The 127,259-nt window shown below is 38.8% G+C and overlaps 2 protein-coding genes across 3 annotated transcripts; both read left to right on the top strand.

The window, feature by feature from the left end:
* Positions 1–5,706: 5,706 nt before the first annotated feature.
* Positions 5,707–93,173, top strand: LOC117340335. Of its 2 annotated transcripts, none has more exons than XM_033902098.1 (4): positions 5,707–5,864; positions 49,467–49,531; positions 79,954–80,061; positions 90,575–93,173. In XM_033902098.1, the coding sequence occupies exon 4, from the start codon at positions 90,723–90,725 to the stop codon at positions 91,785–91,787; it is 1,065 nt and encodes a 354-aa protein (XP_033757989.1). In that variant the 5' UTR covers positions 5,707–5,864; positions 49,467–49,531; positions 79,954–80,061; positions 90,575–90,722; the 3' UTR covers positions 91,788–93,173. The 2 variants fall into 2 exon arrangements, with proteins under 2 accessions (XP_033757989.1, XP_033757990.1); XM_033902099.1 differs by having other exon boundaries at positions 49,467–49,536.
* LOC117340431 (trichohyalin-like) lies at positions 15,845–59,062 on the top strand. Its single transcript, XM_033902191.1, has 2 exons — positions 15,845–15,856; positions 56,822–59,062. The coding sequence occupies exons 1-2, from the start codon at positions 15,845–15,847 to the stop codon at positions 59,060–59,062; spliced, it is 2,253 nt and encodes a 750-aa protein (XP_033758082.1).
* Positions 93,174–127,259: the final 34,086 nt, after the last annotated feature.

Below are 127,259 nucleotides of genomic sequence, written 5' to 3'. Positions count from 1 at the left end.
CCACAGCGTCAATACACAACGATAAAATATACCACAGCGTCAACACACAACAAATATACCACATCGTCAACACACAACGATAAAATATACCACAGCGCCAACACACAACGATAAAATATACCACAGCGTCAACACCCAACGATAAAATATACCACAGCGTCAACACACAACGATAAAATATACCACAGCGTCAACACCCAACGATAAAATATACCACAGCGTCAACACATAACAATAAAATATACCACAGCGTCAACACACAACGATAAAATATACCACAGCGTCAACACACAACGATAAAATATACCACAGCGTCAACACACAACGATAAAATATACCAAAGCGTCAACACATAACAATAAAATATACCACAACGTCAACACACAACGATAAAATATACCACAGCGTCAATACATAACGATACAATATACCACAACGTCAATATACAACGATCATATATACCACAGCGTCAACTCACAACGATAAGATATACCACAGAGTCAATATACAACGATAACATATACCACAACGTCAATACATAACGATAAAATATACCACAACGTCAACTCACAACGATAAAATATACCACAGCGTCAACTCACAACGATAAAATATACCACAACGTCAACTCACAACGATAAAATATACCACAGCGTCAATACACAACGATAAAATATACCACAACGTCAACCCACAACGATAAAATATACCACATCGTCAACACACAACGATAAAATATACCACAGCGTCAATACACAACGATAAAATATACCACAGCGTCAATACACAAGGATAAAATATACCACAGCGTCAACACCCAACGATAAAATATACCACAGCGTCAATACACAACGATAAAATATACCACAGCGTCAACACACAACAAATATACCACATCGTCAACACACAACGATAAAATATACCACAGCGCCAACACACAACGATAAAATATACCACAGCGTCAACACCCAACGATAAAATATACCACAGCGTCAACACACAACGATAAGATATACCACAGCGTCAACACACAACGATAAAATATACCACAGCGTCAACACATAACAATAAAATATACCACAGCGTCAACACACAATGATAAAATATACCACAGCGTCAACACACAACGATAAAATATACCACAGCGTCAACACACAACGATAAAATATACCAAAGCGTCAACACATAACAATAAAATATACCACAGCGTCAACACACAACGATAAAATATACCACAGCGTCAATACATAAAGATACAATATACCACAACGTCAATATACAACGATCATATATACCACAGCGTCAACACACAACGATAAAATATACCACAGCGTCAATACATAAAGATACAATATACCACAACGTCAATATACAACGATAAAATATACCACAACGTCAACTCACAACGATAAAATATACCACAGCGTCAACTCACAACGATAAAATATACCACAACGTCAACTCACAACGATAAAATATACCACAACGTCAACTCACAACGATAAAATATACCACAGCGTCAATACATAAAGATACAATATACCACAACGTCAATATACAACGATCATATATACCACAGCGTCAACTCACAACGATAAGATATACCACAGAGTCAATATACAACGATAACATATACCACAACGTCAATACATAACGATAAAATATACCACAACGTCAACACACAACGATCATATATACCACAACGTCAATATACAACGATAACATATACCACAACGTCAATATACAACGATAACATATACCACAACGTCAACTCACAACGATAAAATATACCACAGCGTCAACACACAAGGATAAAATATACCACAGCGTCGACACACAATGATAAAATATACCACAGCGTCAACACACAAGGTCGTATGAACTTTGTTTCAGGGTAGGAATTATGTGCCAATATCCTTTTCACAGGGACACGTCGTTGTTAGTGTACTATTTATAATAAAGTAACCACAAATCTTCGTTGTAGTTCAGAAAGGTGTCAACATGACAGCCGACCTGTCGAGCTCTCAGTGTGATAAACACATACATATTTATCACACATATTACCGGATATTTAGATTCAAGTTACCGAACAGTTAGTACTGAGGTGTATTGAAGACGTAATTCAACAGTAGTTATTCGGTTTGGTTTCTGTGAGTAACGGGGGACATTGAGAACAGCTCTGAGAATGGCTGACAGCACTGGTAGACGATATAATTCGCGGTGTAAACTGTAAAGTATACGGTTATATTGTATAGATACTGTCCGTCATTCCAGTATTTCTCTGTGATCATTGACGTCACACAAGCCCTGGGTGAGATGTCTCCCACTTTGAGTAATATAAGAAGTCGATTAAGGGCAATAACTCTTAATAAGGATTGCTGATATAAGACGCGGGGTAGGTAAGTTCAAATTTAATAAACACAAATCACAGATGAAGTTAATAATAAATCTGGAGCAATTCTAACAGATGATTGTCTTCAATTTTAAAAGTTGTGTGTCGCTAGCTCATCTTCGTAATAAGTAATGGAGTTATATTTCTCAAATACCATGTGAGGAATTTTCCTTTATCACTATGGAAAAATAAGATTACCGACAATTATCCACAGTTTTTACGGTTAAAGTTTGTTATCGCTATTTCTTGATAAGTTTTCATGCCTGGTGCATAGAGTCCCCTCGTTGTCACTAGCTGGCTGTAAACATTCGATTCTGTGTCTGACCGGAAAGACAAGATAGCCGACAGGTGCACGTGGCCATTTTTGATTTTGACAGTCGAAGCGATGACTAAGAGCAGGTTACATTAATAAAAAAGGAAAGGTGCACGTGAAAATAAGCGTAGACACACGTGCATTTGTATCTCCCCAGACAAGCGGTACGGGATTCCACTGCAATTTTGATATGTGGAGTATACAACTCGGATATCAACGTTTTGTTAGTTTCCGCACGTGGGAAATTGTAAACAACCATCTTAACGTTTACATCTATTTCCCCGTCTGTGACTGCGTATATGTAGATTAATAAATACATTTTCGACTTTACATAGCTATTTGGTGATCCGCACGAGATTGTACATGTCGACCGGTATTAATGAGGAACACAGGTAATAATCTCTCACGCGCAGTAACGTCAGCGCGAGTATTACCGGAAGTCGTTACATCCTGTCACGGACTGTAACGTGTATGTGTTTTTATACGAGCCGTGTCAGGATGATCAAATCACGGACTGTAACGTGTATGTGTTTTTATACGAGCCGTGTCAGGGTGATCAAATCACGGGCTGTAACGTGTATGTGTTTTTATACGAGCCGTGTCAGGGTGATCAAATCACGGACTGTAACGTGTATGTGTCTTTATACGAGCCGTGTCAGGGTGATCAAATCACGGGCTGTAACATGTACCCACGTAAAATGGTATTTTAACTGGTTACGTCTTCTCCATCATTTCGGTGATGCCTTCCCAGCGGAGTGACAGAGGCCATATTAAGCATCGTGTACAAGCAACATAATGGTGGCTGACACCGACTAGTTCCTTTACAAAGTACAAAACTATGTCATTCATATCAACTATAAATGTCACATCAAAAAAAGTTAATTGACTATATTGATATATAGTACTTATTTTTCTCTTTTATAAGCAAAGAGAGATCTATTACAAAAGAAAATACTCATTACGAAAAGTGATAATAATTTAGACCGGAGAGCCATATTGATCGGCGCGTTGCCGCATTCACCGTGGTTCTAACTATGACGTCATAATGGTCACGAGCTTTAGCGAGTGTCTTCTCAAAATTAGAAAATTAACCAGTAATTAACGAGAGTTGGATAAAAGTGATAAACAACGAGTCGGAGAACTTGTTTATTACATAACCTCTTTACTTTCTACAAATGTAAGCTTGTCAAGTTCAAATTCTCCACACGTAGCAACTAAATTCTGTGAACAATATCACTACGTGACAAAATATAGCTCGTGATAAACGAAAGCTTATAATCTATTTTAGATGCACGACTCATATCTTCTGTACTATATTTGTAAATGATATAATTTGGGTTGAAAAAAACGAAATATTATTTTGACAATCGTTGTGTCTGTGTGATTTATTAATAGGTAACTTGTTTAAATGACTCCACTCAGATATATTCGAAGTCAACACCGTCATCGTGAAGTCGAACGTCACCGCTGAATATTAGACTAATCATTGTCAGATTCAATTATCGGTCCTTTCCTGGATTTCGTAGGTATGCTATTACTGGTTATTGTGATGTGAAATGTTCATTCGGAGATTTATTCATTCAAGACATCGTGCATTTCAACAAATATTTCGGAAACCGAGCTGGAGTGCTGAGCAATTTACACGAAATCGCATCAGTTTACTGACACGAGACAAATTTTCAAAAATGATTTTTACATTTTTGTGTTTGGTATATATATATATTCGTAATAAAGGTAGTTGCAAAGATAATAAAGTGTATACTCGTTGATTTTTTCCTGTAGGTACAATATCCGTACCGAATGACACCGAAATACAAAATAATGTAGCTATTAGGCCTACTGTGGCAGGAAAAGGGAAGCTCTAGGCTTCAATGACTACGATTAGAGACAGCGATTTAACCATTTTGTATTACATTTGTTCATTGTTCTGATAGTTAATTCATAGTTATCGGGGTCCATTTCATATCGAGAACCAAGAAAGGGGGGGGGGGGGGGGGGGGGGGGGGGGGGGAGGGGGGTCAGTTTTGTATCTCGCTTCCTTGCGTCGTCTATTTTACCATCATCAAATTCTATTTCGTACGTCTCAAACCCCAGCTTTCCAAGAGGACACCTCTCTTACCCATGCCAGTTATGATATTGCTGACCACCCGCAAATCCATAAAACGTGTCCATATTGATCTTTTGAACACAGACGACAAAAAAGAATAAGATAGAGTAGTAAAACTAGTCCGTAGGCAAAGCCAGAGGTTAGCCAATCAGATTTGTCGGGGGTCACAAATGACCAATCGGAGACTTAGAAAGTGGTTACACCCTGCGGTGTGTAAACAAAAACAATAACACACACTGCTACGAATTTTATCACGTGTCATATCAGTTGTGAAATAAGCGTAGTTATGGGATAAATATTGTTATGTCCATTACAAAGCTGTTTATACACGTGATTATGTTAATGAGTTACATCTCCTGCTAAGTTTGTGCTTCCACAGGCAGGCCTGAGTATTAAATTACAAACATCATCCACACTTGATCGGTTTTTAGAATCAGACATACCATAGAGACGAAAATCATAAAGCTCCATTTCTACTTATAATCTTAAAATCCTAGAGACAGAAGGCCAGTGTTTACGAATCGTTTGCTCAGAATTAAATCTATCTGATGAATATCCCAGAATTCTTGAACACATTAACTTCCGGTTGTGAGATACCTGTTATATAAAACATGGCACATGTGCTTTGGACCGTAACAGTTTTATCTTGGTGTTGCCGTTTATTCTGTTTTGTCGTGTTTTAGACACAAGCTATCTATGGTTTAAGTGTTGTGTGTTTTTAGTCTCTCACATTACGCCCGGTGTTTAGCTATACTGTACTTGTGTCTGCGATAGCAAAGCGGCCGTCTCACGTCTAAATGATAACTGATTATAGGCGTTCAGTTTACTCCCCGTGATACGCTGACAGACCCATCCGAGTCACGCATGCGCCGAGCGGCTTGCGGTGAAGCGACCGTGGCCGTATACATGTGTGTGTAAGTAATGGATTTGTACCGCCTCTAAAATACGTAATTCTCACGGCGTGTTACCGTGTTTTTTCTGGATTTCCTATGACGGATTTGTTCTACATTCTGTGTGAATTGTTCCATTGGCTGTATACTACCATCTCGGAGGTAAGTGAATTATTGTCAACTTTTACTCTATACAATGTACCACTGTATAATTTTTCTTCATCTCTCCATCCCTACAAACATCTGTTGTCTGTGACAACAGATGTATATGCTTTTCTATAACATTCCTAGGTGATTACACACAGTATTTTAAAACACAGTCAGGCCCTGACAATCCTAAACATAGTGTAACCTTCGTCCATCACCTAAGATCAGCGAAAGTCACATGACAGCGGCTATGACGTAACGTGGCGTAAAAATGTCATAGTAACGTTTTCACCGACCATGTTCTATGTTGTGTTTTATCTTACAGGTTTAATCTCTGGTAAGATCTCATTAATATTGGATGTAATTGAAATCTCGTGTTGAGAGTCGCGCGCGCTCGTGCATACACCTGTCGCTTTAAATGGAGAATTGTTTGAGGCGAATTATTAGTCATTGTCTATTTGGTAAATTATGTTCTTGATTTATTTAAGAGAACATTATACTATACACACATTATACTATACACACATTATACTATACACACATTATACTATACAAACATTATACTATACACACATTATACTATACACACATACTATACACACATACTATACACACATTATACTATACACACATACTATACACACATTATACTATAAATATAGACAACTTTCTACCTGTAAAACACATGATACTATATATACACAGACAACCTGTTCATTGTAATTATAGAACACACAGTTCACGTGTATAACGACCACCTGTATAACACGGTTCACGTGTATAACGAACACCTGTAGATCACGGTTCACGTGTATAACGACCATCTGTAGAACACGGTTCACGTGTATAACGACCACCTGTAGAACTCGGTTCACGTGTATAACGACCTCCTGTAGAACTCGGTTCACGTGTATAACGACCTCCTGTATAACACGGTTCACGTGTATAACGACCACCTGTAGAACACGGTTCACGTGTATAACGACCACCTGTATAACACGGTTCACGTGTATAACGACCACCTGTAGATCACGGTTCACGTGTATAACGACCACCTGTAGATCACGGTTCACGTGTATAACGACCACCTGTAGAACACGGTTCACGTGTATAACGACCACCTGTATAACACGGTTCACGTGTATAACGACCACCTGTAGAACACGGTTCACGTGTATAACGACCACCTGTAGAACACGGTTCACGTGTATAACGACCACCTGTATAACACGGTTCACGTGTATAACGACCACCTGTAGATCACGGTTCACGTGTATAACGACCACCTGTAGATCACGGTTCACGTGTATAACGACCACCTGTAGATCACGGTTCACGTGTATAACGACCACCTGTAGAACACGGTTCACGTGTATAACGACCACCTGTATAACACGGTTCACGTGTATAACGACCACCTGTAGATCACGGTTCACGTGTATAACGACCACCTGTAGAACACGGTTCACGTGTATAACGACCACCTGTATAACACGGTTCACGTGTATAACGACCACCTGTAGAACACGGTTCACGTGTATAACGACCTCCTGTAGAACACGGTTCACGTGTATAACGACCTCCTGTAGAACACGGTTCACGTGTATAACGACCACCTGTAGAACACGGTTCACGTGTATAACGACCACCTGTAGAACACGGTTCACGTGTATAACGACCACCTGTAGATCACGGTTCACGTGTATAACGACCTCCTGTATAACACGGTTCACGTGTATAACGACCACCTGTAGAACACGGTTCACGTGTATAACGACCTCCTGTAGAACACGGTTCACGTGTATAACGACCTCCTGTAGAACACGGTTCACGTGTATAACGACCTCCTGTATAACACGGTTCACGTGTATAACGATCTCCAGTTCATTATGATTATATAGAACACGGTTCACGTGTATAACGACCTCCTGGATAACACGGTTCACGTGTATAATGACCACATGTTCATTATGATTATATAGAATACGGTTCACGTGTATAGGAACGTCTTGACCATTACGAAAATTTTAGCGAACAGCGTTCACATGTATAGTGATTCAGTGAACACCTGTGCAAAATGACAGTTTGAAAAGACCAATTCATTGTACAGAAACCTTTATAAAGCGACGATCAAACTACATTATCAGTTTAAAAGCGACTACGTTTTTACAAGGGTGAAGATGAAGTATGCCATTCGTCTGTGTCAAACGAGAACATAAGCACGTGACACAGTTCTACAGATCAGCATCAAAGGCAGTATACATTTCCTTGGGGCGAATTCACGAATAAGATACGACGACATTTACATAATTGAAACAAAACCGAAGGTTGTGTGTAATACTACACTATAGTAGACTTTCTCTGATTGTAAATTCACTACACATGTGTATATATATGTGTGTGTGTGCTGTCTGCAGACAGGCGCGCGCGGCAGGTGAGAGAGGGCTGTCATTTCAAATTAACGCCTTTGCTCTTCGTGCCGGCGACAGTTTGTGTTCTGCAGTTGTTGAGCAGAATTCGATATGATCGGGAAAATTACGTTGGCGGAGTTGATGGAGGTGAGAAATGGTGAGGGTAGAGTAGGGATGAGGAGGTGAGGATCTGACCAGAGATAACAGATACGCGTCGTCAATCTAGATTAGATTTTATTGTGTGAGGGCAGAGGAAGGCTTAGCTTTTATGATGAGTTGGTGTATTGTCACATGGACTTACAGAATTTGTTACAGTTTACATGTATTTTGACCTCCCCTAGTGTGTATAGTACAATCATGTATATGTGGCCACACTAGGGGAGGTCCAAATACATGTAGACTATCACAAATTCTCAAGTCCCTGTGTATTGAGTGATGGTAGGGGAAGGATTAGATTTATAATAATTGGTGTATTGAGTGAGGGTAGGGGGGTTTAGATTTATGATAATTGGTGTATTGAGTGAGGGTAGGGGGAGGATTAGATTTATAAAAATTGGTGTATTGAGTGATGGTAGGGGGAGGATTAGATTTATGATAATTGGTGTATTGAGTGATGGTAGGGGGGTCTAGATTTATGATAATTGGTGTATTGAGTGTTGGTAGGGGGAGGATTAGATTTATAATAATTGGTGTATTGAGTGAGGGTAGGGGGGTTTAGATTTGTGATAATTGGTGTATTGAGTGAGGGTAGGGGGGAGGATTAGATTTGTGTTAATTGGTATATTGAGTGAGGGTAGGGGGGTTTGGATTTATGATAATTGGTGTATTGAGTGAGGGAAGGGGAGGATTAGATTTGTGATAATTGGTGTATTGAGTGAGGGTAGGGGGAGGATTAGATTTGTGTTAATTGGTGTATTGAGTGAGGGTAGGGGGGTTTGGATTTATGATAATTGGTGTATTGAGTGAGGGTAGGGGGGTTTAGATTTATAATAATTGGTATATTGAGTGAGGGAAGGGGAGGATTAGATTTGTGTTAATTGGTGTATTGAGTGAGGGTAGGGGAGGATTAGATTTGTGTTAATTGGTGTATTGAGTGAGGGTAGGGGGAGGATTAGATTTGTGTTAATTGGTGTATTGAGTGAGGGTAGGGGAGGATTAGATTTGTGTTAATTGGTGTATTGAGTGAGGGTAGGGGAGGATTAGATTTATGTTAATTGGTGTATTGAGTGAGGGTCGGGGCGGCTTCGCTTTGTGTTCCTTGGTGTCTTGCGTGCGGGTCGGGGGCGGCTTCGCTTTGTGCTCCTTGGTCTCTTGCGTGCCGGTCGCGGGCGGCTTCTATTTGTGCTCCTTGGTGTCTTGCGTGCGGGTCGGGGGGTTTCGCTTTGTGTTCCTTGGTGTCTTGGCGTGCGGGTCGGGGGGTTTCGCTTTCTCCTCCTTGGTGTCTTGCGTGCGGGTCGGGGGGTTTCGCTTTCTCCTCCTTGGTGTCTTGCGTGCGGGTCGGGGGCGGCTTCGCTTTGTGCTCCTTGGTGTCCTTGCGTGCTGGTCGGGGCGGCTTCGCTTTTGTTCGTTCCTGTCTTGCGTGCGGGTCGGGGCGGCTTCGCTTTCTGCTCCTTGGTGTCTTGCGTGCGGGTCGTGGCCGGTTCGCTTTGGTGCTCCTTGGTCTCTTGCGTGCTGGTCGGGGCCGGCTTCGCTTTTGCTCCTTGGTCTCTTGCGTGCGGGTCGCGGGCGGCTTCTCTTTGTTCCTTGGTGTCTTGTGTGCGGGTCGGGGGGGTTTGCTTTTGCTCCTTGGTGTTTGGTGCGGGTCGGGCAGGCTTTACTTTCTCCTCATTGGTTGTATTGAGTGAGGGTATGGGGCGGCTTAGCTTTGTGCTAATTGGTGTACTTGTGTGGGGTTGGGGGACGCCTCGTTTCTACCTAATTGGTGTTTGCGTTGGGGTCGGGGGGTTTCGTTTGTGTTCACTTGGTGTTTGCGTGGGGTCGGGGGGCTTGTTTGTGCTCCATTGCTGTTTGGTGGGTGGGGAACGGTTAGGTTTGTGCTACCTTGGTGTCTTGCGTGGGGTAGGGGGGTTTAGATTGGTGATAATTGGTGTATTGAGTGAGGGTAGGGAAGGCTTATATTTATAATAATTGGTGTATTGAGTGAGGGTAGGGGAGGATTAGATTTGTGTTAATTGGTGTATTGAGTGAGGGTAGGGGAGGATTAGATTTGTGATAATTGGTGTATTGAGTGAGGGTAGGGGAGGATTAGATTTGTGATAATTGGTGTATTGAGTGAGGGTAGGGAGGATTAGATTTGTGTTAATTTGTGTATTGAGTGAGGGTAGGGGGAGGATTAGATTTGTGATAATTGGTGTATTGAGTGAGGGTAGGGGAGGATTAGATTTGTGATAATTGGTGTATTGAGTGAGGGTAGGGGGAGGATTAGATTTGTGATAATTGGTGTATTGAGTGAGGGTAGGGGAGGATTAGATTTGTGATAATTGATGCACTGATTGAAGTCAAGGTTACGTGACAGCCTGATCAAAATATCTTTACACCAAATACCGCCCACTCAATTCTTTCAAAAATAAGAAATGTTATCCTTTTCCTTAAGGGTTTTACATTAAGTCTGACTAAATTGAAAACGAGATACCTCTCAATATTACCAAACTCCGGGATACCTTGGCATGGTTAGTCGCGATACAACGACTGGTGGGCCTTCAGTCTGGGGACATATTGAATGGCTCATAATCAATTATATATCCAATATGATGGTTATAAGTCTGCAATCATTTTCCACAGCACTGGATATCATTTTACTCTCGATACTGTCACTTCAATTACTATTGAATGTAACATTTGACATTATAGGATTTTGATGGAGTGTTAATACCGGCTTTCAAGGTTACTTAGAAAAATAAAAAATCTAATTTTTGGGTCCTCGAGAACATACTTTACACCACGTAACTGACCTTCCGCGACAGACTGACCATGTCGAGGTTTGACGTGTGATCATTACCATGGAAACTCGAGACGTGTTGTCATTAAAATACCATTTGTGTCAAATTATAATGTCGGATAGTATGGAAGTCATTACGGCTTCTATTTAGATTAACCCGTCAAGAAACAACAAAAGAAGGGAAAACCACTTTTAAAGAAAACCGAGTTTACGTGGCACTATGACAATACGACCAGGTGTTTCGGAAGAGTAAACGTTCCTTCACCAACACCCGCTATGTTCATCAGAGCGTAACGTTACGTTGATACTGACGTTATTTGGAATGACGAAGCAGTGAAATGAGTGAGAGTGAAACATACTGTAGTCTTAGCGACCGGAAGTCTTTACGAGTTATACGGATACTGTATGTGTACGTCAATCCTCTCTCACCCTGTATATCTACTAGTATATATCTATTCTAAAGTACAACGACTTCCCGCCGCGTGAAAGTAGTTTTGGATTGTGTTACCACTATATACGTATAGGACAGATCGGGATCTTATGAACTTCCTGGTTCACTATCATACCTTAAAGACAACAGGATGTTCTGCAGGTTTACTAAATTCATCCGTCATAGCATTAGCATATTAACCAATCCGTCAAACAACCTCTAGCCAAGCAGCGCATAAATTGTTTCTAGTATCGGACTATCGAGGTAGACCTAGGACGTTTAAGGCATGGATAGTTACATTGCAATACATCCCGGGACACGTCGGTGTCATGGAGACGTGGTCAATACATGTACAAGTGTACGAGTATGTCAGCACGTGCAAGTATTCTAAATCATAGTTTTCACCAGATGGCGTTCATAACACCAGATACATATCTGAGGGACTAATAAATTCAGATCATATTGATTGAAGGATTTGGTCGATAAAGTAATTAATTTGGCATGTAGCTGATATCGTGTCGTAAAGGTCAATTAAAACACTAATTATGATATAACTGTACAAACGACACATGTTTCCTCGCGGGACTGGAGAAGTTCAGTCTGGTTGTATCAGGGTACAGTTTTATTTACAGCGAGCCTAAAGTTGCTTGACAAAAGACGTTATTGTATCGTTTTAGCGTTATCTGCCTTATCCCTCTGATAGCCTGACAATTTGTAATATAATCCTTTGTTTGTCCTTGGTTTATTAACTATGGGCGATAATATACTGCGAGAAAGAACTGGAATCGAACTCGGGTCTTCGGCGTGATAATCCCCGGCTCTACCTCCTGGGCCAAATGAACTGTGTAGCGTGTCAATTTGTTACATCTATTTTGTTATCAATTGACTCGCAATATCCTGCCTGATACGTCCTGATTCTATACAAATAGAATTGTAATAAATTGGCACACTCTATCAGCTGTGTTAGAGACGTAATTAGACTAACAAGTCACATCGATCCGTTCGTTTTCCACCTGCATGACGATTGCTTTAGATGGAGATATAAGTCTCTACCTGTAAAACGAAGGCGACTATAGGTTTCCTCTCCGACCCTGCGTCTGTCTGTCCGTCTGTCTTTCCGTCTGTCCGTCCGTCTGTCTGTCCGTCTGTCTGTCTGTCTGTCAGTCCTTCCACTCGGTTTTTCGCACTTTTCTCAGTCATGTTTTTGCGGTCAAGGTCACTGGTATTATTTTGGCGGGGGCCAGGAGACATGTTTTACAATATCAAGCACTTTTGTTGTATGTACCATATATCCTTAAGAGATATATACAATTCTGTCATGCCAAGATACCGTCCACTGAAAGGCCGTAATAGTTGACGTTAAACCCGTCAATAACTAATATGAATCCCTAGTAAGGATAATTAAGTTCGTTAGATCATCGCGTCATCATCAGAAGGCGATACGTCTACAAGTTAACCTGAGTTACCTTAATATACTGCGAAATAATTCGAAAACTTTTAAAACTTAAAACTTTTAATTCGTTGAAATGTATAATGTATTCGTGACCATTGTTGGCGCCTCGTGGTGACCACGGTTGACCATTGTTGACCACTGCTGGTCCGTGTGTCTTAGCCGCAATTTTGATATTGATAATTTCTGATTTCTGATATAAAGAATTATTAACATGCATAAACGAAATAATTTCATTTTTTACCGGATTATACAATATAACGCCTTTTGTGTTTACTCCTTGTAAAGAGTGTATTAACACAATGAAACAATGTCATACGTGTCTTAAATGGGTGTACTTGTAAGTGGTTATTTCTGGTTACATTGGGATACACTAAAAAGCGATAAAGCCAACTACCACTGGCGTCAATCGGATACACTAAAAAGTGACAAAGCCAACTATCACTGGTGTCAATCAGATACACTAAAAAGTGACAACACCATCTACCACTGGTGTCAATCAGATACACTAAAAAGCGATAAAGCCAACTACCACTGGCATCAATCAGATACACTAAAATGCGACAAAGCCATCTACCACTGGTGTCAATCAGATACACTAAAAAGTGACAAAGCCCACTTACACTTGCGTCAATCAGATATATAGTCAACTTCCACTGGCGTCAATCAGATACACTAAAATGACAAAGCCATCTACGCCTGGCATCGCGATCTACCACGAAAGTGACCGTTATGTACAACTAAGATGACACCGCGATCTGCTCCCCATGCAGTTTTGAGGATTACTGACGGGTTCCTCTTGTGTACCTCATGTTATATACCTATTACCTATACGCTGTCAATACGCTGTTATACGGTAGTTGTTCGTTAGAAACACTTTAAGTAAGTTATGTGGTCGTCCAGAACACGTCCAATACGTCAACATGTATACTTCTATGCGTTGGTATAAGTTATCTATACGTTATCGATACTTTCTAGGTAAGTAACTAATACCTTATGTATACGTTCAAACTCGTTATGAACACGGTATATATACATGTGCGCCCAAAATAAAAAATAAAAAAACGAAAGTTAAGCATATGCCAACGTTTTAGAGAACTTTTATAAATTTTTCATGCGTCGGCATATGTTGGCTAAAACGTTAAGGTGTGACGGCTATTTAGTTTAGTGTATTTCAATCAGATTAACAGTGAATCATCATAGGAACAGGAAAATCAAATGTAGTGGAATGTTGTTATCCGCTTCGAGGTCCAAAATTACGGGAATGTTTGTGACAATACTCTATATTAAGATATTTCACCATTATTGCATTGCTTATACATATCCACACGACCTATACATGCCCTTTGTGCATCTTGTATCATATTTTATATTCCCCGCGCTCTGTTGAAGTGTACATCACACAATTCCAACACATTGGATACTGCCTAGTGCCATCTCACATTACCACTTCCTGTTCTTTGACGGTTGATGGCAGCTAAAGAGCTGTTGTCATGACGACCCTATTGCTATGTATTTCGGTTACAGAACATGGATATTAACTTTGCTCACTTAAGCTGTACAATAAGACACTACCCATAATAGATCTGTCAAAATGGCGTCGTCGACATTTCCCCAAGATCATATCTTGGTCATTGATGTTCACCTTAATTCGTCTAGCAAAGGTCTCCCAAGCAGATAGCTGGTACTGTGAGTGTTATCGGTGAGAGGGATTACAAAAGGTTTATTTCTTAGTCGTTTAACACTTTACATTACTACGATAGTTTGACGAATGTCAGTACATGTACACGATACAATAGGTTTGACGAATGTCTGTACACGTACACGATACAATAGGTTTTACAGACGTCTGTACACGTTCACTGTACAATAGGTTTGACGAATGTCTGTACATGTACACGTTACAATAGGTCTAACGATTGTCTGTACACGTACACGGTACAATAGGTTTAACGTCTGTACACGTACACTGTACTATAGGTTTGACGGACGTCTGTACACTTGACAAACTGTAACTAATGCCATGGTTATATTAGCGACAGAAAGGTCATCAATTCTCCTTCCCAGCGTAGATGACGACATAACTGATAAATAATTCACGACAATAATCTCCGTCATAGAGACGCTTGGAGTAAATAATTACCTAATAAACGGGCAATACAATTTAACACGCCCATGTCATTTTTCGAGTTCATTGACTGGCTACAATTTGTATATATGTATTTCGTCTCTTGTTCCGGGTCTCTTACTTATTCGTTTGTGTTGAAAATCTGGTTCGTCATTTCGTATAAATGTATTATTTCAGAAATTCAGACAAACATCTTTACGGACGTGCGTGATACATGTTTCAAAAGTCTCTGTCTATGGTCGCCTGAAAGTAACGTAGTATCACTAGCCGTCCCTTATTCCATAGATATCTTAATAGCAGGCCCATATAGGTCAGTAACATATAACTTTACTAGAATAATGAGGTTTTTGTTTTCAATAGTAAATATTGGTCAAGTTAAGTCTCGTTTACATAATGCCATGTTATTGCTCACAACTGATGGGATACTTTCTGGACTCTGCAACAAAGTCTGACCGCTGAGAACTTAGAACGCAGACGTTTCCAGAGATACCTACAATAACAGCCGGTCAAATTACCGAATATCCGGGGTTGGTTTCTTAATTAGTTTTTACATCTGGAATGTGTAAGCTCATAGACCGCATGCATTTCCAGGGTTTCAATCATCCGTAACCCCTCGGGGATTACCGTATTACGCGACAATGCCCGATGAGGTCTGTTGTATGCATATCTCATTTCAAATAGTTTGTTTTAATTCAACTGTTAACAAATTAAACCATCATAATAAGTATTAATATCGTGATTCTTAATTGAAAATTCCGAGAAAGAGTTTCTATAGATTTCACTGACTGCATGACTCGGATGTTGTGTTATTTCGGGCTCAGCTACACGCTGGGCTACATGTTTATCATTATTTCTTACATAAACGTTTATTTAGAGCTATATATATATATATTCATAACCTGAGTGGATACATGACTGTTATATATATCTATAAGCAATGTTACTTCCCAACACAATATTTAACTATCAATCTCTAGATAATTACATTATAACAGCGAGCATATCTTTTTAAGAGGAAATGCAGGTAAAGACGTATCGACTTGCGTGTGAGATGTAGTTCTATCAATAGACGTTGGCTAGGGGCGTATATTGTAATTGTTAAGGTAGTAATAACGACAGTACAGACAAGTACATGTATATTGTCGAATGTTCGGGGCAAATTCACCTGGATGGTCCTGCTTACTACTGCATGTATATTTGGGGACCTGGTGGTGAGGGTTAGGGTTAGGTGATGGGGGTGAGGGACGGTTCGGTCAAACCGATTCATCACTTAAGGTAATGGTTCGGTATATCGGTATAAATATGCATGGATTTTACCAATTTCAGGTTAGGAGAGGGAGGGGAGGGGGCGGCGGCAGTAGGGTGATTCGTTTAAACTTAAACTATTCACCAAAGAGAGGCAGTTGAATCCCTCATGATAGAATTTATATTATGGACCCGCCTCTGATGAAATAACCAAGTCCATTGCCATCAGTACTTCCGTGTTTTTATGTTGAAGGTGATATCATACTTACAGATGTGATTACGTCGCTGGGTGTTATATATATAACTATAGATATCATACTTACAGATGTCCGTCCCTGGGTGTTATATATATAACTATAGATATCATACTTACAGATGTGATTACGTCGCTGGGTGTTATATATATAACTACAGATATCATACTTACAGATGTGATTACGTCGCTGGGTGTTGTATATATAACTACAGATATCATACTTACAGAGTGATTACGTCGCTGGGTGTTATATATATAACTACAGATATCATACTTACAGATGTGATTACGTCGCTGGGTGTTATATATATAACTACAGATATCATACTTACAGATGTGATTACGTCGCTGGGTGTTATATATATAACTACAGATATCATACTTACAGATGTGATTACGTCGCTGGGTGTTATATATATAACTACAGATATCATACTTACAGATGTGATTACGTCGCTGGGTGTTATATATATAACTACAGATATCATACTTACAGATGTGATTACGTCGCTGGGTGTTATATATATAACTACAGATATCATACTTACAGATGTGATTACGTCGCTGGGTGTTATATATATAACTACAGATATCATACTTACAGATGTCCGTCCCTGGGTGTTATATATATAACTACAGATATCATACTTACAGATGTCCGTCCCTGGGTGTTATATATATAACTATAGATATCATACTTACATATGTGATTACGTCCCTGGGTGTTATATATATAACTACAGATATCATACTTACAGATGTCCGTCCCTGGGTGTTATATATATAACTATAGATATCATACTTACAGATGTCCGTCCCTGGGTGTTATATATATAACTATAGATATCATACTTACAGATGTCCGTCCCTGGGTGTTATATATATAACTATAGATATCATACTTACAGATGTCCGTCCCTGGGTGTTATATATATAACTACAGATATCATACTTACAGATGTCCGTCCCTGGGTGTTATATATATAACTATAGATATCATACTTACAGATGTCCGTCCCTGGGTGTTATATATATAACTATAGATATCATACTTACAGATGTCCGTCCCTGGGTGTTATATATATAACTACAGATATCATACTTACAGATGTCCGTCCCTGGGTGTTATATATATAACTATAGATATCATACTTACAGATGTCCGTCCCTGGGTGTTATATATATAACTATAGATATCATACTTACAGATGTCCGTCCCTGGGTGTTATATATATAACTATAGATATCATACTTACAGATGTCCGTCCCTGGGTGTTATATATATAACTATAGATATCATACTTACAGATGTCCGTCCCTGGGTGTTATATATATTACTATAGACATATTAGATTGTTAATAGCGGCAACAATCAATAAACAACGCATACATAAATATTTCGTTACTTTGGGAAAAATAAGGAAATCGCGTGATTTTACAAAATCTGAAGTTAAGTCAGAGCCATTTAAGAAATGACGGATTACAAATTCACTGATGTATAGTTCATGTCACGTGTTTGGTTTCGGTTTCTTTGGTTAAACATCTTATCAGCTGTAGGCAGACAGGAAATATGTCAAAAAAATGTTTTAAATAAGATATATATAATATTGCGTTACCTTGACGATCTCACTGTAAAAGACACCAACAAGTCTGACAACAGGAAATCAAGATTATTGACATTCCGGATCTAGACACCAGTGGAAGGTAAACAGATCTCGGTTATACGTTAATCCGAAATATGACATTCGTTACATGGATTATCATCCGTGACGAATGTTTCTCCTCAAACGCGACCTTGGCACGCTGGGGGCCTCTCATTAATCTAATGTCTCAGATTTTAACAAAGCTACAAATTGTATATTATCTATAAACCAGTGTGATTAGTCGGTGTTGATAACCTTGTGTATATCTTGATGGAATAACTTTGTTCAAACTCTATCCAGAAGTTATATACAATAAACAATAAAGTCGGTGTTGATAACCTTGTGTATATATTGATGGAATAACCGTTAAAACGCTATCCAGAAGTTATTTACAATAAACTCGATGTACATAAAATTGTTGTAACTGATCTATAAGAGAAGGCTGTACTCGCCTGCGGACCAACAATGCAGTACTTTTCATCTAAAGTTTAACAGCTTTCAACTGAGATTAAAAATTCAAAGTTTCAGAAATCGAGAACGGACGTAGTGCGAGATGTGTAGCTCTGCTCATATATCGAACGAGTAAAACTCCTTGGCCTGACAGGTCGGAATCGGGTATACGTCTCCAAGCAGAGCACAAACCAAAATGTCGGCACTTCCTTAATTAGATACGATCACCGAACATACAATGTACTCATTGGGAAAACCTCGAGGAGTTCCGGATGACAATGTACTGTAATCATAGGGGAATATCTCAAAAACGATTTCTGAATACTTATATTTAATCTCATTTGAAAACTTTTTACTTCCACTGCCAGCTTTACTAATTGACGGAAGAATCGTATACCTCTCACATTCCAGACACAAAGTGATAAGTCCGAGTTTACAGTCAGATTAGATAGGGTTTAGAGATTTCATTTAAAGGTCGTAACACCACATTCTTGTGCCTGTGCAGGTGCATTTCGCGGTACACGCACGCCTACCGACATCAGATACACGATGATAGCACCACAGAGGTGCCGTCCTCCGCTTGTACTGTACTCAGGAATTCTCTTTGAACTTCCTAGCCACTTAAAGTAAATCCCGTTTACATATATATATATATATATATAACATCACGTGCAGTTTTCCTGTAGCCTATCTGTATGCACGTGTTAATTTTATACGAATTGTTTTTTTCTCTCCGGTTGAGTGTCCAGGATCTTATACATATAACAAGTCTTAGGGACGTTTTAGACGTTTTACGGACTAGATTAACATTCGGTATAAATTAAGTCACCCAAAACGTCTAAAACGACTTTACACACACAAGGAGGGGTCCACATGCACCTATACTGTAACAAACTTAGTAACAAGTCCCTGTGCTATACACATGAGGATAAATCTAAATACACATAGACTGTAACAAATTTTCGGGCCCATTTGCCATACACATGGGGATAGGTCCAAATACACCTATATCCTTTAACAAATTATCAGGCCCCTGTGCCATACACACGAGGATGGGTCCACATACTCTTATATACTGTAACAAATTATCAGGCCCCTGTGCCATACACACGGGGATGGGTCCACATACTCTTACATACTGTAACAAATTATCAGGCCCCTGTGCCATACACACGGGGATGGGTCCCGATTCACCTACATACTGTTACAGTGATGAGGCCCCTGTGTACCAGTATTCCTTCACCCTTCCCGTCCGTCCATCGTGGTTATCACTATAATCAATTTACATGTTTTGTGTCCAGTTTATGATCACTGTCCTAAAAGACAGTTTATGTTCGCCATCAGTGTCCACTCGGTGCTAAAGTCCGGTCAGCTGTAAACAATGTAGCGACATATACAGAGAACTGTCGTAAAATCTGTAGCCGTTGACAATGACAACTCCATGCAGACCATATCACAATGTAGGAATGGAATGTGCGATGGCCGTTTACGGTGCAGTAACAATTTAATTTGTTGAGTAATTAAACAAAAAATGTACCGGGGGGGGGGGGGGGGGGGGGGGGGGGGAGGGACTGTTAAGGTGTGGAAGTTAAAGTGGAGTGGACATGTACATCAGATTTTGAATGATTGTGACCGATATCATATTGATCCGTGTAGGTAATTTAATCCGTGTAGCTACATGTACTTTCAGTACATTGTAAATAGTTCAGTTAATTAAGTAAATAAAAAAGCTAGTTATTTAAAAAAAAATGGACTAATGACGTCTTATTCATCAATTACGGACATACAGTTCGATCCTTGGTCTTCATTTAAACATATTTATTGTCAATATATTATACTATATATCTACGACTTTTCAAAATGTACACTGTACATATATAAACAATGAGTTATAGATATATGCATTACTGACTCACATACAGTATGAAGATAATAAAGCCACATTGTTACAGAACATCAATAACATTATTATAATAGGGTGATAATAAATGTATATATATAGGGGGTCACGTGTCAAACAATCACATTTACACGACACTTGAAACTACAGGTACTTGACACGACTATATATATAAATATTGTTTTTATTCATTCGCCCTGACTGCCTCAAACTAGATATTTTCCCACAAGTTTGCAAATAAAGAATCGACTTGAATCATATTATAGTATATGTATGTATGGTAGTACATGTAGCTTCTCAGATAAATGGGCAAGTGTTTATATGTGTTACGGATCACGTTAATTCCACTTTGTTATTCTTTCAAACAAGAAATTTGAAAAGTCCATATGCCATTCTGACGCGCCGAGAATTCCCGATTTCCCCAAATCAACTATTGTAAGGTCTAATTGACGGGAATTGGAAGAATGAGTTCAGTACTAAACTATGATTACGTGATTTTAAACAATGAATTCAGCAACAGTCACGTGTAGTAGACAGTGATCACGTGATTGTTACACATTGTGAAATCATTTTAGCTGTTTGTTTGTTTTTTGCTGGGTTTATCGCCCCGAGAACAGCCAAGGTCGTTTTGAGGCGGGGTCGTCTTGTAGTAGTTGGTGACTACCTCAGTGAACAAGGTACGGGAGGTCCGTTGCATGTCATCCACAGAGTAATTAACAGCGTGAAGTCAATACTAAAGTGTCTTGCCCGATAATTTCGGCTTCCCAAGTACCACAAACATATACGGGTTCGGAACGTCGAACCGTGCACCTCGGATCTTCATTATATTTAGCTGACCTTTGAATGTTTTGAGGTCATGTTCTGGTAACATTTGAACTTTGTTTCTATGTGTTTCACGGTGTGTAATCGTTAAAAATCAGACATGAAATGTGAGGAACCCAGACTACATGTAATTAATACCTTTTACATCACGCTGTGTAAACGGTCCCGCTGTAGTACGCGAAATGGGGGGATTTATTCATCAAGTTCACGATAAATGGAATAGATGTATTTAATTATCACATAACGTGTGTAGAAGGAAAGCCTGGATATCATGTGACATGCAGAAAAGAAAATTGCAGCTTTTTGGATTGCGGTATCCGTATCAAATGGACCTATTTCTCTGTATTATACAGCATTGACATCTCGCACAGGTACCACGTGTAGCTCTCGTGGTCGTCCCGCTCGAAAGGCTCAATGAATGTAAAGAGTCATATCACTACCCTCACCAGTCTCGTGACTCAGTAATTGTGGACGTATAACCACGAGACAATAAAGATGAGTCGAACCTCGTGGACTCCTGGACTTAGTAAGCATCACACAATTCGTCAATCAGTGTGGATTTGGTGTCAAAGGTCAGATAAACACTTAACAGCAAAATGACGAATTTTCCCAATTGTCAATGGTTTCAAGAGTTGACAGTTTCAAGTGTTCAATTACAGTAATTGTTTAAGATCAGTGAGTAACAAAAGGGGCAGAGGGTTACCGACACATATACCGAAAACACAGGATTTGGGACTGGGTGGGTGTTTAGGCGAAAGTTGTTGAATACATGTAATTCAGCTTCAAATAGATACTTAAGGAATATATGTACACAAGGAAGTAGAGGGCGCTCCTTACAGTACTTCCGGCTTTCATATAAGATATAAGGAAATCACTTTGCACATGACAGTGAGATATTTGCCTACTTAAGTGCCTCAAGTAGAGATATTGGAGTGGTTGTCTGTCTCGGGTGTTTTTTCCTCATATCGAATGGTTTGTCCATTTAGGGCGAAATTACACCACCTGTAAAGCCTATGAAACCTTCTTGACAATTACTGTGATAATACAAAATAATTTATGTAATTCAGGAAAGGTTTTAGCGTTAGTAGATAGATACTAGAACGATAAGACGAGCCTGATTAGATTGTGTATATAACGTCTGGTCATACCTAGGATGAGGAAGATTGTGTCAGCTTGTCACGAAAGTGTGTGTCGATGAATATTGAAGTCATACAGGTATATTTCCTAAATCAATAGATATTGAATATCTGACGATCATACTTCAAAGGAAAGAAACGAGAAAAACGGAAACACACTTTGATAAAAATTATGACATGCATATTCACAATTATAATTTAAAATACAAATAAGATGTATATTGATAATGCTCTCCTCTATCCCAGCCTCTCCTTAACTGTCACTTCCACAGTCTCTCGATAATAGTACTGAATGACTACTAATCAGAGTATTCAAGTCCCCGTCACCATATTAATCGCGTAATCTGGCATAAGTTTATGTTGAATTACGGTCTTAGTCGGGAAGCGCCGCGACGTCATTCGCGTCTGTATATACGAAAATAACTCTGTTAATTGTATGCCAGCTCACGGACTTTGTCGGTACTTTAGATAATGTGTTTTCTTACCTATAGCTCAATGAAGATTCCAAATAAATAGCGTCTCGTGTAAAGTACGGAAATAGCAATTAACAAGTTATGCCAGCTCTTTTTGATGAGGAGAGTGTAATGAGATACAAACGCTTATCACTGAGAGTTTATAGACGTACACGAAATGTACCTACTTCCGCTAAATGTGTTGTAAATCGTCGTCAAGGTTAATTCTCGTTGTGTATTTTGGGAACGTAAATTTGGTAGTGTATTTTGGGAATAATGTCATACGTTGTGTATTTTGGGAATGTATCTTTGGTAGTGTATTTTGGGAATGTGACTTTCGTAGTGTATTTTGGGAATGTGACTTTCGCAGTGTATTTTGGGAATGTGACTTTCGCAGTGTATTTTGGGAATGTGACTTTCGCAGTGTATTTTGGGAATGTGACTTTCGCAGTGTATTTTGGGAATGTGACTTTCGTAGTGTATTTTGGGAATGTGACTTTCGCAGTGTATTTTGGGAATGTGACTTTCGTAGTGTATTTTGAGATCTAACGATAACAAAACAACCGTAAAACAATGGAGTCCTTCTAACTAAGGTAACCAACACAAATAATTATGAAAAACAAAAAATAAATTCTGTTTCAATTAGGTTCATTTTAAGCAACAAATTGACAGGTTTAAGAGTGAGGTCTTCCAAGCTCGACCGGTTGACCTCCGAACTCTAGACGACCGATCTAACCCTGGCTCTACCCAGTCACCCGCATTCAGTCTATGTCAGTTTCGATACTATCATATACATAGAAGTTTTACATACAATTAAGGAAATGTCACGTTTTCAAAGTGAGAACCGGGATGGCGCGTGATAGGGCAGGTAATCTCGTACTTTATTGCGCTCGATCGAGGAATGTGTTACAACTGTGCACCGGAAACCGTATCGGTGTTGAAATAGATTTGTTCATCGGAAACCCTTGCGTATCGGTGTTGAAAAAGATTTGTTCATCGGAAACCCTCGCGTACCGGTGACGGTAAAACCAAATGCAAATAGAAAACAATTAGATTTGAACAAACTTAAACACAGGTGACTCACAATTCACCGACAAAAAGTCATTTAATATTTATGAGGTGATGAAACATGTAAGATGAACTATGTACACGAGACAGTAATGGATCAGGGAATGTGATACATTCGAGGTGTGTTTGGGAATATACAAGTGTTTATTTTACAGGGACCTGATAATTCGCTATTATCTAGGTGTAAATGGGCCTATCCTCGTGTGTAAACACAGGGGCCTGATAATTCGCTATTATCTAGGTGTAAATGGACATATCCTCGTGAATAAAGCACAGGGACCTGATAATTCGTTATATCTAGGTGTAAATGGACATATCCTCGAGTGTAAAGCACAGGGACCTGATAGTTCGTTACTATCTAGGTGTAAATGGACATATCCTCGAGTGTAAAGCACAGGGACCTGATAATTCGTTACTATCTAGGTGTAAATGGACATATCCTCGAGTGTAAAGCACAGGGACCTGATAGTTCGTTATATCTAGGTGTAAATGGACATATCCTCGAGTGTAAAGCACAGGGACCTGATAATTCGTTACTATCTAGCCTAGAATAGGTGTAAATGGACATATCCTCGTGTGTAAAGCACAGGGGCCTGATAATTCGTTATATCTAGGTGTAAATGGACATATCCTCGAGTGTAAAGCACAGGGACCTGATAGTTCGTTATATCTAGGTGTAAATGGACATATCCTCGAGTGTAAAGCACAGGGACCTGATAATTCGTTATATCTAGGTGTAAATGGACATATCCTCGAGTGTAAAGCACAGGGACCTGATAGTTCGTTACTATCTAGGTGTAAATGGACATATCCTTGAGTGTAAAGCACAGGGACCTGATAATTCGTTACTATCTAGGTGTAAATGGACATATCCTCGAGTGTAAAGCACAGGGACCTGATAGTTCGTTATTATCTAGGTGTAAATGGACATATCCTCGAGTGTAAAGCACAGGGACCTGATAATTCGTTACTATCTAGGTGTAAATGGACATATCCTCGTGTGTAAAGCACAGGGACATGATAGTTCGTTACTATCTAGGTGTAAATGGACATATCCTCGAGTGTAAAGCACAGGGACATGATAATTCGTTACTATCTAGGTGTAAATGGACCTATCCTCGTGTATAAAGCACAGGGACCTGATAATTCGTTATTATTTAGGTGTAAATGGACCTATCCTCGTGTGTAAAGCACAGGGACATGATAATTCGCTATTATTTAGGTGTAAATGGACATATCATCGTGTGTAAAGCACAGGGACCTGATAATTCGCTATTATCTAGGTGTAAATGGACATATCCTTGAGTGTAAAGCTCAGGGACCTGATAATTCGTTACTATCTAGGTGTAAATGGACATATCCTCGTGTATAAAGCACAGGGACCTGATAATTCGTTACTATCTAGGTGTAAATGGACATATCCTCGAGTGTAAAGCACAGGGACCTGATAATTCGCTATTATCTAGGTGTAAATGGACATATCCTTGAGTGTAAAGCTCAGGGACCTGATAATTTGTTACTATCTAGCCTAGACTAGGTGTAAATGGACATATCCTCGAGTGTAAAGCACAGGGACCTGATAATTCCTTATATATAGGTGTAAATGGACATATCCTCGTGTGTAAAGCACAGGGACCTGATAATTCGTTATATCTAGGTGTAAATGGACATATCCTCGTGTATAAAGCACAGGGACCTATCGTTCTAGGAATAGCACGGGGACCTGATTATTTGTTACAGGGTATGTGTACACAGAAATCGGACCTCTCCACGTGTGTATAGCCTGATAATTCTTGACTGTATATCAAGACCTATCTTCGTGTGTATATCAGATTGACGTGATGATTCTTACAGTGTATGTACATTGTATATTTGACATATCCGATTGTGTATGGAGCATTCTAGATACATAGAATGATGAAGCGATTTTACAGTAGAAAATCTGTTCAGAACTTGTTAAGAATAACTTCACTTCCGGATTAATGGTTTCTTCCTTGTAGCTTGATGCACGTCCGGTTATACAATGTAGCAATACATTGTCAGTATTTACATGTATACGTGCGTACTATGTAATTCAATTTATGCAACTATATTCAAAGTAACAAATGTATATATTTAAAACGACGTTCGTAGTCTTGTCTAGGATTTGAGTTGATATAATCAGTTTAAACAAGAAATGTCTTTAAAAAAGATAAACGGCATAGTTTTAATGCTGGTGGTTATAATGTAAAACTGCTGATGAAATAAATTAACGAACTACGATGTAATTAATAAATGCGCAGTTTCAGCACGGATAACAAAATTATATCAGTTTGAATCATTTTTGGTGATAATAAGACTGCAAATGTGTCATTTGAATAGATGCATCCACTTATTCAGCTTGCATTCAATTTAAAAGGGACATCACGGTAAAAACGTTGCAATTTTCACTGAATGTACGCGTTTTGTTCCTTTCCAGTTATGTTTCTGTGCTGTTCCAATGTTCACAGTCAATCCCTATGTCCAGCTTGACCACTCGATTTAGATGGGAATCCCCCTCTAAATTTAGCGCGGCAATTATTTTTAGATCATTACGTGACTGTTTTGAAATCGTGGCAACACAAACACACGATATTTTACAAGGCGATATCTATATTCCATCTGGGTTAGTTGGATAACGATATTATACACAGTGGTTTAAATGTTAAATAACACGTTCTGTAAATATTATTTATGTGTAAATAAGTGTAAACACTGTTCATATAGTATAGTGACAGTAGCGATGTACTGGTACAGACTGTATTTGTGTAAATATTACCGAGATTATCATGACCTACTATCAAACAATCAAGCAGAATACGAGCGGCGTCCGTATTACTGCTGTTTTCATGTTTGAACTGTTACAATATATTGTACTGCTTCCCAAGTTTAATTCTAGGATTGTGTTTGACCCATTTCCCTATTATTCTCTTCATTGCGGAATATGTCACAACATTTGCATATTCAGAGTGATAACCTTTTAATAATTGATGTTTTTATGTACATACATCATCAAATTCGAATGGTCATTGTTCAGAAGGTTATTTTTTTTTTTAAAGATATACCCAATAATATGATAAAAATACAAAATAGATATTGGTTTACCGTGAGGTCCCTTTAACTTTGTTTCGTTTTTAACTGTATATCTGCATTTTGCATTGACCGCTACATTGACCAATCACATACTTCATCTTGACCAGAACGCCACCTGTCGCGTCATATCCGGGGCCGAAAGAAAATTAGACGGCTATGCCGAAAAATACATTCAGATTTCCTGCATTGCTGTCTACGCTGTGAGCAGAATAGATGTTGCAATATTTGACGGAATTGGCCGAAATGTTACGATATTTGACGGAATTGACCGAGTTGTTGTGCTATCTGATGCCAAGTGAAAATCGGACCCAACAGATCCATACTCCTTGAGATACGAAGCGCATTAAATGAGTTCCATTCACTTTTATTTTTTCTCGTAGGAAAGCGTTTTTTGGATCAAGTAAAATATTTGTTTAGTTCCGGGGAAAACATCTCCCTAAGTAACTTTTCTTGAATTTTGTAATGACTTTCCAATAGAAAAAAAACCCCATTAGTTTTGGGACATTGATGTAACAAGGAGCAGATCACGTGGTACACATTATAGATCGGATCACGTGGTACACATTATAGATCGGATCACGTGGTACACATTATAGATCGGATCACGTGGTACACATTATATACCGGATCATGTGGTCGACATTATAGAGAGAGTCACGTGGTACATATTCGATACTGTATCACGTGGTACATATAAGCAGGATCACGTGGTACACATAGACGGGATCACGTGGTACATGTAGACTTTTACTTGTTCACCTTATAGAGGAAATCACGTAGGAAACGTAGACTAGATCACGTGGTACACTTTGTAGACTAGATCACGTTGTACACACTCACAGATAAAGTATTTATCTTTATCTCGACTTATTTATTTACGTCTGTCCGTTTATGATGGCTGTAAATGATAGTACCTCAGCTGTGATAGATACGTATAGTCTCGGTCTATCTATGATGTCTATAAACCACGTGTGACAGATATCAGTCCTAGAGAGAGTGTAGATATATCTCATTATTACCCCCGTCCATCAATCCCAGACCACTGTATATTTGTAATGCGCCCCTCTATTTTCGCCATCTGCGTCTCTCCTGAGTAAATTTTATTCGTCGTCTCAAAATTTTGTTCGTCTGTAGATCCTTTATCATAACACCCGTTCGTCTACGTCTGCAAATCGACAGACGATGCGTACTGTTCAAGGAAATAGATCGATCTGGCGTGCGGAGTTCGCGTGGCGATTTGTTGTCGTACGTTAGTGGTTCTAAATATCAGATTTTCACGAATTTGCATTTTAGAATGCCTGTGAGAAAACAAACAAAACATCGTGAACTTTGGGGTGTTACATTTATAACATGTCCACGTGGCGCCTCGTGCATTTCAAGTCTCAAAGGGAATATGATGATGATATTCGAGTGTCCATTAATAGCTTGGAACATGCGCAGTTGTCATCTCTCATTGTTGAGGGATGTAAAGACAAACATCTATCACCAGATATCATCTAGGACACGTGCATTATATAGATACAAAACTTTACCAAATAAACTGGTAAATGTGACCTCGGGTCGAGGTTTGTGGTCCGAACCCTAACCGGTAATGTTATTTCAGCGATTTTCGCGTTTGAACCATTTCGCTTAATTATGATTGTGCAATTTGCAGTTTATCTACAATGTCTTATATATGGCAAACTTTGTGAGTGCGATGATTTTGTATTCCGTTTATACGTTTGAATAAGCTCTCACCCTCTAATTTGGGCACGGCAAAACAAGTACGTTTACAGAGCGCTTTACACAGGCATCGAACGCTTGTTTAAAGAATTATTTAAAAAGTATAAAACAAATTCCAAGATCGTTATCAGCTGTGTTTCATCATTAGCGGTAACTGCGAATGATGTTTATGGCTTGTGTCAGCAAGTGAAATGATTTTTGACACGATCGCGTCCTATTTCTTCATTTCTCCGCGATGTAATGAGACCCATGTTGCCAGTTAAAATCTCGAAATTCTCCGTTGGCATACGCCTGCATTTTACAATATTTCGAAAAGTTTGCTGATATGTCGCAAAATCGCATGTATAAACCTAATTGACAAGGTCTATGAAGTATATGTAAGGTCTCATTATTTCAAATAATTGTCATAAATACGAACATGATTAAGATCTTAAAAATGCCACCGCTTTCTAATGTAATCTGGATATGACATAGCTACATGTACCACCAAACTGACTTTAAAGTCAAGTCGTTCCTGTCAGAGACCGATGGATATCCTCAAAAGCCTATTCTTTAGGAAGTATAACCTTTCCGCCATTAACTTGACCCCGTTATTTTTAACACACCTGGCCTATAGGACCACAATATTTCATGGCGCGGCGTCCGTCGTCTTAATCCGTCCGTCCGTCGTCTTATTCCGTCTGTCCGTCGTCCTTACTCGTCCGTCCGTCGTCCCAATTCATCCGTCCGTGGACTTTTCCTAAAAGTCGCTGCTAATTATGAACATCTGAATGGAAAGTACTTCTACATAAATAGCCTGGTTTTGATCGGTCATGACGATTATTGATGATGGAGACACTACGCTGTATAAACGGGGGATATGGCTCCCCTGGGGGTGTAGGGGGCAAGGTGTAATACAGGAAAAGAGGTATTCCTTTGAAATCGTTCTTCTTCTGTATATATTAATGTGATACGAAATGCATAGAAGGCTACCGCCTCATCGAACGTCAGGCCGACGTTTGAGCTCAGGTTATAAGAGTTATCCCCCCTCCCTTTGAGCACAAGATGAAATATTAAGGGGAAATAACTCCTCTTTATGCGATTTAAAGAAAATTGTCAATATTGTGTTGTGTTATTTTTAGTTTCATGGTAAGGTGATGCTTTTATTCTTCCATAATCCAATATTTATCATAATCTATCACTGAACAAAATATTAAATGATTTGATTTGTGATAAGATATCCTATTGAAAAAAATGTTCGAATTTCCATACTTGATGAAATAATAATGCCCGCAAAAATAAAATTCTTACTTGTTGGTAAAGTTTCTCAAAAAAAATAACATTCTCCTATCAAACACTAAACATTTACAGAGATTTGTGGCTTTTATCACCCTGGTTTGAAATAATAACGTTTTTAAAGATTGAAAAACAAACTAGCTTGACATAGACATTTTTTTGCAACAAAGCATGTCAATTTCCATGACAGCCGGTTTATTATTTCCTGTCCGTGTTTTATCCACTCACAGGATTTTACCAAACAGGTTTCGCATCGTCGGGCAACATGAACTGATTTTGTTTTAATTTAAATGTCTATTACTACCAGAGGCAGCGGGTCGGGGCCCAATAAACAAAGTAATATTGGTTACCCAGTGTTTAATGCCTTTCAGCTTAATTTGCTTTGAATGTTGTTTAGAGGAAATAGTTGGCTGCAATGATTTGGTACTGAATGGCGGATCCAAAACTTCAATGATAGAAATTTTTTGCTATGATCACTGACAAATTCAGGTTAATGTTTCAGATCTTCTCAATGTCAGGTCTACCACGTTTCTGGTCTGCTACGTTTCCGGTCTCCCACGTTTCCGGTTTGCTCCGTTTCCGGTATCCCACGTTTCCGGTCTGCTACGTTTCCGGTCTACCACGTATGCGGTTACTATGTACTGCGTTTCTGGTAAACACGTTTCCGGTCTCCCACGTTTCCGGTTTGCTCCGTTTCCGGTCTCCCACGTTTCCGGTCTGCTACGTTTCCGGTCTACCACGTATGCTGTTACAATGTACTGCGTTTCTGGTAAACACGTTTGCGGTCTACGATGTACTAAGTTTCCGGTATACCACGTTTCCGGTCTGTAATACAATACATTTCCGGTCTACTTTTTTTCGGTCTATCACGTTGCTTGTTCTGGAGACATGGTCCAGATTTTTGACAATTACTCTTTGTGTCGTTATGCCGTACATGCCTGCTGAGCCCAAAGACACTGTTCTTTATTGCTGCAGCTCACCGTAACCACTCTACAAGAACAGTTAATTGTGTTAGATTCCTTTTATGCCACGCTATACAGTCCCAGATATATAATCAATGGACGACGCCAAATATTGCTGAATCTCGATTTCAAATGGCTATGACGACGGGTCATATTATCAGGCCATCCCTCGCCAGGGAGTAATAATAACAGTAAGTGCTGGTCATAAACTCAGAGAAATGGCCGTCTGACCGATCGAGCGCGTTTGACCATTTTCTGATTCCTTTAGCAGTCACTGAAGTATATACAAACTTTACAGAAACTCACGTTACGTACACGGAATGTTTGTATTGAGTACATGGCGGAGGACACAAGGGAGTATAGATTTTGAAAAGCGCTGGTGGCATAATCCTCGTTACAATGTGTGATGCATGTTTGAGTTGTCTCCCTTAGCTGAGCTGTATTTTATTTTTTTTTTAACAAACCTGCCTAAGATAATTATAACAATCATTAATTAATTAATCGACTTTTAAGAACTCACATCCTTTACAAGAGTTAGAACGCGTCAGTCATAAGTATTCAGGATTTCCAGAAAAGATATCAATTCAAGTGTCATCGTGTATTTTCTCGTATGTCCAATCGAAGAACTAACAAAGTCTAAATGTTTTCTCATAGGATACTGAACAGAAATTTCTTAGCTTTGAACTCTTTTCGAATGGTCACGATAAAGAAGCCGAACAGCCTAAAGTTTTCATGTCAAAGTAACGTAACATACAGCCTTAAGTATCCATGTCACACAGTAAGGTAACATTCATCTTTAAGTCTCCATGTCACAGTAAGGGAGCATACTTCCTTAAGTCTCCATGTCACAGTAAGCAAACATTCAACTTTAAGTCTCCATGTCACTGTAAGGTAGCATACTTCCTTAAGTCTCCATTTCACATTAAGGTAGCATACAGTCTTAGTTCTAAATGTCACATTTAGGTAGGATACCGCCTTAAGTCTCCATGTCACAGTTAGGTACAACAGCATACAGCTTTAACTCTCCATGTCACAGTAGGGTAGCATACAACCTTAAGTCTCAATGTCACAGTTAGGTAGCATACATCCTTAACTCTCCATGTCACAGTAAGGTAGCATATAGTTTTAAGTCTCAATGTCACAGTTAGGTAGCATACATCCTTAACTCTCCATGTCACAGTAAGGTAGCATACATCCTTAACTCTCCATGTCACAGTAAGGTAGCATACATCCTTAACTCTCCATGTCACAGTAAGGTAGCATACATCCTTAACTCTCCATGTCACAGTAAGGTAGCATACATCCTTAACTCTCCATGTCACAGTAAGGTAGCATACATCCTTAAGTCTCAATGTTACAATTAGATCGCATACATCCTTAAGTATCCATGCCACAGAATGATTTTGTACACTAACATAACCTCAGACTAATTCTCTGCTATATCAACAATGACTAACACATTATTTAAGACTTAACTTAGTTTTACTGCGTTGTACACATGACCTCAAACAATACAAACAATCACGTCAGTCAAACGTGATGTGGTTCACCCAGGAATTACAAAACAGCCGCTCTGCATAAAGGCTTGCTATTTCGCCAACACAATAAACACACAAGTATTTTGTCTAAATATACATTTTGTATGTTATCAGTCCTCACGATATCGATATATAACATGTTATGATGTCTTACCAGAAATTGGCAAATAAGTATTATGTGTGCAATAGTGTGGACATAGGGTTTGGGATTGGTGTCCCTGGGGTTGATCCCGGATACAGATATCTTGATTACAAAACGTAGTGTATGATGAGAGATAGTGGCGAGAGGAATGTCGGAATTTTCCCGGAAATTATACCTGTTCGCGTCATTCATAAACATCAGAAATCGCAACTTAAAGGCGAGACATGGTCGACTGTTTGAGTCAGAAATCGTAACTTAAAGGCGAGACATGGTCGGCTGTTTGAGTCAGAAATCGTAACTTAAAGGCGAGACATGGTCGGCCGTTTGAGTCAGAAAGTTTATACCCAGACAGCTGTTGTTACTGATAGCCAGTAAAACAGGGCGATAAAATGGCTTCATTTATTCCCCCGACTTAAAATCCATTTAAGAATAATTTGATTTGAAATTGGATAAATGATTTGATGGAGATACATATCTGACATATTGATTTCGAGGAGAACACATCGGCGTAGAAGTCACGACCGACAATGATGAGTGTCTCTATGGATATAAATCTCAAGCTTTACATTTGATATCCGTCTGTGTATGAACAGTCTCTGTATTGATTCTGATAGATGGTTCTCCTTCACAAAGTCTCTCCCGTTTATGTCTCCCTACTCTACACCGATTGTCCCCCTACTCTACACCGATTGTCTCCCTACTCTACACCGAGTGTCTCCCGTTTATGTCTCCCTACTCTACACCGAGTGTCTCCCGTTTATGTCTCCCTACTCTACACCGAGTGTCTCCCGTTTATGTCTCCCTACTCTACACCGAGTGTCTCCCTTTTATGTCTCCCTACTCTACACCGAGTGTCTCCCGTTTATGTCTCCCTACTCTACACCGAGTGTCTCCCGTTTATGTCTCCCTACTCTACACCGAGTGTCTCCCTTTCGTCCTACATTTTTAGGTCACCTGAGATGAATTATGAAGTAACCTATTGCGGTCGCCTTTTATCTGAGTTGTGAGTCTTGCGTCGTGCATCGTAAATAATTAACATCTTCGACTTCTTCTCCATAACAAACAGACAAAGTGCCATCATATTGGGCCAGTAGAATGCTGAGAGGAAGGGCTACATAGTTTGTTCAAATTAATGACCTTGGCCTTTTTTCAAAATTACATGGGTCAAATATCTTGAAATCTTTAATAGTCTTCTCAATAATCAAGAGACACATTGCCATGATATTAGGGCAGTAGTTTTCTGGGGTGAGGAGTAACAACATTTGTTCAAATGCATAACATTCGCCTACTTTAAATAACACATGCGTCAAATGTACTAAAATCTTTCAACATTTCTTCACATTGACCAAGGACCCAAGGCCATGACATGGGGCTAATAGCATGCTGGGATGAAGGCGTATAGCTTGTTCAAATGAATGACCTTAGTCTTTTTTCAAGGGTACAGGGGTCAAATGTCTTAAAGCCTTTCAACGACTTCTTTTCAATAACCAAGAGGCCCAAGGTCATGATATTGCTGCAGTAATATGCTTGGTTGAAGCCCAACAAGTTTGTTCAAATGAATGACCTTGATATACTTTCATGTTTACAGGGCTTAGATGTGTTAAATGTTGGTTTAAAAGCAAAACATCACCTGTAAATGTACACATCAAGCAAAAAACTTTATTTGGCTCCCTTTCTCCACTTCTTGGATTTTGTCTATGATATGTCTCTTTAGTACTTTTAGCTGCATTTATGACTTCAAAGGACAAAAAGAAAAGAAAAAGAAAAGAAAAAAAGATCCGGACCTCAATTTGTCTCGTGGTCGTGATTCTTGGACCGTTAATTAGACAGCCGGAAATACGTTATGATAATGTGATTTTAGAATCAACCGTCGGCCACGATCGGGGAATTCATATTAAAAAAAGATTAAATCCCAGATTATGTGTGACGTAAACAGTAATTGTTCCGGGAGCATGAACTTTCAGTTCGGGTTCGAGAACTGTTTCTCAACGATTTAGACAAATGTTAAAATCTGAAGTAAATACTACAGGCATGCTATTGGTACGTGACGGTGAAAGCATTGTTATTTATAGAGAGTATTTTTTTTTTTTCACAGCGAGGTGCATGAGGTCATAGTCCAGATCAGTCCAGAAAATACTGGTTTATTTTCTTTTAATTGATAATTTGGAGGGATCCGATTAATCAAACAAATACGCTGATATCAGTGTAATAACACTAACCATATAACTACCCTGTTATCAGTGTCATAACACCATCACATGACTACCCTGTTATCAGTGTAATAACACCCATCACATAACTACCCTGTTATCAGTGTAATAAAACCCATCACATAACTACCCTGTTATCAATGTAATAACACCCATCACATAGCTACCCTGTTATCATTGTAATAACATCCATCACATAACTACCGTGTTATCAGTGTAATAACATCCATCACATAACTACCCTGTTCATCACATAACTACCCTGTTATCAGTGTAATAACACCCATCACATAACTACCCTGTTATCAGTGTCATAACACCCATCACATAACTACCCTGTTATCAGTGTCATAACACCCATCACATAACTAGCCTGTTATTAGTGTAATAACACCAATCACATAACTACCCTGTTATCAGTGTAATAACACCCATCACATAACTACCCTGTTATCAGTGTAATAACACCCATCACATAACTACCCTGTTATCAGTGTAATAACATCCATCAATGTTCATAATAAACCTATGTTATCAGTGTAATAACACCCATCACATAACTACCTTGTTATCAGTGTAATAACACCCATCACATAACTACCTGTTATCAGTGTAATAACACCATCACATAACTACCATGTTATCAGTGTAATAACACCCATCACATAACTACCTGTTATCAGTGAATACCCCATCACATAACTACCCTTATCAGTAAAACACCACCATAACTACCTTTATCAGTGTAAAACACCATCAATAACTACCCTGTTATCAGTGTAATAACACCCATCACATAACTACACTGTTATCAGCGTTATAACACCCATCACAAAAATACATTAGAATTACACCAATCACATCAATTTTCAAATAATTTCATTATGTTAGTGATTATCTAACGAATACTATGATGAAGGTCAAATCAATGTATTCATCATTAAACGCTTGAGGTCTCGTAGCCCCATCTTCATGTAACAATTGATTAAACTTAATGAGATCCTCATGCCGACTTTCATACATTTCATATTAAATGAAATCCAATATCAATCTAATCTTTATATAGATACTAATCTAAATATAGATACTAATCTAAATAAAGATACTCATTTTCTCTATACGTTACATGAACATCTAACGACATCGCATACGGGGTCACGTTCTGGTGACATTTATTATCTCAATATTTCACTTTCAGGTCGTATTGTCAATTTTTAGATGCCATCGATCTCACCCCTTCGTCACATCGTGTATCTGAAGCTAACCATTTCGGTACAGCATGTATATAGTTATATGCTTCGTTGGACGAAATGACTTGAAACAAATTGACAGATTATGACAGCTATGCACTCTAGGCATACTATTTCGCACATACGAAATTTACTTCCGAGATTCTGTAAGTTGTAATTTGATTTGTTAATCCAAAAGGTCACCCCAACGTGACCCCTTATGCGTTCATGTAACGTAGTGAGAATGATTACTAGTATAATAAGATTGAAACGAATATAAAAATTCTTTTTATCAAATAACATAATGTTTTTTTCTAATCGATAAAAGGGTATTTTACTGGACTGGTGTGAATTTCTAAGTTAGCGATATTTTCTCTGTGTATTAATTTTCTTTTGTGACGTCACAATCTATAATGTCTTGATTTAAACAGCAACAGCCAATCCCTTTACTGCGCGTGTAAAATACATCGGCCCTGTTGTATCCAACTCTCGGTTTGTTTATTACCTAATATCGCTTGCGCCGTTTGTACAACTCTTTTATATTAAAGCTTGTTTTTACCGAGACTGCATCCTAACTCTGATTCTAAAGCGTTTTGTAACCGTGAACGATGAAATATGGTATTACTTAGTGTGATAAGGCTGTAAGAGCAGACGTGTTGCACGAGGAAGTGAATTACAAATGTCGCGTGTACCTGCCAACAGCGAGCTCTGGAACTATCATAACCAATCCAAAACAATTACGTAGCATTGCTAGGAGTGATTTTGTAACCGAGTACTCTTGGAGTCGGGATACCAGACGAAGCCTGTAACGTTCTCATTACGGACAGGATATCTGGAAACTCTTAATATTAAATTTTTACCGGATCCCAGATTGTTGTGAACGCAGACTCGTAGCTCGAGATGAGAGTTCGTGCCTCAGGCAAGGTTTCTGATTATGTCACAGACGCCTCGACGTTTAATTTGAAATCAATGACATAGAATTCCGTAATTCGGTCCGATAGTTGGCTCCGAATTTGTTTACTAGACTGCCCTTCCGGGTATTGATTTCCGTATCCGATGATTTGGTTCGGCGATGACCTACTTAAGTAAACCCACAGGTTACATAGACTTACAAATGAGATTCTACTCTTCATTACTGAAGGAGATTAATACACGATGTATATTATCCGACAACTCATAAACAGGGATGGCCCTGCTGTACCGTTTACTTTTTTTTCTCCCTGGAGGCGACAATGACGAAGTATTGTCGGGGACGGTATAGATGAATGCGCCTATACTACATATTGTTAAATTAAACTGTGTCTGTTGAAGATATAAAATATCAGTCGTAGTCTCGAATGGCGAAAACAAAATGCCAAATAGAGAAATAGATAGGATATCCAAGGATTCTGGCCGGAGCATCCATATCTCCAAAACAAATACTCGATATTGTCGCAATTGAACTTGAAAGGAAACGATATTTATTTTACGTTGGTGAACAGGTTCCAAACAAGGGTATTATGGACGGAGAGTTCCGAGACAATGTCGGAAAGGAGAGTGATTGATTTTTTTCGCTCAGAGATATAACAACAGCGAATTTTAATATTGACAATGTTTTTGATTTGCAGAGTAACAACTTGAATATCTTAATTTCCACGACAACTTTGGAAAGACATTTCATCGTGAGATGATTGAAACTAGCTGAAGGAATTTTTGAGGAAAAAAATGAATCCTTGACATTTACTGAATTAATGCTTTCATACCTTGACAAAGTTTATCGTTACCGACAGTTATCGTGTAGTTATATCATTAGTACCAGAGAAGTGAGAGATGTATTTAGGAATGAATTTATTTTCTCCCCGCCATGTATTCCTATGCAGAGTCGTTGGGAGATGAGCTACAGCGGTATATTTGAACCATTCAGTTTAAATATTTAATATGATTGGGTGTTGCGGATTCCCGTGTCTATCAGGTATCTATAGTTTATTTGATGATACGAATGAAGACACGTAATGTACAATACTAATTAAATTATATAAGTACATCTCAGGTAAGATCATCCAATCCTCGCCAAACTCAGCATTGTACGTGTACGTTGAGTTTGAGCTCCACGAGGCTAATGATAGCCAAGATACACAGCTGAATCCTTAATGTCCGAAGTAAATCTACGTGCTATCTTAGGAATGATTATTGGATTGTGTTCCGGACTCCTCGCTCCGTCAAAATCTAGGGTTATATCTCGAGGCAGTGTCCCATCGTAGTAGATGGTGGCTACCTCACTGTACAGCATACCGAAGTCCCGTTGCTAGCTGCATCAACATAGCACTAGCGAGATATGTTCGGCGAATTGTCGGGACTGTCGATCGGAACAAGAGATGGACAAGATTATTGTATCAGTACATCGATCATATGCCAACCAGATCAATTCGGGTAAATTGCTCAAGTACACAAGCACGAAGCACGGGATGGTCCACGGTCTTAACTTCTTAAAAACTTGAGTAGGGATCGGGCTACACACATCCTTACTATAGTCCGTTAATCTACAAGTATCACATACCTTGTATACTGAATTCTAAAGTTGAATTTCATGTGAACGTGTCGACGCCATTGGGAAGAACATAATTGCGTATGTTAGATTCATAATCAAATAATAAACCCTTCGAGATCCCTCCTGAAGACCAGGCACATTACCCATAACATTCCTATTTTCCTAAAGGGAAATATTATTGCAACATATACGGGAACCCAATGTTCAGAGTCTCGCTGAAAACATCCACACGTCACAGTTAATTAATGAGTTATAAGTGTTACCCTTATGTTTGTCGTATTTAATTGAGGTAACATACTTTTTAACTAGTTGTGCTCTAATTAAAATCAGCTGAGAAAAGTCGTCACATCTCGGCCAATTCCGTCAAGTATCGAACCTTGGCGTCTCGACAGATTTTGTTAACACAAGAATCTTACTTTACATATTGGCCAAGTTCCTGACTCGAACCTGACGCTTCGGCCTATTCCGTAAATATCAAACTTTAAAGCTTCGGTCTGTTCCGTCAATAACGAACCTTGACGCTTCGGCCTATTCCGTCAATATCGAACCTTAAAGCTTCGGCTTATTCCGTCAATATCAAACCTTAAAGCATCGGCCTGTTCCGTCAATAACGAACCTTGACGCTTCGGCCTATTCGTCAATATCGAACCTTAACGCTTCGGCCTATTCCGTCAATATCAAACCTTGAGGCTTCGGTCTATTCCGTCAATATCGAACCTTGAGGCTTCGGCCTATTCCGTCAATATCAAACTTTAAATCTTCGGCCTGTTCCGTCAATAACGAACCTTGACGCTTCGGCCTATTCCGTCAATATCGAACCTTAACGCTTCGGCCTATTCCGTAAATATCAAACCTTGACGCTTCGACCTGTTCCGTCAATAACAAACCTTGACGCTTCGGCCTATTCCGTCAATATCGAACCTTAAAGCTTCGGCTTATTCCGTCAATATCAAACCTTAAAGCATCGGCCTGTTCCGTCAATAACGAACCTTGACGCTTCGGCCTATTCCGTCAATATCGAACCTTAAAGCTTCGGCCTATTCCGTAAATATCAAACCTTGAGGCTTCGGTCTATTCGTCAATATCGAACCTTGAGGCTTCGGCCTATTCCGTCAATATCAAACCTTAAAGCTTCGGCCTGTTCCGTCAATAACGAACCTTGACGCTTCGGCCTATTCCGTCAATATCGAACCTTAAAGCTTCGGCCTATTCCGTCAATATCGGACCTTCGCCTCGACCTATCCTGTCAAGACTCGAACTTTGACGTATGTGCATATTCTTGACGCCTCGGCTGATTCCATCAAACCTTGATTCTTGGCGTCCCGGCCAATTTTAGTCTTGGTGGAATATGCCGAGTTGAGATTGTAGTTTGGGGTTGCGTTCATCATCAGTTGAGAGGTTGTCAACGTTTTATTTAAACTAGAATTTCACAGAAGTGGATGTGTCATCTGCCCCCACTTAATATAAAGGGTGTCATTTTGAAAATGTCATACTCACCCTATGAAAAGTATCATAGTTTGTGGCCGGTTGGATTTTAACTTCCAACCAACATCTGAGTTCACCATGATTGCATGATACCGTGATGTGTCACATAACTGTAGTAATAGATGGAATTTGACACAAATATTAAACTTATCCTTCATTCACGAAAAAGTTATGTATCAAGTTACAAATTGATGTGACACGTGGTAGGAAAATACACTCAGAAATAAAAAATTTCTAAGCGCTTAGGGTTATTCCTCTAAAATAAAAGAATATTGACACAAGAGGTTCATTCATTAATATTATGTCACAATGTTAGAAATAGATACGGCAAACATGTGACAAGCAGTAGCGAAAAACAAGTCAGTATGACAATATGCAATGTGCAAAGGGCCATAGCTCCTAGATAGTACAGCCAACCGGAGTACTGTACTATTTATTTCCGGTTTAGAGAGAAGTATACCCCGGTTGGCTGTACTATCTATTTCCGGTTTAGAGAGAAGTATACACCGGTTAGCTGTACTATTTATTTCCGGTTTAGAGAGAAGTATACCCCGGTTGGCTGTACTACCTATTTCCGGTTTAGAGAGAAGTATACCCCGGTTGGCTGTACTATCTTTTTCCGGTTTAGGGAGAAGTATACCCCGGTTGGCTGTACTACCTATTTCCGGTTTAGAGAGAAGTATACCCCGGTTGGCTGTACTATCTTTTTCCGGTTTAGGGAGAAGTATACCCCGGTTGGCTGTACTATCTATTTCCGGTTTAGAGAGAAGTATACCCCGGTTGGCTGTACTATTTATTTCCGGTTTAGAGAGAAGTCTACCCCGGTTGGCTGTACTATCTATTTCCGGTTTAGAGAGAAGTATACCCCGGTTGACTGTACTATCTATTTCCGGTTTATATAGAAGTATACACCGGTTGGCTGTACTATCTATTTCCGGTTTAGAGAGTATACCCCGGTTGGCTGTACTATCTATTTCCGGTTTAGAGAGAAGTATACCCCGGTTGACTGTACTATCTATTTCCGGTTTAGAGAGAAGTATACCCCGGTTGGCTGTACTATCTATTTCCGGTTTAGAGTATACCCCGGTTGGCTACATATGTATATTATCTATTTCCGGTTTAGAGAGACGTATACCCCGGTTGACTGTACTATCTATTTCCGGTTTAGAGAGAAGTATACCCCGGTTGGCTGTACTATCTATTTCCGTTTTAGAGAGAAGTATACCCCGGTTGGCTGTACTATCTATTTCTGGTTTAGAGAGAAGTATACCCCGGTTGGCTGTACTATCTATTTCCGGTTTAGAGTATACCCCGGTTGGCTATATTATCTATTTCCGGTTTATAGAGAAGTATACCCTTGTTGGCTGTACTATCTATTTCCGGTTTAGAGTATACCCCGGTTGGCTGTACTATCTATTTCCGGTTTAGAGAGAAGTATACCCCGGTTGGCTGTACTATCTATTTCCGGTTTAGAGAGAAGTATACCCCGGTTGGCTGTACTATCTATTTCCGGTTTAGAGAGAAGTATACCCCGGTTGACTGTACTATATATTTCCGGTTTAGAGAGAAGTATACCCCGGTTGGCTGTACTATTTTTTACCCAATGTCGATACTCGCGTGACTTATAAGGTTGAACTATAAAGTAATTCAAAGTGAATATAGAACGGTTGATGTTCTTAACATTAGAGCCTTACTCTAATGAGAATCTTCATCGCAATCACCGCTCATTGATGTTCAAATAATTGTTGTTATTTTTATGAAATCCAACTTTTTGAAGGAATCGACAACACCACAATTAATTAAGAAGTCGGAATATTTTTTGTTCTTTTCATGCTATTAGACATGACTGTTTTTAAGTCTGCCAAAGGTTACTAAACCTCTCTTGTAACGCCATTCAAAGTCTGTCACATCAACAATCAAGTCAAACGTTCACTAAACATCTGTCGGCGGGAGGCTCCGAGTCTGATAGAATAGATGTCGGTCATACTGCACGCGAGACACTGCGAAGAAATCCTGATTAATTATTAAGACGTTTCGATCGAGATATAGGATTTTTCGAGAAGATACTCCAAAAATTAGCAGTCGTTCAGTGCTCTTCCTGAGGCACATTAGTCATTAAGTTAAACCTTAATTTGAAATTACAGCTTCTGTTCTACGTGTTAACTCGTGTTGCCATGGCGATCATAAGGTGGATACTTCATTGGCGACTGAGATTTTTAAAATCTCATTTATTCATTTTGTAAAGCATACATTTACTGATACTCTTTACAACTCGGTGTAACACCATTAGGGTCTGGTTGATTATGGTGTCAACGGACTCCCTAGTGCCGTTATTCAAATAGATAATAGTTTCATTTTTAAAGCAGATAATTGTGAAGTCTCTGCTAATTGAATTTTATTAGAATGCAGCAGGCTTAAGATTTTCAGGTATAAATTTTTCAGACGTGACACACAAAAAATAATGAATGAGTGGCCGGAATCACATTATTTGTCTTATGTCGTTTGACATTAAGATGTTAATCTGTGTAAATGTCTCTTTAACACCCTCATTACACAGAATTGTGTTTAGAGTTACCTCCCTTATTTTTTTTTTAAATTCGTTCTTCTCTTGTATATTGCTGGATTATGTATAATCTCCGTTAATATCACAAACGTTCATTACAGATGTATATACAATGTACACGGAAGATAATAGAACTCTTTAGGATTAGTAGTAGATGACATGTATCCTTAAGTTAGGCTGTTTATACGGTTGTGAAGATTTTGTCTGAACGAATATTTTTGTGGGCGTCAGTTTCTGGCCTCATCGATCCGGTGGCGACTAATCCACAGAGAAAATTGGTTCGCTCACGACAAGATTCGCGTAGCGGAAATAGGAAGAGGAACGCAATATTAATGTTCATGTTTTTAACGAAATTGCATGTCCTTTTACTGAAATTTCATTCCATCGCCCATCATTATCAGAAATACTTGGAATGAGCTTCATCTTTTCTGTTGTTTATAAGTTTAACCAAACGTTTCATGCTTCTGTAATCCTACAAATGACCGATATCGGATAATAGAACATTTTTAACGCGTGTCCGATAATTCCATCAGTATCAACTGAGGTGGTACTGTCATCAGAGGGATGTTTTCTGGTTATTTGATGTTGTCATTTTTATTAAAATATTGCGTGATTTTGTCGGTAATTGTAAAGTAGAGTGATTGAAACGGTTTTTGTACTATAACGTGTTATTCCAGTTATTGAAATATTTCAGTAATTATTCTGCCAATGAAATGTTGAATTCTAGACCTTTTATTACGGAACTGAGTGATTGAACTTTAATTTAATATTGATTTGTTCAACCACTAAAACATGCAGTAAGAATGAGTGATTAACGAACTTTATGTGATGGTTTTTAACCTGTTGTCTTCGTGTCGGGTTATCAAACATGTTGTTGTCATGTGAGGTTATCAAACTTGTTGTTGTCATGTCGGGTTATCAAACCTGTTGTTGTCGTGTCGGGTTATCAAACATGTTGTTGTCATGTCGGGTTATCAAACCTGTTGTTGTCATGTCGGGTTATCAAACCTGTTGTTGTCATGTGAGGTTATCAAACATGTTGTTGTCGTGTCGGGTTATCTAACCTGTTGTTGTCGTGTCGGGTTATCAAACCTGTTGTTGTCATGTCGGGTTATCAAACCTGTTGTTATCATGTGAGGTTATCAAACCTGTTGCTGTCATGTGAGGTTACCAAACCTGTTGTCGTGTCGGGTTATCCAACCTGTTGTTGTCGTGTGGGGTTATCAAACCTGTTGTTGTCATGTCGGGTTATCAAACCTGTTGTTGTCATGTGAGGTTATCAAACCTGTTGTTGTCATGTCGGGATATCAAACCTGTTGTTGTCATGTGATGTTATCAAACTTGTTGTTGTCATGTTGGGTTATCAAACCTGTTGTTGTCATGTGGGGTGTCCAAACCTGTTGTTGTCGTGTGGGGTTATCAAACCTGTTGTTGTCATGTGAGGTTATCAAACCTGTTGTTGTCATGTCGGGTTATTAAACTTGTTGTCCTATGGGGTTATCAAACCTGTTGTTGTCATGTCGGGTTATTAAACCTGTTGTCCTATGGGGTTATCAAACTTGTTGTTGTCATGTGGGGTGTTCAAACCTGTTGTTGTCATGTTGGGTTTTCAATCCTGTTGTTGCCATGTGGGGTGTTCAAACCTGTTGTTGTCGTGTGGGGTGTTCAAAACTGTTGTTATGTGAGGTTATCAAACCTGTTGTCATGTCGGGTTATCAAACCTGTTGTTATCATGTGAGGTTATCAAACTTGTTGTTGTCGTGTCGGGTTATCCAACCTGTTGTTGTCGTGTCGGGTTATCAAACCTGTTGCTGTCATGTGAGGTTACCAAACCTGTTGTCGTGTCGGGTTACCCAACCTGTTGTTGTCGTGTGGGGTTATCAAACCTGTTGTTGTCATGTGAGGTTATCAAACCTGTTGTTGTCATGTTGGGTTATCAAACCTGTTGTTGTCGTGTTGGGTTATCAAACCTGTTGTTGTCATGTTGGGTTATCAAACCTGTTGTTGTCATGTTGGGTTATCAAACCTGTTGTTGTCGTGTTGGGTTATCAAACCTGTTGTTGTCGTGTCGGGTTATCAAACCTGTTGTTGTCATGTTGGGTTATCAAACCTGTTGTTGTCGTGTTGGGTTATCAAACCTGTTGTTGTCGTGTTGGGTTATTATATCTGTATTCTGTTTGTGTTCTGATCCCCTTCGGTATGAGATTTGTCTGTATGTATACTTGCCACCGTTGATTTGAGATTTATTTGAGTGAACTTAATCAAACTAAATAGTCCCCAGAATAGACATCTTTGATCTTGTTCCAGCAACAGTTCGGCACTAACGTGTCGCGGACTACCTTCCAATAGAGCATTTTGTGAGTCTGGTTACAGAATCTGCCGACTTGTCGAATCGATATAATTGACAATGATGGGCGATATTCTCCTTCAGGAGTTGATGTCAGGAAATATGGCAATTCGTTGTTTAGGTTGTAAAGACGGTCTCAGATACTTGTGACGTTGTCCAAGGAGACAGAAGGACGTGTATAAGTGACCCCGTGACCCCGTAACTAGGTCAGATACTGATGACGTTGTCCACGGGGACAGAGGGACATGTGTAAATGACCCCGGTATGACGTCAGATACTGATGACGTTGTCCACGTGGATAGGAGTACGTGCATAAATGACCCCGGTATGACGTCAGATACTGATGACGTTGTCCACGTGGATAGAAGTACGTACATAAATGACCCCGGTATGACGTCAGATACTGATGACGTTGTCCACGTGGATAGAAGTACGTACATAAATGACCCCGGTACCAGGTCATTCTACTACTAGCCTTTTAGTAGTACGATGTAAGCTTAACGTGACAAAGTCTTTCTCTCTCACCTGAAATATTTTTCATTAGTTGTACACTTTTCACACTTAAATGAACATACTTCATCAGTAGCACCCCCTGTCCCATTAACATGAGGCCTCGGGAGATAATCGGTTCATGTTTTTAGAATATCCATGTTACTCAACATGGCAATAGTCATATCAGACCGTAATTAAGTTATTTGACTTTTCATTACCTCAGAAAATTGATTTAGACAAATAACTGCCTCTTATCTTGATCAAATAACTTGGCCTTCGTTTACTCGGCTAGACGGCTGTCTGTTAGAAGTCCTATAAGTTGGTATTGTTGGTAAATACAACTTACAGACGCATGTTTGATTGGTAGAGTTTGTGTGTAACTAAACGTTCCGAGGATCATGACGGGCTGTTTCATGCAAAGCGCCTTGATGACTAGGTAATCCAACCTTGCGTTGGTGACTATATTCTAAGCATAGGAGTAGCAGAAACTAAGGCATGCAATCATTTAAAGCGTCTGGATGACTGGATGAGAGATCCTGGCGTTGATGACAGACTGTTCACGTAAAGCGTCCTAATGACTGGGATTAAAATAATGGATTATATTCAGATTCGATTTTGTCGTGTGATGTAAGATTATACGCCTAGTATCTCATAATCTTACTGCATGATGGTAAATTGTAGAACAGATATAACAGAGATGAATGTTCTCAGCTCACTAACGTACCAGCTTTTCTTCCATCAATACCTGAAGTGCTGACGTTAATGTACACATCTTGGAAGGACGATCGGAATGTGTCGGGACTGGAATGGGCAGAACACAGGTGTTCAGGTACATTGAGGTAGAGCGCCCGTCTAGATTTAGGAGGTCCCGGGTTCGAATCCCAGCCAGGTCGTTGCATATTCCCTCTCCATCCGGAACTCTTTCTTTTCTTTTTCAAAATACACAAAAGTACAAATGTAGGTATAGCCAACCCGAGGATGATCCGAATGATTCCCTCTCTTGTAACAGGAGTAGAGGTCCATATCAAAATTACTGGGAAATAACGTGAATGTCTAAATTACTACATTAAACTAATTAATGTTTACACATTGGTTTTCGATGAAACAATTTCCTACAGATGACAAACTATTCTAGGTCGATCAGACGCAAGTTGACGAACTGTACAAGGTCGATCAGAAGGAAATTACTACATGTTCATACTATAAATAAGCATGCATTCTTAACCATTCACCTCCCGTTTTCGTACCATTACCTGATGTCATGAATGACCTTTATCTAAACCCACGTATACAGAGTTAGTGACCTTTAATCTAAACCCACGTATACAGAGTTAGTGACCTTTATCTTAACCCACGTATACAGAGTTAGTGATCTTTATCTAAACCCACGTATACGGAGTTAGTGACCTTTATCTTAACCACGTATACATAGTTAGTGATCTTTATCTTAACCCACGTATACAGAGTTAGTGATCTTTATCTAAACCCACGTATACAGATCTAGAGTTAGTGACCTTTATCTTAACCCACGTATACAGAGTTAGTGACCTTTATCTTAACCCACGTATACAGAGTTAGTGACCTTTATCTTAACCCACGTATACAGAGTTAGTGATCTTTATCTAAACCCACGTATACAGATCTAGAGTTAGTAACCTTTATCTTAACCCACGTATACAGAGTTAGTGACCTTTATCTTAACCCACGTATACAGAGTTAGTGACCTTTATCTAAACCCACGTATACAGAGTTAGTGACCTTTATCTTAACCCACGTATACAGAGTTAGTGATCTTTATCTAAACCCACGTATACAGATCTAGAGTTAGTGACCTTTATCTTAACCCACGTATACAGAGTTAGTGACCTTTATCTTAACCCACGTATACAGAGTTAGTGACCTTTATCTTAACCCACGTATACAGAGTTAGTGACCTTTATCTAAACCCACGTATACAGAGTTAGTGACCTTTATCTTAACCCACGTATACAGAGTTAGTGACCTTTATCTTAATCCACGTATACAGAGTTAGTAATCTTTATCTAAACCCACGTATACAGAGTTAGTGACCTTTATCTTAACCCACGTATACAGAGTTAGTGATCTTTATCTAAACCCACGTATACAGAGTTAGTGATCTTTATCTAAACCCACGTATACAGAGTTAGTGATCTTTATCTTAACCCACGTATACATAGTTAGTGATCTTTACATAAACCCACGTATACAGAGTTAGTGATCTTTACATAAACCCACGTATACAGAGTTAGTGATCTTTATCTAAACCCACGTATACAGAGTTAGTGATCTTTACATAAACCCACGTATACGGAGTTAGTGATCTTTATCTAAACCCACGTATACAGAGTTAGTGATCTTTATCTTAACCCACGTATACAGAGTTCGTCACCTTTATCTTAACCACGTATACATAGTGATCTTTATCTAAACCCACGTATACAGAGTTAGTGATCTTTATCCAAACCCACGTATACAGAGTTAGTGATCTTTATCTAAACCCACTATTCCCCGTCATTCTCCTCGTGCTATTTTGTCCGTCGTTACATCTGTATATGGTTGTTTGCTGTACTGTGTGTATCGCCGCGTGAACAGCCGTGGTCATTTTTTGGCGGGGTCTCCTTGTAGTAGTTGTTGACTTCCTCACTGAAGAGAGTACGGTAGGTCCGTCGCATGCGATACTGAGCAATAAGGGTAAAGTGATTTGCTTGCCCAAGGACACAACCACGACAGTGCAGACTGAGGGAGGCTCGAACCACGCGCCTCGGATCTACACTCGTGGCTCGTGGCTAATAAATTGAGGTATCACTACCCCTCACCTGTGTTTATGTGACCGGCGTTCTAATAGATTGAGGTATCACTACCCCTCACCTGTGTTTACGTGACCGGCGTTCTAATAGATTGAGGTATCATTACCCCTCACCTGTGTTTACGTGACCGGCGTTCTAATAGATTGAGGTATCACTACCTACCCCTTACCCCTCACCTGTGTTTACGTGACCGGCGTTCTAATAGATTGAGGTATCACTACCCCTCACCTGTGTTTACGTGACCGGCGTTCTGACTGATGAACAACTGAACAACAAATTGTTAAATATACAAACTACTGAGTAAAACACCACATCATGGAACCGTTTTATCCTTTAACTCGTCCGTGATGCTTACTGTAGGGCGAAAGGTCTAACTACCAGTAGAAAGTCAGATAGGGAATGGGTCACGTGTCTCGCCGTATACAGGGTTATGAGCCGATTCACGAGTTTCGCCATATACATACATTGTAGTTATAGGTCGAATCACGTGTCTCATCGTATACAGGGTTATAAGGCGAATCACGTGGTCACCATATACAGAATAATGAGCCGAGTCACGTGTTTCACCATATACAGAATTATGAGGCAAGTCACGTGTTCACCATATACAGAATAATGAACCGAGTCACGTGTTTCACCATATACAGAATTATGAGGCAAGTCACGTGTTCACCATATACAGAATTACTAGGCGAGTCACGTGTTCACCATATACAGAATAATGAGCCGAGTCACGTGTTCACCATTTGCAAAGTTATGGCCCTTAATAATAATAACCCTTCATTTGTAATGCTTTTGTGATTCAAATAAAGAAAGACAAATTAAGATAAATGTTATATATTTATTTTCTGTTCCAGTGTCCTGCGTGATATCTGATTGGACGTAAAAACGGAGTCCAGGGCCGAGGACTAGCTCCGTCGCTGTAAGGTTTGACTTGTTTCTCGTGCACCTTTAAATATCGTTCATATATTACATCAATATTGTCGTGTTTTCCATCACAACAAACCCATACATTTTTTAACAACCAAACGCTGAACAAACAGCAAAAACAGCACATCAATATTAATTCTTGCAGCATTAACACTTGACGGAAACCAATCGTATTACAAAGCATACTTTAAGGTTTTCGTGAAGGATGCTGTCATTCCGAATGTGTTTTATTGATTATAGAAAATCATTTTTGATGGAATTCCAAAGTCTTCTTTGTGATTGGAAACAAATATATTTATATTTCTCAAAATTTCTAGTTTTTCTCAAAAAATTCGCCTGATAAAGATGTTCATATCTTTATGTACAGGCATGAATTGATATGTAAACTAAATAAACAACCCTTATGAACATATACTTAATACTTCCCATGTGATATAAACCCAATATCTAACATCTCGGATGGCACAAATCACAATGTCGTCCCCTTTCAACGCCTGTCTACAAGTCCACACCCCAGAGAAGTCCAAATGTCGTTAAAATAACATGTTCTGCCGACGTATGCGAAAAAACGGTATCACTTCTGGCAGGATAGAAAAGCACGTCACGGGTTTCGTCCCGTGATTACAGTGTATCTTGCCAGGGGATTGATGTTTGCGGAAAATTTTATCCATTAATACCCTCAGTGTCACGTGGGTACGTATATATACATGTTCATATCTGTCTAAGATCAGATATAATCAACTTTTATCGTTCGCGGTGCAGACAATGCACATTCTGCGTGTAAGCTATAAAGTGAAGTGAATTCCATCAATATACCTACAGTTCTGTCACTGTTAGTAAAGTGTTACACAGTCAGGTTGTTATTGTGTGATACACGGAGATGTATCGAAATGTTACCTCCCTCGAGTAATACTAATGCTATCTGCTCTACGTGGCATTGGGTTTGTGTGTATACAGCGACTTGATCTACGGATTTGTTTGTTTGCCATGAAGAGATAGGACTACTGTTGGACACTTTTATAGTGTTGTCCCTACGAAATGACAAATCTTTTTAAGCTAGCTTTACAACCCGTCAAGTCTCACAACATACCGACAATTGACTCACTGATCATTTACATGGTGTAATGTTCAACCTTTATATGTAGATGTTGTTAAATTTTTGTAAAGTGTTTGGCAGGTTATATCTTCACTACTATTCACATTACATTGTATTACATCGAATTGTCAATGAATCCTAACATATAAATTTCACATTTTGGACCTATGTATGGCTATTCCATAAATACCCCTTAACATATACGACGCCATATATGAACCCCGCCCCTTCATTAGTTTTTAACAAATCTTCGTGACGGCTACCACCCTATATCAATCGGACCTTAATTACCTCCCTTTATTAACCTGTTTGAACAGGTCTTCATTGCCCCCTATATCAATCAGACCGTAATTACCTCCCTTTATTGGCCCGTTTGAACATGTCTTCATTGCCTCCCTTTATCAATCAGACCTTAATTACCTCCCTTTATTGGCCTGTTTGAACAAGTCTTCATTGCCCCCTATATCAATCAGACCGTAATTACCTCCCTTTATTGGCCCGTTTGAACAGGTCTTCATTGCCTCCCTTTATCAATCAGACCTTAATTACCTCCCTTTGTTGGCCTGTTTGAACAGGTCTTCATTGCCTCCCCTTATCAATCAGACCTTAATTACCTCCCTTTATTGGCCTGTTTGAACAGGTCTTCATTGCCTCCCCTTATCAATCAGACCTTAATTACCTCCCTTTATTGGCCTGTTTGAACAGGTCTTCATTGCCCCCTATATCAATCAGACCTTAATTACCTCCCTTAATTGACCTGTTTGAACAGGTCTTCATTGCCCCCTATATCAATCAGACCTTAATTACCTCCCTTTATTGGCCCGTTTGAACAGGTCTTCATTGCCTCCCTTTATCAATCAGACCTTAATTACCTCCCTTTGTTGGCCTGTTTGAACAGGTCTTCATTGCCTCCCCTTATCAATCAGACCTTAATTACCCCCCTTTGTTGGCCCGTTTGAACAGGTCTTCATTGCCTCCCTTTATCAATCAGACCTTAATTACCACCCTTTGTTGGCCTGTTTGAACAGGTCTTCATTGCCCCCTATATCAATCAGACCTTAATTACCCCCCTTTGTTGGCCCGTTTGAACAGGTCTTCATTGCCTCCCTTTATCAATCAGACCTTAATTACCCCCCTTTGTTGGCCCGTTTGAACAGGTCTTCATTGCCTTCCTTTATCAATCAGACCTTAATTACCTCCCTTTGTTGGCCCGTTTGAACAGGTCTTCATTGCCCCCTATATCAATCAGACCTTAATTACCTCCCTTTGTATTAAGTCGTAGTGTGTTGAATTATCCCCTGTCTAATTGAGTCGTAGTGTGTTGAATGATCCCCTGTATAATTGAGTCGTACTGTGTTGAATCACCCCCTGTATAATTAAGTCGTAGTGTGTTGACTAGATCCCTTGTCTAATTGAGTCGTAGTCTGTTGAATTATCCCCTGTCTAATTGAGTTGTTGCATGTATGTTGCAAATCCAATGTCTTGTATCGGTGTATACTGACATAAGCCTATGTTGGGCTATTGTTACACGCGATAGCCTCCTACTGCGACAGATGTCACCAGCATTGTTAAACAATACGTTTATGCCTACCTTTAATTGACGTATTGTTAGTACTGACAACACGATGTTTATATAATCCTGTAACAGCCCGTGACTTAGTCACTTCGTACACGACATTATAGAGACTGCAGTAACTCACAGCCCGTGACTTAGTCACTTCGTACACGACATTATAGAGACTGCAGTAACTCACAGCCCGTGACTTGGTCACTTCGTACACGACATTATAGAGACTGCAGTAACTCACAGCCCGTGACTTAGTCACTTCGTACACGACATTATAGAGACTGCAGTAACTCACAGCCCGTGACTTAGTCACTTCGTACACGACATTATAGAGACTGCAGTAACTCACAGCCCGTGACTTAGTCACTTCGTACACGACATTATAGAGACTGCAGTAACTCACAGCCCGTGACTTGGTCACTTCGTACACGACATTATAGAGACTGCAGTAACTCACAGCCCGTGACTTAGTCACTTCGTACACGACATTATAGAGACTGCAGTAACTCACAGCCCGTGACTTGGTCACTTCGTACACGACATTATAGAGACTGCAGTAACTCACAGCCCGTGACTTAGTCACTTCGTACACGACATTATAGAGACTGCAGTAACTCACAGCCCGTGACTTGGTCACTTCGTACACGACATTATAGAGACTGCAGTAACTCACAGCCCGTGACTTAGTCACTTCGTACACGACATTATAGAGACTGCAGTAACTCACAGCCCGTGACTTAGTCACTTCGTACACGACATTATAGAGACTGCAGTAACTCACAGCCCGTGACTTAGTCACTTCGTACACGACATTATAGAGACTGCAGTAACTCACAGCCCGTGACTTGGTCACTTCGTACACGACATTATAGAGACTGCAGTAACTCACAGCCCGTGACCTAGTCACTTCGTACACGACATTATAGAGACTGCAGTAACTCACAGCCCGTGACTTAGTCACTTCGTACACGACATTATAGAGACTGCAGTAACTCACAGCCCGTGACTTAGTCACTTCGTACACGACATTATAGAGACTGCAGTAACTCACAGCCCGTGACTTAGTCACTTCGTACACGACATTATAGAGACTGCAGTAACTCACAGCCCGTGACTTGGTCACTTCGTACACGACATTATAGAGACTGCAGTAACTCCAATCATAATCCACTTTGGTGTAGTCGTACATGTGACTATAGCTAGTGCTCAAGATGTCATCCGTCGTCATGTGACGCATTGGCAGTCGTCATGTGACTCATTGACAGTCGTCATGTGACTATAGCTAGCGCCCGTGATGTCATCCGTCGTCATGTGACTTATTGACAGTCGTAATGTGACCTATAACTCGCCGTCACCTGACCTGCCTTGAATTGTAAGCGAACGCGAAATGATCTGAAGATGTTTTTATTTTGTCATCTTTGCTTGTTGTCGTTTTTTGACCAGTATTATTTGTATACACGATACCATTGACAGCTATTCTTGTTGTTCTTTATAATGTGATTCAAGTTTCACACGAAAACAAATTGAGTTTTTTTTTATGTATAGTAGATCTGGGAATGAAATGCCAGGCGACATCTAATTCTAGACTTCGCGCTGTTATTTAGTCCGTCAGTGTTAAACCAGTACATTATTGGTTTTGTACCTAAGGCAGGATGTGGAATTTCGTGTATATATACATCTGTCTCTGTCTATGTCCCCCGGCAGTTATTGTAATTTCACTGCATTAATGAAATGTGAATGCACATCTTCGTGAAATTGTGATCCTAAAAATGTTTTTTTTTTATGAGAGTTGAAACATGAATCAGTCTCTCCAGGAAGCTTGTTAACCTGAGTGGCGGTCACAAGTTAGCGCTACACGTCCCCGACAGTCACATTGATATGATGTCAGAAGGTCGATGTCCTGTAACCGTATACAGTGTGAGGAAACCTTGAATAAATTCGCATGACATCATCTGTGAAAGGGAAACAATCTAATAAAAAAGAAGGTTGTAGTCTAAATTAGTGAATTAATTCCAACGTATTCCGGATCAGAAAGGTTTTCTCTTGTCTAAACGACAAATTGTAACCAAAGTTGGTGAAAATGACCCTTTAATAATGTTCTGTTGCAGAAACTATATATTTTTTCACAAATTTTTTTTAATTTTTTACAAATATAGGGTTCGATTTTTCCCCTTTTCACATTAATTCTACTGTCAATACCAATATGATCATAGTATCTAGGCATGCAGAGACGAGAAACAAGAATTTCATGTCGCGCTCAAGGACGTTATGCTTTAGGGTTCGATAAGGTAAACTTGACCTTGAAAATGTGAATGTCAATTTATCTAGTGGATTTTACGGTGAAGCCTATTATAACACGGGTTTAGCCAGTAACCCAGGATACAGAGGCTGGATCTGTAAGATAGGTGCTGTCGGCCGTAAAACATCTTATCATCAATATTAGCGGTTGAGATGAAGTCAGCCATTGCTCTAAAGTTTGTAAAATTATCATGTTTTAAGACAGGAAATATTCTAAAAGCTCGAGCGTATTTGTAAATCGATAGAACCTTCGGAGATCAGCGAGTTTGAATACACAGATCAGCTTATTTTACAGTTAAATCGAAAGTTTTAACCAAAAATATTTAATTGTATAGAGGGATAATATTAGAATGAAATTATCAAAAAAAATTGTTGTTGTTGATTGGTTTATTTGATTAAAAATAATTTCATTCAAAATTTGACTTGAGACACATACATTTTGTAAATCTAACTGAACTCTGTACATCCGGCTGTTTCTCTTTTAGAACATGCTGATCGACTTAAGTACTGCAATATGGCTGATGAAAACCAGAAGCGTTAGTTAGTATATTTATGTACCTGAGTTTACCAAGGGTGTTTATTTAAATGATCTATAGGCCTACTATAATCTTCAAACGTTTAGTGGAATAACAACAGTTCCTTCTGCCCGTAAATTTCCATCTTTCACTTGTGGTGTATTATACAAGTACTTTGTACGGGATTCTAAACAGTATAATCTTTTGATATCAGTTTCAATTGATTTAATCAAAGTCGATCGTTCAATGGAATCAATCATAAAACGACAATTTATTTCTTTGATTTCAATTTTAAAGTTTAAAAAGTGCTTGAAATTAGAAAAAGACCATTACATGTCAAATACGACAGTTAGCGGAATTTGATAGATGAAAGTAAAATTCACAATCACAAACGATATTATGTGATATTCATTTTCGGAATAAAACGGTTTATATGACTGTTTTAAACCCCTATAAAACTTTTTTTTTATTTCATCTTAGGTTTATAAATCAAAATGTAGACCTCATAGACGGACAATCGTTGTGCACGGCGCCCATGTTAATATAAAACTTCTCGTTTACACACTCCTCAGTGAAATGACGTAATGTTTTAAAACATCGATAACACGTCAAGCATTATACATCTATACGTGAATTGTAGCGTCATACGACAGTGGACTACAACACAGGGAATTGACACGAAATCCAAACCCGCGGTCCATGTAAATGTTTGTATTGAATACAAACGTATTATATATAATATATAGAAGCCAAGTTTAAGACGAACTCCTGCTAAAATGTGTGTTATTTGAGTACAATTGAAGAAAAACTCTGATATGTTCTTATGTTTAAGATTGAAGAAAACTCAGACATGAAGAAAACTCAGACATGTCCCATTTTACGAAAGAAAATATATGATACTACACATTTTACATTTTCCAAATAACTACATGTACACGAAGTTGTACAATTTACGACAAGTTTAATACATGTATCATAAACAAAACCTCAAAGCCAGTATAATTTCAATTTGATCAATATACCAAGTGTCTCTGAATAAAACGTCTATGCTGTTTATAAAGACGTCGTTCATATATGAAAATGTTAACATCAATTGATATAAACATCATTATTTATAAACATCAATAACTATAAACATCAATATCTATAAACATCAATAACTATAAACATCAATATCTATAAACATCAATATCTATAAACATCAATATCTAACATCAATATCTATAAACATCAATATATATAAACATCAATATCTAACATCAATAACTATAAACATCAATATCTATAAACATCAATATCTATAAACATCAATATCTAACATCAATATCTATAAACATCAATATCTAACATCAATATCTATAAACATCAATATCTATAAACATCAATATCTATAAACATCAATAACTATAAACATCAATATCTATAAACATCAATATCTAACATCAATATCTATAAACATCAATATCTATAAACATCAATATCTATAAACATCAATATCTAACATCATTATCTATAAACATCAATATCTATAAACATCAATATCTATAAACATCAATATCTATAAACATCAATATCTATAAACATCAATATCTATAAACATCAATAACTATAAACATCAATAACTATCAACATCAATAACTATAAACATCAATATCTATAAACATCAATATCTAACACCAATATCTATAAACATCAATATCTATAAACATCAATATCTATAAACATCAATATCTATAAACATCAATATCTATAAACATCAATAACTATAAACATCAATATCTAACATCAATATCTATAAACATCAAGAGCGAACAGCAAGAGCGAGAAACAGCAAGAGCGAGAAACAGCAAGAGCGAGAAACAGCAAGAACGAGAAACAGCAAGAGCGAGAAACAGCAAGAGCGAACAGCAAGAGCGAGAAACAGCAAGAGCGAGAAACAGCAAGAGCGAGAAACAGCAAGAACGAGAAACAGCAAGAACGAGCAACAGCAAGAACGAGAAACAGCAAGAGCGAGAAACAGCAAGAGCGAACACCAAGAGCGAGAAACAGCAAGAGCGAGAAACAGCAAGAGCGAGAAACAGCAAGAGCGAGAAACAGCAAGAGCGAGAAACAGCAAGAGCGAACAGCAAGAGCGAACAGCAAGAGCGAGAAACAGCAAGAGCGAGAAACAGCAAGAGCGAGAAACAGCAAGAACGAGAAACAGCAAGAGCGAGAAACAGCAAGAGCGAACAGCAAGAGCGAACAGCAAGAGCGAGAAACAGCAAGAGCGAAAAGCAAGAGCGAGAAACAGCAAGAGCGAGAAACAGCAAGAGCGAACAGCAAGAGCGAGAAACAGCAAGAGCGAGAAACAGCAAGAGCGAGAAACAGCAAGAGAGAGAAACAGCAAGAGCGAGAAACAGCAAGAGCGAACAGCAAGAGCGAGAAACAGCAAGAACGAGAAACAGCAAGAGCGAGAAACAGCAAGAGCGAGAAACAGCAAGAACGAGAAACAGCAAGAGCGAGAAACAGCAAGAGCGAACAGCAAGAGCGAACAGCAAGAGCGAACAGCAAGAGCGAACAGCAAGAGCGAACAGCAAGAGCGAGAAACAGCAAGAGCGAACAGCAAGAGCGAACAGCAAGAGCGAGAAACAGCAAGAGCGAACAGCAAGAGCGAGAAACAGCAAGAGCGAGAAACAGCAAGAACGAGAAACAGCAAGAGCGAGAAACAGCAAGAGCGAGAAACAGCAAGAGCGAACAGCAAGAGCGAGAAACAGCAAGAGGGAGAAACAGCAAGAGCGAGAAACAGCAAGAGCGAGAAACAGCAGGAGCGAACAGCAAGAGGGAGAAACAGCAAGAGCGAGAAACAGCAAGAGCGAGAAACAGCAAGAGCGAGAAACAGCAAGAGCGAGAAACAGCAAGAGCGAGAAACAGCAAGAGCGAACAGCAAGAGCGAACAGCAAGAGCGAGAAACAGCAAGAGCGAACAGCAAGAGCGAGAAACAGCAAGAGCGAGAAACAGCAAGAGCGAACAGCAAGAGCGAGAAACAGCAAGAGCGAGAAACAGCAAGAGCGAGAAACAGCAAGAGCGAACAGCAAGAGCGAGAAACAGCAAGAGCGAGAAACAGCAAGAGCGAGAAACAGCAAGAGCGAGAAACAGCAAGAGCGAACAGCAGGAGCGAGAAACAGCAAGAGCGAACAGCAAGAGCGAGAAACAGCAAGAGCGAGAAACAGCAAGAGCGAGAAACAGCAAGAGCGAACAGCAAGAGCGAACAGCAAGAGCGAACAGCAAGAGCGAACAGCAGGAGCGAGAAACAGCAAGAGCGAACAGCAAGAGCGAACAGCAAGAGAGAGAAACAGCAAGAGCGAGAAACAGCAAGAGCGAACAGCAAGAGCGGGAAACAGCAAGAGCGAACAGCAAGAGCGAGAAACAGCAAGAACGAGAAACAGCAAGAGCGAGAACAGCAAGAGCGAACAGCAAGAGCGAGAAACAGCAAGAGCGAGAAACAGCAAGAGCGAGAAACAGCAAGAGCGAACAGCAAGAGCGAGCAACAGCAAGAGAGAGAAACAGCAGGAGCGAGAAACAGCAAGAGCGACAGCAAGAGCGAGAAACAGCAAGAGCGAGAAACAGCAGGAGCGAGAAACAGCAAGAACGAGAAACAGCAAGAGCGAGAAACAGCAAGAGCGAGAAACAGCAAGAGCGAACAGCAAGAGCGAGAAACAGCAAGAGCGAGAAACAGCAGGAGCGAGAAACAGCAAGAGCGAACAGCAAGAGCGAACAGCAAGAGCGAGAAACAGCAAGAGCGAGAAACAGCAAGAACGAGAAACAGCAAGAGCGAGAAACAGCAAGAGCGAGAAACAGCAAGAGCGAACAGCAAGAGCGAGAAACAGCAAGAGCGAACAGCAAGAGCGAACAGCAAGAGCGAGAAACAGCAAGAGCGAGAAACAGCAAGAGCGAGAAACAGCAAGAGCGAGAAACAGCAATAGCGAGAAACAGCAAGAGCGAGAACAGCAAGAACGAGAAACAGCAAGAGCGAGAAACAGCAAGAGCGATAAACAGCAAGAGCGATAAACATCAATATCTAACATCAATATCTATAAACATCAATATCTAACATCATTATTTATAAACATCAATATCTATAAACATCAATATCTATAAACATCAATATCTATAAACATCAATATCTATGAACATCAGTATCTATAAACATCAATATCTATAAACATCAATATCTATTGAGATATACAAACCGACACGGATAGGGGGTATGAGATTAGATGAGCGGTGCCGATTGAGCTATCACGTGATGAAGACCACGAGAAAATGTTACGGTGGACATGAGGCTCGGGATTATTATTCAAGCATTGAACTGCTTTCAGTTGGAAGTTATGGGCTGATGAATGTCAACTGGACAAAGGCAAATTTAATGAAGCGCGCTAGACTATGTGACCTATTATATCCTGAGGCTATGTGACCTGTTATATCCTGAGACTATGTGACCTGTTATATCCCGAGACTATGTGACCTGTTATATCCTGAGACTATGTGACCTGTTATATCCCGAGACAATGTCACCTGTTATATCCTGAGACTATGGCACCTGTTATATCCTGAGCCTATGTGACCTGTTATATCCCGAGACTATGTGACCTGTTATATCCTGAGACTATGTGACCTGTTATATCCCGAGACTATGTGACCTGTTATATCCTGAGACTATGTGACCTGTTATATCCTGAGACTGTGACCTGTTATATCCCGAGACTATGTGACCTGTTATATCTCGAGACTATGTGACCTGTTATATCCTGAGACTATGTGACCTGTTATATCCCGAGACAATGTCACCTGTTATATCCTGAGACTATGGCACCTGTTATATCCTGAGCCTATGTGACCTGTTATATCCCGAGACTATGTGACCTGTTATATCCTGAGACTATGTGACCTGTTATATCCCGAGACTATGTGACCTGTTATATCCTGAGACTATGTGACCTGTTATATCCTGAGACTGTGACCTGTTATATCCCGAGACTATGTGACCTGTTATATCCTGAGCCTATGTGACCTGTTATATCCTGAGACTATGTGACCTGTTATATCCTGAGCCTATGTGACCTGTTATATCCTGAGACTATGTGACCTGTTATATCCCGAGACTATGTGACCTGTTATATCTCGAGACTATGTGACCTGTTATAACCTGAGACTATGTGACCTGTTATATCCCGAGACTAAGTTACCTGTTATATCCTGAGACTATGTGACCTGTTATATCCTGAGACTATGTGACCTGTTATATCCCGAGACTATGTGACCTCTTATATCCTGAAACTATGTGACCTCTTATATCCTGAGACTATGTGACCTGTTATATCCCGAGACTATATGACCTGTTATATCCTGAGACTATGTGACCTGTTATATCCCGAGACTATGTGACCTGTTATATCCTGAGACTATGTGACCTGTTATATCCCGAGACTGTGTGACCTGTTATATCCCGAGACTATGTGACCTGTTATATCTATGTGACCTGTTATATCCTGAGACTATGTGACCTGTTATATCCTGAGACTATGTGACCTGTTATATCCTGAGACTATGTGACCTGTTATATCCCGAGACTATGTGACCTGTTATATCCTGAGAGCATGTGACCTGTTATATCCTGAGACTATGTGACTTGTTATATCCCGAGACTATGTGACCTGTTATATCCTGAGACTATGTGACATGTTATATCCAGAGACTATGTGACCTGTTATATCCCGAGGCTATGTGACCTGTTATATCCTGAGTCTATGTGACCTGTTATATCCTGAGACTATGGCACCTGTTATATCCCGAGACTATGTGACCTGTTATATCCTGAGACTATGTGACCTGTTATATCCCGAGACTATGTGACCTGTTATATCCCGAGACTATATGACCTGTTATATCCTGAGACTATGTGGCCTGTTATATCCTGAGACTATGCGACCTGTTATATCCCGAGACTATGTGACGTGTTGTATCCTGAGACTATGTGACCTGTTATATCCTGAGACTATGTGACCTGTTATATCCCGAGACTATGTGACCTGTTATATCCTGAGACTATGTGACCTGTTATATCCTGAGGCTATGTGACCTGTTATATCCCGAGACTATGTGACCTGTTATATCCTGAGACTATGTGACCTGTTATATCCTGAGGCTATGTGACCTGTTATATCCCGAGACTATGTGACCTGTTATATCCTGAGACTATGTGACCTGTTATATCCTGAGGCTATGTGACCTGTTATATCCCGTGACTATGTGACCTGTTATATCCCGAGACTATGTGACCTGTTATATCCCGAGACTATGTGACCTGTTATATGCCCAGACTATGTGACCTGTTATATCCTGTGACTATGTGACCTGTTATATCCCGTGACTATGTGACCTGTTATATCCCGAGACTATGTGACCTGTTATATCCCGAGACTATGTGACCTGTTATATCCTGAGACTATGTGACCTGTTATATGCCCAGACTATGTGACCTGTTATATCCTGTGACTATGTGACCTGTTATACCCCGTGACTATGTGACCTGTTATATCCTGAGACTATGTGACCTGTTATATGCTGAGACTATGTGACCTGTTATATCCCGAGACTATGTGACCTGTTATATCCTGAGACTATGTGACCTGTTATATCCTGAGACTATGTGGCCTCTTATATCCTGAGTCTATGTGACCTGTTATATCCTGAGTCTATGTGACCTGTTATACCCCGAGACTATGTGACCTGTTATATCCCGAGACTATGTGACCTGTTATATCCCGAGACTATGTGACCTGTTATATCCTGAGACTATGTGACCTGTTATATCCCGAGACTATGTGACCTGTTATATCCTGAGACTATGTGACCTGTTATATCCCGAGACTATGTGACCTGTTATATCTCGAGACTATGTGATCTGTTATATCCTGAGACTATGTGACCTGTTATATCCTGAGACTATGTGACCTGTTATATCCCGAGACTATGTGACCTGTTATATCCTGAGACTATGTGACCTGTTATATGCCCAGACTATGTGACCTGTTATATCCCGAGACCATGTGACCTGTTATATCCTGTGACTATGTGACCTGTTATATCCCCAGACTATGTGACCTGCTGCGATCCCTTTTGTCCACCGTCATGCGTTCTCAATAACCAAGAGGCCCAGGGTCATGATATTTTGCCAGAAGCATGCTTGGTTGAAAGGCTACCAAGTTTGTTCAAATATATGACTTTGACCTACTTTCAAGGTCACAGGGGTGAAAAGTCTTAAAATTTTAAAGCATATCTCCTCAGTAACCAGGGGCCTAGAGCAATGGTATAGGGCCTGTCGCATACTGGAATAAAGGGTTAACAAGTTTTTTTCAAATCAATGACCTTGAGCTACTTTCAGGGTCACAGTTGTCAAAAGTCTAAAAAACTATTGAAACAACTTCCTCCCAATGACCAACAGTCTGAATATTATGATATTTAGCCGGTAGCATGCTGGGATGAAAGGCTACCGTTTTTTAAATCAATGACCTTTACCCTCTTCCAAAGGGGTCAAAGTTATCAAAATCTTCAAACCGCTTCTCAAAAACCAAGAGGCTGAAGGTTATGATGATAAGCAAATAGCATGGTGGGATGAAGAGCTAAATAATGTAATCAAATGAATGACTTTGGTCTACTTTCAAGGTCACAGGGATCAAAAGTGTTAAAATTGACTTCTCAATAACCACGAGGCCCAGGGTCATTATACTGGGACAGTTGCATGCTTTGATAGGTGACTGAAAAGTTTCTTAGATTGAATTACCTTGATCAGCCGTCAAGGTAACACGGGTCAAATATGTTAAATTTTTAATCTAAAGCGCAGAAACACCCACTATCACTTTGTATTGCGTTAAGGCCTGTGTGCCTCTTGTCACTTTCTGTAAAAAAAGAGTAGATAAATAAACAAATAAAGATAAAAGATAAATCGTACTTCACCATAATTATATCGGAATGTTTGGAATGTTCGGTATGTACGCTAGTGATGGTGGTTATACCAGCCGTGCTAAATCCTCGCCTCTATATTTAACGGCGCCTGTTGTCACCGCGTGTTACGTTTTTTCCTACGTAATATATAATTAGCTGCAAATGTCACTGAATTATTCTATTCACATACTAAGCTAATTGCACGTGAGGCGTGCAACTTGAACCTTCCCGTCACCTGTGACACGATTCAAGGTTGATGAATTTTGTAGTATAGACACTGAACTATAGTTTATATCATTTCAGCATTGAACTGTCTCGTTATGTTATTTATACCGGTTATAAATGCCGCCGTCGGAGCCGCTCAATATGATGTTAGCATGCAAAACTCTGTCATTCATAAAGACTATGAATATCATACATACGTGATTATGAGTGTAATCAAATGTTACATTTGTAATATAACATTATAATCATTTAAATGATACGGTCACCGGCCCTACGTTAACAATTATGACGTCATCGCGAGTACGATATTGGCGGTATTGTAATCAAATGCTACATTTGTAATATCACATTCCCTCCACATTTTTGCTTGTTGGTGTAGATTATAATTAACCTAAATAGTCAAAGATTACCTACACAGGGGGACCCTTTAAATGGTACGGGCGCCGACCCTACGTTGATAATAATGACGTCATCACGGGTACGATATGGGTGGTATTGTTCTACAACTTATTGTAAATGTCAAGGTATCGCCATGAACGTTGCTGTTGCTACGTTTAAGTTTACATAAAAACAATGAACTGACGTGACCTGAGGATAAGGACAATGCTCTTAAACAGCCGATATCTACGGTCTAGACGATTCCATGTCTCAATCTACATTTCGACTAAATTTCAAATAAATGTAATACTATGTAGTTGGTATCTCCCGGTAGACATCGGTGATGTCGGAATATTTGTCGGGGACTGTATTTGTGACGTCAATGGAGTGTCGTGATGGAGTTATATAATCATACAGCTAGAGAGAAATCCAATTCTCTATAGCTCGATCGGTTGAGCATAAGACTAGTAAGCCAGAGGTCCCGGGTTCGATACCTTGCGGAGGCATTGAAAAAAAGAGTGATCATGCGCTCTGTTACATTTGTAAAAGGCCGACGTGGCTTGTACATACATGTAGCGCCAAATGGATCTCAGTCACTCGCGTGATGGTGAATGGCCAGATTCGATTCCTGACGGGTCTTTCATGATTCTTTTACATCAATTATTTCAGAAGCTTGATTTGTTAAAGTTTATTCACGTTGTGTCAAATGTGACGTCACGATTGGTCAAGTTTGTTTTCACTCACAACCAACGGACATGTTTATTGTGCACGGGTCCTTTCCAATACCTCGCTTTACGGCTGTGTCCGCCATTTTCAGGCATTTTCCGGCATTTCCGGCTTCCCCCGGCTTTCCCCGTCTATGTGTCTACTGCATAAACAGACCAATCCAGATCTAGTGGCAGAGTCTAACAATAATATTTCCTAGGCTGTCCATACATGTAACCCTCATATAGTTGACGAAAACACGGAGCCGATGACACAGGCTGACATTAAGTCTAACAACTCTATACCAGGCGATTCGCGGATCAATAGCTACTAACGGCATGTAGGGAGACATTTATTTGCTTCCCTAGTGAAACGATAAGCGATTGAAGATCATAAGTAATGAGCATGCAACTGTCATTTTGTAAAACTTAACTGGGTACGTCATCATCCAAGGCCACGTGGAGCGCGGATATGATATGAATTATATTCAAGGAAGTATTGGATTTTAATAAATACTTTAAACTGTGTTACTATTAAACGCATGGTAAATATATCGATAAACATTTGTTTATAATGTATTTTCGTTCGCCTTTAAGCACTAAAAGGCATTTCAGAGAATAGCTCGACATTGAATCTGAACATTTTTATTTTGTCACTCCATACCAGTTTATACATATTACTTTTATATAACTCTGTGTTTGTCTACCTACAAATCTGGCTACACATAATCAAGGAACACTTGGTAATCTTCTCCATGACAGCCTGATGGAGTTAGCGCCCTTTGTAGGATAATTTTGACCGTCTTAATTTACGCAGAGGGACAGACTGAACTGTAAATTCAAAAACATTGATCGCTGAGTCATAAACATGTCACTCTCTGCTACAAGAAAAGTGTAATTTTCAATCGGTTAATAGTTTTGATGTTTTATTTCTCCTTTGATAGTTCGGGACAAGGTTAATCCACATATCGGTCATTGTAACTGTAGTTTTAATCCTGTTACAGTTGTGTTTGATGGATCTTGTCGGATATTGATTTTTTTGTCGATGTTCCACGCACACATATATTAAGTTTTGTCCACCGTATTTCGCGGTACATTGAAGTGTTCCCTGTATCTCGCAGTACATTGATGTATTCCCTGTATCTCGGGGTACATTGATGTGTTATGTTCCCTGTATCTCGCGGTACATTGATGTGTTCCCCGTATCTCGCGGTACATTGATGTGTTCCTTGTATCTCGCGGTACATTGATGTGTTCCCTGTATCTCGCGGTACATTGATGTGTTCCCTGTATCTTGCGGTACATTGATGTGTTCCCTGTATCTCGCGGTGCATTGATGTGTTCCCTGTATCTCGCGGTACATTGATGTGTTCCCTGTATTTTCCGGTACATTGATGTGTTCCCTGTATCTCGCGGTACATTGATGTGTTCCCTGTATCTCGCGGTACATTAATGTGTTCCCTGTATCTCGAGGTACATTGATATGTTATGTTCCTTGTATCTCGCAGTACATTGATGTGTTCCCTGTATCTCGAGGTACATTGATGTGTTCCCTGTATCTCGAGGTACATTGATGTGTTCCCTTTATTTTCCGGTACATTGATGTGTTCCCTGTATCTCGGGGTACATTGTTGTGTTCCCTGTATCTCGCGGCACATTGATGTGTTCCCTGTATCTCGCGGTACATTGATGTGTTCCCTGTATCTCGCAGTACATTGATGTGTTCCCTGTATCTCGCGGTACATTGATGTGTTCCCTGTATCTCGCGGTACATTGATGTGTTCCATGTATCTCGCGGTACATTGATGTTTTCCCTGTATCTCGAGGTACATTGATGTGTTCCCTGTATCTTGCGGTACATTGATGTGTTCCCTGTATCTTGCGGTACATTGATGTGTTCCTTGTATCTTACAGTATAGTGATGTGTTCCCTGTATATTGGGTACATTGATATTCCTTTGCTCTATGTCGCGTTACAACGTTTTGTTCCATTATGAATAATTACAGAAGGAGGCCGTGTTCCCATATTTTTCCTGATAAAACATGCTTCATTTCGTGACCTAGAGCCATAACAATAATCATTGTTATTTTACGATCTTTCGTACATACACTACATATGATAGGACGGGTTACCAGCATTGATTATGGCGAGTTTTTTTTTTTTTTTTTTTTACATATTTACGATATCGTCGACTCAGGTCGGTAAAAATGCGATACCACACGGAAACATACGAATTGTAAATGGACACACGCTCGACTTTTTGAGCTTGTTTATATACAAGGCCTCTACGTTTGTAATATGAGACATGTTCTGGACAATTTAGTTTCATTGAATCAATTACCGCCAATGCACTCGACACTAGTTTACATACACATGAAAAAAAAAAAAATCCTTATTTTGTTTACCTTGTCAGACTGATGACGAATACTCGATTTACATTATTATCAGTTTTTACAAACTATTGAATCAACATTGTAACTCCAGATTGTTTCTCGTGTTAGTTTTCCATGACCCACACTCCCTGACCCCTGACCCCCTGACCCCTGACGTCCTGAGTGTATTAATGGAGGTGTGTTTCAACCATTGCTATCTGTATTACTGACCCAGGGATATATAAGGGATATAGATGATGTCGTGTTAATTTAGCTACATTTGTCGTTCGTCGTAAGAAAACTGATGTGATCGAACTTAGAATCTCGTGATAACGATTCTGGTTAAATTAAATATCAAACCCGTCAAATAGTTCCTTAATGGTATAATGTGTTACGTAATGCCATCGAACACTTCTATAGAAATGATCGATCTTTCTTAATCACCAAATTATCAGAGCATAATAATAATAAAAAGGACAGTTTAACGGGAGGATCACACGGTAACAAGGATCGAGAAGAAACTGAATTGGGAAATAAAAAAAATATATGTAGCCTTTCCCGTCACGAAAATAGATTATCTTACATCCACGAAGACATAAATAGAATCCGTCCTTCGATTAGATTGTGTGAATTGTTGAATGGTTTTGAGATATGAGGACGCTGTGTATCAAAGGTTTTGTTTTAAACTCTATTCCTGGACAAATAAACAAGTGCACATTTACACGTTTCTATAAATATACATTCGTTTTTAGAAATGTTTAAAATTTAACCACTTAAAACAACTAACATGGTATGAATTATGTCAACCTCTATATAACTCTGTGTTTAATCTGCTGCTGTTGTCTGTGTTTATACCCCATGTGGACAGCTAATGTTGTTTTTGAGGCTAAGTATAGGTGTAGTAGCTGGTGGCTTCCTCACTGAACAACAGAGGGAGGCGAATCACGTGATATCCTGAAATTTTAGGGTAAAGTGTTCTACACAACCAGAACAGCACAGCTGTTCGTAATGTCAGTGTTTTGTTCTGAGACAAAGAACTACTATTTGGGATAGAACACTCCTTAACCGAGACTAGTTTGATCAACTGAGCTATCGCTACGCAAAGGTTCAATCTCATTGTTTAGCACGTTGGTAATACAAAACCGTCGTGCCTCTTGTTTCAATACGTTCACCTCACTGGAAGTGAAGAAAACGAACGTCATTTGTACTCTTGAAGTTATATGTCTATGTAGAGCCAAAGATCCACTGAAAGCCACAAAATATGACAAGTCAACTCTCCAGGGCAGTAAACGTTTGAGGAACAACATCCCGGAAGTCCTCGAGAGATTTCAATTGGAGCGGAGAAGGATCTTCCGGATCGTTATCCACGAATGTTATGCAATTCGTTCTTTATCGACGTGAAGCAAATCGATATTTTGTTTAAATTAATTTTCATTCTTAATTCCTTGGCGTGGAGAATGTCATGTACAATGCTATTTCAGCGTTTCTAGTTTCAATTTAGAATGTAAAAAAAAAACAGTCATCTAAAACTAGGCGTATTTTTGTAGTTATATGAACGATTACAGAGTGGGCGAGATATTCATTCTGACTTGTAATATAGAAATGTATTAGGGCATTCATGATCTGTTTTAACACAAGAACTGAATTTTTATACATTCCTTGTGAATATTAATTTGGGAACACATTTTCCGTCGATTTAAAAGCAATCATACCGATATGTGTGCTCGCCATCTCAGTAATAGATATTAAGATAAAATTTATTATGAACGAGTAAAGTCAGTCTATATAGACAGGGAGTAGAGAATAGAGGTCTCTATAGGTAGGTGATCTCTCGATAGAGTTTGGAACCATTGGCCTCTATATAAAGGTTGTGTTATGCAGACGAAATTTATAGCATGGTCTGTATATGTGGCCGTTATAGACACATTCTTATAAGGTGGTCTTTAAAGGAGGGTTATTATAGCATGACCACCATAGACAGGTTTTCATATGTGACCGCTTAAGACAGTTCGTTCTATGGTTGTTTTTAAAAGAATCACTTATTACGTTGCCTTTAAAAACAGATTTCATGGGAACGTTATCGACATTTTCTAATAAGGTTGTCTTATAAATAGGTTTTTAATGTGACCTTTATAGACAGGTTTTATACGGACCATTGTTGACAGATTCTTATAAGACCGTTTCTGTATAGACAGGTTTTTATACGGGCCATTGTTGACAGATTCTTATAAGACCGTTTTTATTGACAGGTTTTTATACGGGCCATTGTTGACAGATTCTTATAAGACCGTTTTTATAGACAGGTTTTTATACGGGCCATTGTTGACAGATTCTTATAAGACCGTTTTTATTGACAGGTTTTTATACGGGCCATTGTTAACAAATTCTTATAAGACCGTTTTTATTGACAGGTTTTTATACGGGCCATTGTTAACATATTCTTATAAGACCGTTTTTATAGACAGGTTTTTATACGGGCTATTGTTGACAGATTCTTATAAGACCGTTTTTATTGACAGGTTTTTATACGGGCCATTGTTAACAAATTCTTATAAGACCGTTTTTATTGACAGGTTTTTATACGGGCCATTGTTGACAGATTCTTATAAGACCGTTTTTATTGACAGGTTTTTATACGGGCCATTGTTAACAGATTCTTAAAAGACCGTTTTTATTGACAGGTTTTTATACGGGCCATTGTTAACAAATTCTTATAAGACCGTTTTTATTGACAGGTTTTTATACGGGCCATTGTTAACAAATTCTTATAAGACCGTTTTTATAGACAGGTTTTTATACGGGCCATTGTTGACAGATTCTTATAAGACCGTTTTTAGAGATAGGTTTTTATAATGTGTCTTTATAGACATGTGTTTACATGTGGCCGTTATAGACATGTGTTTACATGTGGCCGTTATAGACAGGTTTTTATAAAGTGTCTTTATAGACATGTGTTTACATGTGGCCGTTATAGACATGTGTTTACATGTGGCCGTTATAGACAGTTGTAGACGGTAGGTTTTTATAATGTGTCTTTATAGACATGTGTTTACATGTGGCCGTTATAGACAGTTGTAGACGGTAGTCTTTATAGACATGTGTTTACATGTGGCCGTTATAGACATGTGTTTACATGTGGCCGTTATAGACAGTTGTAGACGGTAGTCTTTATAGACATGTGTTTACATGTGGCCGTTATAGACAGTTGTAGACGGTAGTCTTTATAGACATGTGTTTACATGTGGCCGTTATAGACAGGTTTTTATAATGTGTCTTTATAGACATGTGTTTACATGTGGCCGTTATAGACAGGTTTTTATAATGTGTCTTTATAGACATGTGTTTACATGTGGCCGTTATAGACAGTTGTAGACGGTAGTCTTTATAGACATGTGTTTACATGTGGCCGTTATAGACAGTTGTAGACGGTAGTCTTTATAGACATGTGTTTACATGTGGCCGTTATAGACAGTTGTAGACGGTAGTCTTTATAGACATGTGTTTACATGTGGCCGTTATAGACAGTTGTAGACGGTAGTCTTTATAGACATGTGTTTACATGTGGCCGTTATAGACATGTGTTTACATGTGGCCGTTATAGACAGTTGTAGACGGTAGTCTTTAAAGGAGGGTTATTAAAATGTGGCCTTAATTAACAGGCTTTAGTAAATGGCCGTTATCGACATTTTATTATAAGCTTGTCTTATAAATAGGTTTTTTAAATGTGAGTTTTATAGACAGGTTGTTACAAGGTTGTCTTTAAAGGAAGGTTTTTATTACGGGGCCAATTTAAGACTGATTTTTGGGGCCGTTGTCGACATTTTTTGTGGTTGACTTATAGATAGGTTTTTACAAAGTGACCTTTATAGACAGGTTTTTATATAGAGCCGTTGTTGACAGTTTCTTATAAGGTTGGTTTTATAATGTGACCTTTATAGGCAAGTTTTCATATGTGGCCGTTATAGACAGTTTCTTATAAGGTTGTCTTTGCTTGCATTCTTTTCGTCTGAAAATGGTTTTTGATATGCACGTGACCTTTAAATATAGCTTTTTATAGATGGATTTTGAAAAAATGATTTCTCACTGTGGGTTCCATTTCATCCTCACTTAATGAAATATGGTTTTATTATTTTCTAATGAAAACAATAACAACTGAATTCTGAACCCTTCAGTGTTGTTGACACCGTTTCCATTGGTGAGATTGTTGTGTGTAGTTTGACCTATAAATGATAGATCACGTGATCTACAGTAACGCTGCCATTATAGAACAGCTATACGTCTGTGATATTTATCTTGATACGTCATAACTTCCTTGCTGAATAAACTGTTTACGAGTCGTAAACACAGACCATTCCCGGTATACGGGTGTTGTAGTTGTGTGCTTGGACAAGTCATTCTACCCTTATTGTTCTGGTTTGCATGCGGCGGGCCTCCCGTATGTCGGTCGTTGAGGTAGTCACCAACTACTACAAAGATATCCCGCCTCAAAATGGCTGTTCACGGGGCGATAAACCCTGCAAACACAAAGAAACAAACATCCCGGTATATTGTAGATCCTACACCGGTTTGTTATACATGTTTTCTTGTTTCCTAAATTGCGTCCAATACTTGGAAGAATAAATTGCTTACAACTTCATAGGCATATAAATTACCACCAAGTACTTAGATAAATAAGTAACATCAAAGCTTGGTCACACATGTCGCCTCTCACAATTTTGAATGGTAGGCTGCCTCCGAATTCATATCAGCATTATTCGTTTATCAATACTTGTATACGTAAAACGGTTCCCACTAGCTTGTCGTATAAGTTGTATCATTTCACTTAATTGCTGTTCGTAAAGTTGCTTCCCTGTATACGCTCAGCTAAGGTACCTCCTTTTACCTGGTCACATGAGTTACTTCCCTTTACTCGGCCACATAAGTTACCTCCCTTTACCTGGTCACATAAGTCGCCTCCTACAACTTGTTCGCATCCTTTTACTTGATCACATGAGTTGTCCTCCTTTAGGACCTCAAACACATACAGTTAAACAGTAAGATAGGTCTGTAGAGCCTTTGTAGACACTAGAAAGTAAAGTAAAGAAGTTTACACTAAACCTGTGTAGCCATACAAAGATGTGCCGGGATACAGAGTCTAACACAGAAGGGGGTGTATTTTAGTTAATGAGTATGAACTTGTATGGTATTCCAAAATATCCATACGTTTTTAAAGCAAGTATAATCAGATAAAAAAAGTGGAAAAGGGATCGATTTGAGTCATTTCGTTTACTACTTGAGGACAATGTTCTATGTCAGTCAATAAAAGGTTTTAGGCCGGGGGAGAGTGTGTAGATAGGGTAGAAGGGATCCTACACAGACAAGATACAGTACTGAGACAAGTCGGGCCCGAAACCTGTACAAACAGGAATCCTACACAGACAAGATACAGTACTGAGACAAGTCGGGCCCGAAACCTGTACAAACAGGGATCCTACACAGACAAGATACAGTACTGAGACAAGTCGGGCCCGAAACCTGTACAAACAGGGATCCTACACAGACAAGATACAGTACTGAGACATGTCGGACCCGAAACCTGTACAAACAGCAAATTAGCTACAGTGGACCAATCGCGGCCTAAATCTGAACGACACCACGTGACCTACATGGTTACTAATGTCCTTGTCTGTACACACCGCTGACGAGGCAGTTTGTGAGTTCCAAGCGGTACAAATCTTGTTTGTGTTCATCACACGAAATCGATGTTAAAATAATCCCAGGGCAATGTTCGTTTTTTTCACCAATTGTTTACAAAGTTCTCTAGGAATGTTTAAACATTTATATACCACTGACAGACGCACAGCTCGCACAACTTACAGAATTTAGAGTCATTTAAAATACTGCAACTTCCAACAAAGTGGGAGATAATGTAATGATTGTGAGAATTCGTCAACAGTTCACGGAAACTAATCGTATTTCTACACTTAGGGATGTATGCTGCTTCATGTGACATTCGCAATTAAGACGTTTACATAGACAAATCAGTCGCCTATCAACATAGATATGTAGTATAGTAAACAACATTTCAGCTACATAAAAACACTTTACACTGGGCGACAGCGATGTTTTTGGTCTGCATGGCCTGACTTATACAATGATGTAAATCAACGTCACCGATCCATACCCGATGTACACAGAACTAACAAAATAACCGTCCCTGTCGCAAACCTTAATGTTATTATTCAGAATCGCGAATAAAATGTTCGCCCTGGTCCGATGCTAAGTCTGTACTCTTTACAGCATTACGATCCGGTAGGTGGCGTATCGACCGGACATGGCCGTGTGTTGGTGTGTGGAGACGACCGCCATGTCTACCAGGATGAGAAAGCGTGTAACAGCGAATGTATCCCCATACAAGGATTATCACCTCAGCATGTCGTGACAGGCGACTAATTGCTGAGTCCCTCTGCATAATCAGAGAAGGCTTCCCTCGATGTCTGTTTACGGGAAATAGGGAAGTCCAGGAATAAAACATGCTGTATCAAACTGTATGTCGCCAGGAACTCGATCACTTTCTCCAGTGTCTGCTAAACGGACTTTGGAAGGTCCCGGAATCATAAGGTATTACATCAACTGTATCTAGAACATAGTTGTCATCATATGACCCTGACTGTTGGTGTCCCCTAGACACCCATCCTCATATGACCCTGGCCGTTGGTGTCCCCTCCCTAGACACTCGTCCTCATATGACCCTGGCTGTTGGTGTCCCCTCCCTAGACACTCGTCCTCATATGACACTGGCTGTTGGTGTCCCCTAGACACCCGTCCTAATATGACACTGGCTGTTGGTGTCCCCTAGACACCCGTCCACATATGACACTGGCTGTTGGTGTCCCCTAGACACCCGTCCTCATATGTCCCTGACTGTTGGTGTCCCCTAGACACCCATCCTCATATGACCCTGAATGTTGGTGTCCCCTAGACACCCATCCTCATATGACCCTGACTGTTGGTGACCCCTAGACACCCATCCTCATATGGCCCTGACTGTTGGTGACCCCTAGACACCCATCCTCATATGACCCTGACTGTTGGTGTCCCCTAGACACTCGTCCCCATATGACCCTGACTGTTGGTGTCCCCTAGACACCCATCCTCATATGACCCTGACTGTTGGTGACCCCTAGACACCTGTCCTCATATGACCCTGACTGTTGGTGTCCCCTAGACACCCATCCTCATATGACCCTGACTGTTGGTGACCCCTAGACACCCATCCTCATATGACCCTGACTGTTGGTGTCCCCTAGACACCCGTCCTCATATGAACCTGACTGTTGTTGACCCCTAGACACCCATCCTCATATGACCCTGACTGTTGGTGTCCCCTAGACACCCATCCTCATATGACCCTGACTGTTGGTGTCCCCTAGACACCCATCCTCATATGACCCTGACTGTTGGTGACCCCTAGACACCTATCCTCATATGACACTGGCTGTTGGTGACCCCTAGACACCCATCCTCATATGACCCTGACTGTCGGTGACCCATAGACACCCATCCTCATATGACCCTGACTGTTGTCGTCCTATAGACACCCGTCCTCATATAACCCTGACTGTAGGTGTCCCCTAGACACCCATCCTCATATGACCCTGACTGTTGGTGACCCCTAGACACCCGTCCTCATATGACCCTGACTGTTGGTGTCCCCTAGACACCCGTCCTCATATGACCCTGACTGTTGGTGTCCCCTAGACACCCGTCCTCATATGACCCTGACTGTTGGTGACCCCTAGACACCCGTCCTCATATGACCCTGACTGTTGGTGACCCCTAGACACCCGTCCTCATATGATCCTGACTGTTGGTGACCCATAGACACCCGTTCCCATATGACCCTGACTGTTGGTGACCCATAGACACCCCTCCATCAATTACTCTGACTGTTGGTGACCCCTAGACACCCCTCCTCATATGACCCTGACTGTTGGTGTCCCCTAGACACCCATCCTCATATGACCCTGACTGTTGGTGACCCCTAGACACCTATCCTCATATGACACTGGCTGTTGGTGACCCCTAGACACCCATCCTCATATGACCCTGACTGTCGGTGACCCATAGACACCCATCCTCATATGACCCTGACTGTTGTCGTCCTATAGACACCCGTCCTCATATGACCCTGACTGTTGGTGTCCCCTAGACACCCATCCTCATATGACCCTGACTGTAGGTGTCCCCTAGACACCCATCCTCATATGACCCTGACTGTTGGTGACCCCTAGACACCCGTCCTCATATGACCCTGACTGTTGGTGTCCCCTAGACACCCGTCCTCATATAACCCTGACTGTTGGTGTCCCCTAGACACCCGTCCTCATATGACCCTGACTGTTGGTGTCCCCTAGACACCCGTCCTCATATGACCCTGGCTGTTGGTGTCCCCTAGTGAATGGCACTATTTGTCACACAAACGGGTCAATTTATTCTGTATGCCCGACTAATTTCTACTCAGAACGTACGTTTTTCTCAACCACGACAATCGTGTGACGTCATCTATTAGTGACGTCACAACATTTTATTAAGCGTTTACGTCATACGATTTTTATGACATTGGATTATTAGTTTGTAGTGAGCCATGTGTTTATAAGACACCTAACAAGACTAAGATATAATCTGGACGATCTGTGTGGGTTCTGTCATGACAACACATATTTCAGGTGTTTATCATACATGATATAAAAGGCGAAAATGCACCATGCAATAACAGGCTTTTCCAAGATTTTCAAACAAGTCTATACAACATTTTAACTACTTACCAGAATTTGAATGCTCATGTTTATATCACTGAGGGAATTGCCCTGATTTAAAATACACCAGCGGCGGGTTTTTAATAGTTTAACATATTGATTTCTGTGCAGGCTAAGGCGGTATTTATTCAGAAATTAATGCAAGACTGTGTTTTACCTGCTGGGTGTAACGCTCTTTATACGGTGATTTAGGATCTCTTGTGATGATGGAGGTCAATTGACTTATAACGGCTGTCAGAACTCGGAACCCCTCCGCTCGATCTGCCTCATTAACAGAAGATTTAGAGATGTTCAGAGTACGCGTTTTCGGGTGAACTCGATACTTTCCGATATCTTAGGACTTATTGTTCTATCGTTAGGAATTACGGTTCCGAGCCCTTTGATCGGGTGATGCATGTTCAGATATAATCAATATATAAATTATATCTTACATACAAAACATTATATATATACATAAAACACGATATAATAATAAAAAAAAACTCGACGACTGGCTTTCAAGCGCTTTCGCAGCTCTTGCTGCTCATCAGGAAAGTGTTTATTTTTTCACATTGTCATAAAACACGATATATAGACAAAAACATTCTAAATAGATATAAAAAGAGAATACATTGTTAGTATCTTACAATATATGAGGTTTATTTTTGGCGAGGGTTAGGAAAGACGAGATGGCGTTGGCTCGCCATCTCATCTTTATTGAAAACCAAAAATAAATTTTGTATTGTAATATACTAACCATGTGTTCTGTTTATCCTGTAACAATTTTCTATGAGTTGACGATGTTCAAAGCAAGCAAATTACCGTTTTGTTTACCATTTTTGGGTTCGAATGACCCGGAGTGACGTGAACGGCTACATCGCGCAGGAAAATATCCATTCATCGATACCAAACACCTAGTTCCGTCGTATTGACGGATAAATCAATTGTATTGATTCCATCATCGCGAGTTGAATCGATGTGATGGCATGGAAAACGGTGATATATTAAACCTCTAAAACATGTACGTTTGCATTTACTAGGAACGTATCTATCTTCTATGTTAACGCTTAATTATCGCGTGAAAAGTTTAATCAAATAGCATAGCCCTACCATTGCGACATTTAAATCATGAGCTATATTTGGGTTATTAATCATTTGACTTAAGGAGACTACAGAAAACCTCATTTCACATTCTGTAGCTCAAATTTCTACTCGCAATTAACATCATTTTCCTATGCATTTTGTTAATATTACAACTCTTATTCAACTGGCTGCGCTCGTATCGAAAACAATTTTCTTTGTCGGAAAAGTGCAACACTTGTACATGAAAATATGAGATTATCAGCAATTATTGGTAATTAAGAAAACCAATGAATACCAATTACGCATGGAAGGCACGCTTCCGAAATGAAGTAACGAAAACAAATTTCTACAATCAATTACGACATCTGTGGTGAAGTCTATTAAATTATATCATCAAGGTCGGCAGGTGCACGTGCGAGCTGTATATTCCTGTTGTGAGAATGTGGTTTCTAGAGATGGAGAAGAGGGACAACGAGAAACTGAGATGCATAATTAGGAAAAGGGCTTTAAATAAGTTTAGCACCTTGTGTCCGATCCCGTAGTTATCAAGAAGGCAATGAAATATGTTTAAATAAGGTAATCATTCTCGCTAGTGCTGGGGGATTTCTGGCTTCAAATTACAGTGAGTTTTCTCTGGATTTTAGTGGAAACGCGCCGTGCTGCCTTGTACAAAGCGAAGGATGTACTGGAATGCCTGTTATTCCCGAAACCCTTAAAAGTATATTTCATAAGAGCAGCAATACTATCGTCCTTGGTAAACGACAGATGAACGTCAACTCTCCATTTTTGGCAATAAATGCTTGACATTTCGCGCATAAAATCAGTTTTGGTAAATGTAGCACGACCAATCCTAAACGACCCTAAAAGACGGCTGAGACTCTGATAAGACTAAATGTAGACTCAATACCCACATTTGTTCCGGAATTGCCTGTTGGGTCAAGTCGGGAACTAATTGTCCCTAAGAAGGATTAACTTTACTTGTAAATCGTTCCTATATAATGGCACACGGCCTAATGCAGCTTGACACTTATCTGGCTAAGAAAGTCAGACGGACTGGAAATCAATGGGGCCACATCGACCCGCAAGATGGACAAAAGTGCGCTTGTACGTTCCGGTCAGTTTAGGTAAACGTGAACATTTGTATACCAGCTCATCAAATGTTAATTCTTTTAAAATATAGAAAGATATTCCTTTATTTTCTGTTGTTTATATAATCATTCTTTAAATCTATAATTATTATAATAATTAACTCTTCATCTAGTGGAAGATGTTTAGTTATTAGTTATTTAAATAAATAACAACCTTTTCATCGAAATAGTAATGCAATATTTAGGGGATAGTAAGTTGTTTTGAGTGGCTATACTGGCGATTAGAACATGAAATTTGGTTTGAACTCGAGACCGATACTATCCCCATTCTAACACGTTTACTATCGCATATATTGAGAAACATTGTTTTACATCGCTACAAGTACGCTGTTAAGTACTCTGTGACCTCCGCTAGTGACGTGTCATACTGTGGCGGATTGACCAATCAGAGAGAAGCTATCAAAGTCGGTCAATTGGCCACGCCCATACTGGCGAGAGCTCGGTCTGTATGTTAACGAAGCGGGGTATTTGGATTGTTGTTAAAGTCCTGTTTCCGAAGATTTAAAGACATATTTGGATTTACGCAGCATGCTTAACGAGATGTGCATTTTAACAAAGTCAGGGTTGATGTGTTTCTACAGGCTCAACCGTTATGTGAAGTTGTGTGCACTTGTTCCATTTCATTTCGGATTTTACTTGACCTTAGATGCTTACACACGGACGAAATGAACGTTTCAATCAATAAATGACGGTAAGAATGAAGTTAACGATTTTTGTTAAATTTATTAAGTTAATTCATTCTATTCGATTTCTTCACTTTCGATTCCAATTTCACGGGTCATCAATCATAAAAATGGTGCAGAGTGTTGAATTTCGCTACGAGTCGAACTTGACGCCATATTGTTTTGATTAGAAACGGGGCGTGGCTTAACACGATATGTCATGGTTCTATCGCAGATTAGAAGTCGGTCCACAACCAATCAAAACACGCGTTGCAAACGAATCGTGTTAGAATACTGCATTGAAAGATATTATTGTTTTAAAGGTTTCTAATGTTTAGTTAATCGCGAAGATGTAGCTCATGTTCGGTCGTTTATTAAAATTTGATGAAACTGAGACCTTATATAATTGAAAATTTGGAATAACATTTTAACCAAATTTTTAATCTATCCCCCTAAAACGTCCGAAATGTGTTAAAAACACTAAGGAAGGTCCCTGTGATACACACTAAGGAAGGTCCTAATACAGTACGTACAGACTGTAACACATTGTCAGGTCCCTGTGATACACACTAAGGAAGGTCCTAATACGTACAGACTGTAACACATTGTCATGTCCCTGTGTTACACACTACGGAAGTCCAAATACAGTACGTACAGACTGTAACACATTGTCAGGTCCCTGAGATACACACTAAGGAAGGTCCTAATACGTACAGACTGTAACACATTGACAGGTCCCTGTGATACACGCTAAGGAAGGTCAAAATACGTACAGACTGTAACACATTGTCAGGTCCCTGTGATACACACTAAGGAAGGTCCTAATACGTACAGACTGTAACACATTGTCATGTCCCTGTGTTACACACTAAGGAAGGTCCTAATACGTACAGACTGTAACACATTGTCAGGTCCCTGTGATACACACTAAGGAAGGTCAAAATACGTACAGACTGTAACACATTGTCAGGTCCCTGTGTTACACACTAAGGAAGGTCCTAATACGTACAGACTGTAACACATTGTCAGGTCCCTGTGCTACCGTTTCATTTCCTTATATAGCGGGTACAGTGAATATATTGCAACTATAACTGGATACAATATAGCAACCAACTTGGACTGGATAGAATTTAACAACCCACCTGAATAGGATAGGATGTAGGAACATATCATTTATTTTTTAGAGCTTAGTATAGGTTTGGAAACTTGTGCCCAATTCCCTTGTATAACAAAGATGCAATTAAAATATTTCTCAATCAATTCTTTCTTTTTTAAATTTCCTTAAATAAATATAACTGACTATCACTGGTATTTTGAGGACGCACGTTAGCAATAAGTGAAGCAATTTATTGGTCACGTGGTACTCGTGAATAGTGATCGTTCTTGTAAACCTGTAGCCTTTAAAATGTCACAAGAGAATTTTACACATTTAAAAAATGAGATTGTTGACAAAGAACTGGAATAGTCCCTATATAAAAATCGGCAGTGCTCTAGACACAAACACAGACATTCTATTTAAAAGCTGTCGATTTTACGACCAAATATTTAGTGCTTGCGATGATGGAGACATCAATTCTTACCTGTACTATATTTTACCTGTTCACAGGTGAGAGTGACATCAGGCAAAGCATACCTGGTGGGGTCAGTAAACAGCCGGGGTGACTGGGGAAGGACGCGGGGATTCTACCGGAAACAGCATCATTACATTGTACAGGTAGATTTTAATTAATTGTTATATAGAACATATTGTAGTATTATCGAAAGTCTTATATAGAATATATGGTAATATTATAGAAATTCTTATATAGAATATATGGTAATATTATAGAAAGTCTTATATAGAATATATGGTAATATTATAGAAAGTCTTATATAGAATATATGGTAATATTATAGAAAGTCTTATATAGAATATATGGTAGTATTATCGAAAGTCTTATATAGAATATATGGTAATATTATAGAAAGTCTTATATAGAATATATGGTAATATTATAGAAAGTCTTATATAGAATATATGGTAATATTATAGAAAGTCTTATCTAGAATATATGGTAATATTATAGAAAGTCTTATATAGAATATATGGTAATATTATAGAAAGTCTTATATAGAATATATGGTAATATTATAGAAAGTCTTATATAGAATATGATAGTATTACCGAAAGTCCTATGTAGAATATACACATTATATGGTAACATTATCGAAAGTCTTATATAAATATATATAGAATATATGGTAGTGTTATCGAAAGTCTTATATAGAATATATGGTAGTATTATAGAAGGTCTTACATGTATATAGAATACATGTATATGGTCGTATTATAGAAAGTCTTATACATAATATATGGTAGTATTACCGAAAGTCTTATATGGAAAACATAGTAGTGTTATCTGTAGTCTTGGTTGTGGAAAATATAGATATTATAAATCGTCTTGGTGTAGCTGAATTACAAATAGTATCGATGTTAAACAAAAATGTTCTAACATATCAAATGATTTAGTATTGAATAGATTTAAAATCATTAACATGTCTTTACGTTAGGTTATACATATCACGAGAATGACTCGTGAAGTATGTATTGACCTTGTACACTGTATTCTTCCTGAGAAATCCTGTAATAAAGTCCATGCTTGTTTCACTGCTATTTATATGAAAGCGTAGCATTGACGGTAGTGGTAATCCTTGTGGGGTCTAAATATCCCGGAAGTTTCCGAATTGGAAAATGGCGTGCAACATATAGTGTATCGGACTTCTAGGTCCCTATAACGTCTTTGATTCAACATAAGCATTTTCAAGTCAATATTTAACACCTTTTGTAACCAAAGCAATAAGACTTTGTTCCTGCAGGCTTTCATGAGGTCCCCCCTAAGGTCTTGTCTTCCAGTGGTCCCATCAAAGGTCTTGTTCCTTCGAGATCCCCTGCCAAGGTCTTGTCCCTAGATATCCCCCATCAAAGGTCTTGTCCCTAGATATCCCCTGCCAAGGTTTTGTCCCTAGAGGTCCCCCGTCAAGGTTTTGTCCCTAGATGTCCCCCGTCAAGGTTTTGTCCCCAGAGGTCCCCCGTCAAGGTTTTGTCCCTAAATATCCCCTGCCAAGGTTTTGTCCCCAGATGTCCCCTGCCAAGGTTTTGTCCCTAGATATCCCCCGTCAAGGTTTTGTCCCTAGATGTCCCCTGCCAAGGTTTTGTCCCTAGAGGTCACCCGCCAAGGTTTTGTCCCTAGATGTCCCCTGCCAAGGTTTTGTCCCTAGAGGTCCCCCGCCAAGGTTTTGTCCCTACAGGTCCCCCGTCAAGGTTTTGTCCCTACAGGTCCCTCGCCAAGGTTTTGTCCCTACAGGTCCCCCCGTCAAGGTTTCGTTCTCTAGATGTCCCCCGCCAAGGTTTTGTCCCTAGAGGTCCCCCGCCAAGGTTTTGTCCCTACAGGTCCCCCGCCAAGGTTTTGTCCCTACAGGTCCCCCGTCAAGGTTTCGTTCTCTAGATGTCCCACCGCCAAGGTTTTGTCCCAAGATGTCCCCTGCCAAGGTTTTGTCCCTAGAGGTCCCCCGTCAAGGTTTTGTCCCCAGATATCCCCTGCCAAGGTTTTGTCCCTACAGGTCCCCCGTCAAGTTTTGTCCCTAGATGTCCCCTGCCAAGGTTTTGTCCCTACAGGTCCCCCGCCAAGGTTTTGTCCCTACAGGTCCCCCGTCAAGGTTTCGTTCTCTAGATGTCCCCCGCCAAGGTTTTGTCACCAGATGTCCCCTGCCAAGGTTTTGTCCCTAGAGGTCCCCCGTCAAGGTTTTGTCCCCAGATGTCCCCTGCCAAGGTTTTGTCCCTACAGGTCCCCCGCCAAGGTTTTGTCCCTACAGGTCCCCCGTCAAGGTTTCGTTCTCTAGATGTCCCCCGCCAAGGTTTTGTCACCAGATGTCCCCTGCCAAGGTTTTGTCCCTAGAGGTCCCCCGTCAAGGTTTTGTCCCCAGATATCCCCTGCCAAGGTTTTGTCCCTACAGGTCCCCCGTCAAGTTTTGTCCCTAGATGTCCCCTGCCAAGGTTTTGTCCCTAGAGGTCCCCCGCCAAGGTTTTGTCCCTACAGGTCCCCCGCCAAGGTTTTGTTCTCTAGATGTCCCCCGTCAAGGTTTTGTCCCCAGAGGTACCCGCCAAGGTTTTGTCCCTAGATATCCCCCGTCAAGGTTTTGTCCCTAGATGTCCCCCGTCAAGGTTTTGTATGTACAGTACATGGCATTGACACTGATAAAACCAAATTCATGCGTTTCTTTGCAATTTTGAATCGCGCACTTCTGTATATGTTCTTGTCCGTTATTCCGACCCCACCCCCAGTATACAGTGTGCGGGTTTGATCACGTGCTTTCCCTTATACATCAGGGCCCAGCTGTTCAAAAGGTGATTAATTAGGCTAATCGCAGTTTAACAACAATTTTGAAATCTTGATGAAATAATTTCTGGTAGAAGTAACTTGACAATATTTTAACTCTAGCGCTCTTCGGTCTCTGCCTACCTGTCTATTTTAAGGAATATCACACTCGAGTTTTGCAGTAAAGGGGAAGTGAGATTTTCACTTATCACGTGATAAAGCTAATCAACTTTTGAACAATTTGGCTCATAAGACTAAATTTTCAAGCAAATCGAAAATCCTGAATAGAAAGACAACATGTCGGCGGCATAGACAAAATGATATACTTGTATTATGATCAATCAAAAGCGACGACAGGTGTCTATGACTTGTGTGGTTCTATAGCCAGCAGTTACATGCCTAGGCGATGTCTTAATGTGTCCATGGCGTTACAGCTTGGGGCTAAATATGTACACCCTGCATGTCACGTGGTTTCATCGATTTAGATTTATGGTTGTATTATTACCAGGCGACATGCTGATCAATTGTTATGATGTTTGTTTTTGTGGCAAAATATAGAAAATTATTTATTGTTCATGTGTTGAGTTTGACGGGACAAATTGGCGCCTGTGGGGCCGTTACATTATTGACGTCTTACGGCATTGATATGTAATAGTGTTACGGCACATGTGTCCGAATATCCTCTCACCTCAGTACCATGCATCAGACAGGTTAACTAATAGGTGTTTGGTTAAACTTACGGAGGTTATAGAATAGTACTAAACGAATACCAAGTCAGGAGTTTCCTCTGACCCCTATCCAAGAACGGCAGACAAGTGTAGATGGCCGGTGTCATATACAACTACAGTCCTTGTCCGAATTTCCTCTGACCCCAAATCCCCGAAAAACTGACCACAATACCAGACTGGATACATCGCATCTATATGTACATGTATATGCTTACATGTAGCAAAACGGCGTTTACCTTTCATAACATTTATTCATTTTTTATCTCACTTGACATACCGGTGTTTATGCTTTGGTAACATTTATATATTTTTTCTTACTTGACGTACCATGATATGTTTCGACTGAGGATACAAATAGCAAAATAGACATAAATTTGACGTAGAGTGAACTTGTGCTATTACTTTTCACTGATATAAATGTGTAAATTTTAATTCCGGATTCACTAAACCCGTCATTATTATATTGAGGACGCGCTCTATAGATGCTTCACGATCAACACATCACATCAATATTTACTATTCGACATGCAAATTTGCCTACCTGTACATATACACAAGGATCAACCAATGAAAATTCGTCTTTCCACGTCGACCAGGTGATGTCAAGCTGACTATTCTTTGGCGCTGTTCATTTCTACAGACTACATATCTCATTAGTGTGCGCTTAGCTGTATATAATTTGTCTGTGGCGTGTCCGTACATTTCCCCGTATTTATCATTCCGTATTTTACATTAACCTTTCGATACGGACTAGTACAAGAAACAACTTGATGCAACAAGATAACTTCGAAGACGTTGTCCCCCATTTTGTATTTATTTTTCTAAAATGTTCTCGGCATATGTCAACATTTGTTACGTCATCTCTCACTCTACCACAATCAAATTTCGGCGCATTTTGTACGAATTGTTATGGCATGGAGATAATTTTAGTGAGTTGTCGGCCATTTTGTGTTTTACTGTACATGTGATCTCGCTCAGCGTTAATACTCTATCTCATTGCCATCTTTATGTACACGGCTTTTAGATCTATTTGGGGCCTAGTCGCTTCAAGTAATTAATATTTCATGGATTGCCATCTTTTGACGAGATACTGGCGCTTGCTGCGCCATCAAATCGCAGTATATGAAGCTGAAAGATATTCTCCGTCCCTGTAAAGTGTACCCTGAATGGTTTTGTTATGGTTGTTTATTGTGGTTGTTTATTATGGTTGTTTATTGTGGTTGTTTATTGTGGTTGTTTATTATGGTTGTTTATTGTGGTTGTTTATTATTTGATAAATTTGTAAAAGAAAGTATTGTGCAGAAATAATGAGAAAATATTGTGTCAATTTATATTGTGATGTTTTCGAGGTTTTCGCAGAATGCACACCTGTACACTAATATCACTCGTCCTAGAGAGTGACCTATCTAGCTGTGACGTCACAAGTGTGTAATATCCGCCATATTGTACAGGTATATAGAGTGAAATATGTTCAGTTCAATTCAATTTATTTCCAAATGCAACACATCATATAGGATAACAAAATATTCATATACATTGTTTGTATATATATACATATTGCAAATTGAATGACAAGCCGGTGGAGGATACAACACAAGCAGTATAATTACGACGCAATGTCATCATCAATAATGAATTACATATTGATTTTGAGAACTGATGCATAACAATGAAAGATTTGGGTAAGATGGACGTGTCTATGACGACATGACAGTATGACGTCATAATTTAAACATATATGCTATTCAATATTAATAACTAATTTCTAAATATATACAAGAACAATGTACATGAAAACTGTAAACTTTTTTCCTAAACATATCTAATTTAATTACTTATCAGGGGAGTTTTTCTTTCTGCAGTGGCATGTAACAAAAATTTACCCCCAGTCTATTCAAAAATTCATCACTTTCACTCGAGAACAATTCTATTAATTTATATACACTTGGACGACAATAATGATACTTTTTGATGTACATGTATGTGTTTCTTGATTCAGAAAATGCTGGACAAAGAAGCAGAAAATTTACTTCGTCCTCGTCGTCAGTTTTGTCACAAACAAATAAATTCTTTGACATCTAGGTTTGTTATTGTAGCGCCCTGATGCAATATTAAGACCATGGCATTGCATACGGAATTGACTCAATAACTTTTTTAATTTGTAATAAATTGGCTTAATAGGATAACATTGAGTACAGAAGGTATCCACATTATGGTTGTATAAATGACATTTCCAAGATATACGCACTCCGTAATTCTTGAATAACTACATCATGGACACGTTGGACATGTACTTACATAACATGAATTTCATTTAAAACGCGTTGTCTCTTCCAAATATAACCAAAACCCACACTACAAAGCTAGTTTTAATATGATATAAACCCAATTACTTTTACAATTAGTGTTTTTTGTTATTCAATTCGACAAGTGCATCATAACATGATTTTAGAATAATTCAGCCAATGTTTCATTACTGATGTTTTACGTTTCCCATGAAATGAATATCTACCAGTTTCGAAGAAGACCATAGCAGGATTTAAATGTTAAACGTCTTAATTTGTTTCGTCTTAAAAAAAAAGATAAAAAACACTTTGTATTCGGGCATAACTTTCGGGCTCCGAGTAAACGGCCTAAACGAATGGTTACATTTATAGGAATGATACACATTGTATGTAGAGATCTTAAAATAAACTCTATTTAAAGAATAGAACAAAGCAATCTAATTAAAATGTAGATGGTCATTCTCACTACGTTACATGAACATCTAACAACATCCCATCAGGGGTCACGTCAGGGTGACCTTTTGGATTAGCCAATCAAATGATTACTTCCAGAATCTTGGAAGTGAATTTATATGTCCGAATTAGCATGACTAGAGTGCATAGCTTGTATAATCTGTGAATTTGTTTCAAGTCATTTCGTCCCATACAGCATATAGCTATATACTGTGCCGAAATGGTTTGCTTCAGATGCATGCTGTGACGAAATGTTTTGCTTCGATGACATCGACAAAATGCCAATTCGCCCTTAAAGTAAAATACACCCATCTCAGAGGTCATCAGAACGTGACCCCTGATGGGATGTTGTTAGATGTTCATGTAACGTAGTGAGAATGACCATCTATATTTTAATTAGATTGAGAACAAAGCAATCATATGATAAAGATCCTGTTGGATACAGGCCCATTGGGCCTCAATACTTATCAATGTTATGAGTGTTCAATACTGTTTGATCACAGCAATCGACCACTCCTTAATGACGTCATTTGTCTTTTACAGCTTCTGATGAATGATAGTTTTACAAAATGTTAAACAGTCCTTGATGAGGATGTGATGTGAATTGAAGCCTGACCTTGACAACGTGTTGACACACATGGCAGCAGTCAGATCCTAAATGACTGTCTCCTCGTCCGTACGGGTTGTACTTCTCCTAGAATCATAATTCCCAATGTCTATACATGTACATTTTATGTACAGAACAATAAAACATGCGTACATGAGTTGAAGGACGAGATGGTAATAATTTGTAATGTGGGCCAAGAGGGATAACTCGTTTAACATTATCATAGAATAGGAATTGCTGAAACGTAGAGAATGAGCACGTGATAAATAACATTTTTATGGGTTTGCGCATGCCCAAACGCTATTTAAACGAACAAAGTTATTTCCGAGGCTTCCTGTTAATCGTCATCTATATTTGTTTGATCACTATCGTATCATTTAATCCGATAATAGTTAATCAAACATTGGCCATGTTCGCGCTGCTATCTATGATTTATGTATTAATGATATTGTGTATCTTGTGTATTAATAAGAACAATTCAAATGCATTAATAACCAAGCGATTATTAACAATATACAGATGATGTAAAAATGTTCAATATTTTTGACATAACATGACATGTTTTATAAATTATAAAGAATTTAAGTTACTATGGCGGAAACACCTGCGTATATACATTGTAATTACGTTAATACGGTAATAACACGTGTACATTTGTACATACACTGTTATTACGTAACTACGGCGATAACACGTGTACATACACTGTTATTACGTAACTACGGTAATAACACGTGCATATACACTGTTATTACGTAACTACGGCGATAACACGTGTACATACACTGTTATTACGTAACTACGGCGAAAACACGTGCACATACACTGTTATTACGTAAATACGGCTATATATAACGTATTAGTGCAGATTTTTTAATTATCAATACTAAATTCCATCGGCAGTGATCAATATTCTATTAAGAATGTATGCAATTAAAGTTAAAATACATTTGTAGCAAGAATACAATCGAATCTGTTTTATGTTATTTGGAAGTTTAGAACGACCTTTTTATATCTGACTTTACAATGTCATTAATTAATTTGTTGTTACTACTAGTACATATTGGAGTTGTACTTCAAATTATTAAAACATTACATCCGAAAATAAAATCCACCATTGTGCTTCCTGCGTGGGAGATAACTCTTATAAAAAATTCAGCAAACCTGGTACTGTACCATACAGATTTTCAAATTATAAAATGAAAAATATATATCTTTCATAATATTATTACAATATTTTGATTTTAAATGAAATATGCGATTGCACGTGAAAAGTGTCTTGATATTCCTCCCCAACCTTTATAAACCGAGATGAAACTGGCTCCAAATGTTTCCATAAATAGACATACTGTATAAAGTCTAAAAATGGCGTATGACTTAAATGTCCAATTTATGTACATTGTAATTCTACTTCGAGAACGATATGACTCGACGAAAATGTCAAATGACAGTGTATTATTTCCCCGTAAGTTATGAAAGTAAATGTCGGTACATTTGAGGTGGGATTGGACGTGAAATAGCCAGGGTATTTAGAGGAGGGTGATTATCGATTGATCGTGAAATAGCCAGGATATTTAGAGGAGGGTGATTATCGATTGACCGTGAAATAGCCAGGAGATTTAGAGGAGGGTGATTATCGATTGGCCGTGAAATAGCCAAGAGATTTAGAGGAGGGTGATTATCGATTGGCCGTGAAATAGCCAGGATATTTAGAGGAGGGTGATTATCGATTGACCGTGAAATAGCCAGGAGATTTAGAGGAAGGGTGATTGTCGATTGGCCGTGAAATAGCCAGGAGATTTAGAGGAGAGTGATTATCGATTGACCGTGAAATAGCCAGGAGATTTAGAGGAGGGTGATTATCGATTGACCGTGAAATAGCCAGGATATTTAGAGGAGGGTGATTATCGATTGACCGTGAAATAACCAGGAGATTTAGAGGAGTGTGATTGTCGATTGGACGTGAAATAGTCAGGATATTTAGAGGAGGGTGATTGTCGATTGGCCGTGAAATAGCCAGGATATTTAGAGGAGGGTGATTATCGATTGACCGTGAAATAGCCAGGAGATTTAGAGGAGGGTGATTATCGATTGGACGTGAAATAGCCAGGAGATTTAGAGGAGGGTGATTATCGATTGGACGTGAAATAGCCAGGAGATTTAGAGGAGGGTGATTATCGATTGACCGTGAAATAGCCAGGATATTTAGAGGAGGGTGATTATCGATTGGACGTGAAATAGCCAGGAGATTTAGAGGAGTGTGATTGTCGATTGGACGTGAAATAGCCAGGATATTTAGAGGAGGGTGATTGTCGATTGGCCGTGAAATAGCCAGGATATTTAGAGGAGGGTGATTATCGATTGACCGTGAAATAGCCAGGAGATTTAGAGGAGGGTGATTATCGATTGGACGTGAAATAGCCAGGAGATTTAGAGGAGGGTGATTATCGATTGGACGTGAAATAGCCAGGATATTTAGAGGAGGGTGATTATCGATTGACCGTGAAATAGCCAGGATATTTAGAGGAGGGTGATTATCGATTGGACGTGAAATAGCCAGGAGATTTAGAGGAGGGTGATTGTCGATTGGACGTGAAATAGCCAGGATATTTAGAGGAGGGTGATTGTCGATTGGCCGTGAAATAGCCAGGATATTTAGAGGAGGGTGATTATCGATTCAGAATTGACGCCCTGTCTGTGGACACAGCCGTAGGCAAATTTCATCTGGAAATAATTTCCCCTGTGAGGATGTAGTGATAGGCTATACATCCACAGGGACCTGAGAATTTGTTATAGTCTATGTGTAATTGGACCTTTCTTAGTGTGTATAGCACATTTTCACATTTTCAGATTTCCAAAGCAGAGTATAACGACACGATAGACAGTCCATACCTTAAATATTCTTTGTTTGTTTCCGTGTTATACAAGGGAATTCGGCACAATTATCCCCAATGATACTAAGCCCTGTCTCTATACAATGTTACATTATTCATTTTTACAAGATGACATATTTACATGGTGTCTGGAATTGATAGCAGAAGTGTATAGAAATTTAGTCTCATCCTATCGCTGTGTTACTGTCATTACCTTCGAAAGAATGTCATGATAGAAATCTTAACGTTATGGTGTTTTGTAGTTTAATTTTACGCGAAAGGAGAGATATTCGGCGTCGTTCTTTAATCGCGTATTCATCTTTCTAAGAAAATGGCCAAAATATATAAATATATATAGAGAGTTATGTAATAGTAAAAATTCAGATGATATGGTGCTGTGTTAAGGTGTCGAATGTTTTTGTGGCGCTTAGTTGAGTGTTCGCCCCTGTGAGAAAGAGTTTGGTTTATATCTCCTGGCCGAGATATCGTCTATAAAAATGATACATGGTAATTGGTAATCAGCCTTTTAGGAGTCGGACGACTGGTTCGCCAGTTGTCTGTATAATGTGACCGGGTGGGGTGTCCTACTGGGTGTTCTGCTGTATGTTTCAGTGAGATAGCGCTATAAAGTCGCCATCATTTCCGCGCTATCCTAAGGATACACACACGAACATACATGTACCACAACCTCCCAAAACATATATCAAACATGGGAGACCGTCCTTTAATGACCTAAGCTGTTTATAGGACATTAAACGATATTTAACCAAACCAAACCAAACCAAACCAAACCCAACAGGGACTGAAAGACCTAGCCTCACAATGCTTACATGTCGGATCCTGTATCCGTCCTTGGCGCTCCTGTTACATGGAGTACAGTGATTCTGATTCTATTAAATCAAACATGATGTCTTTTATCTTTTCAGGTATGTGATTGTCTGTAGTGGAGTATATCTTGGCTTGTGAACTAAACAAGAGGATACGCCGGAATGCCGAGCAGAGTACGTCTCGACTTGTCGTGAGATACACAAAACGATACGCCGGGATGCCGAGAACGCCTCGTCGTTTTATACGATGCCCTGGCAAATGATACCTATACGCCTGACGTACACAAGAACAAGATGGCGCCGACTTCTCTTGTTTCTCATTGGCTTGACAGTCGTTCTAAGCCTCATCAATCTCTGGACCGACCTGAACCTCAAATGCACGGCCTGTAGATCTGTGCATCTGTTTCATAGGCAGTACGTGGAGCTGGACTTCGACTATAAGAAATACATCAATGCCACGTGGGAAGCACGTGTCAATAACGACAGCCTTTTGACACTGTTTACCACGTGGAACCCTTCCATGCAGAAACCGGTGGTGTACCATAATGCCCTTAGAAACTGGGCCTCTTTAAGTCGAAGCGTCACAACTCTTGTCTATTCGAACGACTCAGAAGTCGAAAATATCGCTAAGAAACACAATTGGCAAGTACAAAAAATAGATCGTACTGCGTGCTTTGGCACACCAGTCTTACGAACAATGTTTCAGGAGGTGATTGGCAGAGCGAGGAGTAAATTTTATGGCTACGCTAACGCTGATTTGGTATTCAATGATGGCTTAGTGAAAACACTAGAAGCTGTAGCCAACAATCCCGAATTCTCCAAAGGGCCGTTACTGATTGTAGGCAAACGCGTAGACGTCAATATATCTAAGCTTCAGGAGCCGGTTATTAACGGGACGAAAGACGTGGAGAAACTAGCTCCACACGGGAAGCTTTCGTGGGGATTTGCCGGAGATTATTACATAACAAATGAGTTGTTTCCATGGGAATTTGTACCGGATCTCGTAATAGGTCGCCCTCTGGTGGACAACTGGCTTATCTGGTACGCTCGCGAAGTAGGTGCGAAAGTGGTGGATGCTTCTGGATCCATTTTAGCGGTTCATCAGTTAGCCAATGGACTGAAGAGGATCAAATTCATGTGCAACAAAGCGGAGATGTGGAAAAAGAAACTGCTGCCAAACCTTCCTGTGTGGAAAGGCATGATAGACTGTGCTGGGTATGAATCTAGAGTCGGCGACAGTGGAAAGGTCTTTATATTACCTAAAATATTTTTACCTGAAATTTGTAATCATGACGAAGCGATTTTCCACTGACGCACGTAGATCTTAGGTATATAGAATGGCTATAGAGGGTTATTTATCGGTACAGAATAACGTGTTTTGAAGACGCCGAGAGTTTTCTAGTACAATACATTATAGGGAATGCCTCCTTAACGACTGGCAGAGGCAAATAAACTGGTCCATTAAGTAGATACAGCTGATGCATATATATAAACAACTAATACATACACATGTCGCGGAATTACTTTAGGGGATAACTCGAACTAAGTCAGATACATAAGGCTTCCCTTTCCATAGTCTGACGACAGAATTTAGAACCGTGGGTTTGGGATATACTCTATCGTTATAACCCATATTTCCATAAAAAAATTACTTGTGGTTAATTAGGCACTTTTGTGTAATGCTTTCCCAGGAAAATTGTGTGTTAAGGGATATTGGTGGGCCCGATATAGCCTACTGGATTATACAAAGTAATGCAATTACCTGATAATTAATTATTTCTCATTAAACTTTAATATTTACATTTCCGGTGTGTATTCTGTATTTGGCCTTACTAATGATATTGACGTTTACATTTCGGTAAACGTCATTCTGGCGCGTAGGGGTACAGTATTGGCAGTGAGTGACTTTAGGGCCCCGATTCGGTACACGCACGCATTCTTTTATTTTTTACATCTTGTGATAAAATTTAAGATGTAAATGTTAAAAATATCTTTGGGAATGGAACCAAATACTTATGTTAGTGTGGAACTATATTCTGTTTATATCCTGTAGGTGACCACCTTTCCCGCCAAATTGGAACCAGCTGTTTTGCTATATATACTATCGGTTGTCACGCTGTTACGCCAGTGTCAATAACGTCCAATGAATGACAAGTATTGATTTTTTTTCGGTTAGACAATAATAATAAAAATAATAAAAGTCAAATAATTTCCTTACTGGTGTATAAACAAGATAATATTTCATCGGAATTATAACCATCTAATTACCTTTACTGCTCTAATCATATAAAATATCACTTGTGTGGAAGCTAGGGTCTTATTTCTATCCGTACAGATTTGCCACATCGTGTCACCGATAAATATCTAATAATCTGTTCTGGTTTGATGATAATTTTACCTGTAATGCCACATTGTAGTTGTTTATCTGTTTTACGTAGAGTGCGTACAGAAGCCCTGTGTTTTGCGATAGATTCACCATCTTTGCATTACTTAGCGGTGTTTAAACATGTTATTAAACACTGACTATTTATTTCAAAATATTTCATGATAGATTCATATTGATAATCTAAATATCACGAATAAACGGTTACAATCTTAGTGTGTCAGTTTTACATTGGGAAAGACGTGTCAGCTTCTTAACGTATTTTATATAATTCATTAAGAACGTCGTGTTTTATGTAGTAAATAGGCGGATCCAGAAATCCGATAAATATTGTAGTATTAAACTTTAAGATGAATATTTTACAGAAAGAATGGAAGACTTGTTGAAAGTCACCCCCCCCCCCCCCCCCCCCTAAATTGTGTCCTTCGCCGTATCCCGATTATCGTCAGTTATGCCCACTTCAACTTGTGCTCAAATATCGCCTACCCTCTTATTGAAGTTTCACATAATTTAAGTAATCAACCAACCTCTACCTCCCCAATCTTCGGTGATCCATGATCAACAAGTATCATGGATTTCCTTTCATCCAACTCTACCCTCCTCCAACTCTCCACGAAGTGATCTTTCAGTTCCCTCTTTTGTGGCCCGTTTTTCGTGTAATACCTTTCCAGATTTCTCAAAATTGCTTTCTTGTTCGCAGTTACAACTCCTAATTTTGTACGCATGCTCAATTGTCCCTCAAGTCAGCCCACTTCCTGTCTGAAATAAGTATCCCCACCTCCAACCCCACCCCTCGACTCAGTTGCCCAACTTCACATGGAAATAATCGCCCGTCAAACCACAGTATGAAATAATAAGGTCCTGTTTTCCTTTGTTGATCCGGACGATGTCATTCCAATGACCCCATTATTCGTGTAAAATATACCCCACTGTTGAGAGTGTTGCTCGTCTGCCCGTCAGGTGATATTCTGAGAGTTATCTCCCTTCTAACGCGCCCACTTCCCATACGGACCCGCCATTGTAAGTACATGTATCTGCTAATGCATATCCCGATGTACCACTGCCTTATAAAGCTGATATCTGTACGTAAGAGAAATCTGAGAGAACATTATGTATTTGAATACGTGTCTATTGTATGCGAGTTTTATTTAAGATTTTTAGAGAAAGTAGCAACGTATTAACAAAACACGTGTTAAAACGCGATTTTAATGTTGAACTTTTTTTGTTTTATTGACTGAGTTACGCTGGGGAATAATTTATTGTCCGCTGTGCTGTTGATAAGTTGACATGTATTTCTGTGTAATGGTTATTCTGGTTTTAATTATCACGTCTTTACTCACGTGTTTTGAAACGTGTTGTGAGATTTGACTTAATTGTGTAATAATTTTATTGGATTCCTATAAATAATTCTTTAATCTTTAAACGCGAGTTCTTCCTCCGCATATAAATCACAGCGAATGAAAAAAAGTAGGTCATCACTATTCTGATTTTATCGCTATTCTGATTTAGGTTTTAGTGAATTAGACATTTTTTCGACCAGACTCTGTACATATTTATAATTTCATTTTCTGGTTTAAACAGATAGGTACCGGATGTTAACAAAATTGTTTGATTTAAAAACAATTGTGCAGACACCTGGATTTATTACATACCTGTTTCTGCTGTGATATTATGCAGTAATTGTCCTTTAGGTGGTCACCTGATCACGTGCCCACTGACGTACATGGTACAGACATTTAACATTCCAAGCTGAAAATCAGTTACACTGTGATAAGCGGATATGATAATGCGCCGGCGCAAGGCCTTAGTACCAGGATGTGACTGTTGTCAAGGTTGTTAGATACCGGATGTGATGCTTATCATTCACAATAACTGGAGGTAACCGTTACCATGGTGATCGGCTACTGATAAGGATCATGACAACCTGCCGTTAACAGGATCGTATATTGTTTACTTAATGATATTGCTCGTGCTTTTGCGCGCGAGAATAATTTCGAAAAAAGGTGAGAGACGTTTAGAACATCATTTGTAATTTCATACCCACAGCGAATCCGACAGTAAGGAGAGTTTCATTGTTTGGATCACAAGAAGCCATTTTAAAATTATTTATTTAACATACATATTATAAAACACTTAGTCTTCTAAACTAGATATAGAGCTTCATAGAGGATAACTTTACGATTCACCTCGATTATTTGTTATTAACATGAACCTTTATTCAACATGGATATGTTTCCGTCTCTAGTTGAAGTTATGTTTGTGTAGTAAATCCTGAAAATAATCGTAACCGATGGCCTTTGTTAGCATTTATGATCATTTTTAATCGTTGTATAAAAAAATGTCGAGGAAACAAAACATTATTTGTAGTATTTCCTATCCCATCTCTATGGGTTTGGGTAACGGTAGACATATTGGCATTGTTCTGTTCATACTGTTATGTTAAACGTTCTTTACTTCCATGGTCAGAACACTCAACTGTTGACGTACGTACCCAGTACATCTGGCTGACAAGTCGAAGTAGTATTAACAGTAGAAAGAAAATGTAAAAATGGAGCGACCCGACCATTTTTGTTTGTTGTTACTGTTTGGCCTTTACATATGTGGTATGACGTTTGCAGAACACCGGGTACGTTTAATTTTGTGGTGTATGTATTTTATCCAGCATCGGTTGATCTCAATCTGACCTACGGTCCCTTGCGCTTCACATGTACAAAAATCCATTCTGAAAAATCTATAGATCGTGGCGTAAATCTATTGTCTAATGTTGTATCGATTTATAAAAAAAATATTGTCTGGACAACGTTAAAATACGTCTTAAATTTTTGTTTGTTTTTCTTTCCCTTAGAAAGAAAATTGATCTTGTAAAATTTGTAGAAACTGCCAGTTTAGTGAAACATACACAATATGTTATGGAGAAGGGGAGACAACAATGATTACAGGCTATACACGCAACATAAATGTATATTTATCTAAAATATATAAATACGCCGTTAGTTTACCTTCGGCGTTAGATGGGCTGACATCTGGTCTCACTGCCTTTTATTTAATACTAAAAACTATTTTTGCTATAGTTGTGCGATGTGTGACATCCGGGTCCTGTACGCCGGGACACAAACTATCCCCTAGTTATTCAATTAATCCATTATGTTGATGTTTGATTCCTAAATGCAATGACGGCAACCCAGGCATAGGGAAGCCCGAGTCATTTACAGTGTTAAATATTTCGTGCATTTTATGATGTTTGGTTATAGTTGTAAATGGGTATTGAATGTTGTTTTATGCGCTTGAGGAATGTCTGGTATTTAGAGAGAATATCTGGTATTTAGAGAGATTGTTTGTGAAGCTCTACAGAAGATTTTGCCTATGCATGTCTCATTATTGTATTGGTTACAATATTTGCTTTGTTCATTGAAGTACAGAGGATTAAAAATCTTTCTCAGAATATTTTGCGGTTTTCTCCGGAACAATGTATTCTGGGGTTGCTTGGGATATTTAAATATTGTTTTCTTCTTCCTGTAACATAGAGGACCCCCAAATATCCAAGAATCCCATAGAAAAGTTTTAAGAATGTATGTAGATGCCTAACAAAGTAGTCCCAAAGGAAGAATGAGCATGCGCATTCCAAGTCATGATTGGACTCAATCGTATCCCATCGGTTAATTCCGTCAAGATTCGGAATCAAGCCGAGTTTTGGCGGATTTTGCTAAAATGTTGTAATTGGATTATAATATAATTATTGTATGTTTTTTATGCGCAGGTCAATTATTTGTTAACAGCTCGAAAAGCTTAAGATATCCCAAATTGAATTTAAACTTCAAAATTTGGATCTTTATATCTCATTTCATAGTATCATCCAAATGATTATCTTTTCTTTGTGACGTCATTTTTCAAAGTAACATGTAACTGGATCAGATCACGGTGGAACTAAACATTTCTTTAGGTTTAATACATGGTAATACTGTCGCAATATAGGCCCTGGAGGATCTCTGTTATACATGTGTCTTGTAATTAAGAAAATTCAAATACGTTATTTTATTTTTAAGAACGGATTTCCAAATGTTTTATTTTCTTTTTTGTCAAAACAGTTTTTAACCAGAGTTTGAGTAGCGATAGTATTTTGTAGATTTTAGTTTTGTATTCTCTGTATTTATTCTATGTACCCGACATTTATGTAATGTCTAGGTTATGTACTTGTTCACTAAATTAAAATCCTGTTTAGTTGGTATTTATTAACACAAAAATAAGCTTCACATTCCAATTGTTTTAAGCATTTTGGGAGATATTTTGAATATGCAGAGATTCTGAAAGTAATGACGTAACATCAATTATGAAATTCCAACACTCGGAAAAAAGTTTATTTAAACTAAATCGATATTGATTACATGACTTATTTTTTGTTTGTTTAGAATTATCGTGATTACTGTGTAAGAATTAAGATATACATTAATACCATTACAGAGAATGCTATAATTACGTTGTCAAACAGGACACTCTATGATATGAAAATACCTTTTTAGATAATTTGTAAAACAAATCTCTAAAAAAATCTGTGACGCTTTGAAATATTTTTCACATTTTGTCATGATTGAACATTTAAGACATTATATAGTACGTTGTACTTTGTATAGATATTTCATTTTGATTTAAAGTAGACATTGGGTATTGTCAATGTGTTTGATTTGTCGTTAGATGTAGTTTTATTAGACAGCTGTAGTTGAAGTAAACAAATCCTCTTTTTAACCCATAGATGTGTGGTTTCATGAATTTAATCAGAATTTGGATTACAGTTAGTTTGTTTGAAGGTCACAGGTCAACATTAAAAAATCGTACTGAATTTATCCTTAAACATTGAAATTTGTGTATTCATGGTATTCGAACAAACAGCAGAAAGTAGTACATATATGTATAATTTAATTGACATTAACAACTAAACAGACATCAATGGCTTGATATAATATGGTTTTTTTTTTGTTTTTTTGTTTTTTGTTTTTTTTTTGTTTTTTTTTTTTACTTTCCGGAATTTACATAATATTTATATTCTAAAAGACGTCGGAATGGCATAAGCAACTACTCCTGTTAATCTGGGTTTCTCCAACAGTGCCACCCCTCGTGCGAGTTCCACCCCTCGTGCGCTTCCATCCGGGCCAAACAGTGTTATTAATATAATTTGCTGTAACTTGCTTCGCAATTGTTGTAAAATAAATTAAAAAAAAATTAAAACGAAAGGGAAAGTGCGATTTTGTGTGAAACTGTTTTGTGATCTTCAAATGTCAGAAGCCTGCTCATGTTTGATACGATAATCTCTAGACTTTCTGAGATAATTTGATGTCATATCTCATTGGTTAAGGAAAGGTAAAACCCTTGTATTATAGAAGCTTTGGCTAAACATTACTGTTAAGTTCACATCATAGAATTTGAGAATGATTTAATAATCATGAATGTTTGTAAAATTGAATATTAACGAGGTCGGGTGTGTGTTGTCACTATGGAAACATGTAAATTATATTTATCAATGTGAATGAGTGATGGCAATGTGTGTCTGGTAAATTTATGTGCCAGAGGAATAAACTTCGCAACTGCCGATCAGATTTTGTTGTTTTTTAACCCAGCAGACTGTGTTGATCAATGGCTTGTCAGCATATATCATTTAGTCCAATCTATGTGATTGCACGCTTTCATCTTCAACACACTGCGATATCATTCATAGGTAAGTCGGTATTCAAGAAACCACTCTCGCGCTCAAACATGAGATTTATTCTCAAACATGATTTCTCTAAACTCGTTTAAATCATGAGATATCAGTTAAACAAAACCTTTAACTTTGACAATTAGTATCTCACTCGAGGTCTTTCCTTATTCCTACAAATTATTATTCTTTTTAATTCAGGTATCATCTTTATCCTAAAAGTTTTTTGAGTCTGAGCATAAAACGTGTCTGAGCGTGAGTATGGTTTCATGAGCTTCGGGCCGCAGCAATCGCAGTGCCTCGTCAAATTCCGTCAAAGCTCGAAATTAACTTGAATGAAGCAGATGGTGATATCCACTGTATAGGAACCACGTTACCAAATGATTTCCTATAGACGATAATGTTAACGTTTACCACTCTCCTGCTTAAATTGAGTTTTAAATACTAGTACACTAGCCCTGATTTTGAAAAAAAAAATGTCATCTGTACCAATTTGAACTGTTTTTACATGGGGGCCATCATCTTGTTTTGAATTCAGAGGGAGTGGTGGATACGAACAAATTGAGGTTTTCAAGAATAAGACCAGGCTTTCGATGATGGCGATGTTACAGTGTCCGTTAATGACCACATTATTAGTGTGTCATCGTTTGGCTCTAGTTGCGACACTGTCCTGGTTTAACGAACAAACAACTCTATATTGTTTCCCTCTGTCTCCATGGTTACACTCAACATCATTGAAAGATACAACCTGTACTATCATTAGGTTCATCTGAAGCCCCACAACCAAATTCAAAACGTGCCAACAGAAACCGAGGCTTTCAACGGCGTCAGCGTAAATTCAGAGTAAAACACTATAGGCTCCAATAATCAATGACGAGTCCAAGATGGACGAAACAGCTGTTGATACATTTAGTTTATTTTTGCTCCCTTGTATCCAACTCTCAATCTGTATTGAAAAGTGTCTAAATATTGTGTGTTCCCGATATCCTGTTTGGTGGCGATATCCTGTGTAGTACCGATAATCTTGTGTGGAGCCATTATTCTCTTTGGTGCCAATATTCTGTGTGGTGCCGATGTTTTGTGTGGTTCCTTTATTTTGTGTGGTGCCGTTATTCTGTGTGGTGGCGATATTCTGTGTGGTGGTGATATTCTGTGTGGTGGCGATATTCTGTGTGGTGCCGAGATTCTGTGTGGTGCCGATATCCTGTGCGGTGCCGATATCCTGTGTGGTGCCGATATTTTGTGTGGTGCCGATGTCTTGTGTGGTGCCGATATCCTGTGTGATGCCGATGTTTTGTGTGATGTCAATATCTTGTGTGGTGCCGGTATTTTCTGTGGTGCCGATATCTTGTGTGGTGCCGATATTTTGTGTGGTGTCAATATCCTGTGTGGTGCCGATATTCTATGTGGTGCCGATATCTTGTGTGGTGCCGATATCCTGTGTGGTGCCGATATCCTGCGTGGTGCCGATATTTTGTGTGGTGTCAATATCCTGTGTGGTGCCGATATTTTGTGTGGTGTCAATATCCTGTGTGGTGCCGATATCTTGTGTGGTGCCGATATCCTGTGTGATGCCGATGTTTTGTGTGGTGTCAATACCTTGTGTGGTGCCGATATCTTGTGTGGTGCCGATATTTTGTGTGGTGTCAATATCCTGTGTGATGCCGATATTCTGTGTGGTGCCGATATCCTGTGTGGGGTGTCAATATCCTGTGTAGTGCCGATATTTTGTGTGGTGTCAATATCCTGTGTGGTGCCGATATCTTGTGTGGTGCCGATATTTTGTGTGGTGTCAATATCCTGTGTGGTGCCGATATTCTGTGTGGTGCCGAGATCTTGTGTGGTGCCGATATCCTGTGTGGTGCCGATATTGTGTGTGGTGTCAATATCATGTGTGGTGCCGATATTTTGTGTGGTGTCAATATCCTGTGTGGTGCCGATATCCTGTGTGGTGACGATATCCTGTGTGGTGCCGATATTTTGTGTGGTGTCGATATCCTGTGTGGTGCCGATATTCTGTGTGATGCCGATATTTTGTGCAGTGCCAATATCCTGTGTGGTGCCGATATTCTGTGTGGTGACGATATCCTTTATGGTGCCGATATTTTATGTGGTGTCGATATCCTGTGTGGTGCCGATATTCTGTGTGGTGCCGATATCCTGTGTGGTGCCGATATCCTGTGTCGTGCCGATATCCTGTGTGGTGACGATACCCTGTGTGGTGCCGATATCCTTTGTGTCTTTTGTACAATCCTTTAACTCAGTTTCACTTAATGTTTTAACTTCTGTTCTCTCCTGTGTTCAGTGATTTATTTGGTGAAGAAATATATATCCTCTCTTGTTATATAATCTCGGTCCCAATCTGTCACTAGACGTGTCGTTATACAGGGTTCTCACTGAACTCTATTGATTTGTGGTATCTACTTTATCATCACTTAACTCCCTTTAAATATTTATTTAACAGTACCTACATGTGTTAAGATGCCATGTTGATATTCCATGTTGATATTCCATGTGCACTCTCAAAAACCGAGACGGACTAGGAAACAGTCGAATTGTTGTAATGTTTAATTAATGTCAACTTCGTAAACTAAATTGATTTCAATAAGACTTCGGAATCACATCAATACCTTCGGTGTAGACATGCTCTACGACGATAATAGCGGTATCTGGTCCACATACGCCACCTGGCGGAGAAATAAAGTTCTATCCATTGATTTTTAAGGAATATGTAACTGTCCCCTAATCAGAGAAATACGCACTTTAATCTCTTGATTTGAGATTGACACTCGTTAAACGGCTTGATCGAGAAAAGTTAAATGCAATCACCTGTTTTGATGGACACCTACTTCAATACACTGATTGGAGGGATACATGCTACAATACACTGATTGGAGGGATACATACTTCAATGTACTGATTGGAGGGATACATGCTTCAATATACTGATTGGAGGGATACATACTTCAACACACTGATTGGAGGGATACATACTTCAATATACTGATTGGAGGGATACATACTTCAATACACTGATTGGAGGGATACATACTTCAATATACTGATTGGAGGGATACATGCTTCAATACACTGATTGGAGGGATACATACTTCAATATACTGATTGGAGGGATACATGCTTCAATATACTGATTGGAGGGATACATACTTCAATATACTGATTGGAGGGATACATACTTCAATATACTGATTGGAGGGATACATACTTCAATATACTGATTGGAGGGATACATACTTCAATAAACTGATTGGAGGGATACATACTTCAATACACTGATTGGAGGAATACATACTTCAATATACTGATTGGAGGGATACATACTTCAATATACTGATTGGAGGGATACATACTTCAATATACTGATTGGAGGGATACATACTTCAATATACTGATTGGAGGGATACATGCTTCAATATACTGATTGGAGGGATACATACTTCAATACACTGATTGGAGGGATACATACTTCAACACACTGATTGGAGGGATACATACTTCAATGTACTGATTGGAGGGATACATACTTCAATACACTGATTGGAGGGATACATATTTCAATACACTGATTGGAGGGATACATACTTAATGTACTGATTCGAGGAATACATATTTCAATAAGATGATTTGAGGGAGACACTCAGATCAGTTGACTTGAGAGATACATGTACCTACTTCAATAATCTCACTTGAAGAAACATAATTGAATAGACTGATTTGAGGGAGACACAATTGAATCAATTGATTTTAGTGATACTTTTATCAATCAACTGTAAGGGAGACACACCTCAATCATTTGATTGGAAGGATGCATGCTTCAGTCAGTTAATTTGCGAGATACATATATCAACCACCTGGTTACAGGGAGACACGTGTAAATCATCTGGTTTAAGGCCTTCATCCTTCAATTCTGATTTGAAGGATGCATACATCAATGAACTAATTCAAAGAATGTCTTCTTCTGGCATCTGATTTAAGACACTCAAAAACGGATTTCAGGAAGAGAAATTTCCTTGTTTAACGGCGACATAGCTTCTACAACATATGATAAGTGACTGCTTAACTTGGATAAACCTCGACACCAAACGGACGACAAGGCATGGGCTACACAGATGTGGATTTTACGGGGAATCTTCCCCATATAAGGTATTTTTTTTGTTTTTATGGGTTTGATGGATGTCCAGTAGACACATAACAAACACAGAAAGACAGAAAGTTAGGAAATGAAAGAGAGATGAAAGAGGTAGGACATATTCAAATTTAACGTTTTATTGTTAACAGTGGTTATGTTCTACTGCACGCTTTTGGTGAGTTCGTGTTTATTCTTTATCAACGACATATAACGTCAACGTTTACTGGTGAATTTGGAATGAATTTATAAAGCCTCATCCTCTTCCCTCCTCACAAAAACAAAAAAACAAACAAACAAACAAACAAAAGCAAGCAAACAAAACTAAAACACAGGAAAAAAACAAAAACAAAAACAAAACTTATATGAGGTTACCGTATTGAGCCATAGCGATGTGCTTTGAGAGAGGCAGATGTGATTTTAGAGAGGAAGGTGTGATTTGAGAGAGGCAGGTGTGATTTGAGGGAGGCAGGTGTGATTTGAGAGAGGAAGGTGTGATTTGAGAGAGGCAGGTGTGATTTGAGGGAGGAAGGCGTGATTTGAGGGAGGCAGGTGTGATTTGAGGGAGGAAGGTGTGATTTGAGGGAGGCAGGTGTGATTTGAGAGAGGAAGGTGTGCTTTGAGGGAGGCAGGTGTGCTTTGAGGGAGGAAGGCGTGATTTAAGGGAGGCAGGTGTGCTTTGAGGGAGGAAGGCGTGATTTGAGGGAGGAAGGCGTGATTTGAGGGAGGAAGGCGTGATTTGAGAGAGGAAGGTGTGATTTGAGGGAGGAAGGCGTGATTTGAGGGAGGCAGGTGTGATTTGAGAGAGGCAGATGCGATTTGAGGGAGGCATGTGTGATTTGAGGGAGAAAGGCGTGATTTGAGGGAGGAAGGTGTGATTTGAGAGAGGAATGTGTGATTTGAGAGAGGAAGGTGTGATTTGAGGGAGGAAGGCGTGATTTGAGGGAGGAAGGTGTGCTTTGAGGGAGGAAGGCGTGATTTGAGGGAGGCAGGTGTGATTTGGGAGACACAGTGTACACTGTCACATTAACATATGACATGAGACAACAATGTTATTGTTGAAGACAATAAGGTACATTGTACACAAACGGTAAGTGTTGATTACATCATAAAACTGTAAACTGTATCGTTATGTTGTTAATATATGTAGTTTAGGATTAATATCTATCACAAGATAACTGGTCTATAATATCGTGTAATAAAAACATATACATTGTAACTTAATTATGTCGTCATATATTGATTAGGTCACGTGGTTGGCTTATACTGCAGAAATACGATATTTCCTTGTGTTATTAGGAAATATTTGCGGGTATTAACATATTTTCTCTTTAATAAGAGTGATGTGATATACAGATTTTTTGTACTCGTGTAAATGTAATACGAAATTAACTATCTGTTAAAAAATCTCTTACAGGACATGCACAATAGCTGGAATTTGTCTTTGCATCAGCATATGTCTTGTTGTGGAATGTAAAGGTATGTCATTGTTTTGTTTCGTTACTTGGTAAAATCTGTAGAAGTACGACACTTTAAAATTATAAATAAAAGCATTTGAACAAGGAATGCAAACGATATATGATGCATAGGGATGACATGATCAAAAATGATATTTTCTACTTCGGCAAATTTGGATCCATCACTTGATCTCATTGTATCTGTGATTAGGCAGAAAATCATCAGTTTCCTACATTGAACAAACTAGTTTTCCTACGTTATCGAGTAAAAACATTCCGTTTTGAATATAGCCAGACAATGGTAAGGTACAGTTGCAATAATTACATCCCAGCCTGCTTAGGAAGATATTACCTGATCGCAGAAAAACTTGTTTTAAACCTGAGTTAGATATAAGTAACATATTGTTGTGTTTATTGTTGCTTGCTTGATTTCCTTTTATTCAGACTTATCTAATTTGCATTTATTCAGACTTTCCTTATTTGCATTAAGTTAGACTAACTTCAGACTTGTCTTATTTACACTTTTTCGGACTTGCCCGATTTACATTGTCACGCTTGCGTTATTTACATTAAGCCAGACCTGCTTAATTTGAATTTATTCAGACCTGCATTATTTCCATTTATTTATTCACGCTTGCCTGATTTAGATTAACTTACATTTAGTCAGACTTGCCATATTTAAATTTATTCATACCTGCCGTCTTTCATTTACTCAGATTTGTCTCGTTAAATTCATTCATTATTTATGACATTGATTTAGGCCCCTTATTTACTTTTATTCAGACTTGCCTTGTTTACTTTTATTGGGACTTGCCTTACTTACATTTATTCAGATCTGCATTGATGCTGTATATTTTTGTTTCCTTATTTGCCGCAATGAGACTTGCTTTATATACGGTTATTAAGGATTTTCTTATTTACAATTTGTAAGAAATGAGGTGCTGAAGTTTGAATCAAACCGATGGAGAAATCAAATGATATTCTGATGAATAAAAATAATATATTGACGGAAACAAAGAATGCATTGGTGAATTCAAATACTATAGACGAAATCAAGTAATGAATCGATGGAATCAAATAATATATTGATGATTTCAAATAATACATTGCTGAAATCAAAGAATGTATTGGTAAGTTCAAATAATATATTGATGATTTTAAATGATGCATTGGTGAAACTAAATAATATATCGATGGAATCTTAAAATGTATTGGTAAATTCAAACAATATTTTGTTAAAATCAGGCGATAAAGAGAAAGAATAGAATAAACTATTAAAGATAATTCATATTGAATTCTAGATCATCTTCGGATAATTTGTGTTCAGTAATAAATATCATACTGTCATGATAATAAGTAAACGTCTGGCAACAAGTACTAGGGCTGATTGATCAGTTGTGAGCCTCGTATTGAAGGATTTTAATTTTGCCGGACATATTGTATTATTTTTCAACACAATCCCCTTCAGTATCTAAACACTTTTTCCAGCGGTGTTTAAGGGCCTAAATGCCACTTTTATAGAACTTCTTTTCTCTGCTGTTCAGAAAGTTATCAACTTCATGTTAGGGTTAGGGTGCCTGAAATAGCTGTTTTCAGTTTTGGAAATAAATGAAAGTCTGATTGAGCGAGATCAGGTGAATGAGGCGGATGTTCAATCAATTTAAAGTCACAGTCGTGAATGGCAGCCATAGCAATGGCAGATTCTTTCACCTTAACTCTTACCCTAACCGATTTTGTCCATTTTGCAAAAGCCGCTTGTCTTGTTTACTTTAGAGTGCTAACTCGTCGATATCAACAGACCAAATGAGACCAGTTCTTTGGTACAAGGTCCTATATAGTCAGAGAATAGTAGGACTCCTTCAATACGAGGCTCACAACTTATCAATCAGCCCTTGTATATAGCACATTTAAAGATGAATTCGGGAATAGATAAGTAAGCCATTGAGTACTCATACATGTAAGTGATGCTAGAGACATCGTACAACTGTTTCGTCCTCCTCTAGGACTCGACAGTGATGCAAGGGTTATCATACAGCTATTTGATCATTCTAGCACCCGTAAATGATGCTAGTGACATCATACAGTTGTTTGGTCATTCTGGGACTCGTACGTGATGCTAGGGACATCAGTTAGCTGCTTCGTCCTTCCAGGACTCGTCAGTGATGTTAGGGACCAAAATTGCCAACATTCAAAAGGGAAAAAATATACAAATATAGAAAAGAAGAAGTACTAGCGACGTTTTGTTTCTTTTAAACTGATTTCGTAATAGAAAACAAAATTCGCTTATATGTTTAATCAGTGCTAATATTCATCAGGATTTCAGCATCAAGGTAATGGATTATTCACTCTGTTAGGTATACACAAAATAAACTAGTCGACATAGATATGAACATGACAAAAAATATTGCATTCAAAAGGAATCTTTTTAGTGATGATATATTTAAGTTACAGTGGACATTAAAATCAGGTGTGGTAACAGAAAAAAAACTTCATGAATTAAGATGTATTTATCAAGCCTTCCCATATCTTACTTAAACATCAATAAACATTTTTCTAAGTGATAGTTTTTTCTTAATATTGTATCGATATAGTAATGATTTAAATATATGTAGTTTATCCCATTCCTAGAATAAGAGTGTATTGCGCTGTTTTGTTTCACGGCCTACCGATATCTGTGTCCTTTAGGGCCTAATACTAACTGTAACTAAACTGTCTAAAAGTAAAATAATCTAACGATCACTTATAGCAACTGTTAACAATAACATTAAGGAGATGGTTTTACATAAGCTCTAAGCTTGTTGCCAAATCCTCTTGTATACTTTTGATTTATTGTATTGTATTACTTATTCTCTAATAAATATTGCTTAAACTAAACTAACAATAACATTATATTTTATTTGATATTTCTATTGCATGTAAATAATATATTATCAATGTAGAAATTGTATTGAATAAGTATTCATAGACGTTACCCTAGGGGTCTCACGAATCTATTTGCAATCGGAGCACTCGATCATAAAATGCTTTAAAGTAAAATGTTGATCGAATGCAAGGGACCGAAGGTAGATCTTTATAGCGTAAACTATAACTGTGGTAACGTATGTTTGACCAGTAGACAAAAGCGTTCTAGCGGAAGAACTAGATTATAGGATATTGTATTAACGGAATCCCACTTTATTTACACAGTTAAGAATAGGATACAATACAGACAAACTCCATCATTAAGCTGTTGTATCCTTTTAAGTTTTGTCGATGATACTAAAGTGAATTGTTTAAATGTCGGGAGTATCATAATTTTGATTGGTATGTGCACTAACCGCATAATTCATTTATTAATGATGTTTAATTCTTACATTGTACTATCGTATTTAAAAGGAACGTAAGGTGCATATGTTTTTTTTTCTGAATCGTGTAAGTATTCGAATTTATTGAAATGTGACAAACAGATTACAGCAAACCTCGGAGACTGAAGTCTAGTATCTGTGATTTTATGAGATATTTTAAACATTTGGAAGATATTTGTTTATAGAAGACGACTTCTGGCTTGAACAATGTTAATTTGAATGCTCTTAAAATAAGATAAAATTGCAGAAATGACATGTTTTTGCTTAAATGTGAAATAATATTAAAGAACACCTAACGAATTAAAAATCGAGGTTAAAACATCTTTACCTTAATTTATTTTTATTGGGCTCTGCTGAATGTACACACATTTGAGCCCATCATTTATGAATTGCCGAAGGCCGCAACAACTCTTATCTTTATACTCTCGGTAAGAATATGCTATTAAATCGTGAGTCTTTTGTGGAATCATTTGAACATTCAGATGAATGTGTTTATTTAGTTGTGTAAGGTGTTAAATATAGTCCTCTTTCAATACGTTTGCGCTTTTTTCATTTCAGGGAAACAGATGTTCATTACTACAGAGAAAACGTGGCTGACATATTCTGAAAACAAAATAGCTATACAACAATCGCAAACAGAAATTTCCTTCCGAGTGAGATCCTTGATGAACCTCGCGAACCCGTGATCTTTATAAGATGTTACGACGAACTTACCCATGTTTATTTCAAAGTTCAGATACGGTTGGCGTCCGTCCGTCGTTTGCCTTTCATCAAAGATTCGAGAACCGAGAGAAGAATAGTTAGTCGTTCTCCAAACCATTTGAAATATGCGCTGTACTCCGAAATGTGGATACAGATTTTGAGTGACAGGATAGGTTTCGGACTTGGAACCGTCGTAGGAGAAGAAACGTTGGCTGAAACATCACTGGTATATACGAAGGCTTTATCCCTGGTGGCGTTATCCCCCTTCTCTACAGCCGAGTGGATAATCCCCCTCCCTGGTTAGTAAACTTGTGTGTGATAATTATACTTGTATAAAAGCATTATACGGAATATGCATGTTAAGTCATTCCGTATCTATTGCCGCTTTTAGATTAAATTTTCGTATGTCTTGCATTCGAAGGGTCTATAGATAATTATATTTACCCATAATAAAGCGATACACGAGGAGCCTATACCGTCAACTGTTTTTGTACAAATTTTGTGGTTAAACCAGTGTTCACTTCATCTGATGCTTGTCAAAATGATCCTGCTCGATTCATTACGAAGAATTGGTTATATGGGTGTCACGTAACGAGGTTTTTTCGCGAAGATATGACGGAAAGGCCCGAGTGGTTTTCCGATTGTTTACGATCGATAGTATATGAATCAAATCAAGGCCGCACTTTTTCCTTTTTTCAAATATTAACCAAGAATTGTTTCAGTGACTTTTGATTTTAGGAATGAGAATAAAATAAAAATTTTGTTGCAAACTCTCTGAGTGATGTTAAACATTACAGCGGCGCTTTATGATTGTAAGACGGCAAAGCAGTCATTTTTTTTCGATCTGTAATTATTTCGACATTGCTATATTTTAATTAAGCTGTGACTCCACATTATCTTTTACTTTGTACTGTAAAGTGTCAATACCCTGTGTGTTATCGTACGTAGAGAAGTAACTATTACACAGGATTCTTAAGGAAGTCTGACGCCATTACCTTTATTCATTCTTTTTTTTCAAATATTTTACTACATTATTGTTTTTGTCAATGACAGAGTTATTCAATTTCATTATAACTCATTTTTCTCTTTGTTTACCAGACGACAGTCTACACCAGAACACACAGCGATGGGTAGTTTTACCAAATATTGCCGACGTAAATATGACGCGTGCCGTTGTCATGACAACAGAGACTGACAACTTTCCAGACTGCGCCAAGGCATGCAAAAATCACCACGACTGCCTGTCATTCGTGTTTAACTCTGTCAGCCATGTGTGTCAAGGTCACAGTAACAATTTTAGATCAATGGTTGAAGGTGAAGGTCAACTGGACAAGACAGCGAGATATTTTTACTGCGTCAGACGTGTGTATTAAGTTGCCAGGACGACGAGATATCTATATTCCGTCAGACGTGAGTACATTGTATTAAGTTATCAGGACGACGAGATATCTATATTCCGTCAGACGTGAGTACATTGTATTAAGTTGTCAGGACGACGAGATATCTATACTGCGTCAGACGTGAGTACATTGTATTAAGTTGTCAGGACGACGAGATATCTATATTCCGTCAGACGTGAGTACATTGTATTAAGTTGTCAGGACGACGAGATATCTATACTGCGTCAGACGTGTACATACACCTATTCTGAAATGGAATTTTTGGATACACACTGCTTTGATACTGTATGAACTATACATACTTTTTCCAATTTGATTTTCTATGTGTGAAACTGAATATCTTACAAGGTATAGAAAAATATAAGTATTGTAAAGTCCAGCGTCATAAAAATCTATTGATGTCATATGTAAAAATGTAAACTTTATTTCTTTACAACAATTGCGAATCAAACTACATATATATTAGTCACTCTTGTTGGCCCTGATGTAAATTTTCAGTAACACTCTTCCTGATATCATATTCATGGTAGTTCTGTAACTCCTTCCCCATTGATGAATGTTCCTTTGTCTCATACTGGACACACTACGATTTCTGTCATGTCTTAGCAACTTTCCTCTCCATAATTTACCAACTGATAATGCCACACTTCTGACTTGAGGTTCAACGTTCGCCAATGAAATCAAGGCAATTAGGTTATACTCTTGTGAGGGACCAAACTCCATAACATTGTTTCTTGTTGCTATTTGCCCGGTGTTCAGCACTATAGTTTACGCTTTAGACAAATTTCCTTTCGATTGCTTTTTGTAACTAATCGTAGCAAACTTAACACGTGGTTTAGGCCATGTGTAAAGGGGACTCGCCATTTAAGACAAGCATAGAGACACCGCTCGCATTTCATTTTCAATTTTAGCAAATTTTATTGACATAGAAAAGTTCAATAAGATAAGACATCAGATATAGCCTATCTAAGTAAGTCTTCTCTTTATAGTGACAACAGGTAGTCAGAAATACAGACAAATATATCACTCTTGCTATATAGATATGATAGATTGATTTAAGGGGACGTAACTCCTTGAAGTAATTAGACTTGTTCAATATTCTTTTTTTTCTCTCTAAATAATGCTAAGCAATAAACTAATGATATTCATATAAACATACAGTTGATCATAAATATTCGGTGATATTGAATTTATCCCCAAACAGATACAGACCATGCATTCAATACGCTTACCACACTGGTGAAACACTGATTAGGATCAAAAGCCAATTTCAGCAAATAGATACATATTTTTGAAGTAAGGTTACACCAACACTTGCAAATAATATAATAATTCCTTAATCAGTTTCAAATGAACGCTTGCATGGGGTTATATATATCTCGTATAAAAATGGGTTCTGCCGAGATAATTCATGTGGTATCACGAATTTACACTTGATATAGTTACGTCCGATAACACGGCGTCATTTAGAGACAACGTCACGAACCTGCCCTCATATCAATCACTATTGGGTATTATGGGATAGATATGATCATTTTCTATTCTGTTTGGTAGGTTTATTATACGGTATAGACAATTCAGATCAATGGAAACATAACACTTTTCCATGTAGTCTTATTAAGGTAAAAGCCTGATAAAATATTTGGCTCTACTTGGTGATGGTATAATGACGGTAGACAGATGGTTTATATGAGTCTGTGGTGGGACAGGGGACGAGGTCTGGTGAGTGTGTGGTTGGACAGGAGACGAGGTCTGGTGGTTATGATGGTAGACGGATGGTTTATATGAGTCTGTGGTTGGACAGGGAACGAGGTCTGGTGGAAATGACGGTAGACGGATGGTTTATATGAGTCTGTGGTGGGACGGTAGACGAGGTCTGGTGGTTATGATGGTAGACGGATGGTTTATATGAGTCTGTGGTGGGACAGTAGACGAGGTCTGGTGGTTATGATGGTAGACGGATGGTTTATATGAGTCTGTGGTGGGACAGTAGACGAGGTCTGGTGGTTATAATGGTAGACGAATGGTTTATATGAGTCTGTGGTGGGACAGTAGACGAGGTCTGGTGGTAATGACGGTAGACGGATGGTTTATATGAGTCTGTGGTGGGACAGGAGACGAGGTCTGGTGGTTATGACGGTAGACGGATGGTTTATATGAGTCTGTGGTGGGACAGTAGACGAGGTCTGGTGGTTATGACGGTAGACGGATGGTTTATATGAGTCTGTGGTGGGACAGTAGACGAGGTCTGGTGGTTATGACGGTAGACGGATGGTTTATATGAGTCTGTGGTGGGACAGGAGACGAGGTCTGGAATACCTTATAAGGGAAGTAAGCCAATCAGATTTCATTACAGCAACTTTGTTGTTGACGATGTTATATAGTATGGTCTGACTGGGGGCGCAATCCCAGGTGGTCCAGCATTTCAGACACGCTTAATGTGTGGTGATTGTACCGATGTTTGTTTAGGATGTAGCGTGCAGCCCTCCTTTGGACCATTTCTATTTTGTCTATGTTGGTTTGGGTGTTTGGGTCCCATACTGTGCAGGCATACTCTAATGATGGTCGTACTAGTGATTTGTATGCCTGCAGTTTGACTTATGTTTAGCCAATTTTGAGATTTCGCCTCAGAAAGCCAAGAGTGGAATTTGCTTTTGATGTATAGATGGTATTGATATCTAAATACCATTTTAGGTCAGATTGGATAGTAACACCTGAATACAGTGTACTTTGCCCAATCAACACGCGCTAAATTAAGCCTATGTAATTCGTATTTGTAGACTGGGATTAATGATTCTAGTGAAAATAACAAATTCCATTTACTTTGATGGAACGACATCTTCCATTTTTGCTCCCAATATTTTATCAAGATCTTTCTGAAGTGTCTCTACGTCACTGTTCACAACCAAGTATACAATTGTTTCATCTACAAATAGTTAAATTATATCATAAAGGGCCACAGGGATATCATTTATATAGTAGAGAGAAAAAAATCTCTCCCTCTACTTATACTTTTTGGGTTCTATCCAACAGAAAATTCTCAATCCAGTTGACAGCATTGCGTCTTATTTCATAATGTTGTAACTTGTGGATGAGGAATGAATGACTTGCTTTGTCAAAAGGCCTTGGCAAAGTTCATTATTATGATGTCTGTTTGATGGCCATCGTCAAGGATTCTAGATATTTTGTCTATGAATTAGAAGAGCTGAGTTTCGTAGGATCGTGATTTAAGAAAATCATGTTGGAACTGATACAGGATGTTACATTGTATTGGTATTTGCATTAGTAGTGATGCTATTTTTAACGCCCTATCAACAGCTAAGGTCATGTAATGACGGCCTCTCGTGCGTGCGACATTTTCATACTAATTCTCCTTGTGCTAGTCCGGAATTTTTGCCGATTTATTTTACTACAGAAATGTAACGGCATCCCAAATGTAGTTGCCTCTTACGATATAACGAGGAAATATTTTACGCCTCCATATAGGGCAGTGACTTCTATGGGTTTATATTAGCCTCTATGTAAGGCAGTGACGTCTATGGGTTTATCTTAGCCTCTATGTAAGGCAGTGACGTCTATGGGTTTATCTTAGCCTCCATGTAAGGCAGTGACTGCTATAGGTTTATCTTAGCCTCCATGTAAGGCAGTGATGTCTATGGGTTTATCTTAGCCTCCATATAGGGCAGTGACGTCTATGGGTTTATCTTAGCCTCCATGTAAGGCAGTGACGTCTATGGGTTTATCTTAGCCTCCATGTAAGGCAGTGACGTCTATGGGTTTATCTTAGCCTCCATATAGGGCAGTGACGTCTATGGGTTTATCTTAGCCTCCATGTAAGACAGTGACGTCTATGGGTTTATCTTAGCCTCCATGTAAGGCAGTGACTTCTATGGGTTTATCTTAGCCTCCATGTAAGGCAGTGACGTCTATGGGTTTATCTGGCATGTAAGGCAGTGACTTCTATGGATTTATCTTAGCCTCCATGTAAGGCAGTGACATCTATAGGTTTATCTTAGTCTCCATGTAAGGCAGTGACTTCTATGGGTTTATCTTAGCCTCCATGTAAGGCAGTGACGTCTATGGGTTTATCTGGCATGTAAGGCAGTGACGTCTATGGGTTTATCCTAGCCTCCATGTAAGGCAGTGACGTCTATTGGTTTATCTTAGCTTCCATGTAAGGCAGTGCCGTCTATGGGTTTATCTTAGCTTCCATGTAAGACAGTGACGTCTATGGGTTTATCTTAGCCTCCATATAGCGCAGTGACGTCTATGGGTTTATCTTAGCCTCCATGTAAGGTAGTGACGTCTATGGGTTTATCTTAGCCTCTATGTAAGGCAGTGACGTCTATGGGTTTATCTTAGCCTCCATGTAAGGCAGTGACGTCTATGGGTTTATCTTAGCCTCCATGTAAGGCAGTGACGTCTATGGGTTTATCTTAGCCTCCATGTAAGGCAGTGACGTCTATGGGTTTATCTTAGCCTCCATGTAAGGCAGTGGCTTCTATAGGTTTATCTTAGCCTCCATGTAAGGCAGTGGCTTCTATAGGTTTATCTTAGCCTCCATGTAAGGCAGTGACGTCTATAGGTTTATCTTAGCCTCCATGTAAGGCAGTGACGTCTATGGGTTTATCTTAGCCTCCATGTAAGGCAGTGACGTCTATGGGTTTATCTTAGCCTCCATGTAAGGCAGTGACTTCTATGGGTTTATCTTAGCCTCCATGTAAGGCAGTGACGTCTATGGGTTTATCTGGCCTCCATGTAAGGCAGTGACGTCTATGGGTTTATCTTAGCCTCCATGTACGGCAGTGACTTCTATGGGTTTATCTTAGCCTCCATATAGGGCAGTGACTTCTATGGGTTTATCTGGCCTCCATGTAAGGCAGTGACGTCTATGGGTTTATCTGGCATGTAAGGCAGTGACGTCTATGGGTTTATCTGGCCTCCATGTACGGCAGTGACTTCTATGGGTTTATCTTAGCCTCCATGTAAGGCAGTGACTTCTATGGGTTTATCTTAGCCTCCATGTAAGGCAGTGACGTCTATGGGTTTATCTTAGCCTCCATGTAAGGCAGTGACTTCTATGGGTTTATCTTAGCCTCCATGTAAGGCAGTGACGTCTATGGGTTTATCTGGCCTCCATGTACGGCAGTGACGTCTATGGGTTTATCTTAGCCTCATGTAAGGCAGTGACGTCTATGGGTTTATCTTAGCCTCCATGTACGGCAGTGACTTCTATGGGTTTATCTTAGCCTCCATATAGGGCAGTGACTTCTATGGGTTTATCTGGCCTCCATGTAAGGCAGTGACGTCTATGGGTTTATCTGGCATGTAAGGCAGTGACGTCTATGGGTTTATCTGGCCTCCATGTAAGGCAGTGACTTCTATGGGTTTATCTTAGCCTCCATGTACGGCAGTGACTTCTATGGGTTTATCTTAGCCTCCATGTAAGGCAGTGACGTCTATGGATTTATCTTAGCCTCCATATAGGGTAGTGACGTCTATGGGTTTATCTTAGCCTCCATGTAAGGCAGTGACGTCTATGGGTTTATCTTAGCCTCCATGTAAGGCAGTGACGTCTATGGGTTTATCTAAGCCTCCATATAGGGAAGTGACGTCTATGGGTTTATCTTAGCCTCCATGTAAGGCAGTGACGTCTATGGGTTTATCTTAGCCTCCATGTACGGCAGTGACTTCTATGGGTTTATCTTAGCCTCCATGTAAGGCAGTGACGTCTATGGATTTATCTTAGCCTCCATATAGGGTAGTGACTTCTATGGGTTTATCTTAGCCTCCATGTAAGGCAGTGACGTCTATGGGTTTATCTTAGCCTCCATGTAAGGCAGTGACGTCTATGGGTTTATCTTAGCCTCCATATAGGGCAGTGACTTCTATGGGTTTATCTTAGCATCCATGTAAGGCAGTGACGTCTATGGATTTATCTTAGCCTCCATATAGGGCAGTGACTTCTATGGGTTTATCTTAGCCTCCATGTAAGGCAGTGACGTCTATGGGTTTATCTTAGCCTCCATATAGGGCAGTGACTTCTATGGGTTTATCTTAGCCTCCATGTAAGGCAGTGACTTCTATGGGTTTATCTTAGCCTCCATATAGGGAAGTGACGTCTATGGGTTTATCTTAGCCTCCATATAGGGAAGTGACGTCTATGGGTTTATCTTAGCCTCCATGTAAGGCAGTGACGTCTATTGGTTTATCTTAGCCTCCATGTAAGGCAGTGACTTCTATGGGTTTATCTGGCCTCCATGTAAGGCAGTGACATCTATGGGTTTATCTTAGCCTCCATGTAAGGCAGTGACGTCTATTGGTTTATCTTAGCCTCCATGTAAGGCAGTGACGTCTATTGGTTTATCTTAGCCTCCATGTAAGGCAGTGACTGCTATAGGTTTATCTTAGCCTCCATGTAAGGCAGTGACGTCTATTGGTTTATCTTAGCCTCCATGTAAGGCAGTGACTTCTATGGGTTTATCTGGCCTCCATGTAAGGCAGTGACGTCTATGGGTTTATCTTAGCCTCCATGTAAGGCAGTGACGTCTATTGGTTTATCTTAGCCTCCATGTAAGGCAGTGACTTCTATGGGTTTATCTGGCCTCCATGTAAGGCAGTTACGTCTATGGGTTTATCTGGCATGTAAGGCAGTGACGTCTTTGGGTTTATCTTAGCCTCCATGTAAGGCAGTGACGTCTATGGGTTTATCTTAGCCTCAATGTAAGGCAGTGACGTCTATGGGTTTATCTTAGCCTCAATGTAAGGCAGTGACGTCTATGGGTTTATCTTAGCCTCCATGTAAGGCAGTGACATCTATGGGTTTATCTTAGCCTCCATGTAAGGCAGTGACTTCTATGGGTTTATCTTAGCCTCCATGTAAGGCAGTGACGTCTATGGGTTTATCTTAGCCTCCATGTAAGGCAGTGACGTCTATGGGTTTATCTTAGCCTCCATGTAAGGCAGTGCCGTCTATGGGTTTATCATAGCCTCCATATAGGGAAGTGACGTCTATGGGTTTATCTTAGCCTCCATGTAAGGCAGTGACGTCTATGGGTTTATCTTAGCCTCCATGTAAGGCAGTGACTGCTATAGGTTTATCTTAGCCTCCATGTAAGGCAGTGACTTCTATGGGTTTATCTTAGCCTCCATGTAAGGCAATGACGTCTATGGGTTTATCTGGCCTCCATGTAAGGCAGTGACGTCTATGGGTTTATCTTAGCCTCCATGTAAGGCAGTGACGTCTATGGGTTTATCTTAGCCTCAATGTAAGGCAGTGACGTCTATGGGTTTATCTTAGCCTACATGTAAGGCAGTGACATCTATGGGTTTATCTTAGCCTCCATATAGGGCAGTGACGTCTATGGGTTTATCTTAGCCTCAATGTAAGGCAGTGACGTCTATGGGTTTATCTTAGCCTCCATGTAAGGCAGTGACGTCTATTGGTTTATCTTAGCCTCAATGTAAGGCAGTGACGTCTATGGGTTTATCTTAGCCTCAATGTAAGGCAGTGACGTCTATTGGTTTATCTTAGCCTCAATGTAAGGCAGTGACGTCTATGGGTTTATCTGAGCCTCAATGTAAGGCAGTGACTTCTATGGGTTTATCTTAGCCTCCATGTAAGGCAGTGACTTCTATGGGTTTATCTTAGCCTCCATGTAAGGCAATGGCGTCTATGGGTTTATCTTAGTCTCCATATAGGGCAGTGACTTCTATGGGTTTATCTGGCGTTAGGTAGTTATAAAGTCTATATAGATCATCACAAAATGTGGAATAAGATAGGTATGTGAGATTATCGGGGATAAGATCGAAACTTCCGCGATAACGTGTTAACGTGATAGAACGAAATGTGACCAAATCAGGGATTATCTCATTTAAAACGTCATTTCTGGGTATCTCAGATTAAAAAAATCGCGTTCTCCGTATAGAGAAATAAGAATCTAATATGTGCGAAAATGATATGATATTTTAACTAAACCAATGAACGATCGCATGTTAACCTGATAGACCGAAATACGACCATGTCAGGGATTATCTCATTTAAAACGTCATTTCTGGGTATCTCAGATTTCCAAAAAAAATAAACGTGCTCTCCGTACAACGAAAAAATACGTAATAGATATTAAGTGCTTTTAACATGATTTGATGTTCAAAATAGGCTGATTTGTGTCCATCATTGACCAGATGTAGAAAACAATCCGACAATATGATACATTTTTTTTATAATGTTGATGTAAACTTGTACACTAGCCATGCTAGCGTGCATATGTGTCAAAAATACAGTTAAACCCCTCTCTTGCTTGGTTAACTGCAATTGATTATATATTGGGTTTAACGTCCTAACGAAACCACGTGTCATTCAAAGACAGACTGAAAAAAGTGAAGTAGTGTAAAAGATAAAAAATAAAATATAGCGTCCTCCTAATATCAAACACAGTTTTCTTTTGGAACACGATTAAAAAGAAGAGACAATGAAGGATTCTCGGTGTTTGGTGAAGCGCTGAATTCTTTCTGACATTTAATGAATTTGCAACAGTCAAAGTCATATAATGGTTGTCAAGAGAGATACTAACAACCAGTCAATATGACGATAGGTGAGAGGGTAACATCAACAGTCATGGTCATATGAGGACATGAATAGAGGGGGGCACCAACAGTCAGGGTCATATGAGGACGGGGATAGTGGGGGCACCAACAGTCAGGGTCATATGAGGACGGGAATAGAGGGGGGCACCAACAGTCAGGGTCATATGAGGACGGGGATAGTGGGGGCACCAACAGTCAGGGTCATCTGAGGACGGGAATAGAGGGGGGCACCAACAGTCAGGGTCATATGAGGACGGGAATAGAGGGTAACACCAACAGTCAGGGTCATCTGAGGACGGGAATAGAGGGGGGCACCAACAGTCAGGGTCATTCGATGGTTGTCAAGAGAGATACTAACAGCCAGTCAATATGACCATAGGTGAGATGGTAACGTTAATAGCCGGAGTCATATGAGGAGAGGCGTCTTGGGGATACCAACAGTCAGGGTCATATGTCATATGAGGAGAGGCGTCTTGGGGATACCAACAGTCAGGGTCATATATCATATGAGGAGAGGCGTCTTGGGGATACCAACAGTCAGGGTCATATGTCATATCAGGACGGGTGTCTGGGGAGTTTAGGGGGACACCAACAGTCAGGGTCATATGTCATATGAGGAGAGGCGTCTTGGGGATACCAACAGTCAGGGTCATATGTCATATGAGGACGGGTGTCCGGGGAGACACCAAAAGTCAAGGTCATACGAGGAAGGGTGCCTAGAGGAACACTAACAGTCAGGGTCATATGAGGAGGCGTCTGAAAGGGGACACTAACAGTCAAGACCATATGAGGACAGGTGTCAGGATGACAACAATTGTCAGTTTGTTGAGGACACTACCAAATGGGGTCGTATGTGGATCGGGTTGTTTGGGACACCAACAACTGAGGTTAAATTTGTTGGCTCGCCTCAATTGATTCATCCAACAGAAGATTCTTTCTGATCAGCGTTGCAATCATACAGCTAATATATTAAATAGATGTATATAGTTCATGTAATATTAGTCCAGAGCTAAATATTGAATGCATTTAATAGATGTATATAGTTGATACATGTACTAGTAATTCAGTTATTGAATGTATTTAAGTCTTGTATTTGTTTTTGAATACTGACGTTATGGTAGTGGAATACTAGTCAACCAACACCAGACAATAAGTGGGTTAAACAGTAGTAGAATGAGATGACGTATTAATAATCAATTAGATATACCTTTATACTAATGCAGTCGAGGAAATCCATTACGATAACCAGATATTTCAATACAAATGGATGAAAAGTCTTAAGCATTCATTCATTTACGTATATTTCAATTTCTACTCAAGTTTGACTCAATGAAACTACTAAACTTAATCTGTTTCATTTGCTCATGAATTTGACCAGATTAACACTGATCAGTACGTGTGAATACATGTTTAAAATCTTTCCGCGGAACGATTTCACTTTTTCTACATCGTTGTTATAAACATGGATTAATGATTAAAATCATCAAATTTATAATGTATTCTTGTATTTTATGAAAGACCAGATATGCTAGATACTTCTATTTTGACAAAATAATGCTGTTTTTAATCCTAAAACTGCAGACTATTTTACTCGACCGAGTAGACATGCACAGTCCGGAACTCCTCGGGCTTTTCCGCATTTGGACTTGAAAAGCTTCTAGACATTAATATCTAGACCGACTTCTTTATTTAAAAAAACCCAATTGAAATATAAGGATTGAATCTTGATTTGAGGCAAATGCAACATGAACTACCTCGCAGTTCAGTTAATTAAATTTGTTTCAAGAGCAACTCAATTCATGACCCAATGAAATCGACCAAATCAAGATTCAATCCTTAATTAGATCGAAATATGGTATTATTCTGACACAAGTTCATCATGCAAGGACGTTTTAATACGTTGATTTATAGTTAAATATTCTGTGATATTTTTTTCTGTAATATGTATTGTGAAGATTATTCTGTGAAATGTATTGTGATAATTATTGCGATAGTTATTGTGATATTCTGTGATATTTGTTGAAGTATTTATTGTGATATTGATGGTGTTGATTTTTCTATGATATTTCTTGTAATACTGATTCCGTGATATTTCTTTTATTGATTTTTTTATGAAATTAATTGTATTGTTTATACTGATAATGATTTCGTGATATATTTTGTAATATTTATTCTGTAGATTTTATTGTGATGACTATTCTAGGAAATGTTTTGTGATATATATCGTAATATTGATTCCGTGTTATTGCCTGTAATGATTTTTCTATGATATTTATTGTAATCTTTATTCGGATTATGATTCCGTGATATATTTTGTAAATTTTATTCTGTAAAGTTTATTTTGATGATTATTCTGTGAAATTTATTATGATAATTATTTGTGAAATCCTGTGATATTTGTCCTGATATGTATTGTGCCATTGATGATGATAAATATTCTGTGAGATTTATTGTAATATTCATTCTGTGATTGTCATTGTGGTAATTATTTTGTGATATTCTAATAAAAGTATCAACTCGTATTTCCTATACTTATTTTTTAGCCATCATGTAAATATTATATATTTTATACTTCGACAACATGACAGTCCTACAATCTATATTTATTTCATTAGTTATGCGGTCATTTGATTTGTCCACTGACTTGTCAGTCAAGATAATGATGTAATAATAGTTATATTAACCTGTCGGAAGCTACAGATACCCACCACCTCGTCGCAGACATACAAAGCGATAGCTATGGCAGTGCTCAAGAGTTGTTTGGATTCTGATGGCGATTTCTGCAGTAGTCAAACAAACTGGACTGAGAGGCAGTATAACGCCTGTTCGATATTGGAGGCGGAATCTCGGGCGCAGTCTTTCGAATCAGAAACGATGTGCTTTTTCATTCAATCTGCAATATACCTGCTTGATTTCTGCAGTGCATTTGTGAAATGGAAATATGATACTGTCGCTTGTTTCGAACAATTCGGGGCAATACTAACACTATGCTATTCACCATTTCAGGACTTTGAAAGTAATTCCTTTCAAAAATGCTTCATCACGATTGCCGAAAACATTCGAGAGAGGCAAAAGGAAAGTAACACCGAATGGATCTATTACGTACTTGATGTTTCTTGTTCTATTAATACAAGTTTCCAGGTTAGCGGATGCGGCCATATTACTCTACAGGCCGTTGCATTCAATATCACGCGGTATGCTCCCAGTGACATGCTTATATCTATATACGGTTATGTTGTTCCCTTCATCGGAATCTTGGTTGTCATCTGTAACACATTGATGTTAGTTTTAATTGTCCAAGTCATCACGAACGACTCGGTCAAGCTCTTAATGTGTACCATATGTATGTCGGAGATGTTGAGTGCTCTCTCGAGTTGCCCGGTTTTCCTTGGGGTCCTGACTACCAACAGTTACCAGGACTATCTGCCGTACGGTTGGTGTATCGTAATCATGGTCATTTGTGACATTTTAACGCCATTTTTACACGCCCTGTCTATTTGGTTTGCTTTAGGCATGATCATACAGAGATACCTCGTTATCAAGTACCCGTTCATTGCGCGTTCATATGGAGGAAAGAAATCCAGGACCCTAGTCATTATATACATGGCGGTAATGGCTCTACTTGTGTCGTTTTCCTTTGTCCCAGAGGTGATGTTTATCATGAAAGCAGAAAAGTTTCCGGTTATGTCGAAACTAGATATATCTCAGGAGATCGTTACGGCTATGATTCTACCATCAACCAAAACACTGAAAAACACGTCATATACTGTACGAGCTGTCTTTAACCAAATCCTTCCTACTGTGATGATGTTTGTATTTGGAATATCCTTTTTAATGGCTCTACGTAAATATCAACGTGCTCGTAAGAACCTTACAAATGATCTCTCTGCTGTTAAAAATGCAAAATCCATCAATATAACTACATCAGCAATGTCAATAATTGTGTTTCTATCTGAGATATCAGCCACTTTATTATCGTTCCTTGTTATCCTAGAAGTAGAATTTAGTTATGATAAAATTGCTGGATTCCATAAAATCTTCTCTTTAGTGTTATATCCTGTAAACCTCGTCATCAGTTGCAGTTTAATGAAAGATTTCCGCGATAGACTCTTTCTGTGTTTTCGGAAACTAAACAAATGAGATAAGTAATAATAACACGCAGAATATGTTGATTAATGAAGAAGCTTTAGAATGCAGAATATAAGTCGAGTAAGATGTTGATTAATGAAGCAAGCTTTAAATTCAGAATATAAGTCGATTAAGATGTTGATTAATGAAGCAAGCTTTAAATTCAGAATATAAGTCGAGTAAGATGTTGATTAATGAAGCAAGCTTTAAATTCAGAATATAAGTCGATTAAGATGTTGATTAATGAAGCAAGCTTTAAATTCAGAATATAAGTCGAGTAAGATGTTGATTAATGAAGCAAGCTTTAAATTCAGAATATAAGTCGAGTAAGATGTTGATTAATGAAGCAAGCTTCAAAATTCAGAATATAAGTCGAGTAAGATGTTGATTAATGAAGCAAGCTTTAAATTCAGAATATAAGTCGAGTAAGATGTTGATTAATGAAGCAAGCTTCAAAATTCAGAATATAAGTCGAGTAATATGTTGGTTTAATGAGGCAAGCTTTAAAATTCAGAATATAAGTCGAGTAAGATGTAAATAAATGAAGCAAGCTTTAGAATGCAGAATATAAGTCGAGTAAGATGTTGGTTTAATGAGGCAAGGCTAAATATTCAGAATATTCATTTTGGTAAGGTAATCTTTAACTTGAGAATGCACAAGTTTAATTATCATAGCTAGGTAATATTGGCCACGCAGAAAAATAAATTTCAAATCAAACTCAAAGTATTTGACAACTCTATACGAGTTTACCATGCAATTACAAACACTAGGATATTATCGAATAGATCGAAAATGTTATATGTTTTAGCTTCAGATTTGCGAATTCTAACCAATGAGGATAATTTTAGAACATATATATATATATATATATTAAATATAGTTTGTAGAAACCAAGCAAATGAGATAGGCAAAGATAACTGATAACAGGTAGGATAGTTGACGAGATAGGATTTAGAATTCAGATTATTAGTTAAGTAAGATAAGTTTTAAGATTCAGATTATTAATCGAGTAAGATAAGCTTTAGAATTCAGATTATTAGTCGAGTAAGATAAGATTTAAAATTAAGATTATTAGTCGAGTAAGATAACACTTATAATTCAGATTATTAGTCGAGTAAGATAAGCTTTAGAATTAAGATTATTAGTCGAGTAAGATAAGCTTTAAAAATCAGATTATAAGTCGAGTGAGAAAAGATTTAGAATTCAAATTATTAGTCGAGTAAGATAAGCTTTAGAATTAAGATTATTAGTCCATTATATGCATAGTACAATGTATATAAGATCATGATAAATTAGATTCAATCACTTGACTATTTAAATTTTAAAGAGTAGATGATTGAAACAAAATATTCAAACAAACGCAAATCAATCAATGCAATATAATAATCATATTTTATGCTATTAAATAGTAATGTTATATAATGATTATATTGTATACTATTTTATAGTATTGTTATATTAACACTTTATTGTATGCGATTTCTATTTAGATTGTTGTGTCTGTAACTGAATATCTAAATTGTTGTTCCTATGACGATTTCTTGTTTGACGATTTTTGTATAATTTAGTTTAAAAAAAGAGAGATTTGTTGAATATTGTGACCAGTACATCACAGCCATGATTTTAAGTTTTAAGCATAAATATCAGAGGAATACCGTATGATTGATTTTTTATTTTTTTTTTATTTAAACATATTTTTATTTGTAACTGAACTTTACAAAGGGATTGGGCACAAGTTATACAACTTATATAAAGCCCTTTCCCGATATAATTATACATAATCATTACAACAAGATGGCATATTTACATATTTACATATTTAAATTGAGAGAGAGAGAGAGAGAGAGAGAGAGAGAGAGAGAGAGAGAGAGAGAGAGAGAGAGAGACATATCTATATATATCCACCCAAGTAATTTAGATAAGAGCTAATCCGATGCCGACAACAGAAGTATACACAAAGCGCTTTCCAAAGCTTGCTGCTGGTACTAATGTTCATCACTTCCCATGCCAATGTTTCGTTCTCCTTTCACTCCTTACTTCCTTGAATATCCGTTTCTCTTTTGTTGTCGGCAACGGAAAAGAATAAGTATAATCAATTGATAATATATATATATACACACATACTTATGTATACATACACAAAAACATAACATACCATATGTAAATATATACATGAAATATAAATCTAAAATGGGTGTAGGAGAGAAATCAGAATCTATTTGAGTTAGCGATGTATATCTGAGTGACTTGACAAATTCTTAAATTTTCCTCTTGCAATAAATCATTTCTTCCGTGTAAAAGTAACTGCAGATCCAGTGGAATATAGTCATTCAGATCACGAAACAATGATATTCTCTGGTTCACATAATCATTACAAGCAAAGAAAAAGTGATATGCATCTTCAATTGGATGTCCACATTGGCACTGACGGTAATTAATCAAATTTACTCTATACAGGTCATTGTTAAGTGTGCTGGATTTGTTTCTTAGTCTAGCATGCAATATATTTAATTTTCTATCACCGAAAGAATAATAATTTGGAACCACAGAACTGTTTGAGAGAGATTTTTTAAAGGATGGATAAGACACGCTATTTCTGATTTCAAGATCAAGTTGGTTCCACTGTCGAATGGAGGATGGAAAGAAAGAGGAGTTAGTTAATTGTAAACGGAAGTTTGGAAGAGAAAAGTTGTGTGAATCGCGCAGATTGTATTGAGAGTTTTCTGAAACAGGAGGAGGTAATAGTGACGATAAGTACTTTGGAACCAAGTGATTTTTAATTTTATAAAATAGTTGAATTTTTCTTCTGGAACGTCTGTTACACAATGGTTCCAATCCACTTTCTGAATAGAGGGATTCTCTGCTGGCATACGATGGTAACCCAGTTATAATTCTGGAAGCTTCTAACTGTAGCTTTTCGAGTTTGTCTGCATCACTGAGAGAACAACCATCCCAAACTTCACAACAATATTCAAATAGTGGTAGACAATAAGCTTTGTAAATCTTTAATAAAGTTTGCTTGTTTAATACATATTTTAATTTACGAAGTACACTTATCTGTTTTGCAACGCTTTTACCTATATTTTCGATATGTTTACTCCATTTACAATTTTCATCTAACGTTACTCCTAGGTGCTTGTGATGATCCACAAAATCAACACTTACATCATTAAAATTAATATCTATAGCATAATCGTGTTCGGTGTTGGAAATGAGTAGAGCTTCCGTTTTTAAAGGATTAAACTTAACAAGCCATTTTTCTGCCCAACTTTGAAATTTTGCTAGGTCATTATTAATTTTTGTTTCGACAGCCAAAAGAGAATTATCAGAACATAATAAGGAGGTGTCGTCTGCAAATAGTTTAGAAAGACTTTCAATGTTATCAGTTATATCATTGATGTATATAATAAAGAGTAATGGACCTAAAACAGAGCCTTGTGGAACACCAGCATTTATATATTTAACAGTAGATTTACTATTCCCAACGAAAACTTGCTGGTTTCTATTACTTACGTAGTCACTTAACCAAGATAAAAGTTTCCCACTGATACCATAATTAGCTAATTTTACATTTAGTCCCCTGTGCCACACACGATCGAACGCTTTGGAAATATCACAGAATACTAAGCATGTTGGCCTCATTTTTTCTAGATTCTCACATAAAGTATGATAGATTTCAATTATTTGGTGGACAGTAGAGTGACCAGGCTGAAAGCCAGATTGGTATTTATATATCAACGAATTTTCAAGTAAATAGTTATGTAGATGTTTAACAATTAACCTCTCAAAAACTTTCCCAATACTACTAAGTAAAGATATCGGTCTATAGTTAGAAGTCATTTTCTTATCACCTTTTTTGAATAACGGCATTACCAAAGCTAATTTCCAAAGTTTCGGAAAAATACCAGTTTCCAAGGAAGACCTATATATTAAATACAGGGGAAGGTTATAGATTCAGCGGTGTTCTTTAACATATGATGACTTATTTTATCATTGCCAACTGCTTTATTTGTTTGTAAGGATTTGAGAATGTCAGTAATTTCATCTAATCTAAAGGGTATGTCTGATAAAGTAGCGTCCGTACGTAATTCAACTTCAGGTACATCAATGTCAGTGTCATCAATTGTAGAAATAGAAACAAAGTAATCATTTAGGATGTTGGCTTTACATTCATCGGTAAATTCAAAAATTCCAGTATAATCATTAATTAGAGGTGATATATAGTGTGAGGTATCAGCTGATTTTAACAATCTACGGACAATCTTCCAAAAATTTCTAGGATCCGAATCAGAGTAAAGATCTAAAATTCCATTTATGTCCGCATAAAACAATTCCTTTGTACGTCGTTTTAAATTATTAACATGATTACGTTGTTTCCTAAAATTTGTTAAATTGCTTGGTGTACGAATTTGTTTCAGTTGTTTTAAAAGTCTGTGTCTTTTCCTTATCTCACGTCGTAAGTCCGAATTAAACCAAGGCTTGTCATTAGGTCGAATAGTTACAGTCTTTGTCGGTATACACTCCCCGGCTAGGTCTAAATATTTGTCTGTAAATTTCTCACACATCTCATCCGGGGAGTGGGTCGTCGAAAAAAAATCTAGCCAGTCAATATTATTCAGTCTGTCTCTAAAAAGTTCATAATTAGCCTCATTATAACATGTTATTTTTCGTTTATATGTCCTAGTTACAGCAGTCCCAACGGTCAGTTCTACAGTTGTCGCTTTGTGGTCGGAAAGTTCAGTGTCAATAACGTCAGAGAATGTAGAGGTGCACGTGTCAGACAGAAAAACTGGGTCGAGTAGTGTAGCACTCGTGCGTCCTATTCGTGTCGGTTTGTCTATTACGTTCGTCAGGTGAAAGGATTGGATTAAGTTGTGAATAGAATGCGTGTTGTCTACGGTTAGAAGGTCAACATTTATATCACCTACAATTATGACGTAAGGAGTTTCGC

This window comes from Pecten maximus, chromosome 13, assembly GCF_902652985.1.
Source record: "Pecten maximus chromosome 13, xPecMax1.1, whole genome shotgun sequence".
Taxonomy (NCBI): Eukaryota; Metazoa; Mollusca; class Bivalvia; order Pectinida; family Pectinidae; genus Pecten; species Pecten maximus.
Note: the sequence above shows the minus strand (reverse complement) of the source record. Positions and strands in the feature narration are given on the sequence as shown.

What these genes read in the sequence shown, in the direction of transcription:
- LOC117340335 (XM_033902098.1), top strand. Translation starts at nt 90,723, where the DNA reads ATGCCCTGGCAAATGATACCTATACGCCTGACGTACACAAGAACAAGA.